The sequence below is a fragment of the Sphaerodactylus townsendi genome, linkage group LG02 (genome assembly GCF_021028975.2).
Source record: "Sphaerodactylus townsendi isolate TG3544 linkage group LG02, MPM_Stown_v2.3, whole genome shotgun sequence".
NCBI lineage: Eukaryota > Metazoa > Chordata > Lepidosauria > Squamata > Sphaerodactylidae > Sphaerodactylus > Sphaerodactylus townsendi.
The window spans coordinates 69,163,001-69,271,977 of record NC_059426.1 but is presented as its reverse complement, the minus strand read 5'-3'; the positions used below and the strand labels follow the sequence as shown (position 1 = coordinate 69,271,977).

General features: G+C 44.6%; 5 protein-coding genes across 12 annotated transcripts in view; 1 reads left to right on the top strand and 4 right to left on the bottom strand.

Moving 5' to 3' along the window:
* Positions 1-3,368: 3,368 nt before the first annotated feature.
* TBX10 (T-box transcription factor 10) lies at positions 3,369-12,036 on the top strand. The gene is made up of 7 exons (XM_048483740.1): positions 3,369-3,508; positions 4,051-4,152; positions 6,733-6,904; positions 7,973-8,128; positions 9,518-9,585; positions 10,266-10,354; positions 11,162-12,036. The coding sequence occupies exons 1-7, from the start codon at positions 3,396-3,398 to the stop codon at positions 11,431-11,433; spliced, it is 972 nt and encodes a 323-aa protein (XP_048339697.1). The 5' UTR covers positions 3,369-3,395; the 3' UTR covers positions 11,434-12,036.
* A 588-nt stretch (positions 12,037-12,624) lies between these two features.
* Positions 12,625-50,350, bottom strand: TCIRG1 (T cell immune regulator 1, ATPase H+ transporting V0 subunit a3). 7 transcript variants are annotated; one of them, XM_048483734.1, is made up of 21 exons: positions 49,940-50,350; positions 35,669-35,776; positions 34,895-35,015; positions 33,540-33,618; positions 32,199-32,428; positions 28,686-28,783; positions 28,033-28,159; positions 27,722-27,804; positions 24,974-25,067; positions 23,232-23,444; positions 21,470-21,620; positions 20,806-20,945; positions 20,515-20,672; positions 20,318-20,408; positions 19,720-19,838; positions 18,707-18,920; positions 16,373-16,486; positions 15,937-16,050; positions 14,798-14,915; positions 14,161-14,332; positions 12,625-13,800 (listed from the first exon to the last, which is right to left on the bottom strand). In XM_048483734.1, the coding sequence occupies exons 3-21, from the start codon at positions 35,009-35,011 to the stop codon at positions 13,719-13,721; spliced, it is 2,514 nt and encodes an 837-aa protein (XP_048339691.1). In that variant the 5' UTR covers positions 35,012-35,015; positions 35,669-35,776; positions 49,940-50,350; the 3' UTR covers positions 12,625-13,718. The 7 variants fall into 7 exon arrangements, with proteins under 7 accessions (XP_048339691.1, XP_048339690.1, XP_048339693.1 ...); XM_048483733.1 differs by lacking the exon at positions 49,940-50,350 and adding an exon at positions 47,281-47,462; XM_048483736.1 differs by lacking the exon at positions 49,940-50,350 and adding an exon at positions 45,567-45,748.
* Positions 50,351-51,981: 1,631 nt separating this feature from the next.
* NDUFS8 (NADH:ubiquinone oxidoreductase core subunit S8) lies at positions 51,982-57,489 on the bottom strand. Of its 2 annotated transcripts, none has more exons than XM_048483741.1 (7): positions 57,393-57,489; positions 56,174-56,237; positions 54,583-54,645; positions 54,119-54,208; positions 53,431-53,603; positions 52,401-52,529; positions 51,982-52,195 (listed from the first exon to the last, which is right to left on the bottom strand). In XM_048483741.1, the coding sequence occupies exons 1-7, from the start codon at positions 57,414-57,416 to the stop codon at positions 52,064-52,066; spliced, it is 675 nt and encodes a 224-aa protein (XP_048339698.1). In that variant the 5' UTR covers positions 57,417-57,489; the 3' UTR covers positions 51,982-52,063. The 2 variants fall into 2 exon arrangements, with proteins under 2 accessions (XP_048339698.1, XP_048339699.1); XM_048483742.1 differs by lacking the exon at positions 57,393-57,489 and adding an exon at positions 57,100-57,184.
* Positions 57,490-61,251: 3,762 nt separating this feature from the next.
* LOC125426715 (aldehyde dehydrogenase family 3 member B1-like) lies at positions 61,252-73,964 on the bottom strand. Its single transcript, XM_048485361.1, has 8 exons — positions 73,887-73,964; positions 73,352-73,472; positions 73,091-73,176; positions 70,257-70,338; positions 66,032-66,418; positions 65,610-65,776; positions 63,903-64,002; positions 61,252-62,331 (listed from the first exon to the last, which is right to left on the bottom strand). The coding sequence occupies exons 1-8, from the start codon at positions 73,953-73,955 to the stop codon at positions 62,138-62,140; spliced, it is 1,206 nt and encodes a 401-aa protein (XP_048341318.1). The 5' UTR covers positions 73,956-73,964; the 3' UTR covers positions 61,252-62,137.
* Positions 73,965-107,633: 33,669 nt separating this feature from the next.
* LOC125426805 (aldehyde dehydrogenase family 3 member B1-like) overlaps positions 107,634-108,977 on the bottom strand; it is a 19,009-nt gene continuing 17,665 nt past the window's right edge. The window contains exon 12 of the mRNA XM_048485555.1: positions 107,634-107,827. Coding sequence (XP_048341512.1) covers positions 107,634-107,827 — 194 coding nt within the window. The remainder of the gene's footprint in view (positions 107,828-108,977) is intronic.

The following is a 108,977-nucleotide window of genomic DNA, read 5'->3' as shown; positions in this document are numbered from 1 at the left end:
GAATATCTCTTGCTTTGACAATGGATATCATTTTAGTTTCCGGATATTGCTAAATGCAGCTATTTCATTAGGTCCTCAGTATTTACAGCTATTGTGATTAACGGGGGAGGGGAGATTTGAGGTTTGCTATTTTATTTTTAGTTTTAAACTGAAAATATTTTCAGCTATTTTATGCTCCTGGCTTATTTTTGTGGCTTGTTTTAATATTGATAATTATTATGTTGTGGTTTTTCTTATTTTATTGTATTGTTTATATTTTATGAACCACTTCGAGCAGGTCTTTGGAGAGGGTTTAACAATTTTTCTGAAGAAATAAATAAATGAGCAAGCAAGCAAGCAAGCAAGCAGACTTTTCAGTTCAGACAGCCTGGTTTCACGTGCTCCTGAGGCTGACTATTTTCAGAAATTAACCAGCACACATGAGTCTAGAGCTCTTGCCCAAATATACTGGACTAAAATGCTTCTAATCTGGAATTAAGAAAAATATAAGGGGGTTGTGTTGCACCACCCTCAACAATGAAAGATCTCAATAAAACAGATTTTGCTGAGCTGTATCAAACTGGATGAAGAGTTAGGGATCTTTTTTTGTGATACTTAGAGGCAAGTGAAAATAAGAGATTCATAGCTCTTTACAGAATATTTAGAGGGTGGTTACTGGGATTGAGCCCACTTTTCTGATTAATGAACTGATTTCACAGTTAGAATTATTTTTATTCACATAGAAAAGGAAAAGGAAAACTAAACTTGCTAAATGCAGCTATTTCATTAGGTCCTCAGTATTTACAGCCATTGTGATTAACGGGGGAGGGGAGATTTGAGGTTTGCTATTTTATTTTTATTTTTAAACTGAAAATATTTTCAGCTATTATTGTAAGCCATCTTGAACCATGAGGTAAGACAAGATATAAAGATAATGTTTTCATACATAAAATAAGCACACACGTCTGAGTTTACAATGTATTTCCTTCTCTGCATGTAAAAATCTTTCTAACAGCTGGATTCACTTCATACTTTTGATGAAATGAACCTAGGCCCACAGAATCTTCTGCTACCATAAATCTGTTAGTATTTAAGGTGAAACAAGACAATTTGTTCAGCTTTGCTCCAACCAGTTAGCATGCAACTATCCCACTGGACTTGTTATCAGATGCAGTGGGGTTAACCATGTCCCTGGGCACAACTAATCTGGTCACGTGGGGGGCACAAAATCACCCCCCCACATGACCAGATGCCTTCCAGCCCAGCAGCCACTGAGGCTGTGTGAGTTTCTCTGTTAGGCAGGGAAGAGGGGCTGGCTGAGCTCCTACTCATGAGTAAGCGCTCTAAAAATAAACGCTTACTCACGAGTAAAGCCCACGAGCGTCTTACTTGCAAGTAAGTCTCTTACTCATGAGTCGGTCTCCAGCTGCTCTTCCCGGCCCAGCAGACTAGGCACGAGAGAAAGTCACGCTTGCCTGCTGAGCCGGAAAAAGGGGCTGGCTGGCCATGGCTCCTCTTCCCAGCCCAACAGCTGGGGCACGAGAGAAAGTCGCGCTGTGGTTGCTGGGCCAGGAAGAGAGGCTAGCTGAGCTCTTACTCACAAGTAAGCACTTTAAAAAGTAAGCACTTACTCATGAGTTGGGCTCCAGCCCCTCTTCTTGGCCCAGCAGCCGGGGTGCAATTTTCTCTCATGCCCCAGCTGCTGGGCCTGGAAGAGGGGCTGGCCCCGGCTCTTACTTGTGAGAAAGTTTTAAAAGAAAGCACTTACGTTGGGCTTTTAAAAGAAAGCACTTACATTGGGCTCCAGCCCCTCTTCCCAGCACAGCAGCCGAGGCGCAAGAGAAAGTCGTGTTGCAGCTGCTGGGCCGGGAAGAGGGGCTGGAGTAAGCGGGGCTTTACTGGGAGGGGGACACCTGGAGGGGTTTTTGACTCCGAGTACCATATGGCCTCCATACGCTTCTTATCAGATGCCAGTTGTAATCCTCTGTCCCAAATACTCTGCAGTGGGGTCATGAGTTTGGTGTTTGATTCCGATGTGCCTGTACACTTTGATTGCCTATACATTTTTTTGTTTTTGTTTTGCCATCAAGCTGCAGTGGACCTATGGCACAAGGCAAGAGATGTACAGAGGTGTATGTAGCAATCCTACCAAAAACATGAGGGATCTTTTTTCATAAGTGGTGGCTATGTACAGAGGTTAAATCCTTTTGGGACATGGTACTCAAAGAAATGAGGAAAATTATGAAAATAACAATGTATTCAGAAATAGCAAAACTAACAATTTTAATGAAAGACAGTAACATAGAGAAATTTGTAGAAAACTGGAAACCTTTTACAGACTACCAATTGAGAAAATATGGTAGAAGAGAAATAATCACAGGATTTGAGACTTAAAAGAAAGCAGCAGACTGAAATAGTATATTAAAATATAGAGTGAGTGTAACTAATAAGATGTTCTATTTAGATGCACGAAACTAGAATGGATTAGAATGCAATAGTGAGACAGCGGGAAATTATTTGGACATTTTCTTGCTTTACTTTGTTTTTTGCTTTTCTTTTTTGGTATTTTGTGATTATACTTGTATTGGTGTGGTGAGGTGTGAAAGTGTTTGTGTTTATTGTTATTTCTGTTCATGTTTCTATATGTAGAGAAAATAAAAAACATTAATATTCACAGCAATCCTATACTTCCTTGATGGTCTCCCCTCCTAATATTAACTGTGGCTGACCTTGCTTAGTTACCAAGCTCTGACAAGCTGTTCTGGGTTATTCAGCCTATCCATTAATAGCAGCAGGCTATTCTCTAGTATAATAAAGCAGATTTCTTTCACAGGTCAAGCTTTCTTGATAAGCCTTTGAAGTAATTACCTCATAATTTTGAGAGATCTTTCAGTTTTCCCTTCACATTAGATCTCAAGGCAGGTACCTTTGGGAAGCATGCTTTAGTTCTCTACATTAAAAGCCATGGTGCCAACCAATGATGCCTTCCTACCTGTGGGGATTAGAAGCATGAGATCTAAAACCTCTTTCTCAAATCTGTAAAGATTATTTACAGTACTGGACAATTCAGGTGGCCAATCCAGGCTCTTTTTATTTGTGTGAGGTTATAAATGCAACACCGGTTCAAAAGCTGTTAACCTTTCATTACCACAGAATCAACAAAGACTGACTTTTGGGATTTACACCTTATGACAAAGGATCTCTCTGGATGCCCTTAGGAATGCTGGGCACAGGGAGGAATGGGTTAATGCCGCTTCTCTTTCTCTCCTTTCTTAGCATTCATTGCAGCAAGCTTGAGCGTACTGACCTCAGATGGCTGCCCTTTCTCTCCCAGCCCAGTGGGAGCCCCATGTCTGCTGGGACCAACACTGGAGTACGAAGTTGATGGAACTGTAAAGCAAGGAGGCAGTTCCCAGATGGCCAGGAAAAACCAGTGTGTGTCTGGGGTCACTGTGCAACTGGAGATGAGGAATCTGTGGGAGGAATTCAACAGTCTAGGCACTGAGATGATTGTCACCAAGGCAGGGCGGTAGGTATGAAGATCTTAAACCCATAAACAAGGATTAGCAAGCAAGGAATGAAGATTAGACAACACAGTTTTAATTTAGAGCATGACTAAGCAATACAATAAGCGATCCCTGACCTCTACTAGTCTGATGAGGTCCTGTGAGCATTAAGGCTTAACAAGAAATTGCAATGAAATACAAACATAAGTGCTAAACATCAAATAACTGTGTTGTTATCAGCTGTCCTATAGACCTGTAAATAGAGGCATTCACAAGATTAACATTTACCAGTAGGGGGCAGCAGAGGCCAATACAACTGTGAAACATGGGGGTGGTGGTTTGGTATGTGCATTCCTGCCTGACACAAAGGCTTAAATCCACACCTTACCAAATGCTCGTACAAGATAGGGACAGTCCTTCTTTGAAAGATAGAAGTCCCCCTGCCCTTTCTCAGCTGGTTGTATTAAAAAAGGGGAAAAAAAAGCTTTTCAGAAACATGAAGGGTGGGGAGCAGCAGAAAAGCAGAATAACCTGACAAAACTCCTTCTCCCATTCCTTGTGGCAGGAGAATGTTTCCCACTTTCCAAGTGAAGATATCAGGCATGGACCCCTTGGCTGACTATGTGCTACTCATGGACTTCGTGCCTTTGGATGACAAGAGATATCGGTATGGGTATTTAATCTTCTTGTATAGCCTATCTTCCTTCCGTTAAGGCAGGAGCATGCATAGAGTTCCCAGCAAATCTCAAACTTAACCACTGACGAAACCTATTAGCCCATCAATATTGCTGTATCATCCACCTTCCAATACCAGGTTGCCAACTGTAGCTTGTGAAATTCCTGGAGTCTGGGGGCAGGGCCTGAAGAGAGTAGAATTTGGGAAGTGGGGAAATTCAGCAGGGAATTGCATCCTGTTATTTCACAACTTCTACATATTTCACAGTTTTATTTAAGACTACATTTGACTAATTTACAGCCCCATCCAAAGGGGGGTGGCGGCGAATCCACTCATGGGAGTGGTGTGCAGCTACACTGGCCGATTCACCTTCCCTGGGGCACTTCCCTGGTGGAGGGGAAATTCCTCTGGTGCGTGGCCACCATGGCCTTCCCCAGCACTGGGACGCTGTGCTGGATGCCGCACCAGTGTTCCAGGGCCCTTGCTGCTGCCAGCAGCGTAGTGAGAGCAGGCGGGGGCATGTCCAGGGGAGAAGCCAACATTTTTTTTTGCAGCAGCCCAGGCCTCGAACTTACACCGTCCATCCAATATATAATTGTGGCGTCGCAAAGTGGCCTTGCAGAGCCACTTTGAGCTCTGCAAGGTAGAAAGACAGCTAACAAATGTTCTAAATAAATAAATATCTTATGGTAATCACATTTTGGTCAAAGGTCAGCTTTCTCACTTCCTTAGGTCTTCTTTCTAATACGTTTCAAATTTAAATTTCCCACAACATAGCATTTTCCCTGACGTTTCCCCCGCCTTACATCTTTTATAGGCATGAGGTGTGAATCTTTGGCCTGCCACACCCCACACTCTAGTCAAAATGTCCTTCTAGTTCAGGGGTCTGCAACCTGCGACTCTCCAGATGTTCATGGAGTACAATTCCCATCAGCCCCTGCCAGCAATTGGCCATGCTGGCAGGGGCTGATGGGATTTGTACTCCATGAACATCTGGAGAGCCGCAGGTTGCAGAACCCTGTTCTAGTTGCTGAGCAAGACTATACAGGATAGTGGATAAGGAGATTAAAATATGGCAATACTTCCTTCCTTTCCTGTCCTTTTTACCCTTACCACCTCCCTTTATACCATTCCAGTTTTGTTGTTGGATTTCATATCAACTTGGGTTGGGCATTTACTTAAGATTTCCAGCTCAGCACCAGCTGATGAGAGATTTGAGGGGCAGTACTTGGGGAGAGTGGAGTTTCAGTGGATGTGACTTTGCATTCTCTGTGATGATCATGGAGAATGTGACACTACTCCTAACTCTCTAGGAATCCCTACGAGCTACCGGGTCTTTATCATAGGGACTGAGGAAATTCCTAGAGTATCACCACTAACACTCAGATCGTTGAGGGGGGAGGACTGTTTGGGACCAAGATTAGGGGCTGCCTGCTGTGGGAAAGCAAATGTAAAATATGTTCACTTTACTAGTTTTTTATCGTCTTGGAAACCCTTCGCCTGGAGGTTTACCATACTTCAATACTTCCTCCAATTTTATCTTGTTGATAACACTGGAACATTTATTGGTAGAAAAATATTAATACAAATATAGTTATTTTAAAAGATAGAGGAAGTTGGGCATATGTGGAACAGAATATGATGCATAGAAGATCCAAGTAATGCAGGCTGGGTTCTGTTACTACATCAGAAATTAGTCTGCTATTTTTTTAGCAAACTAAAAAAAATAGTTTGCTTTTTTATTTGTAATTTTTAAGCATGCCATTTCACACCATCTCACAAAATACAAAAAAAATCCCATTCCAACCAACCTTGTAGGCAGGGTATGAAGTTGGATCCAGTAGCTTTTTCTCTCTGTCTTGCTCAATAGGCGTGGCCATCTTTTTTGGGGAGGGGACATTTTTCGAGTTTAATAGACCCAGAAATTTAATTAAAAAACCCCAAAGCTGATATATAATTTTTTTTCTGAAAATTTTCAGGTTGCTAAACCCAAACCCAAAAAGTACACCTACCTCTGAACTCCACATGGGTCCCAGAGGCAAGCGCAGAACTGAACACTGGCCCATGTGGACTTTGTAAGTGCAGCCCACCATTGAACACTGGCCTTGGTCAGGCTGCAGGTAAATGAGAGAGGGAGGCAGAGGGCCCAAAAATCCTGAAAAAATGTTTGGCATCTTTGAGGATCTAATTTGGCAGCTCCCTTTTATTGCCACCTTTTTTCAGTTGAAAAAAAATCCAAAAAAATACTGCCAAGGTATTTCCCCCCCTGGTTTGGGTTTACTGAATGCCCACCCCTATTGCTCAGTTCCCTTTCTTACTACAGTCTTAGTTTCATATGGAGACTGAGCAGCTCCCATAATCCCCAGCAAAGCCTTCTGGGTGGCCAAGAAGACTGTTCCTTTTTTCATCCCTGAAATCCATGACTTATCAGTACAAATGAGTGAAGACCTTTCCAGACAACTTTTGGACCTATAGCTATGAAACTATGACAATCTGTGAAGTTAAATAAGTGTAGTGATTTCACCTCAGATTAGTCCTCTTTCAGGGAAAAGGTATTACCTCTCCCAACAGATACGCCTTCCATAACTCTGCCTGGCTGGTAGCAGGCAAGGCTGACCCTGCTACACCTGGACGGGTTCACTTTCATCCTGATTCCCCTGCCAAGGGAGGCCAGTGGATGAGGCAGATTGTCTCCTTTGACAAGCTCAAACTCACCAACAACTTGATGGATGACAATGGCCACGTAAGTTATTATTGCTTTAGGGAAATAAACCATAGAAATGCATTTTCAACTCGTATAGCTGTGCTCAGCCACACCTTTCTGCCCACATGAAACCAATACAAGGAAAACTGTTAGAGGCCAGCTTTCCTCTGTATGGAATTCTATTTCGCTTAACACCCCCTACTTGAGTTAGCTAAAGGGGGTTGAGTAAACGATGAGCAGGGTTAGAATAGCAACAAGGCAATAACTGACGAGCCCAATATGGAATGTTGATAGACCTTCATATTGGCACATGGAAAATCTGGGTTACTGGTTCTGTGCACTGCCAAAATTCACATGGTATTTGCAATGTAATAAACTTACAGTCCATTCCGGTATGGGGGGCAAAGTGTGTCTTGGAAGCAGCATGGGCTTGCACCAATGCGTTTGTTCACCCTGCTGGTGTAAGTGGCACTGATAACCAGCAGGGAAAGCAAAGAGAGCAGCAGGTGGGCACTGCAGACCTCTGTAGATCCTGGCCCAAAACAGGCTGCCTCCCCTAGAGCTGGGCCGGCATAACTCAGGACATCGACAAAGCTGGGGGCAGGCTAGGGGCATTCTCAGGGGTAGAGCCAAGAGTAGCCGGCTTGCCCTGGGCCAGAAACCCCTGGTGTAGCCCTCCAACTTACACTATGATAATATGTGGCGAAAGTCTATTTTTTCTATGTAGTTGTCTAGGCAGCAGCAGGGTGCCCTCCCCAGCTTACTGTGCTGTTTGGAGCTCCATTGGAGATGGCACAGTGCCATTTTTGCTGCGCAATCCCCGGCTGCTGTGAAATCCTTCCCGCAATCTGGATTGCGTTTTTTTAATCTGGTGATATTTATATAATTGGGGAAAAGGTTGTTATGAAGTTATACAGTGCTTAAAATGCAAGCAACTTGTCTTGGCAAGTACATTTATGGGGCTTAGGGCCTCAGACTTTGTTAAGATCCATCAGGGAATATATTAACATTGAGTGCTGGCAGGTGTTGCTTTGACAATGCAGTGTGAGTAATATTTAATACTGGAACAGATATCTATATACAACTGAAAGATCTCTTCTTCACCAGATCATCCTCAATTCCATGCATAGATACCAGCCACGTTTCCATGTGGTGGTGGTAGATCCACGTCCAGATAGCGAGCGTTACGCCCAGGAGAATTTCAAATCCTTCATTTTCACTGAGACTCAGTTCATAGCAGTGACAGCCTATCAGAACCATCGGGTAAGAGCACATTACTCCAAGGGCACTAGTTCATAGCAACAGGGCTCACCTCTAGATGTGTTAGTATTGTAATGAGCTATTAGACTTAACAACAGAGCAGAGACGGAGAGAGTTGTTTTGTAGAACTTTGCTAAACAAATAATGTTATTACTTTAATCGCTTAAAAAAACTCCTACAATTATATAATGGACAAAGTGATGACTATGGACCATGAAGGCCTGCGTTCAGATCTCCACAATAGCAATAAAACTCACTGGACAAGTAAACTTGGGCTAATTTAATGATTTAGGAAACATCAAAGGCGGAGCTACCATGGGGCGGGGACGGGGACAAACACCACGAGCAGTGGCATTGGGGACGGAGAATCGCTTCCCCACACCCCTCCCCCTTGAGCCACCCTGCAGCTTGGAGCAGCCTGGCGGTTAAACTGCATTTTAACCGCTTTTATGTCTTTTAATTATGGTAAGTGGGGTGCAGGGGGGCTGGGTCGAGGGGCGGTGGGCCTGGGCGCCATTTTGCCCTAGATGCCAGTTTCCCCCCATATGCCACTGGGAAACGTATATGACTTTCTCCAGAGAACCTGCTTGAGATGCCTCCCAAGGTACAACATGATAAAACAGCACAAAAATAATTAAAAGTAATAAAACATTAAAAACTCAGCTAGAACATAAAGACAGCACAAAACATATAGGCTTGGATCCCATACACGAATTCTATATGTACTTGATAGTCTCCACTGTGGAGCGTGGGCCCTCTTCCTCTAAAACTTTTATTTACAGAAGATTAATAGTTTTCAGTGGATCCAAACACAAATGGAAGTTTTAGTGGAAGAGAAAGTCTCTGCTGCAGTGTTCTATCTAGCACACAAAGAAATTGTTCATAGGATCTAAGCTTCCTAACACTCAGGCTAACGTACCTCACAGGATAATCCTATGTATGCCATCCAATTTCCATGGAGGAGTGATGGTAAATGCAACAAATATTTGGGTGTTGTATGGGTTTCCCAGGTTGTATGGCTGGAAGATGCCAGCCACAGATGCAAGCGAAACGCCGGAAGAAAATGCTACTGGAACATGGTCATACAAGCTGGAAAACCCACAACACCCTAGTGATTTCAACCTTGAAAGCCTTCGACAATGCAACAAATATTTTTGCCAATTTTGTACTTCTCTTGTTCTACATAACTCAAAGTTGTTTTTCCCCTTCTTGGTACTGAAATAGATAGTGAAATAGTTATGCTCCTGAACTGGTTTTACCCTACAACAGGTGTGTCATAAATGGTGTTACCTTCTTCAGAAATAGCAACAGCAAGCAGCATTTCCAGGAGGGGCAGGGAGGGAATGACAGGGAAAACATGGTGTACCTGACAAGCCCAACCCTCTCTTGCAGATCACACAACTGAAAATTGCTAGTAATCCCTTCGCAAAAGGATTCCGGGAATGTGAACCAGATGACTGGTAAGTCTATCCTGATGTCCTTCCTCTTCTTAATGTGGGCAGAAGGATGAGCCCAAGGCCTTTTCTAAATGAACCTGAATTATTTTGCTTTATTCTGATAGCAGCACTTCACATGCAATCTCTCTCAATGCTACCACTCCCCAATAATCAGCAGATCTGTAATTTCAGAAATTTCTACTCTTGACCTAAAGTAGTACAGCTAGGTAATTTTAGACTCTGGGTTGACTGAACAGTTTTATGAGGAGTCTCCGTTTGGTGGTGACGTACAAGCTAAGCTGCAGTCTGCTTTCAGGCCTCTTGCTTCATCCATGATTTTTGCCCATGATCCAGCCCCCAAAGAAATTGTGACTTCCTTGCCCCTATTCAACAAACTCTGGAACTTTCCTTATTTTTTTCCATCCTGCAATTCTAGGCCTTTCATCTATGACATCAGGACTACTACTTTGCTGAGCATTAAAAATGTGTCCAAAGGCCATACAGCACATTTGGTCGGCATCGTTTGTACCACTTTGTTAGCTAAATGGAAAGAGGAGCCAGGAGTAGTGGTAATACAAACAGTTTGATCCACTACTGAGCAATACTTTATGTCTTGCTTCAAGTGCTGCTTCTGGTTTACCCCCGTCCCCAAAGCTGACTAGTGATAAGAGAAGTCACATATCTTAATTTTGTCTTCCACTTAGGCCAGGGTCACCGGGACAACTACTAGGCTGCTTATCCCGCAATAGTGGGGCAGCTCCCTCCGTTCAGATTCAGAAGACTCCAGAGAAAGGTAAGATGGAAAATGAAATGTAAGCCTTACACATGGAAAGCTCCACATGAAATACCCTCCCTAAGATCAGCGCCTTTCAAAGTATAGACGCAGTACTTCTGAATGGGTAAATTCAGATCTTAGGCCTTGACTTATAAATTGTCACAAACTAGTTAACAGAAATCTGTGATCTGGAGCATACATTCAGGCACACCTTCTGTGCATAACAGTAACACACACGTGGTTCAGGCAGGCTGCATAATTCAGTGGCAATCAAGTGGTTCAGGCAGACTGCATAATTCAATTTTCGCCCAGCACACCTCCACTGAAGCCACTAGTTCAGGAATGAAGTATACAATCCAGTTGAGCTAATGAGATCACTGCAAGCTGACATCATAGCTGCAGGGTGGAACCTGGAAAGTATATAGGTGGAGCAGCTGGCACTCATACTGGCAAAACATACATCAGACCATAGCCTTCTGGACTCCTGGGGCTTAGCAAAAAGTATTTGAGACCAGAGAGTGGCAATTCCTAGGGCAGTGGTGGTGAACCTTTGGCACTCCAGATGCTATGGACTACAATTCCCATGGGCTGATGGGAATTGTAGTCCATAACATCTGGAGTGCCAACGGTTCGCCACCACAGTTCTAGGGTGAAAGAGTGGGTGGGTTCATCAAGGATGGGTGTCCTAGGGTTCTCCCACTCTGGCCATAAGACCCCCATCAGGGAAGAACTGGCACAATGGGAAAAGGGAATAGAGGTCCCCATTGTGTAAGAATCAGAACTATAAGTGAAAACATCCACTCTGACATTTTTATTTTTTTTTAGGGTTTGCCAATAATCATCTCCCTCCTCCCCTCCTCGGAGAAGCTTCCCATCTCCATCACCCATCACTGGTGACGCCTGCCAGCCTCCCTGATGTATGCATTGCTCGCCGACCCTTAAACGAATCATCAGCGACCTTGCCCTACAAGCACCTCTCCTATCACAGCATTTATGTGGGAGCTAGGGCCCGGGCAACACCATATACGCTCCCAAGCAGTCGGGCTGCTAGCTTCCATGCTGTCAACATCTACACTGCTGGTGGCTATGAACAGTGAAGGACAGAGACATAAGAAGATGCCCAGGGTGTTATCCACTTCTGCCTCCTGGACAAATAGTCTATCCCAGAGTGATCCCTTCCTTTCCACAATGTATGAAGGTCATTGCACTATCTGCAAAAGAGGATTGACTACCCCACAGCTGAACTCCCCATGGATAGCACCATCAGCCCAAACTGGCACTGGACTCCCCTCACGATCAGCTTTATAAATATCTCTTATGTGCTCAGTAAATGGACATTAAATGTGGTGGTAAGGGCCCACAGCAGTGTCTCTTATTTCAGAAGTGAAGGAAAATCCAACCTGAGGACAGGTGAGCAGGGGCTGTGCTGTACTGAGGTACAGGCCTCCAGTTTCTCCCCACCCAAACACACTACTGTTCTTATTCTCTGTGGAATGCTTCAGTGAATCAGAAAGTACCAAGTACTACAGGTCAAAATGTAAGTTATTTAGTCATAATAATGTTTCTTAAAACAACAAATGTGCAGTCTCCGATATCAATATCACAAAAGCTTATGCTGGAATAAATAAGAATGAACAGCATGCCAATGAAAAAGTATGTCGCATGAGAATAAAGACATCTTCAAATGAAAATAAAAATATAATAAGAATCCTCATATATTAAGGATAAATAGTAAATCAATGGAAAGCTAGCCAAAATCCACTGAAAACTTCCTCAAAGATGGAAGCAACAAACTAGATACAGTATTGCTAAGTTCCTAGTCCAAGAGCGGTGTACTGTATGTCTCCAATACTGCAACACAACATTCAAATGAAAATAAGAATCCTTTATCCAACATCCTTTGGCAAAATGCAAATGAATGTAACCAACTCCATGAACCAGCTCCTCTCTTGTGCAAGGTCAAAGTTTATAATCTAATTTACTTCCTGATATTGGACATGGTATGATTGTACTGACACATTGTACTTACAAGTTTTTTAGGTGCCAATTTTCTTATGCCTATATCATATTTGCATTTTCGTCTCTAGTGTCTGGTACATTTCTCCATTTCTGCTCAGGTACCCGTATGTGAAATACTCCAGAGTCTTAAGCAAATTCATTCCTATTCCTAGATCTGTTGCAATAAAAACTGGACACAACCAAGCAAAATAACCAAATACAGTATGCTACACAGTGGAGACTGTGAACCAGCTTTACAACAACAACAACAACAACAAAGGAGGCAAATATGGAAGTGCAGGTAGAGAATTTTATTTGTTTAATTGCACAATGGACTTATTATGGAGTTGGCAGGATATATCTAGCATGAAATTCTAGACAGCTCGCTTTACAGTGTTGCCTTCTCCAAGAGGCAGGGCAGAGTAAGATGGGACAAGAGGGGCTGCTCTGACCTTGCCTTCAATGTGAAGGACGGTTGTTCTGCAATCAGGGCAGCAGCCCCTCTGCTGGTTTTCAGGTTTGACTTGATGTGCTGAGTTCTGTTAAGCAGCTGGCAAAGAGGGCACTGAAAAATAGCAGACGTCACCCCCTGAGCCCCTTTCCTTAGATGAACCACCAAGTGTCAGTTGTTGGCTGGACAGACAGATCCTTCAAAGCTGGCTAACGTGAGGGACATGGGGTTTATCTGCAGACCCTTATTGTGCATTTGGCCACCAAAGGGCCATGCCCAGTTTCTTGTCCAGTTTTCTGACAGAGATGCCAATCTGGAAATTAACACTGATAGAATTTTAGCGCAGAATACTACATTATGGAAATCTTCTCATGTGGGCAAGGCTCATCGTGTCTGGGCTGAGTCTCTTGTCCTCTGTTATTAATGAGCAATGCTGCTCCTTGACCAAGTAGAGCCAACTGTAAGGACAAACAATGTCACAGGACAGCCTTATTACAAAAAAAATGTGCTGATATGGCTCTCCATTCTCTGTTGCTCCTTCAGGTAACATTTCCTTCTCAGTGGCATCTATAAGGCAGACTGGTTCAGTTGCAAGTCATAACGGATTAAGTACTGGAAATAATATGACTTGATGTAGGATTTAGGTCTTAGGAAAACCTGATTCCAGAACAGCATCTTAAATACCACCATACCCTTACTGGCAGAGTAGAACATTGCTAAAAAAGTAATGGAGATAAAAAATATAGATAAGCAGTCCCTCCTCCAAAACAGATGCTGGGGTAAAGAAGCACTGTTGCATCTTCTGGTTGATTGGGAGACACAACTGGAGGAAAGAGGGATAAAGGAGACAGTTGCTCAGGTATGGAAAATGTGCATGAGTCAGTCTATTTGCCCAGGGCATCATCAGGGTTCAGGAAGAAGCAGTCGTCTCTCTCACTCCCAGGAATCAACAGTGAAGGAAAACGGGATGAATGGGTAGCCTGCACCTGCATAGAATTTGTTCTGGAATTCCACCCTGAAAAATCCAGGAATCGTCAGTTCAAATCTTGCAAGTCCAACCTTCTGTTTACAACTTCCCCAGCCCCAGTTATCAGGCAACTCATGAAATATGCAGGTCCTAGCACAACCGGGTCTGGGGGCAGGGGATTCTTTACCATTTCAGATCCCACTCTCTCACAAAAAGTCTGTATTACTTGTGTCCTGGCCTGGTGGGGAGAATCTCTCTAGCGCGCCCACTCCACCTATGTCATGCAGCATGCTGTGAAAGCACTAGGAAACCCAACCTAAGGGAGGTAGCAGATCTCACACAAGGTATACATATGCTTCTCTGACATCTGCAGCATTCACAAAGGGGGGGGGGGGGCAGGTGTCTTACCAGTGTAGACGCAGGGCATGCAGGAAAGCTGACAGCCCTTCCATCACGAGCAGGATTGCCACAGTCAGCACAGCGAAGAATGCGAAGACAGGTACAATTAGTACCGCATTTGGGTAGCCTGTTCTGTGGAGGCCATTCCTCATCACCATGTTCCATAGGACCTCTGAGAGCTCTACAGGTATAGGTGGAATTTGTCAGGGATCACTGGAGCTGCCAAGCAGCTCTTCCCCTCCTCTAGAGCACAGTAGAAACTTCTGAGGACAGGATGGTGGTTAGAGGCTTAGCACAAAGGCACACACTAGCCTTCACTGTTATAAGTGTCCTAAAGTTGCAGCCAATTTTTGGCATCTCCAGCAAAGGGCTTTCAAGGCAAGTGAGAAGTAGCGGGGGTTTGCAATTGCCTTCCCCTGCAACACAGTCCTTCCTTGGTGGTACCCCATCCAGGTACCAATCTTGCTTAACTGCTGAGGTCAGGTGAGACTGGGCTATACCATGTCTCCCTCCCTCCCAACATTCACTGTTACCCCTTCCGAAAACTCTCAGGAACACCCCGTCAGCCAACACATCTGCTCATCCCTCTACTACTACCTGAGGTGCCAAAGGTCTCCTTGCACCCTCACCAGACCCATGTACTCACGTGCATGGGCCAAGCTGAGGGCCCAGAGTCGTAGGTAGGAAGCAGTGTTAGAGATGCAGCCCAGGCAATATTCGATGGTGTGAATTGCCTGATGCATGAACACATCAGAAAACTCAAACTGAAAGAGAGAGACAGGCAACAGAGTCAGCATGCTGGCAAGGATTTCTCTAATGCCCTGCACTGCTTCCCTATAAGGAAACAGGGAGTCACATAATGTTTCCACCCTCTGAAGCTGCTAAGCTATGGAACACACTGTGAACCATCTAGCGGCGATGCAGTGAAGATGTGGAGATTCTACTTATAAAGAAACAGAAATACATTTCATTTCATCCTGAACATATTCCTATGAAAAGAAAGGGGGGGGGACTAGAAAGACTAAAGCAGGAACCCCCCCTCACTCCGCCCGGCCCCTGCCAAACCTTTGAGGCTTTTGTTTTCACCACAACCTGTGCCTTCTTGTGCCTCCTCTACACATGCAAAGTCTTGGCCCTTAGGAGCTCTGCATGAAAGACAGGCACAGGCTATTCATGTCTTTCAACTTAAGAACCAGCACTTGCAGCCCAATCCATACAACTTGACTTCCTGCCCTGAGTCCCCTCAGCTATTGTCTATGGCTGCTGACCTGGTAGACATCCAAAATAAGCCGCACTGGCTTGCCATAACATTGTTCAGTCTTTCCTATCAATACAATTTCCTCTTGCATGGCCTCTCATGCATACCAGGGTTACTACTGCAGAATCACAGGAATTGCAGTCTTTAATAGCATTTTGAGTCCTCATTCTTGTGGTTTGGAACATAACCTGGAAATCAGACAGGTGGGTTTTCTAGAAGACACGGTTCTGAACTCTTCTGCTTTATGAAAATCTCTTGGCCTCACAGCAGGACTTCGTCTGAGGCAGTGCATACCCCAGAGGGACCTTTTATGCTCCCTGGCTCAGTTCTAGTGACATGATAAACTACTGAGCATGTGGAAAGTATATGTTCCTCACCATTAACCCACTCCAACTTTCTCTCATGTTTCTGGGAAACACACAGGAGGGGCACATTTACACAATTTACTTCAATGGTAACATCAAGGAAGTGGAGTGTTAAATTCTAAAACTCTAGGGCCATTCTGCCCTCCCTACTAGGAAGCCTACCTTTGATTCTCCTTTGAGTCTTGTGTGATTCGTGTCATTTTCAGCAACATTCACAGAGCTGCTTGGCTCTGTTGAATTTAACAGAGGCTGGCACTCCTCTGAGCTAGATGGATGCTGCAAAAAAGCCAGAGCACACTACCATCAGGAAGGGAGGGACCATGCACAGAACACCTCCCCCATTAGACTGCTCAAACTCTTCTCTCCCCTCAGAATCACTTGCTAGAGAGAGGAATCACAGTCCTGCAATGCTTCCCCCCTTCACCTGGACCCCAGCAGCTGATGCCAAAATAGCCATTAAGGATGATGCCCAAAATCTTTCAGACTGCTGCCTTAATGGGTCAAAGATCTCTCACATGCCAGGAAAAACTAATCCACACAGCTGGACTAACTCTGACCTGGCAAATGGCCAGGACATAAAGACAGGGAATGGCCTCACCAAGGAAGGAGAGGTCCCATGCCGATGCTGTCTCCAAAGGTACAAGGGTGTCCCCAGCAGCATGACAGGTACAGAGGCCAAGGCCATCACTACCAACACATTCTGTATAGTTGTCTGCAGAGAAAGAAAGAGGACATTGCAATCGCTTTACCTATGAATAAGCAGAGTCGAGGTGAAATTAAGCTGGACTGGATGAGTGTTAACTGCTCTCACAAGATGAAAAGCAAATCTCATTTGGATTGGAGTGCAGACCCACTCATAATATTGGGCCACAAGACAGCAGCACAGAACCCCTGACTTCTTTCATCCCCTTTTTGTGTGCTACCTCAGTTCCTACTCAGGGCACGTGTGCATTGCTAAAGCTCATTCTTCTATTCAGATTAGGTTTTTATGAATACTTACCACTGAACAACCAAAATACCATAAACTGGTTATTGTCGACAGGAAACAAAAGGGAAGATGGATAAATCTGGCAATATCCCTGCCAAGGCTTAGGAGATAAATCAGGCATAGCAAAACGCAAAAATGTTGGGGAGTGAATCCACACTACCCAGGGCAATCACACCCCAAATATAACTGCAAGTGCAATGCATGGAGAAAATAATAAACTCTAAATAGCTAACCTATAATATTTGCACGGCCTTTGGTTCCAAAATAATACAAGAATGATAATTTTTACACACTGTCTTTGTCAAAACCATTATTTTATGCATTATTGATCATGATATTTTGATACAAGAGCATTTATGCCAAAATGCATTTTCACTTTCAAACTTTGAAATGGATTGTGGGGGCTGGGGCTGGGGAGGAGCACAGCTAGGTTGGTACGAGGACCCAAGCAGAGCATTGTACAACAAAGAATGTCCAGCATGCTTTGTTCTGTGGTGGAGGAATATACAATCTACTAACATCTTTACATGAAACAGAGTATAAACATGTGACCACGTACCCTGCAGATGCATGAACTCACAATCAAAGAATCCACCTTCCCCCTCCCAAGATTTCTTGCACTTCCTAGTTCATGGACTGGAAGTGCTCAGCCCATGATCTCACTTGCACCTGCATCTAACTCCCATCTCTTATATCTCATTCTAAAACTGAAAATCTTCACATTCTCAGAGAGAAGGCTTCTATAATTTCACTAGGCCTAAATCCTGAATCAAGGTTCTGAAAAGGCTAGAAACAGCTGAAGAAAGACCAGTTTCTTGACAATCCAAACACCCCCTTCCACATTGATAAGACCCCCAATATGGTGATCAAAATGCAGTCAGAAACACATTGGTAATATTTTGTTTATTCTGCCCAGTTTTCATTATCTATGTTCTCAAAGTGCAGATGACAAACAGCGAATATAAGAAGGAACTGCTAAAATGATCATGGAGAATCATGGTGGGGTGGCAGACATAAATGGATTTGGGAATTTTGACAGGGTGGACCTAAGCAACATTTTCTGAGGGTTATTGACAGCTCAATTATGTTGTGGTGGCCAGGATGTTGACTGAACGCTATCAGCCAATCCAGAGCAGGGGGGTTAAGTGGTACCCATGCCAGCAGGGAGCTGGGAGCAGGCTAGGGGTGTTTCCAGGGTGAAGCTGATTTTAGTTGGCTTTCACTGTGCTTTCAAGTCAAGAATGCTCCTCGCACAGGCCTCAGACTTCCGTCTGTTTTACCCTATAGAGGGCTTTCAGGCAGCCAGGGATTTGCTGGCTTTTGCTGTCTCCCCATGCTGCCTGGAAACCCTCCAGAAGTGGTGCCACACTGCTGTCCCCAGTTGCTGGAGCCTTCTGGATTGGGCTGTAATTTTAGAATGGAATTTTATCCCCCCCAAGTCAAACAGTTGGTAATCTTTTGGATTTAAGCCTTCCTGTATAGCCCAAGAACTGATTCACACATAGATATTCCCCATTCAGTAGCTACAGCATCAAGCAATGACTTACACATGTGGAACGGCCATTGGAGATGCAGTGTCACAGACAGAACCACTCTAACACAATGCTTTTCGACTAAAGCATCAGTTTGGCAGCATGCCATTAAGTAACATATCTGTATGTATAGTCTGTATGTATAGCCAGCCTGCCACACTCTTGGAGCATAGTGTTATCTTAAAAATATGAGCGCCTTTTAGGGACATTTAGGTATACCGGTTCTCCTCTCCCTTCAGGGAACTTGATATCATTACCATCTCTTTCCTCATCATATAAATTTGATGGATACAATTGTTTTCAGATAGAACGGGGCGGGGGGGGGGAGGTCTAATTCCTAGGGAGGTGGGGCAGGCAGACCTTTTCAACCAGCAGAATCAGCTAGACTGAATAGGTTCCCAAGAGCAGTTACCTGGTGATTAAAAAGAGGCTTGTTGTCTTTGTTCTCTGTGAAAAGGAACATGTCAATGAAGTGGATGAGGATGCTGGGTGCACTCTGGGACTGAGAGGCATCAAACATCAGCCATTTATAAAAGATCAAGACTACAAGGTATCCAAACAGCACCAGTAGGAAGATAATCTCCGGAAGAAAAACCAGCAGCAGCTTGTATAGGTGCCTGAAATGACTATAAATAGAAAGACAGAAAGGAATATGCATCATCAATAGGAGGAGTTCTGTAGCACTGTTAGGACAGTCTTCACTGCTGACTTCAAGCAACATGGGAGTTCCTGTTAGGTCGCTGACCCTGGGGTGCCTCACATTCATTGGGAAAATGGGAGGGGGAAATATTTCTGAATAAAGGGGATAGCAAAAGCCAGGTTCGCCAGAACTGGCCTAATGTTACGTCTCGAATCAATAAACCGACTCTGGATTGTTGATCAGTAGCATTTATTGGAAGGCAACGAAGTTCTGGAGAGCCTGGCTTTTGCTATCCCCTTTATTCAGAAATATTCCCCCTTCCCGTTTTCCCAAAGAACGTGAGAAAGAGTTACTTTGGAGCTGAGGCACCCCAAGGTCAGCGACAGATAGAGATAAAGCCACCTGGACTCCTACTCCCACAGAACAATGGAAACATCCTGTTTCCCATGGGAGAAGAAAGTGTCAGGGTAAGCCTAGTTGACTACAAAGTATGCGAAACCATAAAGGAGAGATCAAGGGAAGAATGTCCCATTACAGCAGTGGTAACATATAGCAGGCTGAGTACATATATCTTGTAGAAGTTACATTGACAGGAATGCATCTCAATCATCCAGATCCAATCACCATCCATTTATTATGTAGCAACTACATTGAGTTAGGAATGTATCTCAATCAACTAGGTGCCATCTCTGACAGTCCCTTGGCAAAACATAAATGCATAACTGACTGATGTTGAGTAAAAGCGATCCCTAGTAAGTGGGGGCCCCACCTAGATGGGCACTTACATATGGTTGAAGATTCCAAGAAACACACCAAAGCTCATGTGAACTATTCCCAGGATCACAGACATCTTCATCTTGAAGGAGTTCAAGAAGGTGAGACGGTTGACAGCCAAGCTCCAGATCTGAGAAGAGTTAAGGAAAATAATTACACACACGCAAATACAACTGATGTAGAGAGTAGACCTCTTCTAGCAATGGGACTGGAAGAGAGCAAGGGAAAACCCAGTTACTTTAACACTACTGTTATGACTGGTAGCCTTGTACTAGGCCATATATGTACGTCAAATAAGTGAAAAAAACCTTTCTATTTGTATTTCTAAGATAACTAGGGAAAACAGATAAAAGGTTTCCCTGAAGTTTCCAAGAATCGTAACTTTGCTCAGGATGGTTAAAGTTACCTAAATTGTGAGTTTTATAATGGTTATTTCTATCATGCTTTTTATAATATTTTATTTATATTGTGAGCTGCCTTGATTTTTGCAAAAAAGTGGCTAATAAATGTTTTAAATAAATAAAAACAAAATACATCTTTATCGAAATACCTCCTTCCCACATAGAAACGCAATTCAGTAATATCAAGATATGCTTTCTCAACACTTACCGGATCTATACCAAAAGGATAAGGACCTTTAAAAACTCCTGTGACATCGGGGATCAAGGTAAGGACAGGGTGCGAACTTAAATAATCTGGACTGTAAAGAGAAGGAGATCTTCAGTGTGCGTGGGTCAGCTGTCATGGGGGAAAGGGCAAGGAGAAGAGGAGACTGGCACTGGTTTGGGGCACGGGCAAGGCAGTACCTCCATCCTGAGTGATTGACCATGGCAGAGACGCTCCAACCAGATGGGAAGATTGTGGTAGCTTTGCTGAAGAATTCATTGTAGATGAAGCCAGTATAGATGGAGAAGGCCCCCATCAGTAGGATGAGATAGCGGCCTTCAAAAAACATCTGCCAGATCTGATGTGGAGAAAAGAGAAGCAATACCATGTCTGGGGAATGGGTAGATCGCCGAGTGGAGCATAGAGGTACAGGACCCACTTTCCCACCCAAAATGCATGGCCAGTTGCCTCTCCCTCAATCTAATGTTTACCTCATTTTCCACCTTCTTCATGGCAGGGCGATTTTCACAAAGTACCATCCAGAGGGCAAAAAGGAACATCAGCAGCCCATGGCCAACATCCCCGAACATGACAGCAAACAGGAAGGGGAAAGTGATGATGGTATAAGGAGCTGCAGAGTAGACAACCAGTGAAACAACCCATGGCAAACATAAAACATGTCTATTTTACCCTAGCCCTCAGACTATTACAATTCCTTTCTTTAGAGAATTACTTAATAAGGCTGCATCTTCACTTAACTGCATACTTTATTATTGTACTACAGCAATTAATTTGTGTGGAAAAGATAATCCAAGAGTAGCCCTGATTACTTAAAGTGCAACGTAATCGTTTTAATTATCTAATTAGCCCTGGGCTTTTGGATGTAGCTTCTGTATATCAAATTTCAATTACTATTCTTTTACCTTCTATCTGGGCTGACTTACAATAAAGACAGTTCTCCTCATATCCATTCTAATCTTCTTTCATCTCTCTCTCACCACCCCAAAGCAAATCAAGCCCAGGAAGTTCATGATCTTCCCTTCTTAAGAACAATGCTTACTAAGTCAGCACGTGATTCCCTAAATGCCCTCCACTTTTTCTTAACTGCCGGTGCCTCTGAGGGCAAGGCAAGATGTGTACAGTAAACCTCCTCACCTGGATTCACCTCCTGATAGCTGGCCACCCCATAGGCATTGACGATGTTCTGGAAGCCGGAAGTGAACTTGTTGGTATGAATGAGAGTGGGAGGGTTCTCCGAACACGGGACCCGATGTACAAAGCACTCCACCCCAGAACCTGCCTGGTTCTACAATGAGCAGAGAGATGTTCAGGAATGGACAATTAAGGAACACTTCAGAAAAGTCCAGTTATCCTTCGGAGGAGACGTAGTGCCATTCAAACAACATGACATGCTACTGACCAGTTTGGTCTCCCCCTCTTTCAAAGCAACGCATGACAGGCTATAATATAAATGTGGTCCAGAGCACAGTGTCATTTGCTAGTCAGGTGTTCATCCAGTATTCATTCCATTTGTCCCAAGTACATAGGTGAGTAGCAAATTAGAAGCCAGAAATACAGAAAAGAAACACAACGAGGCCAATCCTGAAAAGTTAACATAGCAGCATATAAATGCAACTGTTGCTTTTCAGGGGCCTCTAGCTGTGCTTCTATTAAAAACTAAATATTTCCGGTCTTCATGATAACAGAGGGAACTGTGTGGGAAATGTCTACTTAGAAAACAAAACTATTTTTGAGAATCAGAAGCAGCGTTCTCTGTACAGAGCTTTCTCAGTATTCCATTACTACTATTTGCTGAAAATTGTAATTATCACCAAGGTAATCCAAATTCTGCACCAAGAAAATTTGAATGTCACAACTCATATAAATCTTGCAAATTAAACACATATATGCACATTTCTCTTAGTTTGCATGCTTTATTCCGCCACTATACAGCATTTGTTTGGGTCTTTTAGTCATGGCCAAAGGACAAACTCTGCAATGCACAACATTGGAATCCTTGTCCAATCACACCTCCCTAAGGGTTTAGTACACATGCCTCTCTGTCCCTCTCAGCTTTTCCAGGTCAGCAAACCTAGCCTCAAATGAACTAACCTTTTTCCTGAGAACTGAGAGCTTCATGCATTAAGCACACACCTATAATTTTTGTCCAGTGGGCAGATAATCACATATATATTTGACCATCTCTACAAGACACCACTTGTTTGGCTTTCTCAAGCATAAATGATAGGGTGCTTATCTGAAACTATGTGGATTCCTGTACTGAGAAAGATAATCAATGGTGCCCTGAAAAACAGAAGCTTGACTCCTATGACCTTTTAAAGATGCTCTGTCTCTGGAGTTTCCTTGCGACCCCACCCACCCAAACTTCTCCACTAGCTGTGGCTGTCCACCCCCAGGGTTCAGGCAACAGTACACCAAGACAGATGACTCAGCTAAAGCAGTAGAAGCCCCTCCAACCAGCACAACATACCAGAGCACATAGCAATAGAAAAAAACAAGCATCAGGAAAACAGATATGATCCAAACAATCTCAGCCAAAAAGATACAGGCTTACCCCCCTTTGCCTCCTGGACCAGCCCCATGCAAAACTTCTCTATTCTCATGCTTCAAGGGAAAACTACATTACCATGTACTGCATTCAAGCCATACTCTACATTCCTCCTCAAAACATCATTGTTCTTAGGTCTGCATTAGGCCCTGCTTACAAGAAAGCAGTCAAAGTAAAGGTACTCAACTGGATTCAAAATCTTTTAAGTGCTGTTGACAGGCTAGAGGGATCATTGCGCAGTGTTCATAAAAGGAACTGGGAAGGCTAGATGCTCCAACAACAAATCTCTGATTGCACAGCAGGCTGTAGAGACTGAGGATGATTGGGGTGGCAATTGGGAGCACCTACCGATCCCTCACGCAGGGCTTGCTGCACAGCAGGTAGAGCGCGGACAGGGCACCAAGCTTCAGCAATGAGGCACTTGTCAGTGATGTTAATGCTGCACTGGTTCAGGATGAAATAGATGGCCTTCATCTTCTGTATTCGCACACGCCAAGCAGGCAGGTTCAACAGCACCTTTTCAAGAACCTGGCCCAGAAACTGTTCTGTCTGGCCTAATACCTACAGCCAAAAGAGTTGGGGTAGAACTGAGTAAGGCCTCAAATCCCAAAGAGTTATAGCATTTATCACTAACAAAGCAATTCAGAAATGGGAAGAACTGCTTATATAGCAGTGAGTTTCAAGCTGATCTATTGCTGCAGATGTGTCCACAGAACATGATTGTGGCTTCTATTTATTTTCAGCAACACTGGTGTCAATCAAACCATTAGAGGAAAGGCCCACACACTCAGAACCCGTTGATCAACTGGACTTTTCTCACTGTAGTTATTCCTCTTGTTCAAAACAAGTCAAAAGCATAAGGTCTGGGGAAGGGATACCCCGCCACACAACTTCTCAATTGCATTCCCTACAAATCAATGGGATGAATCCACAGCTGAGAGTCAGAGAACCCTCTTTGTGAATAGAAGGTCCCTGACTCAGTCACAGGGATGATCTGTTAAAGGACTGCAGACAGTATATTCTTAAAAAGAGATTTCTTTGCCTAAAACCCCCCTGGAGAGCTGGAACATGGCAGAGCAGACCATACTGAGCCAGATGGACCAATGTTTTGACTTGATGAGAAAGTTTCATATGTTCAGTAGACAAATGAACTCCAGTGAGTTGTATGGCACAAGAGGATAGGGCTGCAAATAGGAACCCCTCTGAGCAGTGGCGTAACATCCATTTGGCAGATTGGGTTACTGCCCAGGGCATCAGAACTTTGAGCCACGTGGGGGGCATGTGAGCGATGGAGTCACGTGCTCTGAGTTTGCCTCGTTACGCCCCTGTCATCAACACATTTGCAGTGGCAAAGGCTAGGAAGGTGCCCCTGATGTAGCAGGTTTCTGACGTTTGTCAAATGACTCAGGTTTTTTCTAAGTTATTAAGTTATTTTCAAAGACTAAGTTATTGTTGTTGTATTTTCTAAAGCACTTTTCTATTGTATTTTCTAAAACACTTTTCTAAAGTTATTTTCTAAAGCACTTTTCACAGTAAAAACATTTTAAAAGCATTTTGAGAACGCTGTCTAATTTTTTAATTTCTGCTGTGTGGCATGGCCCATTGCTGTGTTCAGATTTGTGAGTTGGGGCATTTTCTATAATGTGATGATGATTTAGAAATGACCTGGTGCAAAAAAAATTTTTTTTTGGTTGTGGTGGGATGGCCACCCATGGGGGGGCATCCAACTCAGGTTTTGCCCAGGGCTACAGTTTGCCTCGTTACGCCCCTGCCTTTGAGACTTATTACCTTCTCTCCCACACTTCGGGAAAATAGCTCTGGAGTGGGAGGGAAGTATGCTACATGCATTTTCAAGTTTCTAGTTTAATTTGAAAAGGGAAAAAGGAGATAAAATAACCATTGTACACAAACATAAAAAGATTTGGTCAAAGCAGCAGCATTTTTCCAAGGTGTACGTTCACCATGCAACCCACCCAATCTGTTTTGCTTCCCCTGAGCTTGTAACACTACCGGTAGATCCCCTCAAACAGTCCTCAACTAGCTTCCTCTGCAGGAGAATGTACCACTCCAAACAGCTCCAACCATCTTACCAAGTTGAGATCTTCAATCTGGGTGCGAAGCCTATACAAGGTCTCTATGCGGTCAACCTCTTCTTCAGGATATGGATACATGTGGCAGTGAAAACTGGAGAGGGACATGAGAAAGAAAGCACACGCCATGAGTGTGGGGCAGAGAGGACATTTTCTTGAAATGTGCTTGGCCAGTTTATGCAGATGTGCCAAGTTACTCAGAGACCCATGAAAGACAATCACAGTGTCACTTCCTGCCTAATTTTGTGCCAACCACACAGATGAAGCTGTCTTATAATGAATTAGAACACTGGTCTATGTAGGTCACTGTTGTCTATTCAGACTCACAGCGCCTCCCCTGTGTCTCAGACAGAGGTCTTTCACGTCGCCTACTGCCTAATCCTTTAACTGGTCATGAGGAATGACCCTACCCTCAAGTGAGCCCAGTATCAGATCCACGAAAGTATAGGGAGAGTCAGAGCTTCAGGACCTCTGTAGCAACTTGGCCTTTGTTGCTCCAACATTGCTCGAGCAGCTGTTGTTCTGCCTCTATAGCAGCGGTGGCGAACCCATGGCACGGGTGCCAGAGGTGGCACTCAGAGCCCTCTCTGTGGGCACGCATACACAGAGTTCATCATGTGGGGGGGAAATCACCCCTCCCACACACACACATATCTAGGCTGTCCTGGGCCCCTGGACTTGATGTGCATGCACCTCAGTGAGCAGGGACAACTCGGCTGGTGGGCCTGGTGCCTGTGGGGGGGTGGGGGTGGGCAGAGATGCTAGAGAGGCGCAGAGCGGCGCATGTGGAACTTGCTGGAGGCTACAGCAGGCTGGCCCCTGCTCGAGGGGGGGGGTTATTATTCCTAGGTTAAATTGCACCGTCGGTTGGCACTTTGGGGAGAGCATAAAGTGGAGCTCTCTTTTGGGTTGCAATTTGGGCACTCGATCTTGAAAAGGTTCGCCATCACTGCTCTATAGACTTAGCTACTTGGCTGGCCAGGACCTCTGAACCCTCAGCCATCGTGCTCTGAGCCAGGTTGAAGGCAAAAAGTGACTGGGACAGCTGTTCCGTACCTTGCCCTGCTGGACCTGTTCTGCTGCTAAGACCAAGGCTTTCCTTCACGGTGTTAGGAGGATCAAGACTGTGTTTATCTGTGATGTGTACAGATACTTAGGCACCTTCAGACAGTAGAATGTTGAGATCCCAAATGGTTAACATAGCAATCCACATGATTGGCTGGAGAGAACTCCAGCACATTCTTAGCCACTGAGAATTTTGAGGGGAGAACAGATTGGAACGCCAGGATAGCTCCATTCTCTGGAGGCTGAAGGCCAGTTTTAAGCGAGCTGAGCTACACTAATTAAGTGCCAGGAAGGAAAGATTTAAGTTAGGGAATTTGTGCCAAGGTCCTGGAGTTAACCATAACACAGTAATGCTGATTAATCACACTGGTGGCTTGGTTGATTTTCTCTAAGGAGAACCCATCCAGATATGGGCAGTGAAGGTCTTGAAGGTGGTTTAGTGGGTAAATAGAAGAAAAGTTTGGATTTATATCCCCTCTTTCTCTCCTGTAAATAGAGAAAGGATTCAGTTTCCTGGAAGAAAGCTGCAAGCCCTTCTCTAATAATCACCGTGTATGGTAGACACTAGAGGATATATTGTCTTAGAGCCAATATTTGAGGAACTGTGTAGGTTATACTTACCTGAAGGTAGAAATTAAGGTTTTATTAGCCCATTAACCAGAGAGCCAAACAGAAACCTGAACATATATCTAGTGCAGGGGTGGGCAACTATGGCCCTCCAGATGTTCATGGACTACAATTCCCATCAGCCCCTGCCAGAATAGCCAATTGGCCATGCTGGCAGGGGCTGATGGGAATTGTAGTCCATGAACATCTGGAAGGCCATAGTTGCCCACCCCTGATCTAGTGGGTCCTTAGTTTGTGGAGAAATTAAGAGACTGTAACAACTTGAAGGCACTAAAGACAAGTGATCTGTGTGAACCTTGTATCAACTGTGAAAAGATACTGAAACAACTTATAAAATAGTAACTTCTCAGAAACCAGCTTTTTGAATATATTATTTTTAAATTTATTTTAATTTATTATTAGTTTTATATACCGCCCTCCCCCTTTGTCAGAAAGAACGTTCTGATTTATTTCTTGTAAATAAAAACTTTTGATTCTTCGTTTAAACTTTACAAGTCTCAGATGCCAGTTTATTATTTTATTTTCTGACATTAGGGAAAATATTATTTTGGCGTCCCAGCAGACCTGCTAATCTTTGTGCTTGTGAAATGACCTTGTTGAACAATTAAAGACCATTCTTACTGTTTAATTTAATGTATAAAAGTGGGAAAATGCAAGGTGCATACACAAAGTTTAAATTACCACATTTACGCTACCGCATTGCATATTGACAAACAAAAGGGCTGCTCAGTCAGAGCTTAACTGACCTCTATGATTTTGGAGGGGAAAATCTCCTCAGGGCAAAAATCTCCTCAGGGCATGAATCAGTGGGAAGGTGCTTAAGGGCACTGCCACCCCTGCCTCCCAACATACCATCAATGGCAAAGGCCCGTGGCTCTTAGAAAAGAAAACGTTCTCATTTGAGGGACGGACAGCAGCTGTGCAGACAAGGACTTGGCACAGAATGATAACCAATGGGCAGAATCAGACCAGGGTGGGTGGGGGAGAAAGAACAAAGGGAACATTAATCATCCCTCCAGTGATATCAGATGGGACGCACATACTCATGACACTTACCAGGCAGCGATTTTGCGGATTTTCTGTCCGATCTGCTCACCCCAGTAGGAGATGACGAAGACAACCCACGTGACTCTCTCACCCTACACATTTGGAAGAACAGACCATGAGCCTCTTTGCTGAGGAGCAGAACTTCCTGAACCAGACCACAAAAGATGCCACAGTTTCCAGGCAGCACCTCATTGTGCCCCATTCATGTGCAGGCTTAAATCTCACTTACTCCAGGCCTATGTGTTGTTAAGTAATATTTTAAGGTCTGTTATGCCACCCTCCTCTCCTACCCCATTCTTCTTTTTTTCATTTCATCTCACCGTGGCTGGGTCTTCCATGGACTCAGGTATCTCTGTGAAGTTAGCAACAAGGTAGCCACGGCATGCGCGCCACAGCAGTCTTTCAAAGGAACTCACTCGCAATGGGTGGATCACACCTGCCACAAAGCTTTTAGATAGGGGAATAGAAAATTCACTCTGAGTCTATAGATGCAAAGCAGGGTGTATCTAAAGGCAAAGTACCCAACACTTAACATTAACATAGCACATTTCACGTGCGCAAAGTGTTTTGTATGCATCATCTTAACAACAGTAGCTCTGTAAAGTGAGGAGCATTCCCCCCTTCTTCAGCCTCCCCTTCCCTCCCCCTAAGGTGGGTGGGCCACAACCAGATGACAGGGCCGTTCTCCATTCCCTCTCTGTAACCCTCCCCTCCCCCCCACCTTCCTCGAAGGGTGGGTGGGCCTTGATTGGGGGAGGGGAGGACTGAAGGTGAGAGAACAGAGACTTGCCCAAGAACACCTAAATAAGTAAATGACTGCTATGAGAGTAAATTATAAATAAATGAATTGTAATTGCTATAAGATCTGAACTGGAGCCTTTCATCCAGGGACATTGGATTTTATCTTCCCTGAGAGCTTTTAATCCCACAAAGAAGCTCCATCTACTTTATCAAGCCCCACTTCACAACTTACTTTATTCTGAGGTCAAGTTGCTGTGCCATGGATGGATCAAGCAGAGGATCCCGGTCAGAGAAGGTACGGGGGTCAGTTGGTGAACCTAACTGCACCTGCTGGCAGGGGAAAAGGCTGTGAAACAACAACCAGGCAACACCAAATAATTTAATTCCCTGCTATAGCCACTACCTCCATCTCAGCAAATGGTGCAAATTCACAAACCACAAACTGGACAGTCCCTATCACATCTTGTTCAGTCAACATTCTATGGAAAAACCAGCTAGATGAAAAAAAAAAAACAGAGCTAGATGCTGTTTTGATAAAGAAATGTAGGATACCATGATTAACATGCAAGGAGGCCCTGATCTCAGAGAAAAATTCTTTCCTAGGAACGAAGCAAACAATTCCTTAGATTTGAGGTTGCAAGAAGATGAGTTTCCTTTATGGAAACAAATAGGCAGGATGTGTAAGAACCTAGAAGGAGTATTGAACATATGACTCGCTAAACTTATGCCTTTTTGAAATTATCCATACTTGATTAGCTTGTGCCCAGGGTAACTGAATGTATGTGTTTCTTATTCTTTAGTTGATAACTGTTTGATGGAATGCTAGGCTTAAGTCATAAACATGTAGGTGAGTGTATCTGGGTATGACTGTTTCCACTTGAGAACCATGCAATGACAAACTACAGCAAACACAACCTATACAGCAACCTATACAGCAAGCACAACCAAACTACAGCAAACACAACCTATAAAAGCAGAAAATACTTTCTCCAGTTTGCAGGGAACACAAAGGAGCACTGTGTTTCTCCTTCCTCAGCTGTGCCACAGTGCTATCTTGGCTATTGTGTTCAAAACCTCCGGCCAAACTACTGAAGATGCCCCTGGGTCAGACCCTGCCAAGTTTCCACAATCAGATGGCTGCAACCTTCTGACAAGAGGAAAAGCTTTCACCACATAGGAAGGCCCTTCTCTCAAGAAAACTGTGGCACCACCAGCCTGTATCTGGTTGATTCCTACCAAGCAGGACAGTGCAAACTATGCAGGGCTTGAAAATGAAAATGGTATAAAAACCAGCAAAGGGCATGACAAGAACAACATTTTCTTTGTCACCTGCTGGAATTCTCCTATTCAAATTGTATCAGCTGCATTTAAAGTCAGCAAGGATATGCATGATGGCATACATGTGGAGTGCTGAATGAGCAGAATACAATGGGGTGCTTTTCGATTTCCACAGTGTGAGCACTACTTCTGTATTCAAGACCTTACTGCCTGGCTGTCTCTGCTTCCCTCCTTCATCTAGGGGGGAAAGTCCTGCTATGTCCCAGTGGATTTGGGTGGCCATTAGCAATCTGAACTGGCCTGGGCTCATTGCGCCCTGACACTTCGGTGAGAAGAGACGAGTTTCCTTCATGGAGACAAATAAGAAGTATGGAGATGACCATTTGCCCACCTGCCAATAAGCGGCAAGACAGATTGGATGTTTGGAGTTGTGACATAAAGGTTTTGGAATGTGCACCTTGATTTGATTGGAGAAAAGGTGCAACTCAATATACATGGGGACCCAAGCCCAGTTTTATGATAGGTCAAACAAGGTCAGGCAGGGTTAAAAGGTCGGGATCCCCCATCAGAGGGGTGCAAGGACCAGGGGAGCCATGGAATGAAGTCTGTGCTAACCAGCCTCTGTTTTCAAAGTTCCAGTAGGCTTATCCACATTCCAGGCAAGGGGTGGCAAAGCAATACCAGTGGCTGTATTACTTAGCTGGCCTCTTGCTTTTATTTCTTTCCTCAGCTCTGTAACATCCTGTTCTGTTTATATAGAGTTTTCCAATTCCATTGTGCTCTGATTAACTGAGGTAGTATTTTGGTGAATAAGGATTTTTTTCTTTTCAGAGATTTCAGACTCTGGTAAAAAAAAATCACCCAGGGCACCTGACTGTTTATTCATTGAACAGACGAGAAACTCCTAACTGGGCTACAGTTAGCTAGCCAAAAAGCAGAGGGGGTTTGAAACAGTTCACAAAGACACGTACACACAGCAGGCAGCTAAGCCAGCTTGTATGAGCATGTCAATGAGGACACTCCCAGCTCCCGCACTTCAGGTACTTCATACTTCTCTTGCTAACTAGTAGTTTCTGGCAGTGGTGTGGAGGGGGGATGCTCCTAGCTGCCACTCCCTTTCTCCTGTTTGTTCATCAAGATAGCCTAGGCAGTAGATTGTAGTGTATGCAGAAATGATTTCTTGAAAGAGAAAGATCATTCAAGATCTTTAAAACAACACAGCCTTATATGTAGAGCACAAAGACATAGGTAAAAAGCATATCACACCACTAAAGGACTATTACAGAACTATGAAAGAAAATAAAACACTTGGATTGGTCTAAATTATAGAGACACATGTATTACCTTAAACTTCTGTGGAATGGCACAAGATTGCTGAACTCAAGAAATAGAGGCAGGCACTCCTGTATTCCTTCCCCTGTTCCTTGACCATCTGAGCAGCTGCTTGAGCATCACTTACATGGTGTCCAGATCTTTTAACCCTTGCTGTCCCAGCTGGATGGCTTTCCTTGCACCCAGTCCTGAGTTTGAGGAATTATGCCTTCCTGGGACACTCAGCAGTTCTTTCCCTGATCAACTTGCAGTAAATATCTCCTACCTTTATTGCATAGCTCTGTTTATTCAAATAATCATCCAACTTGCCCCTTCCTGGCAGCTGGATAAATGGGTATCTCCTAGCAGGAAATTCATCTCCCTTTAGCTGGCAGTTTGAGCAGTTTATTGTTCCCTTCCCTGGGAAAGAATGTTTTCCCCAGAGGTTTCAGTCCCCTGGGAAAAATCCAAGGGATGTTCTACATCCCTGTGTTAACAGTTCCATCTGTGCTTCATGCCATAGGTATAGAAAGGAAGGACAGAGCTTGAGTAGGGGTGGCCAAACTAAAGAAAGAAGAGAAGTGAGAGGGCTGGGGCAAAATCTTCTTTCACACATCCAGATTCCCCACTATCTCAAGAGGGAGGGAGGGAGGGAGGGAGGGAGGGAGGGAGGGAGGGAGGGAGGGAGCTTTTACAGATGCTACCATCACTCAATCATAATCACTTCAAGAGAAGCAGGTCAGTAAGTATGTATCTTTCTTGAGCTTGGTGATCAATGGATGTAGTGGGCTAAGTCCAGGTGGGTACCAAGCAGTATCCTGAACAGGGCAGGACTTTTTCTGGACATTACAGGACCAGTGACTGTCCAAAAAAAATCTCTATGCAGTTGGTAACCCTGAATAAGTCTTTCTTCTAATGACACTCTTAGACAATCCTCATTGGTCTTTGCTTGAGCAATCATTCCTGCTCAGTATCCTCATTCCCACAAGCATTCAGGACCAGAATGTATTCAGTTCTTAACGTTTTTGGCATCGCATTTCATAAAACACAGTCCTCCATCCAAAGGGTCATACTATCCTTTCTCTTGGAACAATGATGACCTCTGGCTACCAGAGAGATGGGCACAGCATGAGGGGGGGGTGGAATGGTTACTTACCAGTTGACCAGTGAAGTGTTGTCCTTCTTGCAGCACCTGAGCATGTTCTTGCAGCTGCTGCAGCCGGTCAACCAGTGCATCGCGGTTGCGGCTCACTTCCCGCAACTCCTGCACTAGAGTCTCTGACTGCTCCTGGATTTGCAAGGCATCACGAGGAAGTGGGGCTGGCAGACTCTTCTCAGGAGGTTTCAACATCAGTCCTGCCTTCTGCACCTGCTGTGCCAGGTAAGCTGGAGAGGAGAAAGCACAACGTGGGCACCATCATCTTGGGCTGCCTTCTCCTTCCAGGATAACTGAAATCAAACTTCCACCACTTGTGACCACCACATTGAGCACAGCTCATCAACCAAGTATTTCTCCATTAAGAACTTCTTGTTTTTGATAACTTCCTAAAATTCAAAAAAAGGGGGGGGGGATGGAGGAGGTAGCAGGGGTGGGCTGCCAAATACCTGGCAGGTTACAGTACATGGCTGGTTGGTAGCATTTGCCTTAGTGGACCACAAGATGTGCACATTCGCCAAAGATATATCTCAGCTATTTCTCAGGCTTTTGAAGTAAGGAGGAATTTCCTTACTGTATAGATGTTGAAATTTTGAGAATTTCATCACCATGAAACTGAGAGCTTCCCTTTAGCCCCCCCGCCCCACAGTGAGTTTGTACACCTTCCAAGTTGAACAGAGAAGCTCACAAAGAAATAATGACTCCCTGCACTATAATTGCATGTAGTACCCCAGCAGGGAACACAGCACTTGATACTACTAGTACTCTGCATTGTTACCTTCACTATCAATTAATTACCGTCTAATGTAATTGGAAAAGAAAAAAAGGAACTACAACTGGCAGGTCGAGAAAGAGTTACAGGAGAGTTACTGTATTACCAGCACAATCCTAAACAGAATTAACGGGTCTACAAGGGTGCAACTCTGTTTCAGACTGCACTACCCAACCACTTTAACGTTTGGGGGTGGGCGATGGCTCAGTTTTTAACCAGAGCTATAAAAGTGGACAACATGAGGATATGCTATTATTATTCCCAGAAACTAAATTAAACTGTAAAATGTCCACTTGTTTATTTTTTAAAAAAAAGTGATGCCTCATAATCTAATAATCCAGTTCCACAACACCCACATTTCAAACAATTATAGTTAGGAAGCCTAGACAAGGCTCCTGGATATATGAGGCTATTTTGTGGCCACAGGGCTGGCATTCTGTCTTTGGAAGGCTTCACACCAACTTCATCAGAATACCATCACTTGACCAGTGCCACCTGCACAGGATACACAGTTGAGGAATAATTCATTCCCCACACCACCAAAGTTGCTGTGCTTGTATACCACTCACTGAAGGCTTTTTCCATGTCTTCACACCGCCGCACTTCTCCCACAAAACGTCGCTGGAAGGCACTGACATGGGGGTTCAACTGAAAGCAAAAGAAGCCTATCATTAGTGAAGACCACAAATGCTTTTCCTTTGGGGACCAGGGCTGCCACCACATGGCCTTTCTCTACTTTGACATTCAACGTGGAGCCTTTGGTAGGGGGGAGGAGACCCACATGATGCTATTCTCTAACCAGGCTCCAATCATTCTTTCCCCATCCTGCATATACTCTTTCCCAAAACTGCTTCAGTGCAATCTTTCTGGGAACTGCATTATTGCACAGCCTGGATGGGAAGTTATACATTTTGAAAGGCCCTACCCACATCAGACTACCGCTTTCCTTCCATCAGCCCCATGCAGCAGCTGTTAACATTGAAGACTTTTTTAAAAAAACAAGGTGACTGCCACAGCACCATACCACTTGGTGATGGAAAGTGCCATCAAGTTGCAGCCAACTTATGGCAAACCCTTAGGGTTTTCAAGGCAAGAGACTTTCAGAAGTAGCTTGCCACTGACTGCCTCTGCGTGAGATGAGAGAGTTCTGAGAGAACTTTGACTGGCCCAATGTCACACAGCAGGCTTCATGTGGAGGAGAGGGGAATCAAACCCAGTTCTCCAGATTAGAATCTGCTGCTCTTAACCTCCACACCAGGCTGCCCCACGTACCACTTACAGATTCAAAATCAAAACTCTTCAAAAAGCCCTTCAATAGAGCAGTGGGAAAAATGCAAAGAATATGGCAGATGACAAGGAGAGTGCACAGAAAACTCCCATGTGGAAGCCCTGTTTCCAGTATGAACGCCTCTGAATTGGCAGCAGCAGCAAGTGCAAAACTGAGAATCCTTGACAATATCTGCATTTCTGGCTCACATATTCTCCTTCTCCTTAAGAATAGTGCAGCATCAATGCCTATTAATATTTCTACCTACCATAAATTCTATCCTGTCTTCAAAACTTCCTCACGCATTTTAGTACAGTTCTTGTGGAAATAGAAAACCTCTATACCACACACAATTTCATTTCTATAAATGGGCAAAAGTGTCTAGCTATAACCAGAAATATTCTTTGTACTCAAGATTATTAGAATATTAGCCATGCACCCCACCCCAGCCAGATTTAACTTAAGATGTAAGTCCTCATGGCTGTAGGGAAAAGCTATCATTAAAAGGGTACTACTCTTTAGGAAGAAGATAGCCTTTTATATTCCACTATCTAGCAACTATAAAATCACAACTATAAAAACTCAAGTTGTCTGAAAACCAAAACACCTCCAGTGCTTTCTTTGCAAAGTGATTCCCCAAACCTTCCCCAAACTTACATCACGGAACTCCACAAGTCCACGCTCACCCAGTTCACTAATACAAGCATAGGCTGAAGCCGACTGCAAGAAAAGTTGAGCCAGGCAGATCTCTTCGCTGCGGAACATAGAACCCATGGTGCTAGAGGAGGTTGAAAAAGAAAGAGTCAACTTAGTACAGGAGGCACAAGGAGAATGAGCACACACTGACTCACTGGTCTGTCAGTACTTACTTATATTGTGGGATGCGCCTATCAGTTGCTCACTAAGACCACAGCGGTGGGGGTTGGAACAGGAATGTATAAAAAAGGAGTGCAACTACAGAAAAGGAGCTCAAATGCAGAATTAAAAATATGTTTCTGTAGCACACCTGAACACATAAGAAAAAGAGGCTTGGGCAGAAGGGCTCCTCTGTACTCTTTTGCAAGTTGAAGGCTAGGGAAAGATCAATACTGAGAAAAGTCCCTGGCCAATAAGGGCTAGAAAAGCAACAGGAATGCTACCCACTGGCTGATGTTAAATTTTTCCCAGCCGGAGATTCCGTAGTTCCAATGGCCCATTCAGTCTGATTGATAAAGTTAGTTAGAGGCTTATCTCTAGGTGCTCTGCCAAGAGCAAAGAAACAGAAACAGAACTTGTCCTGAAGCTGCAGTTCATGAAATAACTGTAAATTGTGGTTGTGAAGCTCAAAGGGCTTGCTGCAACAGACACTGAAGTGGTTCTGACTCAAGTGGGGTTTTTTAAGCTTTCATATTGCAACACAGTTTCCAGCACAAGCCACAACCACAGTCTTACCGCAGGATTCAGAAGTCCCAAGAAGGCTGATCTGAGGCTGAGACTGGAGAAAAGTGCAGTGAGATTCTTGCCTATGTCAGCTGACCATGAGAAAAAGACTGTGTTGCCCTGGAGAAGACAGACAGGACTATGTCAAACAATCAGTCAGTAATAATAATAATAATGTAACAATAACAGTATTTGTACATCCATTTCCAAAGACTCCTTTCAACAGTGGTAGAGATATCTTGTCCACAGCTCTGAAGTAGACCTCTGGGTAGGGGAATCTTATCTCTCCTCAAAACAAATATCCACCAGGAGATAGTGATAGCTAATACAACTGTTTGCTAATCTGGGGCAACCACAAAGTCCATCAGAAGTAATAACCTCAGGAAACACAGCACATATGCAGGCATTTGTCTCTATTGAGCAGATATTGTTGCAAAATAACCCTTAAACAGAACATCCAATATTCCAGATGAATGTAAGTCCTCAGGTCATAATGGATGTTGATTCTCCAGTATTTCATGCCATATAAACCACACATACAGTAAGAAACAGGACATCTTGCCATCTTATCAAAGCTCCAACATGTGCAGACTTAGCCCAGCCACACTTCTAGGATTATTCCATTGCCAGAATAATGCTTGGATAGATGCTGCTGAAGTGAACAAACTTTATGTTGTGGCTGTCATATACTGTTCAGATCAGGGCTCCTATTTCCTTTAGAGAACTGGAAAAAACTGATGCAAACTTCCACAGTCAGGGGTTTGTAACCTGCGACTCTCCAGATGTTCATGGACTACAAATTGTACATGCTGGCAGGGGCTGGTGGGAATTGTAGTCCATGAACATCTGGAGAGCTGCAGGTTGCAGACCCCTGTTCTACACCATAATTCCACTGACAGGGAAAAAATGAACCTAATGAATTCTGCCTGCTTCAGAACTCCTTTTAAATTTTTTATTAAAAAGACAAAGTAATATAAGTAACACAGAATGAGAACACTCATAGGAGATCCATCAGTTTGATGGCATATAAAGCTTTCTTCCAGAAGTTCTATCAACTCAGGTCATCAGTCCACCTCACCTGATCATATTGTCTGCTCTGGAAGGAAGCAGCTCTTTGAGCCCTATGGCAAAGAATACCCCGCCACTAACTGATACTCAAAATATTTTTAAGTGCCAGGGGCCCTTTACCTACCAAGCATACACTCTGCCATTCAACTAGGTCCCTCACAGCATCTATAAGAGGCCTTCCACTGAATTCCCTATTGTGTCTGAGCAAAACAATCATATCTCAGTACATAAATCTTGGGATTCTACAATGCATAAAACCCAAACAAATCAAGGCACAATGCTGTGGCATATATCCCACATCTTTTTAAAATCACCTTAAGAAAGATGTGAATGGTTTCTTTCCTCCAAAATACTGCCCCCCCCCCCAGGAAAAATTGGGAAATTTGGGGGAGCTTTAAATTTTAAAAATTCCCATTAATATTTTCCGTTTCAGAATGACTGAAATGCTTTCTGCGATGAGGTTTTACTCATTCAAAATGTACATTATAAATATTTTATACAAGGTAACCTCCAGCATCAATGATGATTCCTATGCATACTGTAGGTATATCTCTATAACAGTAACAGGATGAGTTCATGCATCTGTGGCATATGTAACTCCTCAGAAATACAAGCCTCAAAAATGGCCACATACTTAAGGATTGTCGTGGGCGTTGCAATGCCAAATGTGGAAATCCCCGGAGCCCTTCGGGGATCGGGCGGTATATAAATTTAAGAAATAAATAAATAAATAAATAAATAAATAAATAAATAAACCTGGAACATCCTGGCTTGAGTGATGGCAAGAAAGCCCCACCCCCTTTCTTTTCTATTGGAAGACATTGCCATCTGTGGAAGGGACAACTCATCTGAAATGAAAGCTGGCCACTGAGTTCAGGATGATGTTTGCAGCTACAATGCCAAAAATGAAGGGAACTGGGAAATCCTGGCTCAGGTTATGCAATGAGGCCCCCTGCTGCTATTTACAGTAGAATCTAAGGCTATCTGTAGCAGACTTAAATTAGGAGCCTTCAAAAGTGGCCAACAGCTTCAGGATAATCATGGGATTTGCAGCACTAAAAATAAATCACACCATCCTTGCTCCTGTTATTGAGACACACTCTTATAACCTCTTTTGCTCTTTCTAGTGGAAGCTAAGGTACTCTGACTGTGCAGGCATAACCCTAAAGAAAACAAAGTGTGAAGTCTCAAAAATGGGCCAGCAGCTTCAGGATGACTGTCAGAATCATCCTGGATGTCAAAAATGAAGGGAACTGTACCATCCTGGCAAATATTATTTTGCAAAAATTTGTTAGTTGCAAAGAGTTTGGTGGCCAGCATAAGGCCCATTTATGCCAATGCAAAGCTCCAGCACAGCTGTGTGGCTCCCATGTACCTGCAGAGCTTCATAGCTTTCGTGCACTGATGCATCTGCAGCACAAAGCCCAGCACTGGTGCAAAAGGGACAGTTCACAGGGCTGTCCAGTCCCTTTGCAGTATGGGGCTGTGCCATCAAAATAGAGGGTATAGCCCATAGGTCCCCATTTTAGGTTTTTCCAGACTGCCTCCCACTGGCACAGCCCTGCCCCCATTCTTTAAAGCAGCTTAGAATACAAACCAGGGGGCTGAACAATGGAGATACTCCCAGGTGCCGGCCATGCCCTCTCCCCAGGAGCCAATGGTGGTCCCTTCCAGTTCAGAACCCTGCTCAGTCAGGACTCAATGTGGCAGATGCACACTGGCAGATAAGATGGAGACTGTTCCTGTAACTCTTCTCCCCCTTTTTCTTTCTGAAGGTAGAAGCCCCAGAACAAAAGTCCCCAATGCATAAGGGGGTATGTTTTGTGGGGGCTGGGGTACAACAGTTGCAAGGGTGGCCTTTGCCAAGTTGCACTACTACATTTGCCCTGAAAGTTGCTGGGCAACCCCCATGGACAAGGAGTGAGGGGTGGGGGTCTCCCCATGCACAGTGAAGGGTGACAAAGTACTCTGAGCCCTCTTTCCCTTGCAAGAGAAATCCTCCCACCCCATAATGGAGCACTTACCAAGGAGGACACATCAGTTTCTGCAGATCTTGACAGGAGCTACATAAAAAATGATGGAGACCTGGATATTGTAAGCCTAAAGCAGGGGGACAGGGGTGCCTGCAATGCTGACACCACAGACCCTCTCCCACAAGGGCTGATGACTAGGTCATCTGGAGACCAGGAAGAAAGCCCTCTGTGCCCAACAAGAAGCCCTTGGTCCCTTGTTAAGAGTGTGCTTGCATGTGTTCTACCCTGCTTCAGGTCATGATCCAGCTGGGAAAGCTCTGAGCCCAACCACTGACCCAACATTTCACCCTAAGCCTTGTTTACAGAACAAGCGCATCACTGGAATGTGTCCAGCATATGAAGAAAGCCACACCAGAGGAGTCACACCTGTTTTCTCTCAGGAGATACAGAGGTGGAGACAGAAGTTCCAAGCCCTGTTGCTCCTACAGCCCTTCAATAAAGTGTATTGAATATCACAACTGTGTTATTTGACTCTGGAGTGTGTGATGGTTTTTTGTGGGTGGGGAAGAGGCAGGGAGATGGAACATTACAGGCACCACAGATGCTGGAAGCTGCCTGTGGAGTAGATGGAGCTCTTCATCCATCCAATGCTGATTGCTGACCCTTCTGCATCAATAGACCTTGGGATCCCAGGCTCCCTGACAAAGAATTGAGGGCCCTCAGCCTTCAGTGCAAACAGTGCACTGGAGTGTGGGGTGTTATATTTGTACTTCCATAACCTGTTGGGTAAGATTGGGGCCCTGCAGGACTTGATGCAATTCCTTGGGGCCTGTAAGACGAAGCTATTCCACCAGGCCTCTGGCTGAGGCAGAGATGGTTCCCCATCTATTGGCCTCCCTCTTCCTCTTCCTTTATTTTTCTACTTCCACAAGTACAGGAATTAAGTTTCAACTTGTTAGTCAGTGCTATCTGGATGCTCTTGGAAAGTTTTAAATTGTTTTTATATATACTGTTATTTAATTTTATTGTATTATTTTTATGTTGGAAGCAACCCTGAGCCCCCAAGGAAGGGCGGCCCATAAATAGACTAAAATAACAAAAATTTGGGGCACATTAGGAACAGCCTCGAGGGGTCCTCTGAGCAGGATAGAAAAGTGAAGTCCCTGTGCAAAAAGGTGTGTGTGTGTGTGGGGGGCGGGGTGTTGTAGAGGAATGAACAGACAACCAGGAAAGATTTTCCGTCACATTAAGCAGTGAAAGGCTAACTTTCAGCAATGGAAAGCTAAACTGATACATTTCAGGGTGTCTAGTGATAGAAAGGCCTGCAAAGGCTAAACTGCTCCCAGGAACCTTGGCCTCATTTTGGTATGCTAATGATAGGCCACAGCAAATGAACTAATGGAGATTGGTCTTCATAAAAGGGCTGTTTGCCGGGCCACACCAACTGCAGGCCTCAGGCTTCCAACTGGCCATCTTGGTTAAAATGCTATCCTAACGATAAACACCTACCAAATAGGACTTCCAGTTTTCAGCTACCTTCTTTTCATAATGGGGTGCAGTGCCCTCAAAAGAGAAGAAACCACCACTCTAGGTGGGTTCATAGGGGATAGCTCTTTGGGGGACCAGCTATCTGTACAGATGTGCAGATTTCCTACATCTGGGCATTCAGGAAAAATTCTGATTCTGCAGATGTCCTTAGCCAACAAAAAACAAATCCACGTAGTGTAAAAGCATTTCTGTATGCTACTCACAGGATACGGGACTTCCTAGCTCTGAAGTCACTAAAGCCTTTTCTCTTCCCCTTTTCAGGGGAACATATCCATGGACAAAGGCAGAACAAACACTCTGGAGGAAGCCTTGGAAAGTTTCTCTTTCTGCCTCTGTGGATCCCCTATGGCCATCCCTCCTGGTTATCTGGTTTTCCTTTCACAGATTTGCATGTGCCTCCACTGCAGCATTCCACTGCAGAGGTCCGTGCCGCCGATCCCGGCTCCTCCTCCACTCAACCTTGTCCAGGCGACTGTGGCTAGGCTGCCAGATGGATGCCAATCTGAGGGGTCACACAGACCATGATACATGTGCACATGGAGCCATGAGGTCACCCTTATACAGTGTCCTGGTTAGAGCACTTGCCGAGACATGGGAAGGGGGTGGTGCTTGTGGCGGGTTTTAGCCATATCACATTGGGGTGACCCATAATGGACCACCACAAATCCAGAGGCTGCTGGATCTGCCTCCTCAAGGGCATTTGAGGGTCCTAGAAAAAGCCACCACAGGTGATGGGGCACCTGCTGCACCAGATGTGCTCCTGTCCCTATTCAAAATCTATATGCCCAGGAGCCATGTTGGGTGGGTGGGGGAAGTTGGGGACCACACCAAGACCAGCATGTGCCCATAGTCTTGGAACTGCAGTGGATCTAGAATTGCCAAGTCCCCCTGGCCACCCACTCCTCTCATTGTCCCTTTAAGGGGGCGGGGGTGACAGAAACTGACTAGCAGCTCATCTACCTAGTCTTGACTCACCCCTCCTCCACCCCTCCAGTCCGCTGTCCACCAGGCTCCACACATGGCAGCAGGATGCCACCACACCACAGCTACACATTGGCATGGGAGTGTTGAAACCCCTCCTTTCCCTTTCTGGCCACCACATAACTATTCCCTTCAGGAGCAACTTACCTACACCATAGTTATGCCATGACTGGCTACTGTGCAACTCCTGGGTCTAAGGACTGCCCTGCCTGGCATTTATCTATACTATTAAATTACATAAATACACCAACTAAGCTATAAAGTATGTATTTTATATAGTTAAAGCAGGAAGATAAGATTAGATTTGATAGAGAAGAAAGAATTGCTTATATTTCAGTGTTCCCACAAATCCCATTTATTCAAAATGTCCAGATATTTTATGTCTCTGAACTTTAAGACACACAGGAAATATAACAAATGACCTGGTATCTATCCAGTCATTGACTCCCAAATGATTTACTCCTTGCTTATACTTTTCTACAGTGACTACCAGAGACTGTGCATCATGCTGGTTAGACTTTACGAAAGGCCACAAACTCAAAATCTTTCAATGAAAAAAGCTAAACGACTCATTTACAGGGCAAACTCAGTACCTGTGAAGCTTTGAAATCTATGGGGGAAGGCACTGCTGAATATAACAACCAGGCCAAAATAGACTGAGTTGCACACAGCAAGCCCTGACCTGGGTGGCCCAGGTTAGCCCTGAGAAACCTAAGCAGTGTCTGCCGGTAAGTATATGGATAGAAGATCACCAAGGAATTCCAGGGTCACTATGCAAAGGGAGGCAATGGTAAATCACCTCTGTAAGTCTCTTGCCTTGAATACCCTATTACCGTAAGTCAGCTGTGACTTGAGCAGATGTTCACACACACGCATCAGATTTTCAACAGTGCAGGAGGAGTGCAGGGTTTTGAACAGCACCTATGCAGAATCTGTTTTTTGAAGTTGTACCGATATTGAAGAAATATCTTTCTCTAAAGTCGGCAGGAAGGCTGGGTGATGTTTTGATGCGACAGTTTGTTTTTAAACTCTCCCACATCCAGTAATCTCTAGGGAGATTTGATTCATGCAAATGGAAGACATAATAAAACCTATTCCGCTTTAGGGAACACCGAATACAGATGTACCACATTTAGAACTGGAGGACAGATTTTGAAGTGCCTTCACTGTATTCAATTAAAACATTACTTTTCTCCTCCAAGGCAAGGAAGAATGTTTTCAGTGATGGTTGGTTGGCACTTGTAATGTTACTAAAAATGTCTCTTTTCTGCAAAACACTTAAATACACAAATTGTTCTGCAAACACGCATCCCATCTGAAATATGAATGGAGGAACACGATTGATGCCAAACCAAAGTTTGATTCATTAGTATGTACATCTTGCGTTAAAATTGTGAAGCTAGGAGAGGTCAAGCTATTATTGCAGTTGAGGGAGCCACGGAAAGGATATTAAGTTACTACTTAAAAGATGTTGCTAATGGCCCTTCAGGTTATACAAATCAGAAACGGGGGAGGGGGGGCAGCATGCCTACAGATCCACATGTGCTCAAATCAAACAACAGCACACATCTTAAATGTCAAATATTTTCTATAGTTACAAATGATAGAAAAATACTCTTTTCAAACAGCCAGCTGGGGAATTTCCTCAGTTTAACTGTGTATGTCATGTATGAAGAAGGAGGAACAACATTCTGGCAGTTGTAATTGCCAAAATAAAAGCTCCTAGCCACATTCCTGACTGGTGACTCCAGCCACTGAGAGATGCAAAGTATATGGAAGGGTGGTGGTGAGCAGTTCAATCCAGAACTCAACTGAAAGGATAAAAAGGCAGGGGGAAGAGAGAAGCAACCTTTAATGTTTTGAAAAGTTGAGGAAGGCTTCATTAGGACATCACTATTTCCAAAGTTGGACAGTTTAGCACTAGCAATGATTGAGCTAATAAAAAGAGAGCATTTCAGCTATTTTTATTTCTGCAAAAGTGTATCATAAGCCTCAGCAAATTCCAGATGGCTGGCAATATGGCACCCGGTATTTCATCACAATGTCTGCCTACTAGTTTATATCACAACTCACTGCTGGACTGGCTGTAACACATCCTTTAGCCAAGAAGTGCACCTGACTGTAAACACAGATGGTAACAGAAAGCAACTCACTTACAGCACAATTTTAATTTTTCTTTGCTGACAGCAGGAAAGATTTGCCAGTGGGTACAGCTTTGCCTGTGACCTCTTCTCTCCACCCGCAGCCAGCCTACCTAGTCTTACCTCCCCACCCCACTCCCTCGCATTGCTTTGAATGCTTCCCCCTTGCCCTCCTTCCTTTCACCAACTACTTCCTGCTTCTTCATTTCTACTTCCTGTGGCCTCCCCACTTTTACACATCTTTAGGTTTAATTTTTTTAAAAATAACCATATTGATAGATGGATGAATCAATACTAATGCTATAAAAATGTAAAAATAATAAGACTAGTTCATTAGTCCAAACACCCGACTTGCCCCTGCATGTGATCAACAAACTGGGGCATCTTCAGCCTTGTGGCTTTATACACAAGCAATCAGTGATTCCAGACCACACCAGGAAAAGCCCGTTGGTCTTAACTCTTGGGTTTACATCGGGAGACAGATGATCCTAAACCTGGGGAGCTAAGCAAATGGCAGTTCATGTTGCCCTTTTGTGGTTTTGCAGTTTGCACGCCACTATTATTCCCCCCCCCCCCCACTTCCCACCATAACAGACAATCAGTGTTCAGGCAAAGTGTACAGATGTCCTACTGAAGAATTTTCTTTAATAGTTCACGTTTTTATGTCGATATATTGATCTATCTATAGATCTACTGATAAGATTAAAGATAAAAATTAAAGATTATAGTAAAGATTAAAGCACTCGTGTGCATAGGGAACCTGCAAAGCATCACTCCCTCCCCCCTACAAGCAAAAAAACCCAACAGCTGATGGCTAATGCCTGCTCTGCTGCAAACAAGGTGGTGGGTAATGATGCCGAACGTGCCCTGAGACACTCCTTGGCCAATTCTCTTTGAAGTTGCAGGAACCTCCCCATGTTTAGTGAGCCAATGTCTATCAGTGATGTTTTTAAAAATCCTGACTACCTGGGGTGGGGCATGATATCAGGAGGCAAATGAAAGGTAACTGGTTGTGGTGGATTTTCTGGGCTGTGTGGCCATGGTCTGGTGGATCTTGTTCCTAATGTTTCGCCTGCATCTGTTGCTGGCATCTTCAGAGGTGTATCACAGAGGGAAGTCTGTTACACACAGATGCAGGCAAAACGTTAGGAACAAGATCCACCAGACCACGGCCACACAGCCTGGAAAACCCACCACAACCAGTTGAACCCGGCAGTGAAAGCCTTCAACAATGAAATGAAAGGCAAGTTTGCTTCCTGGATTTTTAGGCCGGTTCCTAGATCCAAATTTTTTTTGGTCAAGGATTGCATTTCAAGAGCCACTGAGCTGGCAGACCAAGTTCAAATGCCCTACTCAAATGAATGGAGGAGGAAGCACTGGCTGTTCTGTAAACCAGTCAAAGCAGAGACAGCAGTCTCTTTATTTCCAAGGCCAGCTGGCACTCATTCTCTCTATCACAGTAGGAGGGTCCTCCAAAGGAAAGATGGCAGTCTGATCCTGGAAGACAAGAACGGCCACGTGGGGCTGTTGGGAAAATCCAGCTCAACTTTTTCAGTCACCCTCCAGGAAGGAATGCCACGCACAAGATTACCTCTAGCTCGCCCCTGGGTTGATTCCGGGCCCAGGAACAAGACTGCAAAAATAAACATGTAAAAACAGAAAGATCGCCTGCGGCTGTATCCCTAAACATAACCTCGCTTCCTAAGAGCAACAATACCACCACCCCCCCCCCCATACCTTCAGCAACCAATCTACGCTCATCCTTACTCGTTATTACTCCCTCCTAGCAATCCATACTATTAAGCAGCTTGCAGCATTTTGGTTGAGTGCAACGGAATTCCCTTAAAGCGAGCGCTCCCTGACGAACAGACAAAGGAGGGATTAACCTTGGGGAGAGGACTTGCCGCAGGAAATGCAAACGAGAGCCCACCCCAGTCCCAGGGCGCGAGACGTCGCCGCAGCGCCAGACGCTGAAAGAGACCAGCGGCGCCTTGCCTGACGCAAAGCGGAATGGATCGCGGGAAAAGCAGAGTGGAGCCCCACCCGGACTCCGAAAAGAAAGCAAGCCAGATCGGGCGGCGGCGGCGGCGGCGGCGGCGGCGGCGGGGCTGGTGCTAGAGAAGCGGCGCTGGACCTGGGATCACGGGGATGGGCATGATGAGGGCAGGGGTGGAGCCGGCTGGCTCAGCGCCTACCGACCTTTGGCTGCCGCCGCCGCCGCTGCCCCACTCAGAAGAGTCGCTTCCTCTTTTTCAGGAAGGGGAGAACCGAAAGGAGGATCTGGGCTGACCCGCCCTGAGAGCTTCCCCGCTTACAGCTCCGGGGCACTTCCTGCTGTCCCGTCGGGACTGGGAGAGTGTTTAGGGCACAATTCACATTCACCTCCCGGCGCTTAGGAAGAGCAGAAATTGGGGGGGGGGGGGGGTCTTCCCTTCCTTCCTCTTCCCGCCGCCATTAGCCCAACCCAAGGCGCGTTTCCTTGAAAGCACATTTTATTCATTGGGTTTAGTTGGAATGCAATCTGGCCCAGATTGCATTCATCCAAGAGTTCTTAAAGAGCTCAAGCATGAAATTGCTGATGTTCTCACATTAATATGCAACTTATCCCTGAAATCTGCCTCCATTCCTGAAGACTGGAAGATGGCCAATGTCACACCAATCTTTAAGAAAGGGTCTAGGGGGGACCCAGGAAATTACAGGCCAGTCAGTTTGACATCTGTTCCTGGTAAATTAGTAGAATCTATCATTAAAGATAAAATTATTAAACATGTAGAAAAGCAAGACCTGCTGAGGAAGAGTCAGCATGGCTTTTGCAGAGGCAAATCCTGTCTTACAAACTTACTAGAGTTCTTTGAGGGTGTAAACAGGCATGTGGATAAGGGGGAACCAGTGGACATTGTCTACTTGGATTTCCAAAAGGCTTTTGACAAAGTTCCTCACCAGAGACTGTTGAGAAAACTCAGCACTGAAGGAATAAGAGGGGAAGTCCTCCTATGGATTAAAAACTGGTTGAGGAACAGGAAACAAAGGGTGGGTATAAATGGGAAGTTCTCAGAATGGAGAGATGTAGGGAGTTGTTTCCCCAAAGGATCTGTATTGGGACCAGTGCTCTTTAACCTATTCATAAATGACCTACCTGGAAGTAGGGGTGGGTAAGCGTGGTATGAGTTTGCAGATGATACCAAATTATGTAGCAAGTTAATTTAGGAACCACAAAGGATTGCGAGAAAGAGCTCCAAGCGGACCTTGATAAATTAGGTGAGTGGGCTCAGAAATGGCAAATGCAGTTCAATGTAGCAAAGAGCAGAGTGATGATGCACATAGGGACAGCAAAATCCAAACTTCACATACATGCTACAGGGGTCAGTGCTATCGGTCACAGACCAGGAAAGGGATTTGGGCGTCTTAGTTGATAGTTCCATGGGAATGTCAACTCAATGCATGGCAACTGTGAAAAAGGCAAACTCTATGCTGGGGATAATTAGGAAAGGAGTTGATAATAAAGAGCTGCAAGGATTGTCATGCCCTTATATAAAGCCATTAGATGCTGACGCGCACTTGGAGTACTGTGTTCAGTTCTGAGTAGCCCACATCTCAAAAAAAAAGGATGTGAAGAGATAGAAAAAGTACAGAGAAGGGCAACTTGAGGATGATTGAGGGGCTGGAGCACCTTCCTTATGAGGAGAGGCTTTCCAGCGTTTGGGGCGCTTTAGTTGGGAGAGAGGGCGTCTGAGGGGGGATATGATTGAAGTCTATAAAATTATACATGGGATAGAGGGGGGGGGGGGGGGGGGGGGGGGGGGGGGGGGGGGGGGGGGGGGGCTGGTGCTAGAGAAGCGGCGCTGGACCTGGGATCACGGGGATGGGCATGATGAGGGCAGGGGTGGAGCCGGCTGGCTCAGCGCCTACCGACCTTTGGCTGCCGCCGCCGCCGCTGCCCCACTCAGAAGAGTCGCTTCCTCTTTTTCAGGAAGGGGAGAACCGAAAGGAGGATCTGGGCTGACCCGCCCTGAGAGCTTCCCCGCTTACAGCTCCGGGGCACTTCCTGCTGTCCCGTCGGGACTGGGAGAGTGTTTAGGGCACAATTCACATTCACCTCCCGGCGCTTAGGAAGAGCAGAAATTGGGGGGGGGGGGGGATCTTCCCTTCCTTCCTCTTCCCGCCGCCATTAGCCCAACCCAAGGCGCGTTTCCTTGAAAGCACATTTTATTCATTGGGTTTAGTTCCCAAGTATGTGTGCACAACCAATCTACGCTCACCCTTCGACGTTATTACCCCCTCCTAGCCATCCATACTATTAAGCAGCTTGCAGCATTTTGGTGAGCAGCACTGCAAGAAATGTTGTTGACAGTCGAGAAAGTTTGCAAAGCGTGCGGAACATGATGTAAAAAGGGGGGGGGGGGTTGCCCTCTTTAATTGCCACCCGTTTCGTAGCCGGCGATTAGTCCGCGGGTGGCCGGCTGGAGCAGCAGCCCGATATAGCATTCCTGCAGGGAATCAGGATTACTTGCAGGAGTGCAACACTATACAACCGTTCTGTCTGCTTCTGCTGCACTGATCCCAGGGTCATATACTGTAGATCCCTGAGGTTACAAATATCCTCGATGTAGGGAAAGGTTGCACGTGGAGTCCTAGTTTCATAGACGGGGGTCTGTCGCCTTGCCGAAGCAGTTACCCAGTATTGTGATAGACCCTTTCATGCTCCAGAATGTCGAAAATAAAATTTCCTAGAAGCAACTTCTCCATGGGCCCAGCATCTGAAATCAAATGATCTATTTCTTCTACCTGGGCTTGGAATACTCCTACATACTCCTGTTAACTAGTATGTTCAGGGAAATAACATGCTCTGGAAAATCAGGCCATCAGTAGCCTTGAGGTACTTATACAGTAAACATATTTCCTTTTTTTTTTAAAGGCCTTGGCCACTTATTTATTTACTTACATCCTGCCTTTCATCCCAGTGAGATCTAAAACAGTTTGCATCATTATCCTGTCTTCCCATTTTATTCTCAACAACAACCCTGAAAAGTAGGTCAGGGTGAGATTGTGAGACTGGCCCAAAGTCACCCAACAAGCTTTCATGGCACAAGTGAGGATTCAAACCTGGATTTGCCGGATCCGAGCCTGACACTCTAACCATCAGACCGGCTCCCTAGTCCTTTATGAAGGAAGACTGGGTGCATGCTTTAAAAAAGGTCTTCCATTTGAATTTCACTATATTAGAGGTCAAAGTATGTGCAAATTGCTCAATGAGTTTAGAAACCGTACTTGCCTTGAAGTGTCAGTCAGCATTGTCTACAAGTTTCATTTTCTCCTGCAGACAAACATCTGATACATGTTAACATCCTCTTTCCACAAGCCTCAAATACCATTTTGGAAGATTCCGTTATACTAGTTCATTTCCCACATTTCAGCTGCTATTTCAGTGCACTCCATTATACTGATTCATTGTCACTGAACACGAGACAGGGGAGTTGCATGCAGAAGGACACTAGCTAAGTTAGAAGGCTTCACATTTCTTGAGCTCACCACCCTATATGCTGCCTCCAGCTGTTTAGAATGTGGCATTGACTAACCAGACTCCCTGTTCATCTTGTATCCTGTTCAATCTCTTCCCTTTACATGTAGTAGCTCTCTAGCACCAGCAAATATTTAGGTTGCAAATGGAATTCTTACCTATAAGACAGGGCCTGTTTGTTCAGAGGGGAGAGAAAAGCATGTTTCACTGCAGAATTTCCCTTTTCAAGACAGCATGAACTTGGCTGAGACCACATCACTGACTCCTTAGAACAGGGGCCCTTAACATGGGATCCACTAATACCTTTCCTGTTGCGCCTAGCCAGATGGGGAGTTCTGCCCAGGCATTTTGAGATTATGCCTAGACCCCTCCATCAGAATTCTAAAGATGTCCACAGGCTCAAAAAGGTTAGGAACCCCCTGCCTTAGAAGCTACAAATGAGTGAAGACACCAGAAAACATTAATGGACATCATAGGCCCCTCAAGCTGTGATCAGCAGGGCCCTTGTTGTGGAAAGATCATCCATATGCAGAAGATAAGCAGACAAGCTTGCTGTTAAAATAGTTGCAAAGAATTTAAGAATCTCATGTTAAATACAACAGGGGAAGCGAGGGGGCGGGTTGCTCTCCTTAGACCCAGTACTATTTCATTGCTAATATCCTACCCCTTTTAAAAGGAAAGTGATTTCAATGGGCTCAGCCAACAGAAGTACAGCATCATGGAGCTAAATGATGGTCTCTGAGTCTCATGAATTCAGAAAGCACCTTCTCATTTCCTGAGAGGCCCACTGACACCCACTTCCGTGAAGTAAAAGCCAGCTGTGTTACACCCCAGCAGGATGAAAAAGAAACCGCAAACTTTGAATCAAGTGAGTTTCATTAAACTGAATGTAATGCAGTACTTAACAACTTTTCTTTGTCAGGCCACCAGTATCCAAATACTTAAAAGGGGAGCCATAATAATTTATAATACAAAGTTTTATATATAGAATGAAATTCCCTTCCCAACCCATGAAAGGATATTTCACAAATCCTTTCCCCCTCCATCCACTTACCAAGGCTTCTAATTGCAGACTACAACAGGCTAGCTGCTGATCCAAGGACACTCCCTTAGTAGAGACTTCAAACATTGTTCTGAAAAAAGTAAAAAACTTGTGGCATTAATCTGTAGTCAAAGTAAGGTGTGGCAGGGATTTTTGTGTTCAGGAATTCTCCCTTATGCCAAAAAATATACTGCACAGAGGCAGCTACCACGTCAAGCAGACTTGTATTTACCCACCTTTCCATCCAACAGGCACCACAATTGTGCCATAAGCTTAAAAATGGGAGTCCAAACTCATGCCGCCACCCCCCGAAAAAATTGTCTGGAGCTGCAAAACGTATTTGAGCATTATAATAAAGTCCAAATTAGCCTATCAACATTACTAATAGGTCTAACTGAGCATTCATTAATATGTTTAACCACATATGGCTATACTTTGCAGTGGATTATGTATGATTATTTGATACCTTAACTTTGCATTTCTATTATAACAATACCATATTTGTTTCATTTATAAATGTAATGAATTGCATAATAATGATGGACTGATTGACCAGCAGTATAGTCAAGACAGTGTTGGCAATGACTTATTTATACAGCACATAACAAAAAAAAATCACCAGCACAACACACACCGATTATCATTAATATATATTGCTTTAAACCAGAGTTAGACAAGCTCACGGAGAGGTACACTATTAGCCATGTCAGCTAAACAGAGCCTCCAGGTTCAGAGGCAGTATTCTTCTGAGCATCAACTATCAGAAAAATGCTCAAAGGAAAGGCAGTTGTCTTTAACCTTGTAAATGTGGGATTCTTAGCAATAGATGGGCCTTGATCTGCTCAAGTAAGGCTATTCTTACATATTGCCCATCCCTTCTGCCTACATGATTTCAAAAAGGCAAGGGGGGGGGGGGTGATAAATGCCATGCCAAAGGCCTTTGTTCTGTCCTCAAGCTCTCATCCCCTTTACGCTTCAAATCCAGCCCTTTCTCAACAGCTGCTGCCTCACCAAGATTATATATTCATACGAGTCCATGCGGCACAACTCCAGTGCCAACCACCACCCTGTCTGCCTGATGCCTCTCCTTCCTCTGCATTCCCCACAGGAGCTACAGCTGTTGAGTTCTCCTTTCTCACCATTCAGCCACTTCTTCTATCTCCCTGGCCCTCCTTCCGTAGGCCCAGGCAGACTCAGCATTCCGGCAAACCCACGTGCTTGCTGAACAGCCTGGGTTCATGGGGATCATGCTGGACCTGCTCAGGAGAGCCCGGCAGCTGTGGGGTAGAGGGAACCCAACCAAAGGCACAGACATGATGCCTTCCTCATCTCCAGCATTTCTGCCTGACTCAAGAACAGGGAGAAGCAGAGCTCAAACACACAGACACTGATTGCCAATGAAACCAACTCAGGTGGTGAACATGCCAGTGAGGTGCCATGCCCCTCCTTGGAACCGCGGTGGAGGGCGGGAGCAGAAGGACCACTAGATGTCAAAGCTGCAGCCCAGAGACCCTAGTGAGACCACCTAGCAGCCAGTCAGCAGCCTCAGTTCTTGAGAAGTTCTTTCTTCCAGACCTCCACAGGCAATTGGCTACTAGCTTCTGGGCTGGGCCACACCTGAATGACTCTGTCTGGCCAGCCATTTTCTCAAGTAGGGAGCCACCGTAAAACCGAAAAAGAGCTGAAGGTTGCAGACCCCCCATTCTAGTCCCTCCGAAATGGCTCCCCCAAAGAAAGACTAGAGTCCCACAAGTGTTCTTTTCACCAAGAAAGGTTCTCAAGTAAAAAGGATACATAAGAATACATTGGGGTTCCCTTCTCTTGACTTTACCCATCCATCACCTTTTTTCAGTCGATATCTTCATAATGCCTCTCAAGCCCATCCCCCCCCCCCCCACCTCAACAATCAAGGCTCTCCCAACAGCAGAAAGTGGGAGGCCACAATTTGAGCTGAGGAAAAGGCAAGAAAGGACTGTGTCCCACAAAAGTCTCCAACAGCTTGTGTATAATTTCTTCTCGACCTTCCCCCACCTCAAGACACAGGGAAACAAACAGTGGGTGCATGCTGTTTATTGCAGGTTTGGCCTCTACTGGACTTGCTGGGTAGAATTCTCAAGGGTTAAGATAAGTGCTCCATCATCGGTACAAGTAGTCAGCCTGAATGTTCGCAGCAATCTCAGCTTCCCACTTGTCACCGTTGTTCAGCAGTTTCTCTTTGTTGTACAAAAGCTCCTCATGTGTCTCAGTGGAGAATTCAAAGTTGGGGCCCTGAAGAAAGAACCAAGTTTGCATCAAGATTATATGCAGACATAGAGAGGACCTTCTCCAACTCAAAAGCTAAGGTATTGCTTACTTTCTCTGTCTATTTCAGATCAACTCAGCCTTCCAGACTATAAATCTAGAGTGAGTAGAAATCAACAGAACAATACCCTCTTGCTTAGACTAAAAACGCCACACCCACCAACCCATTCACCTCTACAATGGCATCAACGGGACAGGCTTCCTGACAGAATCCACAATAGATACACTTAGTCATGTCAATATCATAGCGAGTGGTTCTCCGGCTGCCATCCGCACGGGGCTCTGCCTCAATGGTGATTGCCTGTAGAGAGAACAGCAAGAGAAACATTTAGAAGGTATGTAATACTCCACAAGTCCCCACTTCAGAGGATGTGCAAACTACACTAGAATGCAAGAGGGACAGAGAGTGTATCCACGTTACAACCGAAGCAATGTCACGTGAGGTCAAGAGACAAACACACCTTGATTTGACAGAACTACAGAAACTATGATACGCTGTACAGTACTACTGGAAGAGAAGAGCCTCAGATCTAACAGGCACGTCACACAATCAGTGGAGTTCTATTGCACTCCACCAGCAAGGAGGAACAGAATTCCAACAAGAATCTTCCCAACCCACTGTAATCAGCTATTTCTGGGATCACCTGTACAGCCACCAATTCAGCATGAACACAATGACAATATTACTGCAGGAATATAGCATATCAACTACCAGCTGCATAGATATGGAAGCTTGCTCACATTCTTACACAGCTCAGATGGAGCAGATATGCCCATCCAAGGTCAGTGGGGCTCACTCACAACTACATTGGCATAAATTGTGTGTCTCCGGCCTTTGGTTTTTCATCTATGGTGGTTTTTCATCTATGGTCAAAAATTTGGCTAATGCTATCAGTTAAGGAATCTCTAACCCATTTGATATTTTTCAGGTATATAACTGAAAAAAATCCATAGGTATATAACTGAAAAAAATCCATAACCTTAAAGAAGTAATCCTAATGTAAATTCATTTGTAATAACTCAAATATAATGTACCTTTTATGAAAATTAATACCTTCTGTGTAATATGTATGTTTCTGTATGCACACAACGTCTAACTGCAATATTCAGCTACTAAGTAGAAGTGAAGCATTTTTACATTCAGTTCCTACACTAGGTGGAGAAATCCTTGTCATCAAGACAGGTAACAATACAGGCCTCACCTGTGCTGGGCAGATAGCCTCACAGAGCTTGCAAGCAATGCATCTCTCCTCTCCAGATGGATATCGGCGTAGTGCATGCTCTCCGCGGAAGCGTGGGCTCAGGGGACCCTTCTCAAAGGGATAGTTAATAGTGGCAGGTTCCCTAAAGAGGTAGCTCATAGTCATAGCCAAGCCTATAAGAAAATGAACAATAAAATTGTTTAATGTAAAATATAGACTTTTCCATCTCCAAAGTTCAGGGGAAACTAGCAATATCCCACTAAAAGAGCTACAGCTTAACAGTAGCTACTAACCCCCCCCCCCCAATTTACAACAGTGCTACAATTTACCCTTTGCCTGTGTATGCTATTGCTCATGACTAATTTTTTTCTGGCATGGTTTTCAACCAGAATGTTTTTTTTTCAACCAGAATGTTTTTTTCAACCAGAATGTTTTTTCAATTATTCTGATAAGTTATTGATTATAATTAACTATGGCAAGGACACAGTCCACACTCATACACTGCCTCCATTATGGCTCAAGACAGTCTGCCAGGGTGAGTGGAAAACTGTCAGCTTTAGCTTGGCAATCTGCTCAGACTTGATGGTTCTGACTCTTCCCCTCTTGTCCACCCCAGCCCATTTACCCAATGCCACAAAGTTACATTACATATCTTTACTACTCCATTCTACTTCACCTCCATCTTTACCTCGTATGAGCTCTGTCCACAGCAGGGTCTGTGCAGCTTTGTCTGTGATAGATTTCATGTCTGTTGGCTCCTCCTTTACATTTACATATTCTGCAGCAAAAAAGGTGAAGTGTTGCTGTACAGAAGGGTCTAGTCGTATGAAATTTCCTATGACAAAACCTACTATGGAAATAGTGTAGGCCAAGATCCTATATGGCAATGTCCTTGGAAACAGAATTTTTTTATCAAAGCAAGTGTTCAAAGGAACCATGCCCTTGGGGGTTATATGCACATGATGTAATCTTCTGGACAGTGTTAAAGGGGAGGGAAAGCAAAACAGAGTTTTGTATTCACTGAAAGACCATCTAAGAGCAGCTCTTGTACCTTCGAGGCACAAAAGAGCCAGATGAACCAAATTATATTCTGGGTAAGCAGCTGCCACATCTCTGAGAGATTCTTGTGTGTGGACATAAAACTGTACTTACTGTAGCAGGCTTTTGGAGCTGTGCTGCTGAGGTATCGAGCAAAGCTCAGGCACACTGGAGGCCCTAAGGAAAAAAAGAAAGGTTGGACAACTTAACACAGAGAAGGACATACTGACCCCCAGACAAAGGCTAGCACAGCTAATACTGAAATTGTCTATAGCTTAACCCAATCAAAGTGCTTCCTAAAATATTGCTTCCAAACCATTCGCATTGAACAGGATATGCCATTAGCTACTTCAGCCAACAAAGAGCAGAAGGAAATGGAGTATGGGCTTGAGAATATTAGCTACCCAATAAAAGACTAAGGAGGGATTTGACCACAACAGATCACTTAACGTTGCATGTGCTGGTACTTCCATATTTAGAGTTATACTGCCACTGAACATCAGATATCATGACAAAGAATAGGAGCATCCAGTTCCTTTCATGGCCTAGATATGGTTGGCAAGCAGGTATTAAAATTGATGGACTTTTGATACAGCACAGCTCTTCTTAATTTCTTTGTGTGGAAAGCGGAGACAACATTCCCTAAAGGTGACAATATGGGAATTTCTGTTTTCTCTCTGCCCAGCTGTATTTTTTTCTTGTTAAACAATGGAGTTCTCAGTGAAAGCCCAACTCTTATATATAACAACGAAGGAGGAAAAGTATTAAGAAGTCCCCAGTTACTTTGTGTGTTCCATATTGACCAGGTACCACATGCAGAAAATGAACAGAAACAGTTTGCTTTTGCCTTCCTCATGTCTTGCCTCATGTCTGCAAAATCAGTGATGTAGAATTCCGTTTCTATGGCATCACTGCCTAGGATAACAGCAAGCCACCAGCTCAGAATACAAGGACACAGAATTCTCATGGTTTCTTACAGCCTATTTGTGCATGTCCATTCAAAGGTAAGACTTGCTTGGTTCAGTGGGGCTAACTTTTAAATCAGCCTGTATAAGCAGGGGGCTCTGCAGCCCATTACTATTAGTCCAGTATTTCCTATTATTCAACATGGGGGGTGGGGAGGGAATCTTAAAATTAGGATGCTGGATGCCATTTATGTTTTCATTTTCTTGACAATTATTGTCTAAGTGCTGCTGCTTTTTAATGTTTTTAATTACCCTGTATTGTTGCTTTTATATGTTGTACACCGCCCAGAGCCCTTCGGGGATGGGCGGTATAAAAGCCTCAAAATAAATAAATAAATAAATAAATAAATAAATAAATAAATATCTATACATTGGAGGGCCATTACTCAAATGCTGAAGTACTGTATAAGTCTTATCAAATTTACCCAAAGAACACTGAGAGAAGTCATTTGTCCAAAACAGCACAGCAAGCTTTGTGGATGAGCGAGTATTTGAACCTGGACCTCCATAGCCACTTTCAATGCTTCTATCTATTGCATCATACATAATACAGATAGTATCTCTTCAACACAAATGGTGCTTTAATTGTCCACTCCTGACAATAACCAGGCATCACAGATCAAAATTATTATCCTCATTTTACCAGTAGGAAACAACACAGACAGGCAATGACCTGCCATAGCCAATGGTCAGATCAAAACCCAGTACTAAAATAAAATTTTTATCTTGTTGAGCCATACCTGCTCGGGAAGCTTGGCTCACCATCCAGAGCACATGCATTTTCAACATGAGTGCAGGATTCCTCTGGGAGGAGGGAAAGGAGAAAATAAACATTTAAAAGGATATTTGTCAGAGACCATTGTCACTCTAAGATCTCATATTTTATGTATTTTATTTGTTTTATTTATGTTATTTATAGTTCTTGCTGGGACTGAAGAGGGATTACCAAGTGAGTCAATGCAATCAACTGGAAGGGATATTCAGTAAGCAATGAAATAGAATTTGTGTTGTAGAACAAACCAAAAATCTCAGAAACAGTACTGAAGCAAAGCATATGTGTTAATTTTATGATGCAAAATTATATTCTAGAATCCTAATGATAACTAATCATACACATTAGTATAGATCACAGTCCCAAACAATTGTTTGAATTATTTTGTACAGTGCTTTCCTGTTGCTGGCACAGAAAGCCCTCTTCAATAATTCAATTTTGCATGGTTTGCAGAAAGGCTACAGAGTGGCCTGACCAACGGAGTCATACCACTCAACAAGGTTGGGGCAACAAGACAGAAGGCATGGGCAGGTGTTGTTTTTGCCCATTTACAGGTTGGTACCTTCAGAATGGCACTAGTGTCACATTAGTCCATTATTATATTAACAGCACAGATGTATATAAAATGCCCATCCCCTCACTAGCGAGTATTTTTCATTCAGAAAAACCTTCCCTACAACTTGCTACCTGAACACCTTTTGTGTGTGTGTGTGTGTGTGTGTGGGGGGGGGGGGTTCTTAGGATTGAACCCAGCATTTTTTTCTATCCAAAACAAGTGCTCTGCCAGTGATCCTCAGTCCCCCTCATCGCACTCCCTGCGACGTCCTACTCCAGGCAAGGATATCCACGGCGGGGACACAATGCCAATGGCAGCATCCATTCATTCTCCCTCACCTTGGGCAGCATTAACTCTGCGAATCTCCGGCATAGGACAGAGAGCTATAAGCGCATGCGCTCTCCTCCTCCGGAAACTCCATTAATGCGCACGCGTTATTATCCAACCAACCAACCGGCCTGGCAAAACGCATGCGTAACATCATGCCCTCTGCGACCCTTCGTGAAGGTCCCATCGGTCAGATGGCGCTTTCCTTCCCCCCACCCCCCCTTGCCAAGCAGGAATTTGTTGGGACTCCGGCAAAACGAGCACCTGCCCACGTGGAGAGTCAGAAAGGACAGGAATGACTCACCCGCAGAGATGAGCAACAGATCATGGGAGAGTTCTGCTCCGAGGTACCGGAGAGCGGGAGGAACCACTGTGACTGACCAATCACCACCTGGCCGAGTAACCATTGGCTGAAGGAGCCCTAAGAGGGGCGGAACTTTCTCTTTCGTTGGTCAGAATGGTGGGAAAGGCTGGAATGTTTAGGTGTGATGTAGAAGACAACGGTGGTTAGTGATTGGCTGCGAGAAAGTTCAGAACCCGCATACACTGGAGAACATAATTTAGTGAAGGTTCATAGATGCCGAAAAACGCGGTTCGATTCCCCGCTCCTCCTCATAAAACCTGCTGGGTGACCTAGGACCAATCACAGTTCTCTGAGAACTCTTTCCTTCAAGTGAAAGCAGGCAATGACAAATCACCTCTGAGCATATCTTTCTTTGAAAACCCAATGGAGGGTTTCATAGGTTGGCTGTGACTTTAGGGAACACACACACACGCATATATCGATAGATATTTTATTTTTGGTTTGTTGGGAGCAGAAGAATGTAGTCATTCTTTCTATTTAGGTGTCACAATTCTCTTATTTTTGCTGTAATATTAGCTTTCTAATAACAGTACAGGTCATAAATCCTCATAGTCTTTTAGGCTTTCAGACAATCGCTATGACATGCTTAGAAAATCGCTGAGGTATTCACGTGAATACTGGAAAGTAGAGTAATTTACTGCAATAATAATTTGTATCTCTTCACATCAAATAATCCTCTTTAATTTCTTCATGGCAGCCCAATTCTTTTGATTTGAGTCTGACTAATATTTTGCTGCAAGTCAGCCAGTATTGAGCTGATATAAGTGAACTGCGCCTGAAAAACTAGATAAGGAATGTGTTGATGGGAGCGGAATGGGTCTGCAATTTGAGTACTGTTTAGTCATAGGAAGGCTCAAAGTTGCTAACTCCTGTTTCAGAAATACCTGGAGATTTGAGGGTGGAACTTGGGAGAGTGGGGTTATAAAGTTATAAAGCTAGGCACGGGGCTTGTGAGAGCAGCATTATTTATTAGTAATATCACAAGCACCATCCTATAGGTTTTATGAGGCCTCAGAATCACATTTCAAATAATACTACAAATTTCAGTCACTCTTGTAGTTGAAGACAGTACTGTATGGCATTTTCCCATGAATGATATCTAGCAATAGAATGATATCTAGCAGCTAAGAAAATGCAATAACAGGCATGCTTCCTGGAGGGAATTATCCTGCCTATCATTTAAGATATGGTTTATCATTCTATAAATTCATTTTTAAACGAATTTTAAAACGCAACAACCCTGCCACAGGACACTCAGATGATATTAGTGCTACATTGGTATGGAAACTCAAAACTTTGCTTTGCTATTTAAGTTAGATATCTGAGTAGTTAATTGGTCCACCTGTCAGCTCATTTTTGGACTTTACTCAGGGGCATTTGACTTGGTTCCTGCTCCCAAGTTGTTTGTGGCTAGTCTTTCCTTTTATGTTTTCCTGCTTTATATAAATTTCTAAAATTAACTGACCATGTAAATATTTTATTTTCAATTTTATCTCTTTGTAAACTTTTCTAAGTCAGCTGAAGGCCACGAACCTACAAGTGGGGGACCCTTCCCTAAAAGCCCCTTTTAGCCTTTGCCGTTTTCCTACTTCCTTCTGTCCTTCCTGTCCACCAGTCAATTAACCTTTATCTTCCCCCATACAGAGTTTCCACCTTTCCTGCGCCTGGAATCCTTCCATGGGAGAAGTCTGGCTGAGTTGTGCTGGCCACTAGACGGGAGTCAGTGGTGGAGAATCTGCAGATACTTGTGGGATCCCCTCAGTTTCCCCTGCGTCTCTTCCTCCCACTATTTCCTCTTTCCCTCCTCCTGGCAGCTCCTATGTCTTCATCTGTCCTGGCTCATTTCCTCCTACCCAGCCACTTACCTTTTATCTGTCCCCATCTTCAGCTTTATTTATTTATTTACATTATTTATAGTCTGGTTTTCTCTCAGGGGCTCAAGATGGATTGCAAATAAAGAATCAGTACAGTCAACAAACCGGGATATTCAATAACCAATGCATGAGGATTTTAGAAGTCCAGAACCAGAAAGAACTGAAGCATGGCATCACTGTTCTCAAGAAACACTTCTTACTGTGACATGCTTCTGAAGATGCCAGCCACAGACGTGGCCACACAGCCCCCCCCGCCCCCCCCGCCAAAAAAACCACAACAGCCCAAAGTGATTTCTATTTAACATGTGTAAGTACAGCCTTGGTCTAGCATATTTCCAAATAAGAGATCTTTAGGGAGTGAATGGTTTACTCACTACCAATCCTTTATTCAAAAATTGTGTCCCCCTTTTTATTTGATTGTGGGTGGATGAAAGTTAAATAACTTAGAAGAGAAGCCAGAGTGAGAGGACTGATCATTCTTCAGTCTAGAAGGCAGTTGTCGCAAAGCCTTCTTCTCTCTGTCTCACCCCCCTGCTGCACAGCACATACTTCAAGAACTGTGGTTGTAGCACCACCCAACTGCTGATGGAGGGCAGTAAAAAGCTCTGTATCTTTAATTAGGTTTACACATTGCTTAGAACAGGGGCAGGGAACCTTTAACACTCAAAGAGCCATTTGGACCCGTTTTCCCCGGGAAAAGAAAACACTTGGAGCCGCAAATAATTTTTGACATTTAAAATAAAGATAACACTATATATATAGGGGTTTTTTTACCTTTTACTCTGCTCATTCTGAGAAGTGCATGGATGCGCCTGCCCTGCTGCCTGCAGGGCAGGCAAGGATTTTTATTTTTTTATTTATTTATTTTATTAGATTTTTATACCGCCCCATCCCCGGAGGGCTCTGGGCGGTGTACAACATTTAAAAATAGTATAATTAATAACATTTAAAAGCAGCGATCCAAGTTTAGATATAAATTAAATTAAATTAAAATCCAAGATGTAAGGTGGCGTCCAGCATTTCAACAGTATAAAATCCCTCCCTCCCCACGATGAAGGGAGGCATGGCGAGTCACAGTGATGGAGTCGTGGCCCGGGTGTTAAGGGCCACAGACGGGGCACTATTAGCGGCTGGGTCCTCCAAAGGCCCGGCGGAACAGCTCCGTCTTACAGGCCCCGCGGAACTCCTTAAGGTCCCGCAGGGCCCGGACAGCTGGAGGGAGAGCGTTCCACCAGGCCGGGGCCAGGGCTGTAAAAGTCCTGGCCCGCGTGGAGGCCAGCCGCATCGCCGGCGACTCGGATGAAGTCGGCGACTCGGCCTCGCGACTCGGATGAAGCCGGCGACTCGGCCTCGCCGGCCGCTGGGAAAGCACCCGCCCCGCTCCAACGGGGCAGGTGAGAGCGGAAGCCTGCGGTGCGGCTCAGCCGACCGTGGGCAGTTGGTGCACCCGCACTGTTGCCTGCAGGGCGGGCAAGGATGGGGCCGGCGGCTCGTCTCGTGGAGCCACAGTGCAAGGGCAGAAGAGCCGCATGCGGCTCTCGAGCCACAGGTTCCCTACCCCTGGCTTAGAACAATGCAGGGGAGTGGGTGGGAGGGGAGTGATTTACAGCTCCAAGCTGTCTGTTCACTTTATCTGCCAATGACTACATTTAGGTTTTAGGCCCTTTGGAGCAGGTACTACTCTTCAGTTTAGATTACTATGCAACCTTCAGCTCATATTACTATGCAAAGGCCTATTTGCATTGCAAATACAAGAATAATAATAAACAGTCTAGAAGAGCTGGTACGAAGATTCGATGCAAGATCTTTATTACAAAAGCAAAACATTTTCTCGCAAACTAGATTTCTGCAAGACATAACAATAAGGTTGAAATCCTAAGCAAAGTTACTAGGAAGAAAGTCCTTTGAATTTGATAGGCTTTGTAAATGAGTAATAATGCTTGGGCGCAAACTGTAGCTGTTGATGAGATGAAAAATCCGACTTCAGGGTATGATTATTCTGCAGAAAGTAATAGTGAAAGAATTGTGGCCTACCAGAAAGGTTATGTTTATTTAAGCAGGCATGGTTACATGGAAGATATATGAGTGACAGAAATACTATTGCTAGCATTGGTTTTCCTTCTGGTTATCAAACTGCCTTAAGGACCTAGCCTTTACATAGCCATCACTGGGAAGCTGGCATCCCTAGACTCTTAGCATTCCTTAGAGACATATCAACATTTGTCCGTCTGCTTTTACTATATTAATGTAGATGACTATTGCTCTAAGAGCAATTTTGGGAAGGCAAAAATAGATCAATTTTGGGAAGGCAAAAATAGATCAGGGTGCAAAATAGAATAATTGAAGGGGAAATTAAACTGCCATCTTGTATCAAAGCTTTGCACCATCTTCAGTTAACAGTACCAGTTGGTACTAATTGGGAAAAAAAATTGGTGTAAAAATGGAGGATGTATTGTCCAATCACCTCAAAGCAAATTTACTAGTTCCTTGCCTTTTCTTGCCTTGCCAGCAACTGGCCGAGGAATAACGGAGCAATACAGCTATGTTCTACCTAATACCATATTCAACTTTTTTACACAAGGCTTGCAAGATTGGGATTATAAAGTGTAAAAGGTTAGAGGTAAGATAACTGACAAGGAGCCAAGGCAGGGGGCAAGGTTTCAGCAGAAGGCACAGTCTTTGCAGGAGACTTTTAAGGCCGTTTAACGAGGTTCTAGAAATAGCAGAATAGATAGAAACCCTTTTTCTCTACAGCAACTGAGTTCCTCAGGGCAGCCTGAGGGAACATAAGGCTTCTGTGGTTCAGGGAGTTCACAGCAGGGTGCAAAGTTTCCAGCGCCACACAGCTGCACCAAACTCCAGCAATCTTAGCTTGCGTTCAGTGTAGGGTGGGTAGCGCACACAATTGAATTCTTCAAAGCACAGGACGCGTAGGTTGCAGCCACGCTGGTTGGTGAAAGTGTCGAAGCTGAACTTGCCACGGTATTTGCCAAACCCACTGCATCCTGCAACAGATTCACAAAAGTAGTATGTACTCTATGCAAATCCTATGCAATGGCTGGACCTTCCAGTAGGCTACAAGGCCAAGCATGTCCCCTCTATCATTCTTCACCCATGAAAGGTCACAAGTGTTTCCATATAGCACTCCTGGTGCTTTCACTGCACTCTGTTTTCACACTTGTTCAAACATTATATTGTATCTCTAAGCAGTGGCTAAAGATAATTCAATAAAAATAAGCTAGACCCTGTCAGAGATCAAGAACAGCCTATCTCTAGTCTATGAGCAGCCATAAACAGAGAATGTAGTTGGGCATCGTGCTGTGGTGCTTTTATAGACATCAGGTTCTAGAGGCACTGAAACAGCTGATTCACACACCAAAAGTGGCATGGCATGTGTGTGAATAAAACCTAGCAGTTATGACAACTTGGATTTTTTTTTTTGAAAAAGTGAATCCTGACATTTTTTTTATTTTTATCAAGAAAGCCACATATGAATACCAAAGGTTGAAGGGAGTGGGCTTTACATTTTGACAGACTTGATTCAAGTCAGAACTTATTGTTGCATTTCACAGGGGCTGCTTTGGAGTAAATGCTGCAAAAAATCCTCATGCTATTCATGACATTAATAATAGATTCCCTTCTTAGATACCAGTGACATTTCCAGTGACGAGATGACTGAACTCTTTCACACCAGTGAACTGCTCAGGGGGAAATGATTCTTGTCTGCTGTCAAGGGTAAAAATTTTCTTACTAGTTACAGATGCACAAGCATTTCTGGTTCACTCCAAGGGTTATGGGTGTCACCTCCTTAACAGCGAAACTATCTAAGCCAACAGATTGATGGTTACTGTCATCTGCTTAAGAAAGTGTTCCAAGTTGAATGTTTCAGGAAGGAGGCAACAGAGCAGCCTGCTAGTTTAGGGGTACTCATGAGCAACCATCTCAAATGATTAAGTAATCAGCTGCTCAGCCTGAAATGCTTACATAGGCCCCTGCCACCCGTGCCAATAAACCCAGGCTGGGGACAGGAAAAAACCCATTCCAGGGGGGAACTTTGCATCGCTCCTGCCCCTAAAGCGAGGCTGCCCCATGTTGTCTCCCGCAAAACGGGTTATTCAAGAATTGCACTATCCTTGATTCTTTTGTTTTAATGCAGTTTTAATGCCACTTGTGAGTGAACGGCTGCTCAGGAAGCGGCACCCGCCACACAGGCTGTGGCGGGCCATGCCTGCTTGTCTGAGTAGCTATGCAGCCGAATGAGGTAAGTACGGTACCAAACAAAAAAACGCACGTCCATGCAAAGGCATGTCAGCAACCCGCATTGGTTCAGCGGGCTCCGTTCACTGCCTACATGGAGGCATGCAAACGCAAAAACAGAAGGGCGGGTTACTTTATCCCGACTGCAACCCGCTCTGCATGTGCTATGCGGAAGGGGCCATACTTGGAATTAATTCCAATTGCACCCTGTTGCATGAAGACTGCAAAAGTGCCAGAAACAGTTCAGGAACCTACCAAGATAACAATTTTGCCCCTCCTTGTCCCAGAGATAATTTCAAAAAGAAAGGTCTAGTCATACCAATTCCACCCGATGGTAGTGTGACAAATGCGATAGGATTCAAGTCATTATTGCCACAAAAGCCACCACTGCTGGTGCAGTCCAATACTTGTTTCACAATCTAAGGAAAGAAAAGAAGAATGTTATAAGGCCAGTTCCTGATTCCCCAGTGTTTAGAGTTTATTACATTCTAATTTTGTCATCAGAAAAAACAGGTGGATGTTTCTTTCAAAGTATTTGGATGCTGTAATTTCTGAAGTGCTCAACAGAGCAGTAGGCTTCCAACAGGAAGGCAGGAAAGTCCCTTCCATTCACAGAAATGCTTGGTTAAATCCAAGGTGTGATGTACCTCTGTAGGTCTTCAAGGTGCCACAAAAATCTCTGTAGTTTGTGCTACAATAAACTAGATATTATCTGTGACATGAGTTGAGTCAGGGTGCACTGATTTAAAGAAAAGAAGCCCCACAGTGGAGTAAATAGGATTTCCCCTCACAATGGAGATGAAAGGTGGGCTGAAGCCTCTCCTTCCCTCCACACTATGCCCCTGAGATGGAGCAGCTCCCAGCGTGTTTTAGTCTCCTGAAGTCACACCTCACTGAAAAGGAACAGCATTAGTCTGGAAAACATCTAGACAGCATCAGATTTCACCTCATTTGGACCAAACACTGCTTCGTCTCTGGTGGGTTTTGTACCCAGTACAGCCAAAGTTTCATGACAAGTAATGGGTAATACGAAGCCCGTGAGATTTCTATGCATCATGTTTATATAAGATAATGATAAAGGAACACATGCACAGTGACAGTTCATGCAATGATGCTATCTTTCCAACTGTGATATGGTAATTTAAGATCCATAATGAGTTTTTAAAATGCCATCCTAGCCAACTAAAGCTCAGCCTAAAAAGCAATCATACCTACCAAAATAGTAACTTCTGCTTCACTGTTAGAAACATATATAAAGGGCTTCTTTTGAAAAAGGATTTAAAAACCTTTCTAAGTTTATTTTCATATGGAAGGGTTTTTTCCTGGAAGAAAAGCATTTTCATTGACTAGCACAGCACATAGCATTTTCAAACTACATTTCACAAGACTTAAGCTCCAGTGTTGGATAGAGTGCAAAATCCTCAAAAAATGTGAAAGTTAAGATTAGAAGTATGGGGGAGAGATTATGAAAATGGAGGGGCTCAAAGTAGCACTTCTAAGGGGAGGGGGAAGAAACCATACAGCAAGCAATGTCATAGCCTGTGATGTCATAACCACTATGCATTAGATGCCTCCAATACTACAGCAATCACTTTCCCCATGCTAAAACCTCCCACACCAGCCATAGTAGGTGGTTTAGAGTCACCGTTTAATACTAACCATACCCCCAGCCAGAATAGTTGATAAACAGAGATTTCCCCCATAACATGGTGGTAGAAAAATGCAATCAAGTTACCGCCAACTTATGACAAACCGTAGGGATTCCAAGGGAAGTCATGTTCAGAGATGGTATCCCATGGCCTGCCTCAACTTGCTGACTTCTTTAACGGTCTCTCATCCAAATACTAGTCAGGGCCAATCCTGCTTAACTTCTGAGATCTGATAAGGTTGGGGCAACAACAGTCAACACACAGGATAGTCTGTGAGCTTTCCCTGATCTGGCAACCCCTAAAAAGTGGTAAATGTTATGATATTTGTTATCTATTCTCAGCCTCCTAACAGGATTGGCTATGCGATCAAAATATACCTCAGATTTACAGGAGAAAGCAAAGACAATCAGGGGACGATCCCTGTAATTGATAAAATGGATGGCTTCATCCAAGCATGACACAGTGAGAATAGGCAAGACGGGTCCAAAGACTTCCTGTTGCATGATTGGTTCCCATTCCTTCACGTCAGCCAGCACTGTGGGAGCTGTGGACAAGAGAGCACATCAAGACAGGTTATGCTCCTGTGCTGCTGCCATGTCTTGCCTTCAGCTACAGCATTCACTGGCCTTGAGGCTGCCCATCCCAATACACAAGCCCACCAAATGCAGGACTTTCCTCTTTGCTGTGTCAAATCTTTACTCATATGGAAAAAAGAAACACTTCCCAACAAGGCTTCTGAACACCACAAACAGAAGGTTTTCTGCAATCCCTAATCTCCAGCATCAGCCCACTTGCTCACCAATGTAACGGTCACACTCATCTGTCTCTCCACCAATGGCCACTTGGCCACAGTCCAGAAGCGCACGGACACGCTTGAAATGCTTGTCATTGATCATGCGGCCAAAGTCGGGGGAATCCTGAGGATTGCAGCCATAGAAAGAACGAATAGCCTGACGTAAGCAGGGAATCAGCTTGTCTTGTACATCAGCAGTACAAATCACATAGTCTGGTGAAATGCAACATTGGCCAGAATTGAAGAACTTTGCCCATGCTATTCTGTTGGCTACAGCCTGGAAATCGCAGCAGGAATCCACATAGCAGGGATTTTTGCCTCCCAGCTCCAAAGTCAATGGTGTGAAATGTTTGGCTGCTGCAGTGATGACAATATTTCCAACATGGGCACTCCCTATAGAAGTAAAACAAAAATTGGGGAAGTCACAGATACACTATGACTACCCATCCTAAATTTTGCACCAGAAAACCTCCCATGCATATGCCTTTTAAAAACATCCACCATAATAATCAAGGCAGGTGTACAACAGGTACTGTCACAAATATTACACCCATGCGTACTCCAACTCACTAGGTGAGTAACATTTCCTAATATCTTACAATCATACATATACAAGAAAGATTTTTGTAAGTCAGTACACTGTCAGGTATGGCTATAAAACCTCTAGATTAGGTTTTTATTTCGGCAGTCCTTTGTCAAGCCAATAATTGTTGAATAAAAATTCTTTTTCCTTACTCCTCTAGGAGCACAACTGTTTTTTCTCACATGAGATCCTGAGATCCATTTATTTAAAGAAAGAGCCAGTCAAGGGAAATTTGGATTCAGTTTGGAAACTATCTAGTGTAAGAAAAAAAACAGTTGTGCTCTAGAGGAGTAAGAAAAAAGAATTTTTAGTAAGAATTTGCTTATATTGGCTTAGCCCGATAGGGACTGCCGTAATCACAATCTAGACCATAATCTGGCGGTTATTTGAACCTAATGCTCCGACTTGTGTATACTGACTTACAAAATAATATCTTTCTGCCATGCTAACATTGTAACATAACATAGTGACTGGTAAATTATCCCATGCTCTGGCCAGTGAATATTGAGCCTAATGAGTGTGAGGTTACCCCAGAGCCAGGAACCAGTTTTAGTAATGAAAAAAAAAAGCATTGTGGAAGGCTTTGCGTGCCGGAACTCGCCGGAAGCACTGGCTGTTGTGTGGTTTTCTGGTCTATAGGAACATGTTCTGGTAGTCCATGACCTAGTAACGTTTTCTCTGGCATTTCTGTGCTAGAATCGCCTGTATAGAATCTTCAGAGGATCATCTCTGAACACCGTAAAAACACTGTCCCTGGGGCACTGTTCATACAGCTGGTGCTGCTGCATTGCAGCAGCGCCATGCTCACCCCGCTCAAGCGGTGCAAAACTCTGCTTTTGAACCTTGCTCAGGGAGTGAAGTTTTTCAAATGCAGCATCTTCCACCCACTGCCATGCGAACAGCAGCAGGTGGAAGGTGGTGTTTTACCCATGCCAGCCCAAAATGCCTCCTTACCTCCTTCTGGCTTCCATTGCTCTATAGAGGCCAGGGGACATGCTTCCGGGCCTCCATCCCTGCAGTCATTGCTCTGGCCATTGGGAGAAGTCCAGTGGTGGGATTCAAATAATGTAACAACCGGTTCCGGTGGTGGGATTCAAATAATTTAACAACTGGTTGTTTACAAGCACCCTTTTAACAACCGGTTCTGCAAAAGTGGTGCGAACCTGCTGAATCCCACAACTGGGCATGTCCCCTGGCCTCCACAGAGCAATGGAAGCTGGGAGGAGGTAAGGAGGCGTTTGGGGGGCTGTGCGGCTGTGCAGAACCTGCTCCGCCAGCTGTGCAACCAGCAGGGCTGTTCATGCGAATGGCCCTGGGGCTTGCATTGGCATGAACCATCCCGATGAAGCCCCACTGCTCTGCGGCCGCAGAAGCGTTTACAGGGGGCTGTGCTGACATTGCGAGAGCCTGCTCCGCCAGCTGTGCAACCAGCAGGGCTGTTCATGCGAATGGCCCTGGGGCTTGCATTGGCATGAACCATCCCGATTAAGCCCCACTGCTCTGGCCGTGCAGAAAAAGCCTTAGTTTAATGTACTTTTAAATTATTAGTCTGCTTTACTTGGTAAAAACTTTCACCTTCCTTTAACAAATCAATCGATCCCAGTCTTATTATATGCAGATGATGTAGTTTTGCTGTTTAACACCAAAGATTATTAAACAAGTTTTCTAGCTATTGCTACTCTGAAGGTTTAGAAATTACCAGCACAAATACAGGGGTTTAACACCAAAGATTATTAAACAAGTTTTCTAGCTATTGCTACTCTGAAGGTTTAGAAATTACCAGCACAAACCACAAGGGGGGATCAAAAGCTTTGTGGAAGCAGTGTGACTCCAGCACAAGTGGTGCTAATACTGCTGCAGGGTCAAATAAGCCTGGGAGCACCCTGGAGAGCTGCCAGTGCAGCTGCAATGGGGTCACAGGGGAGGAAGGGAAGAGGAAAGGAAGAGCGCTGACTTGGCGGATGGCAGGAAGTCCATTGCCCTTGGCAGTAGAAAGTGCCAAAAAAAAGCCTGATCAGGGTTAGGGTGGGGGGAAGGGACTGACATCTGATTGTGGCCTACCCTGGGGGGGATGGTGGGGGTGAAGGGGCCTGGCATCTGAGGGAGGGGGCCTGGCATGTCATCGTGGCCCACCCACCCTCGGAAGGAGGGGTAGAGAGTGGGAGGGGAGAGGCACCAGCATCAAAGGGGGCATGCCCACGGATGGGGCCAGAGTTAGCCTGCTCCTTAAGCCCTTTTGGCCCACTTTGCAGAGGCAAAGTTACACTGGCCAAAACCAAAATGTAGCCCACAGTGCCCCATCATAACAATCTGCATGTCCCCCCATCAGTGCGAAGGTGCCACATACCCAACGTGCCAAACATGCATAGAATGCCAACTAGGCTCCTAATCAATGGGGAGCTCTCAGGCATGGCCTAACCCCCACCAGAACTGATGGTGACATGTTGATCCATTGCTGTGCTCAGCATGATCCGAGCTTGGGATCACTTTCCTGAGTGATGAAAGGTTGTGGCCTGATGGGCACCGAGACAGTCATCTGATCAGATAATTCATTCTCGTGTCCAGCTCTGAAGGGATTCTTATTACAGGATGACCCCCTCCAACAACTGTCAGCTGCCCATGAGCGGGGGTGTGTGTGTCCAACTTTCACTGGTTGTAGGAGTTCCAAGCTCAGAAGATGTCACTGTCCTCTACCCTCTTCAGGGAAGTCTCTTTACACTGCTCAAGGAAAGACAGGTGTCAGCATAAGGGCAACCACTCAATGGTGGCTGCCCTGGAAAGCTCCCTTTCCATTTGGGGCTCAGAATGGGGAGAAGGTCACTGCCAGCCTGCCCCTGCCTCTCTGCTGGCAGCACCCCTGCAGCTGTGCAGATGTGTCACCTTTGCCAGCGTGGTCACCACTGACCCCTTTGCCCCTCCCCTTGTGGACCAGACCTGGCCCCTGGTGCTTTGCCATGGTCTGCCTGCCCTCAGGAGAGCTCTCCCACTCCATTTTTTGATGACCCTCTTTGGGAGCACTTTGGGGCTCCCCCTCTCCCTCCCCCCTGCTTTGCCTGTTCCCACCCCTTCTCTGCCCCAAGAAACCCTCTGCATCTAGCTTCTCCTCTGATCCTCTGCCTACCTGCTGGCAGTAGATCAGCCAGTCGATCATGGTCCCTGTCTTGCCCCCTCCATGCCAATGCTCTCTCACTGCTGCCACTTTTCCTCACTGATGCCATTCTTGTGTGCCATTCCAGGGTTATTTGAACTATTTTTTCTTTTTTACCTCATAAAATAATCTTATTCCTTTTATCTCATAGATCTTATATTACCCTCACTGTTGCTAAAAAACATTTTGGTACATAAAGGCTCAAAGGTGGTATTTACTAGAGGACTGCACATAAGTGCACATGATATTTGATCAAACAAGCTTTAACCATATGAGCGGAAAGAATGAAAGGAAAGGAAATCAAGTTAACAAGCAGCTCCACTGGTTTATGATCCAACCGAAAGATAGTACTTGGATCTGGATTCAGATCTCATCTCAGGCAATTAAAGGGTTGACTAGTCATACTTTGCTAGTTTCTGATACCCTTTATTTCTTTATTTCAAAGAGTTGTATAAATTCATGATGAAAATCATCATCCTGGAACTTTAAAAAGAAGTTACCTGTAAAAAAGATGTAATCGAACTTGTTCTCCAGTAATTTCGCAGTTTGTTTATGACCACCTGTCACCACAGCAAACGTCTCCTGTGATATAAGAGAGAAGAGTCATGTGATGCTATCAGTCACAGACCAGGAAGAATGAAGAGTCCAATCAGCAATTCACACTGGTCAAGGTTTGGTTCCTTAGACAGATTTTTTTCTTGTTTATTTAGGAGACAAATGTTCCTTTCACACAAATGTATGTGACTTTGCCCCATGAAAAGTCACTTTGGAGGGAGAATCTACAGAAGGCATGTTGTATGGAAAGGGGGGGCACATAACCCTTCACATACCCACCTTTAGTTTTGCTTTGAATGCCTTCCTTTCTTGAATCCAAAAAGATAACAGCTGCTACTGGACAATTTGGAGCTGAGTAACACTAGATATTAAAAGGCTTAAACACGTCTCCCTCCCCCACTGCTTTACCACTTTAGACTTCTGTTTCCCTAATTAGGTTTTCATTTTTTCAAATGGCGTTGCCATCTGCCCCTTAATCACCTGAGGATTTTAAGAGGAAATGGAATACAGTAAGTTATCTCAAGGAAAAGTGTCATCCTACAGATAATTCTTCTCCTTCAACACAACCAATCCACAAAAAAGGACCTACCAACGATCCTGGAAACTTTCGACCAATTAGCCTCCTGTCCATTATTGGGAAGGTTTATACTAAATACCTCGAAAGTAAGTTAAAAACATGGATGACTGAAAACAACATCACAGGCCCTGAACAAGCTGGGTTTAAATCTGGAAAATCTACCATGGATCATTGCCTAACCCTCTACACTCTGGCAAACAAATATCAATCCAAGGGTCAAGGGAAATTATATGCAGCCTTTTTAGATCTGAGTAGTGCATTTGATACAATTTCTAGAAGTATCCTATGGTCAAAATTAACTTATCTCCAAATGGAGCCACGGTTACTTATGCTCATTCGTAAATTATATAGCAACACCACTTGTCAGGTCAAATTAGATCAAACTGGTACATTATCTGAAAAAATTCCAATCACCAGAGGGGGGTCAGACGAGGGATGCGTGTTGGCACCTCATCTTTGCTTCCCAACATCTACATAAACGATCTTCAAAACCACCTGTAGCAAAGGTTAATGGCCATCCTCCTAAAATTGGACAATGTCGTCCCTGTTCCACCTCCTTCTCTATGCTTGACTGATGCTGTTATTTTATCCCAAACATCCATTGGACTCAAAAGATATCCTAAGAGCTTTTTTTGATTACTGTGATCTCAACAAAACTAAAACTTAAACAGTGAGAGAGTCAAAAATAATCGTATTATTTCCAAAAACTGGCGTCCTCTTTTCCTGGAAAATCAACAATATTGAGGATCAATCCAGGAATTACAATCCTTTAAATATTTAGGGATCACTCTTTCAATACAATCTAAAATGGTCCCTTCATAGATCCTGCTTAATCTCGACCATCAACCAGACGCATTACCATGTCTGGCATAATCCAATTTTTACTATGGGAAAAGGAAACCAATCAGTAAAAGCCGTGATTAAAAATTTTCCAAGCAAAGTTGTTGCCTAAAAAATCCTCTCTACGGCATCCCAATTCTGGATAAGCGATTTCCAACGTGATGTTGAACAAAATCCAAGCATTATTTTCTGAGAAAGGATTTTGGGAGTCCCGAATAGTGTCACCTATCCAACTTTATGTCTCGAAGTTGGCCTCTCACATGTGGAAACAGAAGCTTGGATTGCCACCATAAAGTATTGGCTCAAAATACATTTTAGATCACTTGCAGGTGATATAAGCTCCAACCCTTTTAAAGACATCTTTCAATTGTACTGGTTCAAAGTCATTGAGAAAAAAATCAAGAACCATAGGATTTGATTTGGACAATGTTAGGACTGATAATTGAACTGCATATTTTCAATCAGATCGCGCGAAAGACTGAGGGATCTGAGACATCATCGTTTCTATTCAACAAAGGTGACTGTATGCTCTCCCCGCTCCCTCGGAATACAACCAAGTTACAGAGCAAGAGCTAAATATCTCTCATCTCTGTTATCCATTAACCAACGCCGTGCATTCATGCTAGCACGCCTCAATATTTTCCCATCAGCGGAAACCTCAGGGAGATACCTCCAGATCCCTAAACATCAGAGACTATGCCGTTGCGGATGTGGATCTATAGAAACCATAACTCATATTCTTCTGGAATGCTGTCTTCACAGTAACCTGCGCATGATTTTAATTCACCCTCTGCTGCCTCCAAGACTTGAGCACTCCAAGTTCCAGGCCACTCGCTTTCTGCTAAGTGACTGCAATCCATCGATCACCTTGGCAGTGGCTAAATTCTTGGAAAGCATTTTAAACACCCGTATTTAAATGTTTTAAAAGTTTTCTCTTTTAAATGGAAATAATTTATATGCCATTAAAGGTTGAAATGAAATGAAAATGAATACAGTAAGTTATCTCAAGGAAAAGTGTCATCCTACAGATAATTCTTCAACACAACCACTAGTGTTATATACATAAGAGTGCGCCATTTTTTCCAGTAGACATCAACTCTTGCTCTATGTTTATCCCATTTCTCCCATAACAATGCAAAACAATGAATTTGCAATGATTCGTCCTGTCTGCATATCCATTGCAATTTACTACGGTCACATACATACACTTTGCGAACTGTCAGATATTCTCTCTCAATTATACCCTATGAGATATGGGACCAGAGTTGAATATTTTCTGTAGTATCACACCAGAGAACAGGACTATGTATATGAATGAGGATTAGGTTTCCCTGAGGAAATAAGGGAGAACTGGAAACTCACTGGGTCAAGATAGTTAGGCAGCACTTCAGCCATGAGCTTTTCACTGCATCTGCTTAACTCTGAAGGTTTGACGATCACACAATTCCCTGTTGGAGAAAACACATGACTATGGTAACAAGACCTATTAAGCCATCACATGCTTTGATCCAGCCTGCAGGAGCAACTGTGACAAGACTAGCTGAACAAAGGGTACGTTGATCATGGCTGTGGAGATATTCTGCTGTGGGGAATAGGGCAGTCTTTAGAGAGCTTTTCACTTACCAGCTGCAATGGCCCCCACCAGAGGGATTAAGGTGAGGTAAAAGGGGAAATTAAAAGGCGAAATGATGAGTACCACACCATAGGGGTCCTTGCGGATGAAGGCATTGTCTAATACAGCGGCCTATAAGGATGTAAAGACACGAAAGGTCCATTAAGTGAGCCAGGGAAAATGAATAAAGTTATCAAAATGAAATATCTTGTTTGGCTCCAGTGTCCAGCCTGTTGGTGGAGTACTTACAACATGAATTGGTTTTACAAAAGGTCCAAAGACTGTATAAGGTTCAAAGATTACTGGAGATGAAAAGATGTTATACAACAGGATTATTCCACTTGCTGAGCTTCATACTTTTGATATTGTTTGCTGAAATAATTTAGTGCCTTTTTTAAGTGCCAAAGGCTTCCAGTATATACATCAATGAGTTCTGGATGGAAAAGGCGTCCTCTGATTAATTAAGATTTGACAAAATAGAACATGATCTCTGTAACACTTTCACAACAGAAGTATTTTGTGGCCCAATACTCATGAAACACTTACCTCAGGCCTTTTAGCTGTGCAGTGAGACGGAAGGGTCTTTCGTGCTTTTGTGTTTTTGTGCTTCTCCATTTACATGTGAGGAGGCAGCCCAGTCTTCCCTGCAGCAAGTCTCAACAGGTTTCTGTTTCCTATTTCTCTTAATTCTGCCCCTTTTAAAGGCGCACACTGTAGAAGCAGAATGAGAAAGGTGGGCTGGAGCCATAAACCGGCCCTGCTTCTGGAGGACCTTTCTCAAAGCCACATCTTTTTAACAGTGTGTTTTTAACAGGGGTTAATAGGGCTTATCTTTTGTCTCTTTGTCCAAGCCGTGTGCTTCCCCCAGGCTTCTGAGAGGTGGGGCTTCCTGAAAAGTGGGGCTTGCTATTAGCTGTGTTGCTCAGTCTATGGAAGCAGTGGCGCACGCAGAATTTTACTGAATAAGGACATATCTTGAGGGATAGTAGAACGTACAGAAAACTCAAGGGGAAGGCACTCATTAAAAGTCTAATATTTGAATATCTAAAAAAAATTAGATATGAAGGCAGGAAGCCAGCAGGGGTGAAGGGGCTTTCCAGTGTTTTGCACTGAGTGTCACATGTACAATTATCTACCACTAGGGCAGAGGTCATGGGTGTGCCCTCGCTGCAATGAGCTCCTGGCACTCAGGGAACGTGTGAGTTCTCGTGAAGCCAAGGTAGCAGACCTGGAGAAGCTGAGAGAGGCAGAGAGGGCAACAAACAAGGCTTTTAGGGACCTAACAGCCAGGTCCCACTCCCAGGGTGACATATCTTCAGATGTTATAGAGAATGAGGGTCTGCGGGACGGAGGGTGCCAGTCTGAGATGGTGGCAGATGTTCCCTTAGATGGGACCCCTTCCTTAGCTGGTGATCAGATATCCTCTTGCACTAAAGATACCCCTCGGGGAAATGGGGGGCTCCTTGTAGAAGGTGATTCAATCATTAGGAATGTAGAGAATTGGGTTTGTGAGAGGCATGATGACCGCATGGTGTCTTGCTTGCCTGGTGCAAAGGTTGCGGATGTCACGCTTCGCCTAGATAGGCTGTTAGACAGTGCTGGGGTGGAATCAGCAGTTGTGGTCCACCAACGACATTGGAAAATGTAGCCGAGAGGTTGTGGAGGCTAAATTTAGGCTGCTAGGTAACAGGTTGAAGTCCAGGACCCCCAAGGTGACATTCCCAGAAATGCTACCTGTTCCACGCGCAGGGCGAGCTAGGCAAGCAGAGATACAGGGTCTCAATGAATGGATGAGAAAGTGGTGTAAGGCAGAGGGTTTCAGATTTGTCAGGAACTGGGGAACCTTTTGGGACAAAGCAGGTCTGTACAAAAGGGACGGGCTTCATCTTAACCCAAAAGGTACCAGGCTGCTGGTGCTCAACATTAAAAAGGTAGCAGAACAGCTTTTAAACTGATTCCTGGCGGAAAGCCGACAGGAGCTGAGGTGACTTTGGTTCAGAATACAGTATCTATGGGGATGCAAATAGAGAGGGAGGTTTTTCTAAATCAACCACATACAAGCATGGAACATAGCAATGTGCATGTGAGAAATGATAGTGTCTACAAAGGGCTAGAGGGCAAAGCACATAAATCCCAGGTGAGGGTCAGAGACAGGGTATACAGGTGTCTCTATGCTAATAGTAGAAGCCTTCAATCTAAAATGGGGGAGCTGGAGTACAGAGTTTTGAAGGAGGACATTGATATAGTGGGCATCACAGAGACATGGTGGAATGAGGTGAACCAGTGAGATGCTGTTATCCCAGGTTACAGGCTCTACAGGAAGGATAGGAAGGGCACATTGGGGGTGGAGTTGCCCTTTACATAAAAGAGAGCATAGTGTCACATAAAATAGACAATGCAAGGGGAGCTGATTCTCCTACAGAAGCACTGTGGATATCAATACCAGGTTTGAAGGATAGTCTAATATTAGGGATATATTATCGTCCCCCTGACCAAAGCACACAAGAGGATTCTGAGATGGAAAAAGAAATGAGACAGGCCAACAAAAGCAAAAACGTAGTGGTAATGGGCGATTTCAACTATCCCCACATCAACTGGAAAAATGCATGTTCAGGTCATAGTAAGGAGAGAGCATTCCTGGATATGCTAAATGTCTGTGGCTTAGAGCAGATGGCTGTGGAACCAACCAGGGGAGAGGTGATCCTAGATCTAATTCTATGTGGGACCCAGGACCTGGTGCAGGAAGTTGAGCCAATAGGGAACAGTGAGCACAATGCTGTCAGATTCAGTATCTCTGCATGCGAGGAAGTGACAACTACTAATGTAGTTACATTCGCCTTCAGAAAGGGAAATTTCTCAAAGATGAGGGGGATAGTGCGCAGGAAGCTGAAAGGGAAAATCAAGAGAGTCAAAACTGTCCAAGATGCTTGGAGGTTATTTAAAAACACTGTAATAAAAGCTCAGCTGGAATGTGTCTGGCAGGTTAGGAAAGGCAGTATCCAGTCCAAAAGAAAGCCACCATGGTTAACAAGGGAGGTTGAAGAAATTATCAGAAAAAAGATGTCTTTTAGAAAATGGAAGTCCAGTTTGACTGATGAAGAATATGAGCGGGAACACAAATGGTGGCAAAAGAGAAGCAAGTTTGCTGTAAGGGAGGCAAAAAAGGATTATGAGGAACGCATGGCTGCGAACATCAAGACCAGCAACAAACAGTTCTTCAAGTACATCTAAAGTAGGAAGCCAGCAAGAGAAGCAGTAGGCCCATTAGATGACGAAGGAACAAAAGGTGTGATAAAGGAGGACAGGGAGATTGCAGAGAAGCTGCATGAATCCTTTGCATCTGTCTTCACCCAAGAGGAGGTGAGGAAAATTCCTGCACCTGAACCAAGCTTCTTAGGAGGCAAATCCAAGGAACTAGTGAAGATAGTGGTAGACAAGGAAGAAGTTCTGGAAGCCATTGATAAACTAAATGCTACCAAATCCCCTGGCCCAGATTGCATTCACCCAAGAGGTCTTAGAGCTCAAGCATGAAATTGCTAATCTTCTCACGTTAATATGCAATTTATCCCTGAAATCAGCCTCCATCTCTGAAGACTGGAAGATGGCCAATGTCACACCAATCTTTAAGAAAGGATCTAGGGGGGACCCGGGAAATAACAGGCCAGTCAGTTTGACATCTGTTCCTGGTAAATTAGCAGAATCTATCATTAAAGATAAAATTATAAAACATGTGATGCACATAGGGGCAAAAGATCCAAACTTCACATACACACTACAGGGGTCAGTGCTATCAGTCACAGACCAGGAAAGGGATTTAGGCGTCTTAGTTGATAGTTCCATGGGAATATCAACTCAATGCATGGCGGCTGTGAAAAAGGCAAACTCTATGCTGAGGATGATTAGGAAAGGAATTGATAATAAAACTGCAATGATTGTCATGCCCTTATATAAAGCATTTGGAGTACTGTGTTCAGTTCTGGTCGCCACATGTCAAAAAGGATATTTATACTTTTTTATACTTTGGGCTTCTAGACCGCCCCATCCCCGAGGGGCTCTGGGCGGTGTACAGCAGATAATAAATACAATTTTAAAACATCATAAATAGGCTAAAACTTATAAAAGCAGCGAAAACTAGCTAAACATTAGCATTTAAATGTAAAATAAATATAGGCATAGGTGTAGGTGGCGCCCGGTGCCTAATATTAAATTCTTCCACCCCCAGGGAGAACGGTAGGTCTAGATAGATGTTATAGGCCCAGATGTAGAGGCCGGCGGAAGGGCCAGCGAAAGGGGCCAGCGGAAGGGAAGAGATAGAAGAGATAGAAAAAGTGCAGAGAAGGGCAATGAGGATGACTGAGAGATTGGAGCACCTTCCTTATGAGGAAAGGCTGTAATGGGGTGCTGTGTGGTTTCCGGGCTGTATGGCCGTGTTCTAGCAGCATTCTCTCCTGCCGTTTCGCCGGCATCTGTGGCCGGCATCTTCAGAGGATCTGAAAGGCTGTAATGTTTGGGACTCTTTAGTTTGGAGAGGAGACGTCTGAGGCAGTGGTGGGATTCAAAAATTTTAGTAAAAGTTTTCGATGGTGGTGGGATTCAAACAGTGGCATGGGGCCAATGGGGCTGGCAGGGCACAAAGGGGGCGTGGCCAGGCATTCTGGGGGCAGGGCATTCCTGGGCGGGGCTGTGGCAAGGATGCAGGGCACGCGCACCCCAGGTGCAGTTCCCCTTCGCCCCGCCTCTAGATTCAAATAATGTTTAAAGTATTAAAAAAGCAATATACTGAAAGGTAGTGTATTATTTCTTTTTTATATAATTATATTGATTGATTTTAAATAATAACATAAGTAAGGAGAGAAACCAAAAATTGTTTACAATTGTTAACATATTACAAACATATCTAATTGTCTATCTCTCTCAACCCCCCCCCAACTAAAACATTCTATATTGCCTCCCTCCTTCCCATATTTCCCTCCCTACCTACTTTCTACTTCCCCTTCAGATTCCTATAACAACTTTATCTATTCCACTTGGAAGAAAACTAACAGAGGGAGAGATCCAAATTCCTTAATCTAAAAGAGTAGTTTAAACCCCTCTTTCCAATATAAATTTCAAGGGGAAAAAAGAAAATGAAAACTCTTTACCTATAATACTTTCCCAACATTTATACCAATGAACAAAAAAAAAGAATTACTATATATTGTATTATTTCATACAGTTCATACACATGTGGGGGGTGCCATAGGGGGCAGGGGGGCCGCAGGGGGCCCTGGGGGTGATTTTGCATCCCCCACTTGATGAGATTTGTTGTACCCAGGGACAGAGATTACCCCCTTGTCCCTAGTGGAGTTAATCATTAATAACCGGTTCTTTGAACTGAGAAAATTTTAGTAACCGGTTCTACCGAATAGGTGCGAATAGGCTGCATACCACCTCTGGTCTGAGGGGGGATATGATTGAAGTCTATAAAATTATGCATGGGGTAGAAAATGTTGACAGAATTTTTTCTCTCTTTCTCACAATACTACAACCAGGGGGCATACACTGAAAATGCTGGAGGGAAGAATTAGGACTAATAAAGGAAACATTTCTTCACGCAACATGTGATTGGTGTTTGGAATATGCTGCCACAGGAGGTGGTGATGACCACTAAGCTGGATAGCTTTTAAAGGGACTTGGACAGATTCATGGAGGAGAAGTCTATCTATGGCTACCAATCTTGATCCTCCTTGATCTGAGGTTGCAAATGCCTTAGCAGACCAAGTGCTCAGGCCATTGCGTTCACATCCTCCATGTGAGCTCCCAAAGGCACCTGGTGGGCCACTGCGAGTGGCAGAGTGCTGGACTAGATGGACTCTGGTCTGATCCAGCAAGGCTCTTTCTTATGTTATTATGTTCTGTGTTTCCTTGCAAAAGCCAACTCTGTTACATTGATATATTGACGTATTGAAATGAGCATTAGAGAAGCAGGATGGAGCTGGTAACATGGGAAGGGGCAAGGGGGACCCATGGACAGAAGTGAGGACTGTGGAGGGAGAAGCTTAGGAGGCTGGGAAGAGGTCCAGGACAAAGCTGTGCTCACTGGAAAATCTCCCCACTCTGGTAGCAAAGCAAAATTAAATTCATGCTACAAGTGGTCTCACTTGCTGCAGATAGAATAGAAAGTGAAAGTGGGGCTTCAGGAAATATGTCCACACAAGAAATCTTGCTGCAACAGTAATTTGCCACATCATGCAGCTAATGCCTTGTGCATAATCGGCCTGTGTGTATTTTATTTCTAAGTTTTAATGTGGAGTTTTACATGTATGTTGCTGAGTGTTAAAGTACACCTGTAGAGTGAGGCTGTTTCTGCATGGCCAGAGGCAATGGCTTCCCACCTGCTTTGATGAAGCCGGTGGGTTGTCGGGACTGTTCGTATGGCCCAATGCTGGCAGTCCTGATGCTGCACACAGGGGTGGCTCTGCCTAGGATGTCTGCAAGGGACTTACCTTGCATTCCTCTGCAGCCCCGGGCTGCTGGAAAGACACGTCCATGCTGCCCTCTGACCCTCGGGGGTCACAGGGCAGTGTGGGTGTGTAGTTCCAGCCTCCCAGAGCTGCAGAAGAACGCAAGGTAAGTCCCTCGCAGACACTGGAGGGGTCAAAAGCAACGCCCTCACACCGGTGCAGTTCGCACTGCATCAGCGGGAAGATGCCGCTTTTCAAAAAACTTTTTTTCCCCTGTCCCTAGGGTGCTGTTATTTGGTTGTGTGGAAACAGCCTGAGACAGAATGGGGCTGGATGGGTGAGTGAAATAGATTGAATGGTAGCAGTACCCTAGGGGGCAGAGTTGAGTGGTTTATTTAGAGAGATGCTTTGTGTGAGAGTTAAAAGTCGTGAGTAGTGTGTGTGTAGAGGAAGGAGCTCGAGTGAGATACTGTAGAGTACTGAAAGAAATCTGTGTTCTGTGTGGAAGTTATTAGCCTAAATGGTAAGTGAAAAAAAAATGTCTGTGTGGAAGCCATTATACTGGGTGGCAAGTTGGGAAGTTGAGTGAAAGTTATTGGCCTAAATGGCAAGTTAGAAAATAAGCATCTAGGTCTGTTTAAGGAATGATTCCACTACCTATCTGAAACCATTATGCTTATTAACTATCCAGAAACCATTATACTGTTTAACTTATAAATGAACTTGATTTGTGTTTTAGAAAACAACTGTTTATTTTAGAGTACAGGATCCCCTTTTTCCTCAGCCATCCCCATGCACTGAGGCTGTTTCCGCACGGGCGGAATACAGCAACTCAGGGATGCTAAAAACAGCGTCCCTGGGGAGGGGTTCGCACGGCCGCCGCCACCGCATTGCAGCAGCGGTGGCCTCGCAACCCTCGAGCGGCGCGAAGCCGCTGTTTCCAAACCTCGCTCCCTGGACGAGGTATTTTGAAAATAGCGGCTGGAAGGCGCCATTTCCCCTCCCCCCTTTCCCAAACGCCTACCTTATCTCCTGGCTTCCAGCTTGTCGCAGACTCCAGAGCCGTCGCTCCAGGCTGCGGGGGCGTGTCCCCTGGCTTCTGTGACGAGCTGGAAGCCAGGAGAGAAGGTGGGTGTTCGGCAACAGCGCAGCCTGTGCGAAGGCTGTACCGCCGCCTGCCGCCCTCCTGGGACCATCCATGCGAACAATTCCGGGGGGGGGTGGTGCGTCGGCATTGTTTATGCCAATGCACCCCCGCACCGTTGCGGTGTGGAAAGGGCCTTACTTTCAGTCATTCTACCATGTACAGCTAAACCTTCCCATTTTTGGGGTCCAACTAAGAATTTTAAGGTAAAAGCCTTTGGTGGCAGAGAAAATAAGGAAAGCAAGGAAGCCTCAGAACACTACAGAGAGGTGCCTTTTCAGAGGTTACATATCAAGGGGCCACATAGAGAAAGCGAAAAACATTACAATCCCAAGATGATATTGCACATGAAAAGCTTACAGATGTTTTCATGCATAACTCTAAGCCATCCATCCATGCATAACAGGAAGCATAAATCCTACAGCCACTTTCCTAGGAGTAAGCTCTATTGAATGATATGGGACATACTTCTGAGTAGATCTACTTACAATTCCTCCTGAAAGTTTTTCTGACTTTCTCATGCACTATGTATGTACTTGTGAATGCCATTCAAGGTTGAATCCCCACTTGAAATTTGCACGCAGATCCAAACCTGTTGGTTGTGAAACCATCTCCTCTTCATCGGAGTTTCTCCCTCCCCATTGCAGCGAGCACACAGCAGACACACCTGGTTTAGAACTCTTAGCAACCGCTACTACCAGGCGAGCTCGCTTCGCTGGTCTCCCCTGATTGGCTGGCGTGCCTTGATGGGGAGGGACCTTTTCCCACTGCGGAAACGTACATTGTAGGGCCGTGATAAAAAAAACCAGTGTGTAAAAGTTTAACGTTTAACTGTTTAGTTATGCAAACAGTTAATTGTTACCTGTGTAAACCATTAACGATTCAAAATTACATGTTTGACTGTTTAACGTTTGTGTCCCCTTCTGCTGGCTGATCCCAAAAGCAGAAACGAAACCAAGGAAAGGCTGCGTGCGCATCGCAGCCCTGATTGGTTGCCCGAATTCCGCGTCACACTCCAGGGCGGGAAATGAATCAGGGTTTCAACCCTCATCCCTCCCCTTGGATCAGCTCTGAACCGTGTTAATGGGGTCTATGCCACTTGTAATCAGGTCCTGCCGGAACGCAGATTAACGGGGAGAACGAGCGCCAGAAACAGAATCTGCCACGTAAGCAATGGGGAGGCATTCCCTCAAACCTGGTTAGTTTGTGTTCTGAAACCTGGGATTCGACCAAAGCCTGAAAAAAGCCATTGTAAGTTTTTGTATTTGTTTAGCGATTATAGTTTTTAAAAATATATTGGACTATTTCTGACTTACTGTAATCAGCATGGATCCCGACCTGCCAAATAGAAACAGCTTTCCGAAGCCACAGCTATCCAGTCCCACAGACTGAGCTTGTTCGGAACACTTGAAAAGGGGTATGAGCTCCATTTCAGCCTGTTTGGCCTGCTGACTTTTCACCTAGTTAGGCACAGATGCACCCTCCTTTTCCACACAGTCACATTTCATCCCCTCTCAGCTTGCCCCTCTTACTAGATTCCTACTCACCGGCTCATCCCTCATCCAGCAGCGCAGGTTGTTGAGTGCATTGTTCACTTCATTCACAACAAGATAAACTTCAGCTAAATCACCTTCAAAAGTGGGCTGTTAGGAGACCAAATTTATCTTATTTTTAGCAATGCTGGGCTTAAAAATCACATAACTGAACAACTGCTTCTAGTTCAACAAGAACTTTTCAGCTACAACATCTGTCTGCATCACCACACTCACCCTGTGCATGTCTGCATACACAGCTTGCACAATTTCACACCTGTTCTCCACAAGAAAGCGACCCAGTGCCTCCAGCTGGGTCCTTCTATATTCCATAGGCCGTGTCTTTCTTTTTAGCCAAGTAGCACGCAGGCAGTCTATGAGGGCAGCATAGGGGTTTGAGCTGGAAAAAAGCAGGTCATCAAAGGATTTCTATGGATCTTGTGGACTGTTTTGTCAACACCTGTTCTTATAGGACAGGATGTCCACAAATTCAGATGATAGGAGCTCACAAGGCCCCCTTCATATCAGGAAAAAATTATAAGGCAGCCATGTATGCATAAATGTATACCAGGACAGAAATTATTGGGAAGTTAAAAAATAAAAATTAGAAATACTACCAGAGATAAATATTATGCAGGTTACGCAAACCACTGGGGATCTGGAATGGTAGAATGTAGCTCAATCTTGTCAGATCTCAGAAGGCAAGTAGGATCAGTACTTGGATAGAAGAGGAATACACTGCAGAGAAAGGCAATGGCAAACCACCTTTGCTTCTCACTTGCTGGGAAGTCACCTTGCTGGGATCACTATAAATTGTTGACAACTTGACAGAACTTACATTCATATGTACCCAACCAGAGTGAACTGTGGACAATTGAGGCAGACTCTAACAACTGAGGGGAACGAGTAATCATAAACCTTTGTGGAAATTAAGTACACACAATGAAACTTCAGGCTGCAAAAGGTGGGTTCCAACCCTGAATATTTCTTCTTATAAAACACAATCATTAGAATACAGCTGTACTGATTGCAATGATATCACTTCTCTTTACTTGTTGAGTTTGCAAGTTGACTGAGAATTTATACACTTTTTCAACTGTCTATGAACTACCTTCAACTACCTTCGCTATGCTCTGGCCCCTGCCTGGTGGAACACTCTACCACCAGCTGTCCGGGCCCTGCGGGACCTTGGAGAGTTCCGTAGGGCCTGCAAGACCGAATTGTTCCACCGGGCCTTCGGAGAGACCAGCCGCTGAGGGTGCCCTGCTTTCATCCTCCCCCTGCTGTATAGGGTCCCTAACATCATCGGGACCCATCACTCTTCTTGGGAGGGTTGCATATGGGTTCGTGGGATACTGTTTTAGAATGAAAATTTTAAACTTTTATATATTTATGTTTATATATGCTTTTATATTGTTCACCGCCCTGAGCCCTTTGGGGATAGGGCGGCATACGAAATCAAATAATAAATAATAAATAAACAAACAAACAAACAAACAAACAAACAAACAAACAAACTTGGACAGTTAGCTGAAACAGTTACAAAAAAGCTAGATTAATTGTTTTTAAGAGTGGAGATTGGCCTTATCTTGCTATATTAGATACTAGCAGGGCACCTGTGCTTCGCTATGCATACTTCATCACAGGCTCTCTATGAATTTCGGGGTGACATTCAGCATACTTCTTTACAGCCTGTCTGTGAACTTTGGGGTGACATGCAGCATATTTCCTCACAGCCTGTCTGTGGACTGATGGGTTTGTTTTTGCATTATTTTGCAGCAGCTTCCTGTAGTTGCAATGTGTTATTGCTCTCTTTCACCTGGTAGGCTCCAAAAGACATCATTTGGAAGCAGACGTATTTTCGGGATGCAGAAACGAAGTGTTCTGCCATTGGATGCATTGCTGATGAGTGAGAAGGCTGTGAAGAGGTTCAGGGTAGGGTTGAAGGGCAGGGAGCTGGACTGTACCGCCACTGCAGCACATTTCAGAGCACAACACCACGCATAGGGTGATTGGAGGCCGAGAGCAATAAACTTGTCTCCACAGTAAGCAATCTGATGTTCATATGCAAAACCCGACAAATGTTTAGTAGTCCAAGGTGATAGTGTGGTTTGTAATCTGTTTTGATAGTATTTGGTTGTAGCAGTGTTGTTAACGTGAGGGTGGGTGGAGGAGTAATTTTTCACAGCCTATCTGTTAACTTTGGGGTGACATTCAGCATACTTTTTTGCAACCTGTTTGTGAACTTTGGGGTGACATGCAGCATATTTCCTCACAGACTGTCTGTGGACTGATGGGTTTGTTTTCAAATAGGTTCACATGCTTTGTGGAGGGCGGTGTTAGAGTGCAGTTGGTGAAGGACATGAAGCTGGTGGTGTTTAACTGTCACCCTTAGAATGTTCATGCAGCATGTCTGTGGACTGAGGGACTGGTTTGCCCTTAGAATGTTCACGCAGATGGCCAGAGATGAGCAGTGAAAACAGTAAATAGGTAATAAATCGAGTGGAAGTGAATATTTTGGGAAATCCTTTCTTAGTGAGCACCTGGAGTACGTAAGGAACAGGTGTGCCAAATTTCATGTGTGTGGCTTCGGTGGTTTTTGAGTTCTGTTGATGAGTCAGTGGTATTTCGTGTTTATATACTATATATAGATATCTACATATCTATATTATCTATATATAGATCTAAATCTATCTCTCTATCTCTCTATCTCTCTATCTCTATCTCTATCTCTATCTCTATCTCTATCTCTATCTCTATCTCTATCTCTATCTCTATCGATAGATAGATAGATAGATAGATAGATAGATAGATAGATAGATAGATAGATAGATAGATAGATAGATAGATAGATAGATAGATAGATAGATAGATAGATAGATAGATAGATATCACATATGCACCTGCTGATTGGCACTTACGTTGCTTATCTCTTCTTTAGTTGTAACCAATCAGGTATCTAGATATAATCACATGTTTGTAAGAGATCAAAGTTAGAGAAATATACGACTGATATTATTATATAAATAAGCACTCTTTTTACAAGAGAATCAGATGTCTCTGGCAGGAAGTCTTAGAAGCAGAATAGGTGAGATCTCTGGGCAAGTTTTTGGGTAACAGGTTTTTTGATCATTCCTAAACACAGGGAAACAAAAAGCTGAAACCTGATTTGTTTTTTAAAACTATCACTTCTTTTTTAACACAATTAAGCAATGCAAGAAAGTTTAATAATTCCAGGAGTTATCTTTACAGTATTTTTTTAATCCATCAAGTCATAGGTAACTTATGGTGACAGTGTTTTCAAGACAAGAGGTGCTGGGTTAACTTTTTACTGCCTTTTTCCTGCTTGCTCAATAAAAAAAACTTGTATTTTTCAATAAAAATAAATGTTTTATGGAAATGACCTGTTTGATTTGCTGGTTAATCTTTCAGAAAACCAAACCCACTCCCTATTTTTGTATTATCCGAGCTAAAGATTGTAAATGTCTTTCAGTATAATATATCCTGGAGAACTCTGTTGTTAATTAGCTTCATACAGACAAAAGAAACACAGGAGCTCTTCCAGGGCCTCAGGTAGAGATCTTTCATATCACCTTTGACTCGACTCTTTAAATTGAAATGCCATAGATTGAATCAGGGACCTTCGCTTGCAGATACTCTGCGAGTGAGACACAGCTCCTTCTGCATGCATCTGTGCTAATTGGGGGAAGGAGTTTATTAGACGGGCACAGGATATCTGGTCAGAGCTTAGTGTTAAATAGGAGCTCTAGTGAAGTGGGCATTAGAATCGCTCTTGAAAAAGAGACTCTGTCATTTTTCTTGAAAAGAATTATGGATGCAAAGATCTCTTAGTTGGAACCCAATTGAGGAAATTAATGATGCTTTTCAGAATGTTATTTTTTCCGGATACTTTCTTCCTGTTTGTCCAGAAACAAGTTTTTCTAGTCTGCCTGCTGTTTCCAACTGTGGCTACCTGTGTTCTAGCAGGGGTGGGGGTCACTAATAAAGAAAGAGAGGCAGCAACCTTGACCTGCCCTGGTTTTGATATTTTCTGACCAACACATGCTATAATCTATTTCTGAAGAGAGCCAATTGTTGCAATTGGCGTTTAAGCTTAAACCAGTCCTCTTCACTCACAGTCTTTTCCCAGTGCCAGCAGTATGCACAGTACACATTGCCTGAACTGAACAAAGAAAGTCTGTGTGTATTGTGCGGTCAAGTCAAAGCCAACCTCTGGGAATCCCAGCAAGGGCTTTCAATGCAAGTGAGAAGCTGAGGAGGTTTGCCATTGTCTTCCTCCAAAGAGTTTTCCTTGAAGTTCTGCCACTGAAGTACTGACCCTGCTCAGATTCTGAGATCTGATGAGACCGGGCTATGCCATGCTGCCTTGCCCCCCACACCACTCCCGAAGGAAAGAGGAATAATATATCAGCACTGCTGTAATGCAGTTAGTGCTCTTGCCAGCTTTTTTTCGGTCAGTCTCCAATACCTGTTCGCCTTACCCCCCTGTATTGCAGCATGAAGTCACGCTGCTGGTGTTCAGATTGTTGGTCTTTATCCTGCTGTCCTCCAGTTCTATTGTTCTGCCTGTCTCCACTTTGGAGAGAAACATCCTCAAACTTGTGTTGTCCTGAATTCTGTTGTCTTACAGAACTTGTGCCAGAAGAGCCCATGTCACACTGGGAGGGAGATTCCCAGAGTCTGGCTTTTTCTCTAACACTTGACTGTTTTCCACTGACATTCTTCCGCTTGTTTTCACTCGCATTTGGATCCTCCTGGTCTTTCTGCTGTAGTCTGAGGTCCAGATTCCCTAAGTTAACACTTTCCAAAGTCTCTCCAGCTAAAAAAAACAACAAGGAAAGAGTAAATCAGTATCACCCTGTCTCATATATATTCTTATAGGTTTGATCTTATAATCATAATTACCTCATCCTTCAGAGCATGAAACACGTCCTATTCTTCCACAATACCAGGATGGGTAGATCGTAACAAGCAATCTTGCCATTGCCATTCTAGCTTCTGCCTCTAGAGGTCTCACTCTTAGACTGGGATCTTTCTGGTTTCTATTTGGGGGGTCATGGGGGCCGGGGACTACTGAATCAGGACCAGGCTTCTTTGAACCATTCCTGGTGGTATTTTCACAGTAGGGAAGTGCACCAAAAGCGGAATTCGGATAAAGAATTCAAAATTTTAAAATTTAGATTGAGAACATTAAAAATTCAAAATGAGAAATACTAATAAGTGATCAGAAAATAGCAATTTCCTGATACAAGCAAGATGAGTTGCTTTTTAAAGGTTTCCCTCAGCCTCTTGACCTTTTCCCAGTGCTTGTGCCAAACCCAAAGAGCTAAGGAGCTATGGCAAACACACAGCAACAGTCAAAATTCCTAGCTATCAGTGCCTGGGCATTGTGCCATGACAGTAATCCAGGCATTCATAACTCTAGAGGTGGCAGGATGGCGCCACATCAGTGCCATCCCTGGCCACCCCATGGCTCTGGATTGGGCTGCCCATCAATCATACTCTTAAGGCTCTGGACACCCCATTGTATTGTATTGTATTGTATTATTCGATTTGTATAACGCCCTCCCCTGAAGTGCTCAGAAAACCATGATGTTTTCTTGTCAGATTCATTTTGAAAATATTCCCAGGGAAAAGCTCCATATGATGATCCCTTTGCAGGTGGGGCATATCCCATAAACAGGAATCCTAATAGACTGCACACTGCTTTTCTTTGATTCATACTGAACACAACATCCCTATAGCCCAGGGGCCTGCAACCTGTGGCTTTCCAGATGTTCATGGACTACAAATCCCATCAGCCCCTGCCAGCATGGTCAATTGGCCATGCTGGCAGGGGTTGATGGGAATTTTAGCCCACGAACATCTGGAGAGCCGCAGGTTGCAGACCCCTGCTATAGCCAGTGATAGGATTCAAATAATTTAACAACCAGTTCTGGTGGTGGGATTCAAATAATTTAACAACTGGTTGTTTACATGCACCATTTTAACAACAGGTTCTGCCGAATTGGTACGAACCTGCTAAATCCCACCACTCCCTTTAGCCCCCTGACTATACCCATTTTTGCCAAATCTCACTTAAAAACAGGTCCCCCTTAGAAAAGAATCATCTGTACTTCTCATCTAGCCTGTGGCTTGAACCAGGGCCAAGGTAGACTGAGCATCCTCTAGAAAGAAAAATCTAGATCTCTTCCATCCTATGTTATTGTTTGGTACCTCTTTCCATTGCTGCAGTTGTATTCTTCAGCCGGTACTTCCTTATAGTTGTCTGGCTCTGGATGCAAATGGTAGGTGGGCAGCTTATTTTTGTTTTAAGGGTTGTCTTTCACTCAGCACCTTTTTGATGCCTTTGTATTTCATCGTTGGCCAATGATTGGCTGCTGGTGAAAACCATTTAGGAGCTAATTGGGACTGCAGAAGGAACAGTGGGTACTGTACCTGCCTCCTCCAAAACCACAAAGAAATGGAAGATTTGACTGTGAGGGGTGGGGATAACCTCCCAAGGGCCTATGGAGGATGAATTAGCTTCATGGAACTGTAAACAGAACTACCATATATACTCATGTATAAGTCGAATTTTTCAGCACATTTTTAATGCTGAAAAAGCTCCCCTCAACTTATATGTGGGTCATTAAAATTTTTGTGTGTTTTTACTTATGCCGGCCAGCAGGGGGTGCAGTTTGTATGCTAGAGGCACCAAAATTTCAGGGTACCCCCAGAAGACTCTCCTGATGATACCAGCCAAGTTTGGTAAAGTTTGGTTCAGGGGGTCCAAAGTTATGGACCCCCAAAGGAGGTGCCCCCATTCCCCATTGTTTTCAATGGGAGCTATTAGTAGATGGGGCTACCCTTTTGAGGGTCCATAACTTTGGATTCCTCTGAATCCAAACTTGTCAAACCATGGCTGGATTCCTCATCAGGAGAGTCTCTCTTTAATGATACCAGCCAGGTTTGGTGAAGTTTGGGTCAGGGATCCAAAGTTATTGACCTTCAAAGGGGATGCCTCCCATCCCCCCATTGCTTTTACTAATGGAAGCTATTGGCCAGATTTTTTCATTTCTGATAATATCCCTCTTAAAATCTAAGTTGGGTTACATTTGGACATACAGATGATGATGAGGAATCCAGTTTTGAAGGATTTTAACTCTTGTGCTTTAGCTTGGTTGCTGGTTGAGCTAAGGTTTTTGTACTTTTAAAGTTATTGTTGATACCATATTGTTCTTGTTGACCCTCTTTTCCACTTACAGAGCCAGTTTACTGTTTTTCTCTGAAACAAATATTCAAAAACATTTAACCTACTGATGCCTCAATTGATGCTGCATTTCCCACCCTCAACTTATACGTGAGTCAATAAGTTTTCCCAGTTTTTTGTGGTAAAATTAGGTGCCTCAACTTATATGCGGGTCGACTTATACATGAGTATATACTGTAAATGAACAACAAAAAATGGCACAGGGATAATGAAAGACTACGGGACCCTCTTATAAGAGGAATCCCTTCTTCGCTATGATGGCACTTAGCTGTTCTTAATAGGACAGACTTGATGAGTGTAGCCAGAAAGGCAAAACTTCCTCACTCTACATCTTGATTTTCTTCATTTATTTCTTAATTCTGCATAACAAACAACAGTGCTAGCTCTGCCATGGTTGAATTTTTTCCTCTGCTCTAGAAACAACTTTGCACACTTCTGTTGCTGTTCCTCCATGTGCCACTCTTCTCCCTTCTAAGCCTTAGGAGAGAAACATTCTGGAATAGATACTCCCTGTGGCATGTAGATGCTTGGGGATTATTTTTCTAGGAGTTGTTGCAATGAACTTTTGAATCTCTGTAATCCAGCACATGACATAGGAAGCATGTCTGTCCATCCCCTTTCCACACACAGAAAATATGTTAAATTAATTTAATGGTCCCATCTCTTAGTATGTGATGAGTTGGAATGTTCATCTTTTTCTACAACACTTACCGGTATTAAAAAAAATAGTATCTGAATTGAAGGGACTGGGCAGGGCTTGAAAACACTGACACACATGCTATGTACAACCACAACAGCAACCACAAGAATCTCCCTGAAGAGTTTTCCAGAAATAAGTGACACTTCTCTTAGGTAGCATATGATGACTATAGTATTTCAATCCAGGCAACTCTGTGAACTGCACAGTCTTGCTATAAACATGGCAGATTGCTGCATAAACATGGGCCACCTAGAGCAATTCGTGTCAGGAACTTGTCCCTCATGATCCCCTCTCCAAACATCTCTCCAGCCAGGTTGCGGGAAATAATTTTTAATAAATCTTTAATGCCCAGACAGTTCTGGAGCTCTTTCATTTCTCTTGCTCATACTGGTTGAGCCATCCGCACCTCACTCTGCCCATTCTAACCTCCTCTGGACTACCTCCTTAAAACCCATCTGGACCAACCCCCAAGGATGGGGAGGTAGCCATACCATGGAAATTGCAGTGGCCAATTACTCTAGTCTGAACTCAAAGCACAGATCCCAGGCCCCACCAACCCCTGGGCCTCTTTCTGCTCTTCAGTTTGCCCGCTGAGTTGGCAGATTATATTCAGCACTTCCTTGGTCCTGATTCAGTCCATCATTCCAGAGGCATCAGTTTGAAGGGCAAATGGGTTAGTTGAACCTGGAGGATGGGGCAGGGGCCCACGGGTACATATGGGGGCAAATGTGGCACCCATTTAATCATGTGGGGGGAGGAACATTGCCCCCACACCCCTCTGGCTTTTGTCTGGCCAGCTCTTGAGGCACGAACCAGCAGGCAAGGAGGCGGCACTGGGTCCACTCCCCTCCCTGGCCAGGTGAGTCCTGTGCAGAACTGGGAAAGGGTAGCTTGGTGTTCCGGGGCCAGGGTCAGTTGTCTGTGCCTGGAGCAGCGGGGTTCCCTCCCAGGGCCATAGCTCAAGGTCAGGGTGAGACTCCCCCCTCTGCCACCAGCCGTAGCAGCTCCCTCCATGCTCTCCCTGCCCACTGTGATCCTCCCAGTTTCAGTGGCTACTGCACCAAGGCCACACCCAGTAGGCGAAGGAGGAGGAGGCTCCCCTGCCCTCGCCAGAACACTTTCCATATTTAAAGTCTTCTAAGGCACCCAATGCTTCCTTTAAATAAAAATGCAGGAAGTCTGTTCCCTTTGGCACATGGTGATTTCTTTCTACAGTATATACTGTTATCGGGAGGTAACTCCTTTCAGTGGCTAAACGGTGTGCCATAGGAAGGTGGAGGGAAAGACTGTGCTGGAAACTTATGAAAGTTCAAGGAAAAAGGTAAACAGCATAAGTCCAAATCATAAAAGATACATGGTAGGCTGGGAACAAGAAGATTACAGGCTCCCAATAGGGGTGGAACTCAATTCCAGTGAGGGCGGAAAACTCAGTTCTTGCCCCGGGCTCCATTTTCTGTTGATACGCCAGTGGCAGTGGTGTAGCTGCCACGGGACAGGAGGGTGACATGCCCCAGACGCACACCATTGGGGTCACCTAGATATGCCTCTGCAGTCCAGCTTCATGTTGGTGGCAGAACAACTATAACAGGTAGAGCAAGTGCTCTGCTCAGGACTGGCTGAACATAATTAAAAAGGAAGATGATTAAAAAGAACAAGAGAGAGGCATTAACAGCTGCCTGCTCCCAGTTGACATGAATTGTAAAACTTATAGATAACTGTCTCTTCTGGAAGATTGTTTCTACTGGATTCCAATCAACTGGCCCTACTCCCAATTTGGAAATCTCTCCAGTAATCTGGGAAACTCACTTTTCCACACTCTCTGCTGCAGAATCAGCTCAGGAGTCTATTCCACCAACTAATTTGGAAAACCTACCTCCCTGGCCTCCAGGTACAATTGCTGGAGTTAAAAGCTCTATGAACCAGTTGAAGAGAGGGGAGACCCCAGGGAGTATTCTGATTCCCCCTGAGCTAATCAAAGCTGATGTAGAATAGTCAGCCCCAGTTCTTGCCAGCCTTTTCACTTTTATTTATCAGTCTGCATGGATTCCAAGAGACTGGGATCTGGAAGCTGTCATCCCAAAACATTAAAAAAGGATGAAATCAGACCCCTTTAATTACCCACCAATTACCTTGCTGAATGTAGTGAGCAAACTGTATGCCAAACATTTCTGTTGGAAGCTCTAGGATTAGTTAGACAGGGCAAACATCATTGCGAAGGAACAAACAGGCTTGGACAAACACACCAATACCTGCCCTCTCTCCACCAGAACCCCATAATGCCAAACATGCCCTGAAACAAAGACTCCACGGCCAATTCTCTTTGAAGTTGCAGGAACTTCCCTGTGCTTAATCAGCCAATATCCGTCAGTTAGGTTTTTAAAAAATCCTGACTACCTGGGGTGCGACATAGTGATTTCAGGAGGCAGGTGAAAGTTTGCTTCCTGGATTTTTAGGCTGGCTTCTACATTAAAAGAAAATTTGCTTTTTTAAAAAAGCCCTTGGCCACTTATTTATTTACTTGTATCTTGCCTTTCATCTCAATGGGACCCAAAGCAGCTTGCATCATTCTCCTGCCTTCCCATTTTATTCTCACAACAACCCTGAAAAGTAGGTCAGGGTGAGATTGTGAGACTGGCCCAAGGTCACCCAACAAGCTTTCATGGCACAAGTGAGGATTCAAACCTGGATTTGCCAGATCCTAGCCTGACACTCTAACCATCAGACCGGCTCCCTAGTCCTTTATGAAGGAACATTGGGTGCATGCTTTAAAAAAGGTCTTCCATTTGAATTTCACTATACTAGACGTCAAAGTATGTGCAAATTGTTCAATGAGTTTAGAAACCATACTTGCCTTGAAGTGTCAGTCAGCATTGTCTACAAGTTTCATTTTCTCCTGCAGACAAACATCTGATACATGTTAACTTCCTCTTTCCACAAGTCTCAAATACCATTTTGGAAGATTCCGTTATACTAGTTCATTTTCCGCATCTCAGCTGCTATTTCAGTGCACTCCATTATACTGAACACGAGACGGGAGTTGCATGCGGAAGGACACTAGCTAAGTTAGAAGGCTTCACATTTCTAGAGCTCACCACACTATATGCTGCCTCCAGCTGCTTAGAATGTGGTATTGACTAATCAGACTCTCTGTTCATCTTGTATCCTGTTCAATCTCTTCCCTTTACATGTAGCAGCTCTCTAGAACCAGCAAATATTTAGGTTGCAAATGGAATTCTTACCTATAAGATAGGGCCTGTCTGCTCAGAGGGGAGAGAAAAGCATGTTTCACTGCAGGATTTCCCTTTTCAAGACAACATGAACTTGGCTGAGACCACATCACTGACTCCTTAGAACAGGGGCTCTCAACGTGGGATCCACCAATACCTTTCCTGTTGCGCATAGCCAGATGGGGAGTTCTGCCCAGTCATTTTGAGATCATGCCTAGACCCCTTCATCAGAATTCTAAAGATGTCCACAGGCTCATAAAGGTTAGGAACTCCCTGCCTTAGAAGCTACAAATGAGTGAAGACACCAGAAAACATTAATGGACATCATAGGCCAGTGATGGTGAACCTTTTCAAGACAGAATGCCCAAATTGCAACCCTGTTACTGCCAGGAAAATAGGAAAATATTTTCCTGAGCCTATCACTGAACTACACTGGCTAAGGATCAGAGCAAAGAGACCCGTGTTGTCCAAAAGTCTCCATAAGGCCTGGAAAGAACATGTATATATGAATGTGCTAATGTTTTACATGGTTTCCCTGTTGCTTCTATCCCTTCTTAGGATTTAAATGTAAGCCCCTGAGTGTTGGATTTATTATTTGCCCAATGTTTAGGCTTATACTTTAGCTAGGTTCTCCAGTTGATTTAAGGTTTTATTACTGTTAATTTAGGATACTCTTGCTTATATGTATATGTGCTTGTACTGTATTGGAAGTTCTTTAAGATTTCCTCTAATGTTTAAGTTTAGATATGTTATTCTAGATATCTGTATCTGTTGGTAAAAGCAATAGCTTGTAGCAGCTGATATTAAGAGCCAAGGAAGCTAGCCTTGGAATTTAGTTTGGGCCAACACCCGGTAGATCTCTTTAGCGAAAACAAAGACCCCTTTGGAATGACAAATTAAATCTGATGATGCCCCCCCCCCCCCAGATATCCCAGCAGTTGAAGAACGTGCCAAGACCGCCATTGGACCATTTGAACTTTCTTTTGTTGCGGGACTGAGGCGCAGGAGCCTCAGGACATAACTCAAGGAAGCAGCCCATCTGACAACCAGATATCTGGATGCCTCACCCAATTTTATGAATGGACACTCGCCGCTCTCTGTTTCAGCACTATTGTAAAGTCTCACGGGAAGATGCCTGACAGCAAGATCTCATGGTCCCATTCACAAAGTTGTAATTGTATCTTTTCTTTTATGTGTTGATGTTTCCTTATTGTTGCAAGGTAAGGGACCTCCCCTCGTACCTGCCCCCTTGCCCCTTTTGATGTGTGTGTATAAAAGTTCTTGTGTTTGGCTACGAAAGCGCAATTCCCCTGCCTGAGCTGTAACAACCACTTTCTAATAAAATATTCTGCTTTTGAAGAACACCGGCTTCCTGCGCCTCACTACGTTGCCTGAGCTGAAATCACTTAATGTTACCCAAGCAGCGGTAACAACCCCAAACCCACTTATTTGTCGCAAAGTGCCAACACAGCAATTTTATCTGAATACTGAGGTTTTAGTTTAGAAAAAAACAGTTGGCTCCGAGGCGTGTCTTACTCAGGAGTAAGCTTGGTGGTAGTCGGTGGCTTTGCTTTGAAGCAACCATGCAACTCTTCCAACGGGTGAATCACGACCCTCAGAGGATTTACTCAGAAGCATGCCCCATTTCCAGCAACCGAGCTTACTCCCAGGAAAAGGATCACGCTTTAGTTCTTCGCATGAAAATCAGTGGGGTTTAACAGTGCTTAACAGGATTACCTGCACTGCTTCCCCAAAACTAGGTCTTAGGTTTAATGCTAATAATCGAGCCCAGCGGCCCAGGCCAGTCTAGATGGGGGGGGGGGGGGCACTCTGTTTGCACGTGCCCACAGAGAGGGCTTTGAGTTCCACCTCTGGCACCTGTGCCATAGGTTGCCACCACTGTCATGGGCCCCTCGAGCTGTGATCAGCAGGGCCCTTGTTTGGAAAGAGATCATCTATATGCAGTAAGTAGATAAGCTGTTAAAATAGTTGCAAATAATTTAAGAATCTTATGTTAAATACAACAGGGGGAGGGGGGGTTGCTCTCCTAGAGAGACCACCTAGCAACCAGTCAGCAGCTGTAGCTCTTGAGAAGTTCTTTCTTCCAGGTCCCGTGGCCTCCACAGGCAATTGGCCGGGCCACACTTCCTGCACTACTCTGTCTGGCCAGTCATTCTCTCAGGTAGGGAGCCCTCCAATGTATAGATGCTGAATAATAGGAATACCATTATTCAGCATCTATACATTGGAGGGCCATTATTCAAATACTGAAGTACTTTATAAGTCTTACCAAATTTACCCACAGAATACTGAGAGAAGTCATTTGTCCAAAACAGCACATCAAGCTTTGTGGATGAGCGAGTATTTGAACCTGGACTAACTAATAGTAATGGGCTGCAGAGGCCCCTGCTTATACATGATGATTTAAAAGTAAGCTCCACTGAACCAAGCGAGTCTTACCTTTGAATGGACATGCACAAATAGGCTGTAAGAAACCATGAGAATTCTGTGTCCTTGTATTCTGAGCTGGTGGCTTGCTGTTATCCTAGGCAGTGATGCCATAGAAACAGAATTCTACATCAGTGATTTTGCAGACATGAGGCAAGACTGGGGTTACTATGCAGAGGAAGGCAAAATCAAACTGTTTCTGTTCATTTTCTGCAATGAAAATGGTCCTGGGGTCACCATGAGGTAGTTGCAGCTTGACAGCACACTGTTATTAAAAGATGGGCCATACGTTGTTCTAGAATCTTCCAAAATATTAATGTAAGTTATTCCAATGTGTATGTGTGAATATCAGATCATGAGTAAACATTATATGTGGCTGGTGATAATGTGACTTGGTATGAAGTGTGAGTGAGACTGGAAAATATTCCCAGGCTTCTAAGATTCACTGTTGAGGATGCAGTGTTTTGAGCTGTGGTACCTGGTCAATATGGAACACACAAAGTAACTGGGGACTTCTTAATACTTTTCCTCCTTCATTGTTATACATAAGAGTTGGGCTTTCCCTGAGAACTCCATTGTTGAACAAGAAAAAAATACAGCTGGGCAGAGAGAAAACAGAAATTCCCGTATTGTCACCTTTAGGGAATGTTGTCTCTGCTTTCCCCACAAAGAAATTAAGAAGAGCTGTGCTGTATCAAAAGTCCATCAATTTTAATACCTGCTTGTCAACCATATCCAGGCCATGAGAGGAACTGGATGCTCCTATTCTTTGTCATGATATCTGATGTTCAGTGGCAGTATAACTCTAAATATGGAAGTACCAGCACATGCAACGTTAAGTGATTTGTTGTGGTCAAATCCCTCCTTAGTCATTTATTGGGTGGCTAATATTCTCAAGCCTATGCTCCATTTCCTTCTGTGCTGTACTAGCTTTTGTCTGGGGGTCAGTATCCTTCTTTATGTTAAGTTGTCCAACCTTTCTGTTTTTCCTCAGGGCCTCCAGTGTGCCTGAGCTTTGCTTGATACCTTAGCAACACAGACAGCTCCAAAAGTTTGCTTTATGTCCATACACAAGAATCTCTCAGAGATGTAGCAGCTGCTTACCCAGAATATAACTTGGTTCATCTGGCTCTTTTGTTCCTCGAAGGTACAAGAGCTGCTCTTAGATGGTCTTTCAGTGAATACAAAACTCAACTTTACTTTCCCTCCCCTTTAACACTGTCCAGAAGATTACATCATGTGCATATAGCACCCAAAGGCATGGTTCCTTTGAGAATGATGCATGAACACTTGCTTTGACAAAAAAAATTTCTGTTTCCAAGAACATTGCCATATAGGATCTTGGCCTACACAATTTCCGGTAGTAGGTTTTGTTGTAGGAAATTTCATATGACTAGACCCTTCTGTACAGCAACACTTCACTTTTTTTGCTGCAGACATGTTCATGCTGAATTGGTGGATGTACAGGTAATGCCAGAAATAGCTGATTACAGTGGGTTGGGAAGATGCTTATTGGAATGCTGTTCCAACTTGCTGGTGGAGCAGAGGTATACCTAGGAAAAATGGAGTGCAGGGGGGGGGGGGGCAAGGATTACTTGAGTTTTGCTCCAAATACATTGCCTCCCCCCAGCTGTAATTTTATAAACTCTGCAAACTAAGGAAAAAAACTTCCTGAAAATTCACATCAAGAACCACGGGTTTGGAGGGGACACATACGGGGAGAGGGAGGCATTTGGAAAGATGAAATTGGGAAAGTTGCCATTTTGTGATCAAGAGAGAAAAATGAACATGTAAATGTGGGGGGTGGGACACAAAAACTTGGCGAGGTTTTTTTTTGCATATATATTTATCTTGGGGGTTGGGTGGGGAAAAAAGACTCTTCCATTGACAAAGGAAGCTACGAAGTTGGGTTTGGTTTGCTTTTCTTCTGCAAGGTTGCAGTAAATGGGCCGAACAAAAGATTCCCTTTGCAACTAGCTTGCCTGGCTCCTTTGCTCTCAGTTTTTCAGCACAGTGCTTGGGAGGCATTTTTCTCCTTTCTTCCTTTCCCTTCCCTTGAACTTGTGTTTTCCCCACAAACTTTTTGCAAAGTTCCAGAGCTTTGCAAGCGCCAATCGGAACCAGCCTCTCACACACAAACAGTTCTGGTCTCCACAAGGGTGCTCTATTCTTTACATCCACATGTGCACCAAAACTTTGCCACTGCCCACCCGCCCCCCAGCCACTACTACCCCACCTCTCCCTCTGGGGCTGTGTGCGGGCCGCACTGCTTCCCACTGCCTCATGGCCAGAACAGACCTTGCTGGCAGAGAAAACTTGAAAAGCACTTTATTTTCTGAAAGCATTCTTTGCAAACATGCTAAGATGCCCTGACTGCAAACTTCTGCCTTGCAGAGACCAAGCTTATTTATATCCTGTACTAGAGGGGTGTCAAACCACGAGGTTTCTCTTGTGTTCACTTAATGTTGTGTTCTGTGATTCTCAGAAAAGCCACCTGCACTTTCTCCTCCTGACCCTCCCTAGGAGCCTTGCTTCATGCTGTATTTGACATGTAGCTATCTCAAAACTGTTGCTTGAGTCAACAAACTGGTCGCCAACCCACGATACCGGAAAGCACCCAACTTAGACAAGACATAGACAGGAAGAAAGAGGAGGTGAATACTAATTAGCCAATCATTAATTCAATGCTGCTTGTTGGACGTGATCATTATAAAAATGAATGTATTGCTGGGGCAAAGCTGTCCTGGACCCAACTAGATCTAGTTGTAAGAGCTCTTGCACAAACTTTCACTGATTTTTCAACCATTGCCTTTTTTTTTTGCAACTGGAATCACAGGATCTCTGTGACTGATACTCAAGGGGCAGAGTTGTCAGTTTCCTGGCGCCCAACGTGGGGCCCGGCGAGGTCGGGAGGCCGGGTGAGGACTTGCCCCAACCAGCTCCCCCCCCGACCTGGGGCAGGCAAGTGGGACAGGACCGGGCGCTTTTGGCTGAGGTTGTTGACCCTGCACCACCAGACACCTGCCGCTCTCGGCCCCTGATTGAGGACGTAAATTTTCTGTTTGGATTGGGACCAGGCTGCTTGCCAGACCATCAGCCGGATTCCTGTTTGGTCAGTGAATTTTTTTTGTTGTTGAAAGTGCGGGTTCAGGGCCACCTTATGCTAGGGACTGGAACGCCTGGCACATCGACAGGCACACTGTGAAGTCGGCAGAGACGCCTGTCTGTAGGATGTACTTTTGGTAAAGGAAAAGACCTTGTTAAGAGAACAAGGGCCTTGAAATGCATGCATTGTTGTTCATGGTGATATTTCTTTAGCATAGCGCCTTGATAGTCAGGCACAAACTTTGAAGTAAAGAAATTGTAAGTTATTGAAGTGCCTTGATAGTCAGTGACACAAACCTTGAAGTAAAGAATTTGTGTTATTGAAGTGCCTCGGTAGTCAGGCAACAAACTATTGAAGCAAAGAATTTTGTACTATTGAATTTTGTAGAATTAATTACAGTTCTAAAGAATTTTGGTCTCTTTGAATTTTGTAGAATTGATTGTTAGAAAGTAAAGAAGTTTGTCTCTATTGTAATTGGAAATATTGTAGAATCTGTTGTTAGACATTTTGTGCAACTTAAGTTGGTGTTAGATCATTGTTAACTCGAACCAAAGGAACCTGTGTAATTGTATTCAAGCCTGAGTTGGAAACATGGGACAATTTAGGTAGTAAGTCTCCAGGACCCTACCACCCAGTAAGTTAACACCTCTGAGTGTAGTCCTGTGAATTGAAGAAAGTTGAGCAAGGGCTCAGCAAACAGAAAATGATAAAATACTGTACTTCCATTTGGCCACAGCACAAAACCATCTGGGATCCCACAGTGGATGCAATGGCACCTTTGGACCCAGATGTTTTACGGGCACGGACTTACTGTCAAGGAGGAATTGGCAGAACTCTAATATTTGTGCTGTATTTCATATTATGAATCCCAAAACATTGTGATGAAAATGTTAAGTTAGAAAGCAAAATGTTGTTTTGAAATCGTCCTCTGAGTGCCAGAGAAAGCCTGATCTGCTTTCACAGTCTGATCCACCTCCCAGTTATACTCTTCCTGCAGACAGCTCCTCCGTTGCTCTGCACCCTCCCCAACAGGCTCGCCAGTCTCACCTCTGCCTCGGTGAATGACTCGGCACCTCCATCCAAAGTGCAGGCTGTTGATACGACCCCTGAAAACCCCGGTCGAGACTCCTGTTTCCATTTACCCCTTGTTCAGCAACCACTGTTTTTTCTCCCCTGCCTCTAAAGGATGGCTTCCCATCGTGAACATTTCTGGCATGAGGCCTGGGGACCCATTTCAAATTGTCAAAATTAAAGGGCCAGTTTCCAGTCAGCCTCAAAATTATTTCTACACTTAATGGCATCTCTTTTGCCATCCACCAGCCAACTAAAGAGGCCAAAGCATTAATGAGTTGGTGTTTTCAGAAGCAGAAATGGGCCCCAGTGGAAGAACTCTTCCAAGATACCAAAGAGAGCCCTGCACAAGCTTCTCCACGTTTGCAAGATGCCATTAGACAGTTTACCTCGAAGATCCTGGATGGTCCAAACACCCAATTCTGCCTAACCCTACTCCGCTGATGGCAGCAGCTGTTGGTGATTCAGATTGAAGGGGTCAGGGGCACAGTCCACCCCCTGAGCCCCGGGTAAATGTGAGGGTGGCAGATCAACCCATGACCTTTTAATTGACACTGGCGCTCTTCAGTTGTAAACCGACCCTTCCCATCACTGAAAAATGTAGGATTTTGGTCCAAGGAGCGCCAGGAACACAGTCCACCATTCAGTACTGCCCCAGAGATCTCTCCCAAATTCAGATACCCCATTTGAACTGAATTCTATCTATTTACCTGAAGCTTGTGTGAATCTATTGGGCGAAACTTTTTTGCATTCTACAAAGGCCGAGTTTTGGAGGCGAGGCACAGACCACCGGAATTTTTTTGAGAACAGGAAGAGATTTCATGAGACGCCCTCCAGCTCCTAAGGAAGGAGCTGGATGATTGGGACTGGTCTAAAGCTGAGCCAGGAGTCTGGGACAATGGAAAGCCAGGATTGCTGTCACTTGTCCCCAGTTGTGTCGCTTCACCCAAATGTCACCCCAGTGAATATCAGGCAGTACAGGCTGAAAAGGATTTATTACCTGGTCTAGCAGTGGTCATTGATTGACTCTTGAGGGGGGGTGTTCTCTTCCTCTCCGCAGAAGATAGCCCTAGAACAGTCCGATCTGGCCGCTCAAAACCATCTGCGAAGTAGAGGATGGTACAGACCCATGCAGCCATAAAATGCCTGTACGACTCTGTTAAAACGCCTTGATCTGGCACGCATTCCCGCCTTTATGGCCTCAGAACTTATCTACTATACCGTCCTTGACCAGAAAGATGCACTTTCTGTGTTCCCTGCACCCGATAGCCAACTCATCTTTGCCTTTACCTACCATTCCGAGGGTCAAGAAGCCAGCAGAGCCTGTTGAAGGCGCCTGCCCCAGGGTTTCAAGAACTCCCCGGTTATCTTTGGTCAAGCTGCCAGCCCGAGATCTGCGTGAGTGGGCTGTGACCGGACAGCTTGTTCCGCTGCAGTATGTTGATAACCTCCTTCTGGCAGCTGAGAGTGCAAGAGCCGCTGCCGTACCGCTTCATTTCTATGATTGTGGCTATCAGGTTCTCAAAAAAGAAAGCCCAGTTGTTCCAAATGGTAGTGCTCGCTGGCCTATTCTGCAACGGCAGAGATCCTACCCTGAGCGAAGTTGAAGCCATCAACAGGTCTCTCAATCACAGTGACTCCCGCCAACTGTGCTCCTTTCTTCTTGGTTTGCCATTGCAGATTGTAAATCGGGACTATAAGAACATTGCAAAATCTCTATAAGATCCTGACGAGAGATCACTTCCCTGGCCTTGAACTCGCAAAGTCAGTATGCTGGGTAACCCAACTGAAGGCCAGACTGATAAAAAGTTCCAGCTCTTCACTTCCCCGACCCGAGAAGGTTCGACCTTACATCGCTGACGGGCCGAGCTGATGGTTTCAAGGAATAGCCCGTGGTGTCCTGACTCAGCCTTCCTCCATGGGACCTCGGGTGATTGCCTACTTCAACAAGCGCCTAGATAACACACAGCCTCTGACTGGCCCGCTTGTTATTGTGGCAGTGGCAGCTGCAGCCCCAAGGGCCCAAGAAGCCCAGGAAGTTTACCTTTAGAGAGTCTATCAAGATCCTGTTCAACACTCATAGAACCATTCTGAAAGTGCATGACCAGTTTGGCTAACTTCGCCCGCCTGATGAGATACCAAGCAGTTCTCTTAGAACACCCAGAAGTCTACATTGAGACCTCTGTTCGCAACAATCCAGTTACTTTCCTTCACCCTCTTAGAGCAGAACCTGATGACACCATGAAAGATGTCTCCTTCCACAAAAACGATTGTGTGTCTGTCATTGACTACCAGACAAAAGTGCCGACCAGACCTTGAAGATGTTCCCTTATTATATTCAGAGATCCTTTACACTGATGGTTCCAGTTTCATGATGGATGGCTCCCCGCAACACAGGATGGGCAGTAGTAAATGAAAATGGCATTCGGGTCAAGGCGTTCTCATTTGCCAGCTGCTCAGCTCAACGCGCCGAGCTCGAAGCCATGTTGCAAGCCCAAAAGTCTCAGCTGAAAAAGAAGTCACCATTTATACAGACAACAAGTATGTCTGAGAGTGGGTCCTGCATGCCTTTTGCCAACCTCTGGCGAGAAAAGACTTCTAGATCAGCCGATTTCCATCCGGTCATGCTGCTGCAGTCTCCCAACTCTTGGAAACTGTAAGACTTCCAAAGCTGCCATCCACTGGCCCAGCTGCAAGGGACACCAAAAGAGTAGACACTTCCAGTGGGCCAAAAGAAATCGAGTCACGGACTTGGCAGCACGCCAAGCAGCCCTTCTGCCCCCCCTCTTTAGCCGATGACTCTCAGAAGTGGCATAGCCATCTCCTTCCTGATGATTCCGTCTATATGGTAGCTGAGAGGCACTTGCCGTTCCCTGGGATATGTAAACAGCGAGAATGCACAATGCTTGCCCATTCATCCTGACACTGACGCCACTGGATTCCAGATGCCCTCAAACGCTCCATCTGTCAACAGTTACACACACGAAACGCATCTTGGAGAAGATAAACTGATTGAACTATGGAAACAGTATTTCCAGAGTCAGCAAGTCCTGTTCGGCCTCTTTGTTGCACCATATTGTTCAAATGTGTCAAACTTCTTGTCAACAGGTCAACCCAGCTCACAATCATCCACACCCTGCTACTCCCATTGTCTTGTCCATCATCTGCTCCCACACCTCGGAGAAAAACTTTTAAATTTCTCCATTTGAACGCAGGGTTCAGTAGACCTGGCCCTCTTAAAGGCACCTTGGCACCTGTGAAAGTGCTGTGCACTGGGAGGTGACCAGAAAAAGAATGGTTATGTCTTTGTTCGGGTCTCTGCCCCTGTCGCTTTCTCCTCACAGGAACGCCCCTTCAACTTAGACGGGTCCACTTCATGATATCGGAGCCTGGTGATTGGGTGGTCGCCTGTGTCTGGCATTCCAGAATTGGACCGCGGCGCCTCTGTTAGACGATTCAAAGATCTCCAGTTCCTCTTCAAGCTGGCCAGCCTCCTACAGTTCCTGCTCCTGAAAGTCCTGAGACGCGACCTAGGCCGCTTCAGGCTAACAACTGCACTTGAAATTCCTGTAATTCCAAAGCCCTGAGATCACCAGTCACAGGTGAATCTGCACAGCCCATCCTAATTCTCTCAAGACCCTGAGACGGCCCAGCTGCCTGAACCACCATCACAGCACGTTCTATGACAGGAGGTCCCCATCCAGAACTCACACGCTGATACCTTTCATGATCCTGGCCTGCTGGGGAGGTTGTTTATTTAGTAGTGTTCAATGGACTCACCCCATCCCAGTGTTTCTAAATATCGGGTATTCCCCCATTTCCCAATGCAACTCCAAGCTCCTGTGGTGCCCCAAACAGAATTCCTGCTAACATTGATCTAAGTTCCCAGTAAGTTCTGGTGCACGGACAGCTCTTGCACCCTAGAAGCCCTGTAGTTCTGATCCCAGTGTGTTTGGGAGATATTGTCTTTGTCTAGTCACTTCTAGCTCCTTTGGCAGTGGGCTTGTCATGATGACTCACATTTGAATTCAGATTCTACTCTGGTAGCTCTTAATTTTCTCCTTTATGACTGGAAAGCGGCGCTCATGCAAGTTTAACCTGTCCAATTGCTGCCTGCAGATTGATGACCAGGGTAAAGCTATTGAGGAGATCACTGACTGCTACAAAGAAACTGGCTCCATGTTCCAGTCCTGCGGGACTGGTGTTCAAGATACTGGGCTAAGAGGTTTCCTGGGGTCTCTGTTCAGCAAATTGGTGAAAAGGATTGCATTTATTGTCTTATGTGCAGGGCTGGTTTTCTGTTTGTCCCCTGGGTCTGACTTCTGTTTCAATTTACTCTCATCTCTAGGTAGTAAAAAACATGCAGCTGCATCAGATGGGTCCTGCACCTCAGCTATCTCCTAAACTCCATGGGTTCCAGCTATGGTTTCAAAGAGTCCAGAGGTCCTTCAAGCCTCTCATCCTGATACCACCTCTTTAACCCCGGGCTCTGTAGGTTACACAACGCAGAGAGTCCTTTTGAGGGGAATTGTGGGTGAACCCCAAAAAGATTTTAAAGGCCTCTGCTGAAGCTAAACACCTACAGAGAAAAACTTTGAAAAGCATTTATTTTCTGAAAGCATTCTTTTAAAACATGCTAAGATGCCCTGACCAAGAAACTTCTTTGCCCAGAGACCAGTTTATTGAGATTCTGCAATTATAGTGTCAAACCACGAGGTTTCTCTTAGAAATACTCTTTAATGTGTTGTGCCTGTGATTCTCAGAAAAGCCACCTGCACTCTTCTCCTCCTGACCTCCTCAGGGAGCCTTGCTTCATGGTTATTTGGACATGTAGCTATCTCAAACTGTTGCTTGAGTCAACAAACTGGTCGCCAACCCACGTATACCGGAAAGCACCCAAATTTAGACAAGACATAGACAGGAAGAAAGAGGAGGTGAAATACTAATTAGCCAATCATTAATTCAATGCTTGTTGATCGTGATCATTATAAAAAAAAATGAATGTATTGCTAGCAAGCTGAACCTGTAATCTTATAACTAGATCTAGCTTTGCAAGAGCTCTGGTAATAAACTTTCACTGATTTTTCAACCATTTGCCTTTTTGCAACTGAATCGCGTGGTCTTGTGACTGACACTCAAGGGGCAGAGTTGTCAGGGGCTGTGTATGAAGCCGGCCGCACTGCTTCCCACTGCCTCATGGCCAGAACAGACCTTGCTGGCTTGCCTGGCTCCTCCGAGCCTCTCTGTGCTGATAGTGGTGGCTGGGGCCTCTGCAGCACAGCGGGGTCTTCTCAGCCCTGTCTGGGTGCTCCCACAGCAGCTGGAGGGTGAGAAGGGGGGCAGAGGGGGGAAGAGAGCTCCCTGTCAATCCCCCTGTCAGGCTTCTGGCTCCTGAGGCTGGACCGGCAGCGGCCTCTGGCAGGGCGGGGTGGAGCGAGGGGGAAGGGGAGGGATTGGGTTGATTTTTCACCCCCAACGTGACCCACCGGCATGCGCCCAGTGCATGGCGCACCTTCTACTCCCTTATAGCTACGCCTCTGTTTAGAACAATGCAGGGCAGGGCAGGGGAGTGGGTGGGTGGGTGGGTGGGTAGTGAATTACAGCTCCACTTTATCTGCCAATGAATACATTTAGGCGTTAGGCCCTTTGTAGAAGGTACTACTCTCCAGTTTAGATTACTATGCAATCTTCAGCTCATATTACTATGCAGAGGCCTATTTGCATTGCAAATACAAGAATAATAATAAAAAAAGTCAAGAAGTGCTGGTATGAAGATTCGATGCAAGATCTTTATTACAGAAGCAAAACATTTTCTTGCAAACTAGATTTCTGCAAGACATAACAATAAGGCTGCAATCCTGAGCAAAGTTACTAGGTAGAAAGTCCTTTTGAACTTGATAGGCATTATTAATGAGTAATAATGCTTGGGTGCAAACCAGAGATGAACCGTACGATAATGGTGCCTGGGGCATGACCCCCCCGCCCAGCCCCTCACGCCCCCTGCCCAGCTCCCTGCACCACCACCACCCCCGCCAGGCCCCTGCTAGAGCATTCTGGGGCTGCCTTCTGGGCTGTGATGGGTGATTTCCTGGGCAGAGGCTTTGAAGCCTCAGAGTTGCTGCATTTCATGTGCTCCTTGCAGGAGAAAGACAAGGAGGGCGACAGGAGTGAGTGACTTTGGTCAGGAGGCAGCTGGGCTGAGAGAGGCTCTACCCAGGAGGATCCTGGGGCTAGACTCCAAGGTGCGGCCCTACAGGCCAGGCCTCAGTGCCCCTTCCCCTTTGGGCATACCAGGCAGGGAGGGAATGCTGGACAAGGTTCAGCCAGCATGCCCAGGACCAGGGGTGGCGTGGCTGGCGCTGCAGAGGGCACGCTGACTGGGGAGAGGCTGGCCCCAGCACCCTCTCCCTGGCCAGCGCCGGCTGAGCCTTCTTGTGTGGGGGCAGCAGCAGGCATGGCTTGTAGCAGGGTTGGCCCCTTGGCTGGCCCTGGGTCGGAGCTCCTGTTCGAGGCACAGTGAGGGAGGAGGAGGGGGGTGTGGGGAGCGATTTTCCACCCCACACATGACAAAATGGCCTACTACAATTGCAAGATTGGGATTATAAAGTGTAAAAGGTTAGAGGTAAGATAACTGACAAGGAGCCAAGGCAGGGGGCAAGGTTTCATCAGAAGGTGTGGGATTGTCAGAATTATGTTTGTATTACTTATATATGTTTGTTCTATTTTATAAGACAAATTAGTATTTGTTTGATTTAACTTGTAAAAACTGTTAATATAAAAGTCTGTGTTAAAAGCCAAAAGAATTTGTTGTGAGCCAGCGAGGCAGATTTCATAGATCAGGGTTACAGAAAAGTTACAGCAAGTGTAGACAAAGATGGGGGTGGGGGTGGGGGGGTACTGTCTCTCTTTGTTTTTCAAAGAGCGAACCAATCTTGCTGTCCAAAACAGGTTCTGTTAAGTTCTTTGTGTTAAGACAGTCCAATCAAATGTCTAGTATTTGCCTGAATTATAAACTTCCAATCAAATTCTACCACTGTTATAATGCAGAAGGAGGGGGCATTATGGAATATTATAAAGTAACTTTCTTTGTTTTACTCTGGGGGCGTATGTACATAAATTCTCAATGTGGGTATTTTCCCCAAACTTTCTGTTTGCAAATATAAAAGTTTGACTTCAATAGACCAATCATTTGTCTGGAGATTTTTATTTCCAACAAAGGCACAGTTTTTGCAGTAGCCTTTTAGCTGGGTTCTACAAACAGCAGAGGAGATAGAAACCCTTCTTCTCAACAGCAGCTCAGTTATTTAGAGCAGCCCGTGGGAACATAAGGCTTCTGCTGTTTAGGGAGTTCACAACAGGGTGCAAAATTTCCGGCGTCTCACATCTGTAACAAGCTTCAGCAATCTCAGCTTGCGTTCACTGTAGGGTGGGTAGCGTACACAACTGATTACTTCAAGGCCCAGGGTGCGTATGTGGCAGCTACGCTGGTTAATGAAAGTGTCGAAGCTGAATTTGCCATGGTACTTGCCAAGCCCACTGCATCCTGCAACAGATTCACACAAGAAGTATGTATGCAAATCCTATGCAATGGCTAGGCCTTCCAGTAGTCTACAAGGCCAAGCATGTTCCCTCTATCATTCTTCACCTGGGCCGAGTTATAAAGATCGCAAGTGTTTCCATATAGCACTCCTGGTGCTTTCACTGCACTCTTGTCTTCACACTTGTTCAAACATTATATTTTATTTCTTAGCAGTGACTAAAGATAAAAATAAGCTAGAGATCAAGAACAGCCTATCTCTAGTCTATGAGCATCCATAAACAGAGGATGTACTTGGGCAGTGAACTGTGGTGCTTGTATAGACATCAGGCTCTAGAGCAGTGGTTCTCAACCTGGGGGTTGGGACTCCTTTGGGGGTCGAATGACCCTTTCACTGGGGTCGCCTAAGACTCTGCATCAATGTTCTCCATCTGTAAAATGGATAAATGTTAGGGTTGGGGGTCACCACAACATGAGGAACTGTATTAAAGGGTCGCGGCATTAGGAAGGTTGAGAACCACTGCTCTAGAGGAACTGAAAAAGCTGATTCACACACCAAAAGTGGTGTGGCATGTTTGAATAAAACCTAGCTGTTGTGACAACTTGGATTTTTTTGGTGAAACCTGACATTTCTTTGATTTTTATCAAGAAAGCCACATATGAATACCAAAGGTTGAAGGGAGTGGGCTTTACATTTTGACTTGATTCAGACTTGATTCACGTCAAAACTTCTTGTTGCATTTCACAGGAGCTGCTTTGGAGTAAATGCTGCAAAAAAACCCAATGTGTACAAAATCCTCATGCTATTTATGACATGAATAATACATTTCCTTCTTAGGTACCAGTGACATTTCCAGTGGCGAGCTGACTGAACTCTTTCACACCAGTAAACTACTCAGGGGGAAATTATTCTAGTCTGCTTTCAAGGGTAAAATTCTTCCTTTCAGTTGAAGATGCACAAGCATTTCTGGTCTACTCCTAAGAGTAACGGGTGCCACCTCATTAACAGTGAAACTATCTAAGCCAACAGACTGTTGGTTACTGTCATCTGTTTAAGAAAGAAGATTTTGGATTAATATCCCACCTTTCTCTCCTGTAAGAAGACTCAAGGTGGCTTACAAGCTCCTTTCCCTTCCTCTCCCCAGAACAGACACCT

Coding starts and splice junctions, on each gene's coding strand:
- TBX10 (XM_048483740.1), top strand. CDS start 3,396: ATGGCCAGGAAAAACCAGTGTGTGTCTGGGGTCACTGTGCAACTGGAG. Junction 3,509..4,050: donor ATTGTCACCAAGGCAGGGCG/GTAGGTATGAAG, acceptor TCCTTGTGGCAG/GAGAATGTTTCCCACTTTCC. Junction 4,153..6,732: donor TTGGATGACAAGAGATATCG/GTATGGGTATTT, acceptor CTCTCCCAACAG/ATACGCCTTCCATAACTCTG.
- TCIRG1 (XM_048483734.1), bottom strand. CDS start 35,011: ATGGGTTCTATGTTCCGCAGCGAAGAGATCTGCCTGGCTCAACTTTTC. Junction 23,445..24,973: donor AGATTGAAGATCTCAACTTG/GTAAGATGGTTG, acceptor TTTTGGCTGTAG/GTATTAGGCCAGACAGAACA. Junction 20,673..20,805: donor TGAAGAAGGTGGAAAATGAG/GTAAACATTAGA, acceptor TCTCCACATCAG/ATCTGGCAGATGTTTTTTGA.
- NDUFS8 (XM_048483741.1), bottom strand. CDS start 57,416: ATGATCTGTTGCTCATCTCTGCGG. Junction 54,209..54,582: donor AGCTCCAAAAGCCTGCTACA/GTAAGTACAGTT, acceptor TTTTTGCTGCAG/AATATGTAAATGTAAAGGAG. Junction 53,604..54,118: donor GTGGACAGAGCTCATACGAG/GTAAAGATGGAG, acceptor ATTTTCTTATAG/GCTTGGCTATGACTATGAGC.
- LOC125426715 (XM_048485361.1), bottom strand. CDS start 73,955: ATGGAGAAGCACAAAAACACAAAAGCACGAAAGACCCTTCCGTCTCAC. Junction 66,419..70,256: donor CGATTACATCTTTTTTACAG/GTAACTTCTTTT, acceptor TTACTTCTATAG/GGAGTGCCCATGTTGGAAAT. Junction 62,332..63,902: donor ACTACCATCGGGTGGAATTG/GTATGACTAGAC, acceptor AATCTGTTGCAG/GATGCAGTGGGTTTGGCAAA.